Raw genomic sequence first — 122,550 nt, 5'->3', positions numbered from 1 at the left:
AATTTCCATCAGCCTTTTGTGCATTCCAATGGACAAATGTTGACCATTTGGATGCTAGTGTGTCTGATGGATGATAGCGCGTTGACATCCACGGATGAACACGTGGGTTCACGACCCTAGAACATCTCTAGGACGCCTGCACTGCTACAAAAATAAAATCTACTATCAAGTGTACAAAATTCAACCAAAAAGCGTGATTTGAGACTCACCTGCTCTAGTTGCTCACCCTACTCCACGACAGTGTGCAACTCCTCAACCTTGCTTGCTTTGTGCTCTCATCTGTGTGGAATTTTTCCTAAGGCTCTATAGAAATCCCAGGGAAAATGCTCACGCTGAATAGTGTGCACATGTAAAATTCATCTTATAAAAACAAGTAATCAATTAGAAGCAAGGAGGGAAATCACGAATCCCTACTAATCAAAGAATTTAACAAACTAACAATGAAATGATGTAATTGAGAAATAGGAATTATAAATCATCAAATCAAATCAAAAACTCCCTATTCCGTGACTGCGTAGAACTTCCATTGCTCTTCTCCTCTTCATGGTATGATGGCTCTCAGATATTGCGCTGGTAACCTGCAAGTGACACAAAGATTCAAAGTTCGTGATTCAGAATAAAATTGTCCAGATTGAGGAGATTGGATGCTCAGTTTATAGAAAATTGGAGAAGACTGATTGAAAGGTGGAACAGATTGATCAAGAGGTGGAACTCGAGTGAGCTCACATGAAAATTGATAGTTGAACTGCTGATTGTAGGAGTGAAACTCAATAAATTGAATAGATTAATTGAGTTAACTGATTGAGAAAAAGTTGATTGAGGGAAGAAAAAGAATGATTGGAGGAAATAAAGAGGATGACAAAGAAAGCTTAATTTAGAAAAAGCTAACTAAAAGATGGAAATAGAAGTTTGGAGAGAAATGATTTAATTAATTGATTGATTAAATTAATTAATTTAGCATGTGCTTGCATTTAGATTTAGATTATTAATTTAATCTTTGCATGAGATTTTTATTCAAATATTGAATTTATTAATTCAATTTAGCATTTGAATATATTTAGAACTTGACTTTGATTTTCAATTTGGTTTTTGAAATCATGCACATGTGATTGAATTTGGAAGAAATTAGAATAAATAAGAAATTAAATGAAATTAGTATTTGGGGATTTGGAAATGGAAGAATTAATTAATTAATTAATTAATTTAAAGAAACTATTTAATTATTTAGGAATAGAATTTTAATTAAATAATAAAGATTATTTAAATTAAAGGATTAAAATCATAATTAATTAAATAATAAATGTTTAATTAATATTTAGAAAAGTGTTAAATGATTAGATGATTAGAGATAGAAATTGAAAATAGAATTTATTTAAATAATAAAGATTATTTAAATTGGGGAATTAATTAGAATTAATTAAATAATAAATATTTAAATAATATTTAAATAATGGTTAAATGATTAAATGATGATAGAAATAAGAAATAGAATAATTGGTAAGATGAGATTATGAGGAATTATGAAACTAGAAGAATAAGATTAATTAACTTAATTAAAGAATTAAAGAATTATTAATCAATTAGATGAATAATTAGTACATGATCAATGAGACATTTTTAGGTGTCTACATTTGCCCCTCTTTGAGACAAAGTCAGAATGACATTGTTTCAAAGAAAACGAAATTTTTTTGCCCCAGTATGCCCCAGTCCTACTTAGGGTGTAATGCTCCCTCAAGAGATTGTTTGTGCATTAAAGACATGAATGATCGCTCGAAAAAAGAAGAATGTGAGATGAAAGAATAGTTAGAATGGTTAGTTGATTAGAGATAGAGATAGGTGATATGAAGATGATATTGAGATAAAATATGAGAGAATAGATTGATGAAAGAAATAGAATAATGAATTAGAAGCAATTGAAGATGATTGATATAACATGATAGAAAATGATGAGAGAAGAATCCACAAACTAGCAAAAGCAAATGAGATGAAATTGAAATTGAAATTGAATAAATCATGAACTTGTGTCACATATTTTATTGCGTCAATATATATTCATCACTGAGCCTTATTATTGAACAATGTAGCTTAGCACAACAGGGTATAAGGAACCAAGATGTAAAGATATCTCATTGAAGAAACAAACACGTAGTAGACAAGCAACAAACAAAGAAAAAGATAATGCCCATCATGGCTCCTCTAGTCACTTGTGGACATCCTTGAGTAGCATAGGAACATAATTTGTCACCAAATGATAAAAAGAAAAAGACTGACCTGGACAAAATTCAGCAGCTATACTAACCTTGTGCCTTTGTTCTCATTTGCTTGATGTGATGGTTGATAATGTTTGATCTCATAAAGTTGCGGACCCCGTTTAAGACTGACCTATCTGATTTCAAGGGTATCCTCTTTTGTTTAAGACAAGATAATGATCACGTTGATATGGATATGATACGATTGATAAGACAGTTTGATCAATTGATTGCAGATGTTTGACTGGATAGTCGTATCCTTTGTTATTTTTGTGTGAAGTGTTTGCTGGATATCAGCTAGGGTATTTGTTTCTCACAAGACATTTTATTGCAAGTTTTTTTGATTGATTGATTTTCGATTTTTTGTTCTTTTCCAAGAGCTTTTTCGATGTTTTTGGATTATGTGGATCGATATTTGAATGTTTTTGGTATTTTTTCAGGATCATATTTGAATGTTTTTGGTATTTTTAGATTTTTCAATGTTTTTGAATTTTGTGGTTTTTGATTTTTTTTGAATTTTGAGTTTTTCATTGTTTTTGAATTTTGAGTTTTTCAATGTTTTTTAATTTTGAGTTTTTCAGGACTTTATCTAATTTTTAGGATTTTTTTTTTCAGGACTTTATCTGATTTTTAGGATTTTTTCAGGACTTTGTATGATTTTTTGGATTTTTTCAGTTATGCCCCCAGTGTGCAGACCTATATGAGGTGATGATCTGCAGAATGTATGTGGAGACAAATGAATTTTGGACATGACCTATGTGAATGCAATATGCAGGATGAAGATGCATTTCCTATTCGAACAAGGTTGACTGTCTTTGTTTTTGCATTTGTAATACATCAATAGAAATGGAGGTGCAAAATATTTCATAAATAAGCGGTCAATCAATCCCTAAGGCCCTTTGGAACATTCATCTCAACACTTAGTGACTAGGATTTACAAATGGAGACACGGAAAACTTTCCCATTGGTTCTTGAAACTTTGATCTTCTTTTGTCCATGTGTGTGCAAATGCGTTAATTCCCGCTCTTGTGTTCACTAAAGATCCTTAGCATCCTATATGACTAGCTACATGATTTTTCTAACTTCAAAAGCATCTCGAATAGAGCCTCGCTGCCAGCAAGCATTGAGAGCTCTGACGAGGTTATAGACTGTAATTTCTCAAATATTGATCCATTGCCAGGAGGCGTCCATAGCCCTAATGGAGTTACTTGCATGTTCCCATAGTCAAGCTTTTTATCGCATTTTGTATACATGATATTTCAGTTATATATCATTGCTCTTTTTGCCTTTAGATGGATATTTGACTTTTTTCTTTTTATTTTCTTTTCTTGCCTTGACTTGCAAGTAATGAAACCTACTTGGGTGTGACAATTATAGCGGCACTGAAGTGGAATTTTAGATTTTTCACTTAGTCATATAATCAACTAGGTGTCTAGAATGAATTAGAGATCTTCTTAATGTGTGAGATATAGCAATTGATAGATTGTGGGTTAACAAGTCTCAAATAGTGAAATTACTACCCAACCATAAGTAAAGCGTCGTCATAGGGTAGTGTTGAAAATGAGTGACCTTAGGACCTCATAGACTTCATGTCCAAATATCTAAGAAAGGAAATGACCCTTGTTTCTCTTGAATGCAAACGAATGATAAATTTGAACAATTGCCTTGTTTTATTAATGTTACTATATGAAAATGCAGAAACTTTGCGAATGTGACTTCTGAATATGATGTGCTTAGAAAGAGACTATATGTGATGCAGTGCTTTGTATAAAATGATATGCAATGCGGAAAATAAAACCTAAACTAACCCAGCCCTTAGGTATAATATTTGTGTAGGTAGTTCATTGGCCTTTGTTTGAAAAGTCGGATAAAGATGTCTTTTCCAATAGGATATAAGGACTCAGCTAAGTGTATATGTTCAGCATCTCCAATGTTGATTTTCTTATTTTTTGGATTTTGTGGATCATCAGAAGGAAATCTAGCTCTGGAATCCATGAATTCAGGTATAGCATTATCATTTTCAAAGAAATCCAATTGTGGTAGATTCTCTTGCCCCCAGTCTATCAAGTGCGGGTGTATGAGACAAATTGGTTTCAAAGTTATGACATGAGTGGATGTTATACCTGTTTTTATTGATGCACTTGAAGAGGATGATGAAATAATTGTTGACAAGTTGTTCTGTGTAGTATTATCTGGATTGGTAATTTCATTGATAAGGGATTCATGAACAACTTGTGTAGAGGGATTGGGATCATGAGGAGAAATGACAAGTTTATTTCAGAAGGAATCTTGTGAAGAACATGGAGGATTATTATGAAGGATAGAAGGGATGGAGGGACCTTGATCAAGATTTGGAGAAATAATGAGATCTTGTTTTGGACATGACAGTAAAGGTATGATTTGATCTTGGTTTGTAAAGGGATTATTAGGGAGGACGGAAGGGATGTTTTGATCTTGTTTAGGAGGTGGATGTTGGATGGGACTTGAAAGGACACTTTGTTCTTGAGATGGAAGGGTTTGATTATGAATGGAATAGAAAAGAGCGAGGGGATCATCATAAGATTCTTGGTCGGTGGGATCTTGATCAAAAATTGGGTAGGATGGAAGTGGTTGTTCTTGATCTTTATTTGTTTCAGGACTCATTTCTTATGATTTTGGATCATCCTCTTGACATGGGGAAGGAGTTTGAAAATGCATGGGAGATTCTTGGAATGTTTCAACATTTTGGCCTAATGAAGAAGGATTTCGAATGAGATTCTCGGAATCATGACTTGGATTAGATTGGTTTTGTACGATGGATAGCCCTTGGGAGGTTGTGTTATTAGATAGAGATGGCATGGATTGGTTTTGTGTGATTTTAGGGGATAATGAAATGGTGGATATATATGGTTGATTTGGACTTTGGTTGAAAGGGATTTGATTTTGAGTGAAAGATGTTTGATTTTGGGTGAAAGTTGTTTGATTTTGGTTAAATGAATTTTGATTTGGACTTTGGTTGAAAGGGGTTTGATTTTTCTTGAAAGAGGTTTGAATGCTGGGTTGGCGTGAATTTTGATTTGGACTTTGGTTGAAATGGGTTTGATTTTGGTTGAACGAGGTTTGAATGTTGGGTTGATATGAATTTTGATTTGGAATTTGGTTGAATGGGCTTTGATTTTGGTTGAATGAGGTTTGAATGTTGGGTTGATATGAATGGTATGATTGATATAGTGGGTTGAAAGAAAAAGAAGGCTTACATGACTCTAATGTTGGTTGAACTAAGGTAGGAATGATTTTGTTGAAGAATGAAGGTTGGCATGTTTGAATGGTCTCACAAGAAGAAGAAGGTTGGTCTGATATTGATCCCCTCGTGGTCATCCCTTCTCTCATCATGTTTTCTAACCAACCCCTATGGTTGTCAGGACTAGCCATGTCTGTCACTTGTTGTTGCAAAGTTTTGATTTGTTGAGCTAATATTTCTATGGATGGCGATGGAATAGGAATGGAAGGGATGAATCCTCCACCTTCCCTATGAAATGTATAATTCCAATCCATGATGTTTATTTGTTTGGTTTGGACCTAGGATCACAACATGTAAGATGTTTTCTCCATTTCTCTGGATGTGATAATGTTTGATTTGTTGAACTTGACAAACTTGTTTGAGTTGATGTTGAGTTTGACTGATCCTCTGATTGTGTTTTGGACATTTAGGGTATGACTTTCTAGGATGATTATGCAATTGATGATGAACTAAGGTAGACTTATATGAGGTCTAGATGAAGACGTATATGAGGATGTAGGACTATGTAACTAATATGGATGATAATGCAAAAGACTTAGGATGATAATGAGGACGTAAGTGGGACTATGCAAAAGACTTTAGGACGATAATGAGGACGTAAGTGGGACTATGCAAAAGACGTAGGACGATAATGAGGACGTAAGTGGGACTATGCAAAAGATGTGGGACGATAATGAGGACGTAAGTGGGACTATGTAAAAGACGTCCTAGGGTCACAAGTATGTAAGGACTTTTGAGAATCGGTTTCAAAATAGACTTTGTTTTTGGTAACTTCTGGTGTAGGACAATGTTTTGTAGTTTTCCAAATCTGAGAACAATTGCTAGTAGGTATGTATAGTTAACTGACTCAATTTTCATACAATCTCGAAAAATTCGAAGATACGTGGGATAGGGCTTGAAATAGCCCAAGGGACTGACTCAATACTAGTCTAGCACAACGATACATAAAAAAGCACGGAATACAATCTTAGGTTGGATAGTGGATACCATTCAATGAGTCCCTTACGAAATACTGAGACAAAACGAACAGATAGAGAGTCTGGCAGCACTGGCTCCACTCCACGACACACACTTCTCGGGCATGCCAATCTCTCTTACCCCGAAGATCTGAGGATCTTATAGCCGAGGGATTCCTGTATCATAGTGTAGGATTTTTGGCAACTAAATTGGTTCTTAGTATTAGGTTTTGAGGGGTCCCGATCCAACGACAGATTCTCAGAGCAAGCCACTTAAGGCTTTAGTTGAGCTTATCGATGCAGGGAAGGCCCCCACATACGTTGAATTCACTCAACACTTTAGCCACCTGACCAGTATATTTATATAGCGGCTCGAAAAACCCGCTCGAGAGTACGTTGGGAGAGATGATATCCCCAACACATCCCAATTCAAAGTACCTCTGTGGGGTGATGAAATCCCCAATCAAAGATACCCCTCACTACGTAGAATAAAAGAAAATTTGGATTTCGTTGTCACCTTCCTTCTTTCTCCCAAGAGCCCGATGGCGGGTAGAAAGTCAGTTAGTGCAACAATAGGTCCACTCCAGACACAATGAAAAGTTCTTTACCTTTAAAAAAAAGAAAATGATTTAATCTAATGCAGCCTGATTCATGTTCATTTTATAGCCCAAATTTAGGTGTTAGATCTGTATGTGCATGTCAATTTTAAACACCAAATCCAAGTATGAAGGCATACATTTCAATTTTAACCATTTGTTGATTTTTAAGCACCAAAAACCAAGTGTGAGATACACGCATGTCAATTTTAGCCCATGTTCATTTTAAACACCAACAACGAAGTGTGAGATTATCCATGCATGTCCTTTTTAACTGTTGTTGATTTTAAGCACTAAAAAATTGAAGTGTGAGATTATCCATGCATGTCCATTTTAACTGTTGTTGAATTTAAGCACTAAAAATTGAAGTGTGAAGTGTGCATGCAAAATTACTAATATAATCCTCTCTGTGAATCTGCCATAGGCTATAAACAGAAGATTAGTAGTAAAATTAAACCAACAAAAAATAGAAACTCAAAATTTGACAGAGGCAATTGTGTAATACTACCTAAGCGATTGCGTGATACTTACAGATCGAATGCATAAATCTGACAGACCGAATGCGTAAATCTGACAGATCGAATGCGTGACGGTATCTGGTCGATTGCGTAGCACTAACAGGTCGATTGCATGACAGAATGCAGACAACAAAAAAAAGTTTAAAACTAAAAAAAAAAAAAAAAACTAAACCCGATCAGGAACCTACGAAACCAATTGTGAAGCCCTAGCCAAATCCCTCATCATCCATTCAATATTGATTAGATCATATTTAACTATATAAGAAAGAACTAGGCTATTAAATTTGTCTAAGGCCAATTGTTCTTCCGAATCCTGTATCAATTTTTCTGCCTGGAGAACTTTTTGATATCGTTTGGCTTCTCTCCTTTGTTGTTTCATCCTTCTTGCACCTGAAATCTTGAACTGAACTTTTCTTGCCATAAACAGTGTTAATCAAATCATGAAATAAAAAGCAATTTGATCCCGGATTAACCAATTTTAAGACAGAATTAAATAGAACAAATAACAGACGGAAGAAAAAATTAAACAACAAAGCTTCCTGCGAATGCATGATCCAGAAAGGGTGATTGCGTGATCTGGACAGGGCGATTGTGTGACCTTGTCAGAACGAATGTGTGACCCCAAAGGGTCGAATGCATAATTTTGTCTATGCAATTGCGTGACGATGTAAGCTCGATTGCATGATGGAAATATATTTTCTTGAAATTCGTGCAACCTGCAAAAAAATGAAAAATTTGCACAATCTGCAAAAATCACATAGAACACAGAAAAGGTTAAATTGTTGTTAGCTTCACGTCGGGTTCACCAAAATGTGCGCATGTAAAATTCATCTTATAAAAACAAGTAATCAATTAGAAGCAAGGAGGGAAATCACGAATCCCTACTAATCAAAGAATTTAACAAACTAACAATGAAATGACGCAATTGAGAAATAGGAATTATAAATCATCAAATCAAATCAAAAACTCCCTATTCTGTGACTGCGTAGAACTTCCATTGCTCTTCTCCTCTTCGTGGTATGATGGCTCTCAGATATTGCGCTGGTAACCTGCAAGTGACACAAAGATTCAAAGTTTGTGATTCAGAATAAAATTGTCCAGATTGAGGAGATTGGATGCTCAATTTATAGAAAATTGGAGAAGATTGATTGAAAGGTGGAACAGATTGATCAAGAGGTGGAACTCGGGTGAGCTCACATGAAAATTGATAGTTGAACTGCTGATTGTAGGAGTGAAACTCAATAGATTGAATAGATTAATTGAGTTAACTAATTAAGAAAAAGTTGATTGAGGGAAGAAAAAGAATGATTAGAGGAAATAAAGAGGATGACAAAAAAAGCTTAATTTAGAAAAAGCTAACTAAAAGATGGAAATAGAAGTTTGGAGAGAAATGATTTAATTAATTAATTGATTAAATTAATTAATTTAGCATGTGCTTGCATTTAGATTTAGCTTATTAATTTAATCTTTGCATGAGATTTTAATTCAAATATTGAATTTATTAAGTCAATTTAGCATTTGAATATATTTAGAACTTGATTTTGATTTTCAATTTGGTTTTTGAAATCATGAACATGTGATTGAATTTGGAAAAAATTAGAATAAATAAGAAATTAAATGAAATTAGTATTTGGGGATTTGGAAATGGAAGAATTAATTAATTAATTAATTAATTTAAAGAAACTATTTAACTATTTAGGAATGGAATTTTAATTAAATAATAAAGATTATTTAAATTAAAGGATTAAAATCATAATTAATTAAATAATTAATATTTAATTAATATTTAGAAAAGTGTTAAATGATTAGATGATTAGAGATAGAAATTGAAAATAGAATTTATTTAAATAATAAAGATTATTTAAATTGGGGAATTAATTAGAATTAATTAAATAATAAATATTTAATTAATATTTAGAAAATGGTTAAATGATTAAATGATGATAGAAAGAAGAAATAGAATAATTAGTAAGATGAGATTATGAGGAAATATGAAATTAGAAGAATAAGATTAATTAACTTAATTAAATAATTAAATAATTATTTAATCAATTAGACGAATAATTAGTGCATCATCAATGAGACATTTTTAGGTGTCTACAAATAGTACTAATGACCCTTTTAGGGGCCCACCCCTCGAGTATATAGCCGAATTTTTCCAACCCCTTTTGTGGCAATTTTGGCTCATCTTCCTTCTTGTTTTCCCCACCTCGCTAGGGGAAAAACACAAGGGAGAATATACTCACCCTTTATCATATTTTTCACTTCCGATCTATACTATTGCATCTTAAGCATTCTTCTCATCATAGTAGCTTCCTTTGTTTTTTGCACTAACAAAATTCTGATATTTGCAGTACCTAAATTTTCATGATGAACATTGTAGCTTTCGTGGAGTACTGGCGACATTGCTTATATCTTCTTGATTGAAATATGTGACCTCTATAGTATCCTTTTTGTTATATATTTACCACATTTAATGCACTATATGGGTTTAATAAATTTATCTTTCTAGACTACTTTAGTGCACTTGATCCCTCGAGTCGATCAGTTCACTAAAGTGGGGGCAAAATGTAGTGTCCTAAATTATGCCTAGCGCATTTATGACAAGGTCCATGATCAAGATTTCACTACTTTGACATCAAGGACTTAAAAGACAAAATGTCCCCAATCGCCCTAAAATCCCATTTGGGACTATCTTGGTTTGGACGACAGTGTGACGCGCAGACGTCTGTGTGTCGTGCAAATGTCCTGACAGATTCCCAAATTTAGAATCGCATATCTCGCATCAAGCCTTCCCCGACGCATGTCCGTTCACTTCGGTGCGTCTGTAATGGCTATTCCCGCTCGTTTCTTTGCACAAAAAACCCACCCTTTTGCTCATTGCAAGCTCTAGACACTCTGGAAGAAAAAAGGCTCTTTAAGGAATTAATCTATTAGGCTCTTGGCTCTCATGTTTTGGGTCTCATTGTGATTACTTGGCTACTATCTTACAACAACAACACTATCTCGAGCGTTTTCATGCTCTCATCTCAAGAGAGGGGTTTGGCTTGAACGCTTTGTCTTTTCTCTTATCTCTTATCTCTTTATTTTTAACATTACACACTTTGCATTGTTGTATCTCTGAATGTATCTATTGTCTTAGGTGCATTTAGTCTATCATTTTATCATTTATCTTGTATCTCTTGTAATAGGGAGTTTCCTCTATTAAGCGAGGTTTGTTTCTATTGCATCTTATGTTGTAGGGGTTTTCCTCCATTAAAAGAGGTTACTTTTTATTACAGTTCTCTCTTTTATCCACTCTATCTATTTGACGGTGGAAACACCAAAGTGGGGATTTGACTAAAGCAAACCCTTATACAACCCCAACATTTTCCCCCATCTCTATGTGCATAGGCGGTGAACAGGTTTTGCATTGCTAAGAGTGGATTTTGGAATACTTCTAGTGTATTTTTGGGTTTTTGTCCATACAAACGACAACACGGTGCTTAGACGTCCCTACGGCGCGCTGGCATCTAGAATCCAAGACTGAGTGGGTTCTCTGGTATAATTTGTTTTATATTTATGTATTTCTTTGGTAATTTGAATTCTTTTATTTTGTTATGTAGTTTAATACTTTTTAGTTTAATTAGTTTAGTTGTTATTCATTTATTATATTGTTATCCTCTGGCTCACCTTTAGCGCCAGTAAAGTGAGGTAGTGATGGTTGGTTTGTTGTCTGAGATTTGTCATCTTAGAGGTAACAAATCCCCTCCTCTACAATAAGATTTCCAAAAATTATGGTTTTGAACATATTTAATTTTATTATTATATTTTTTTTATTTCTTCTGAATGAAGGTATTTCATTGAACACCGAGGTCTTTATTTCACACATGAGAAAAGTTAAGAAAATAGAGAAAAAAATCTAAAAATACATGTGTCTTGGGTATTAATGTCCTTATTTCAACAAAAAATAAGTTAAATCAAATGCATACAAAAGAGTTGTGTGATACAAAATGAACTTGTGTTTGGAAATAGTTAGTTTCACTTCAAAAAGTTATTAAAAAATTATGTAACAAAAAATTTGAAAAATATTTATGCCCTAGATATTGATGTTACAAATCTATTTTTTAAATTATAATCTTATCCTTTCTACAAATAAATTTATGTTATAACAAATAAGTGTCACTTTAAAAAAAATATTAACTACAAAAAAATAAGTTATTAAAAGTTACATAAAAAATCATGAATTATTTCTTAAATTTTTAAAAAATATATTTGTAATTTATTAAAAAATTCTTAAAAATCTCTCCTTATCATCTTGAAACTCTTAATGATTTAGTTGCTATAGGTGTACAAAGTGAAAATCTAGTGAAAATGTTGATTCCAATGTCCTACTTTGGCCAAAAAGTGGGACACAATATTGTGGGTTGACCCCAACATGATGCAAATACGAGAAGGTAGAGTTTCCTCTAAGATGGAGATTAGGCTTTTGTCCAAAATTATATTAAATCATTGGCACATGGATTGGAATGAGAATGACACACTGCTTCATTCCAAATTCTTAAATAACACAATTCAGATGTAAGATGTGGGTATGACATCCACTCAGTAGGATTATTGTCTTAGGCTAATCAGCAGAAACAAAGTTGTGAGAAATCAAATTGTTGATTAGATGCTTTCACACAAAGGCACACATTCCAACACAATGGAGTGGATAACATACAATGAACCAAATAGGTAGAAATGAGGTCACACAAAGCAAGACAAGGGCAAAGCTAGCACAAAAAAGCCCATAGGAAGATAGACATGAAAGAAGACTTAATAAACTCAAACCAAAAGCCATCTAGAATATATTTGAACCAAACATTTTCTTGCACTCTAGGTCCAAGAACATGCATAAAATCTCACATAAATCAAAGGATTAATTATAAACCAAAACACCATTATGAACTAGCATACTCATTTATCTCACACAACACAAACATACATATTGTTCTTAAACTTTTACAAGAGTTGAATGCCCAACGCAAACTAATGATTATACTCCAAAATTATAACAATGTTCGAAGTGTAGTATATATTTTATAAGCATTGACATCATACATCAAATATGACAAGCATAAATGAACAATTCAACTCCTAGCATAATATTGACAAATTTGTTCTAAGATCTTAAGGGAGAAGATTCAAATAAATTAATCATCCAACAATGAAGTACCTGCAATAAACATACATGCAAAATTTGATGTCTAAGTTAGGATACAGACACATGCATGCAATGGGAGTTTGCCTCCATTGCACTCCTATCTATCAAGGTATTGTGTTTAAAATGGATGCTCTCAGAAGCACTACACAAGATGCTATGAAGAACAGAGATTTGAAAGATGAATGCAAATGATATGAAAGATAGAGTGTAAGAAAACAACAAATGCAAGAGTGCAAAGATGAAGTAAAATTCCAGATGATTGAAATGAGAGGGAGGGTTGGATTCAAATAGTTGTCCTCAAGATGAATCCAGGTATCTAAATGAATGAATGAATGTGGATAAAGGATTGATGTAAAAATGGAAATGTTTATCCCATATGCATTAGATGAGTGTAATAGGTGGGAGTGAAACAAGATAGAGGATGGATTGGGTATGCAAGAAAGTTTAGGAATAATATGAATAAAATTTGATAATGCTATTATGTGATATTTATTTATTAGATTAATGAATTAATAGAAAAATGGAATAAATATGGATATTAATATAATGAATAATATGGACAATATGATAATAAGACTATTATTTAATTTGGATCCACTTAATGATTGGAAAAAAATGAAGTTGATTAGGGGGACAATATTAATGAAAAAATTTATGTGTATACATATACAACATCATATAATTGATTCAATCAACTCAAAATATTCAAATGACAATCAAAATATAGCTTCTAGATAATAACTTCATAATAAAATTAATCATGTACATCTCATATGCAAGATTGTCCAACATGTTAGATCCATTCTAAGATGATAAAAAAATACTTACTCAATAATGAAAAGCATGTATTACCATGAAATGAAAATCATCCCAAATATAGATGGTTCTAAGTCCAAATAGTTGTGTCCAATCATTGAGTTCAAAACACAAAGATTCATCATTAGCAACAAACCTACTCTAACATCCTACGAAAATAATTTAGAGCTCAAATTTTAATACAACATAAATAAGGACATGATATGACGATAAATCACATTTCATCTTGATGAGATAACTCAATGTTTAATTCACTTAATATATGTATTCCTTTCCACTAAAATCAATTACAACTACGCAATACATGCGAACAAGTCTACCAATAATGTTAGAATAACATAACAATACCATCATAACTATACAAAAATAAAGTTGATGAACACCGACCACAGTCAATTTTCCATTAATAGCTATAACATATGAATTGAACCTATCACTTAAAAAAAAATCCCAAAGAATCAATAGTAACATCTATGATGTCCAAATAAAATTACCTGGCTATGCATACATTTATGCAACACACAATAACAAGTTCACTTCCAAAGAATATGAGTACAGACAGATTACAGAATCAATCAAATACTCGAATATATAAATTACATAATTACAACCCTTATTTAAAGGCATAGATGCAACTAGGCACATTAAAATAAAAACTTCAAGTTCCCATTAAATCTTCAAGAAAGATACCAATGAGGATGTTATGCAACCTTGAGAGAGATTGATCCAAGAAAGCACAATAGATATGCTTGTATTGAATTCATACAATAAATTTAGATAGATTACAATAAATGATTATAAAACAATAAAGATAAAACCCTAGATCTAGACCTATGTGAGGATTAAATTAAAGCATGAAAAGTGTCATATCCTATGTAATGAGACAACATGACCTATAATTAGCTCAATCCAATAATAGAAAATTGCTTCTAAGTTTAGCTTAACTATAATAAAGTAATATGGGATCTAAGAAATTAATGATTGATTAATTATTTACTAACAAGATATCCTAATTATATTGACAAACTCAACAAGAGAGGGTTCTTGAATCGGTCATGGCTCGCTCTACCCCTAACAACTCTCCCGCCCGAGAGAATTGAAAACTCTTGTTGTCGTTACTACTTCTAACACGGATGTGTCCGTTGTTGGGTCTTCCTTGTTGGCTCCCTCTACTGAGGGTGGATCGAGGCCCCCCTCCTGTGGGTGCCGCAGGTGTTGGTGTTGCCATGGATGTTGGTGTTGGGGGTTATTCCACTGCTATTGTTGGTGTTGACACAGGGGGTGTGAATGTTGTGGCTTCTGGTGTTGTTGGTGCCATGATCCCTCCCATACCTCCTCCTTTTACTAGTAGGAGGAGCTTTTCTTATGTGGCCAAATCTACTGCTCATCCTGCTAAGGGGATTTGTGTTGGCGTGTAGATTTGTTAGCTTTCGGCCTTCTCTACCGGACCTCCATCGATGGGTGAGTGACTCCTAGAAGCCTTTGGTTGTTCATTGTATTGATCTTTTTCCTTGTGCTAAAGGCTTTTTTATGGCTTCATTTGCCTCTTCTTTGGATAGAAACTTGGTGTTGGGCAAGTTGTAGGCTTGGGGAGCTCACTCTCTTTGTCAAGCCCTGGACAACTTCTTTTAATCCCCTTACTGAACCACTTAATGTGTGTCTGGTATGGGTTTTCCTTCCTAATATTCCCCTTCATTTATGAGAACATTTTTGTTATGAGGCCATTGGTAACTCTATTGGTCGTTTCTTGAAGGTTGATGATGTCACGTCTTCCATGGAGCACTCCATCTTTGCCTGCATTTTAATCGACATTAACATATATTCGCCTCTCCCTGTGAATGTGGTTCTTATGGTTGGGGATGGGCCATGGACCCCTGTTGGATTATAAGGGTCTCCCTTTTTGTTGTCGAAAATGCTTCTCAACAGGTCATTTAGCTTTGAATTTTTCTCTTCTACGTCACCAAGGTGTTGCCACTTGATGGAAGGATGCTATTGTTGTTCATTTGATTTTCAATGCTTCGAATTCTAATTTTGTTGACTCCTCTTAGGAGGATGATGTCTCCTCCCGGGATGAAGTTGTGCCTCTTATTATTATTGATGCTTCTATTGACCCTCTTTGCTACTATTGTTGTGGCCTCCTTTGTCCCTGAGGGTCCCACTCTTGTTGCTTCAGTTATGCAGCTCTTATCTACCCTTGTTGAATTTGCTCCCGATGTTGTTTTGTTGCAGCAGTCTGTTGTTGTTTTGCAATAGTAGCTTGATGTCATTGCTGACAGAAACTTTGTGGGGTCCTCCCTACTCAATCCTTCTTTTGATGGTCTTAATGACGGTATTTCCTGGACTGTGGTTTATTGCAGGTGGAAGGGGAAGTCTTCCCCCTCCCCTAAAACCCTCTATGTCAAGGCTTGGGTGCTTTTACCCATCCTTAAGTTGGGTTTTGGTTGTTGCAGGTTTAATAGGTTTTTTGGTGGCCTGGGTTTTGGGTTGCCTCTCTTTGTTGCCTATGGGTTGTTGTATAAAGGGTCAACACCCTTGTTTTGTTGCTTTCTTAATAAAAAACAAGATATCCTAATTACTTTAACACTCCCCTTAAGATTAACTTAGGGCAAAGTTAAAACCTAATGAAAAATGCAAAGATGAATGTATTAATGGGTCTTGACTATACGGTATGATAAGGTTCCCATGAATACACAAATAAAATCTCTCATAACAAAAGAAAAGGAGAAAACCTTGAGTTCAAAAGAGAGAAAATGAAATAAATGTATATTTAACAGTGCACCATTGAAAAATGAGAATAGTTAAATTACAATGGCTAAAAGATGGAACCCACTTTTGATTTTTGTCAGCCAACTTACTAGTACATGTGGAAAACAAAAGCTACACTAAAATTACATTGTCAAGCTTCACAGCAAGATCAAAACCCTGTCCTACTGTCCCTGGTGTTTGCTATTGTGCTCAGAACTCCAGATCTATCTTTTCTTATAGTTATTACGAAATTGTACGTAAGGCAAAAACAGGAGGTAAACTTAATTTCCATTGTGATGCTTGAGCGCAGGACCAAAGCCATGTCCTACTATTTGCTTTTACGCCCAAACCTCAAGCTCTATGTTTTTGTACAATTATTATGATATTTTAATTTGCATGCTTTTTACACCATCCAATCAAAATAGTGATGTAAACTCTTGGATAAAGCACCTTACGTATTAATTATCCACATGTAAAGAATCACAAATTAATAGCACCAGAAATAACTCTTATAATTACTGCATTCATTGCATTACATTCACATTGCATCACACTTTGTGTAATTTCTTTGTGTAATTTATATATATATCCTTGCCAAAGTTGATAAATTATCATGAAGAGAACAATGGAATTTGGAAGTACAATAGAAGATGTTACTAATGCACTCAAGATTCAGTCAAAACAGAATAGCATTACATCATAGAGTGTTCAGCTTACAAAGATACTAAGATATTTAGATCAATTAGGAAGATCCAAAATGCAGAAGGAAAAAGAAATTTAGTAGGCACAATGTTTTGGTATTTTCTGTTTTGAACTTTGCATGCTTATCTGTTTGTTAGCTATCTGTGGATCTTATAGGCTGTCTGATCTCGTGAACATTATTAAAAACATTCATTCATTAAATTGTATACTCGTGTTTCATCAGATTTAAAATTTGTGTAATTTGCATATATAATTTGCACAAGTTGATAAATTACTCGGGAAAAAATAAAATAATGCAAATTTAGAACCTCAACGCCTTAAGGAAGTTTATGATAAAATATTTCGAATTCTTATTTTCGCAAGGCATGTCAAAGTTTGTGCCATGCGATTTGTCCACTATCTCAGCCCAGTCATCTATGCTTTTGAATAGCATCATGAAGAAATTCAATAATGAAAATTAGAACTAAATTTCTTATAGAAAAAATTGCGTTGACTAAAAAATATCATTTCCTTTATCTAAATGTGCGTGCAAAAGTCACCACAACAACCTTCCAAATCAATGGCTTTGATATAATCGCGGAGAAAGTAGACTACAATCTATGTCTCCATTATTCACTATAAATAAAGAAATGAAATAAAGATCATATTGGATGGGTACAATAGCACCAAAACACATCAGTTTCGACACTGTATCGCATGCATTAAAATCTTAATGAAATATCCTTTACACATATATAGGCTGGTACAAGTGCCATGAAATAGTGCACTTAAGTTTCAGTGCATCAAAAGCATTCCGAATATACAATAAAACTATTTTCAAAGAATAACCTATGTAAGCAGCTCAGAAGTTTTCATCCACACAGGTTTCCCACTCAATCTTTCTTACATCATTAAAAATTTAACATTACTATCTTTAAAGCTTAATAAGAACATAAGGTGAGCATTACAAGAAAAAAAGAGACAATCTGGTATCATTTCCAAAAGAATGTTTGATAAATTATTTTCACAACATAAAAAATCATTTCAAATTCTGTCAAAATCTTTCTGCCAGTGTGGCAAAGGAAATGGGCAGCATACGGTAAGTAACTAGAAGCTTCTAGAATATATCAGCTAAAAGACTATGGGAATCTCTTTCCCTTTTAGACATTTGAATAAATTGCCTATAATAATTAATCGTGGTAACAATCCCAGGAAGAGAAGTTCCCTCTTCAGGAAAATCACCAAGCAGGCCTTTCAGTTATAACAGCCGAATTATAGCACGCTAGTTATCTGCCTATAATTTAAAAACTTCACTGAGGAAAATCCAGAAAATTGAACATTCAAGACAAATTGACCTCGAGAACAAAGGCTCTGCTGGAGAAAAAGACTTTTAAATGATAAAATGTTGAGACAAAATTAAGCAAATTTCTTCTGACTAGAAGACATTTGCCGCTGCCGCCTCTTCCATGAAGGCATCCTACCAGGGAATAGCCATCGCAACGTATGCTCCCAGAGAAAACAACTTATCATCATAAGAAAAGCCCATAGAAGGATCTTGCTACCAAAGGGCTGTGGTAAAGGAACCAGCTTTAACCAGTCATTCAAGCTTCTGAACATGTCTGAGGTGATAGCGGTGAAAAAGACAACAGCCATTGCCAATGCATAGAGAAAGGGTTTATTTTCCCGAATACTTTGGTTGAAAGGGTGGCCCATATAATTTACAGCAAATGTAGCAACCTGAATCATCATATTGGCCATGTAAGAGACTGTATTAACCAAATTGGGATGAAATTCTGAGTCAGGCTCAATACATTCCTCTGGCATATACTTCTCAGCTTCTTTTACAGTTGAGATGAGAAAAGTCAGGTGTATAGCAAACTGTCCTAGAAGTGAGAGAAAAACGTAGGAACAAAATATATTTGGATGTGGACGCTGGGCAGAAAGCTTGTCCAAAGGTCGGGCATGAGAAATGAACAAGAAAAATGCTGCAGTAAAAATGCCACTAATGGTTGCTTGCATATCACCTAGCTTAACTCCATCCAAGTACATCACACTTAATACATAAGCAGTTGCCAAGCAATTTAATCCCAATATCTTGAACATCTGTAAGGTTGTCACCAGTGTGCTTCGTCCCTGCCGAATAATATCTGTTATTGGCCTAACAGAAGCGTGCTTAGCAGTAAAAGGAGAAGCCATTGATGCATCCCCAAGCCTGACAATGGGGGCGGTTCTGCCATCTCCCTCTTCTCCCATCTCATCCATAATCTTCTTCAGTTTCTGCCTTTGTCTCTCTGCAGAGTTAAGATGTCGATTGCTAGACGAACCATGAGATTGAGATACGGCAGTCAAGGCATTACTTCTTGCTGATCGATTCGTGGGCACAGCACCTGCTGGTCCATCATCAATGGGGTTGACACTTAATGACTGACCTGCTGGATCAGAAACTCCACTTTTGGGCTTCCTTGATTTTGATGTTTTGGCTGTTATAAACAGAATCACGACAAAGCCATTGAGACAACATACTGAATCAGTATAGAAAACAAAGTAGAAGAATGCATCTCTGAAGATTTACCTCCAGAAGTCAATGGTTGTGCTGAGGTAGAACTTTCAGATGATTGAGTAGGTGGGATTGCATTTAAAAGAGCTACACCAACATGAGCCTGCAAATTTGCAGTGTACATTGGGTTTCTTGTCAAAATCATTCTCTGTAATGTGCTTCCCTAAAAACTTAGATGTTCCTTAAATAATACAAAGAAAAATGCCACCCTACTTGTTTGAGAGCACCAACATCATTTGTACCATCTCCACACATCAATGTCATCCTTCCCACCATCTTAAGAGTAGTCAATATAAGTTCTTTCTGCTCAGGGGCAACTCTTGCAAAAACCTGTGGTTCATTTACATGAGATGCAACATAGTACAATTAGTTGTTGAGGCAATAACTCAATCAACAAAATCGTACAAGTTAGCTAATATAGGCATATACCTTGACATAAGGGATGACTAATAGTAAGGCATTTGTGCGTTGTAACATCATGAAACAATCCCCACCTATGCAAAGGTCATGAGAAACTGATAGATCCTCCACTTCATTTTCGCTAGAGAAGCATTTAGCATTTGAGTTAGAGTAGAGTATAAAATGTGCATAAATCATCCCTAAAACTCAAAAACTTGTTTAAAACCATCTCTTTGGTAATCTTATATATAGATAAAAACACAATTTAAGTGACAAACTGCTGACTGTCTGCAACTGGTGTGAACAATCACTACACTCAATAAAGAGGATGCCCAAAAACTTACCGGTAAGGAATTTTCACCATCTCATCGGGAGAAATCCATTCGAACCCATCATTGTTCTTCATTGGAGTTAAGATCAATGAAGGCTGTGAAACAATGTGAACTTGACCAGCAACATGACAAGCTGTCAAAGCTTGATCGCCAGTAATCATCACCTGTATAAAATAGAAATCCAAGCAATCAATGTCAGCTGTTTATTCAGGTTTTTTGACAGGGGTACAGTGGGTGTAGGCACACATTTTGGAGACAGCAAAATTTTTCCAGAAATTTGGGGATAGTAGGGAGATGGTTATTAAATATAACTGAAACAATCTAAAAGAAGTCAAAATAATTTAAAAGATAATACTCCCCCTTATAGCTTTTGAGGGAATTTTGAATTAATTTTCCTTAAAATGCTACTTTTTCATTTTTATGCACCAACTACAGTAAGCTATCAAGTCCTGAAAAATGGGCAGAAGCCCCTGAATCACCAGGACATCAACCAGACCCTCAGGGATGTATTCATGTAGAATGCTCATGTCTTCAGACAGTTCAAACAAAATTCAATTTTTCCAAAAAGAGCAAAGAGAGAGCATGAAATACCAAGTCATGTGATGATGCTTTCAGTTCCCTAAGTACATCAGCAGAATCAGAACGAACGGGACAATTAAAGACCTAAGAAGAAGAGAAAAATATCAGGATGCAGATAAAAAGGAATTACATCCCAATGAAAAAGGATCTGTGATGTCTTAATTAATTACAAGCATGCATATGATAACATAAATTACTGACCACAAATCCTGCGAAGGTAAGCTCACTCTCAACAGTTTCTCTTTCTAGACTCCTAGCCTCACCAACCTGCAACATACACATCTATAAGTTATGGTCCAGAACTCTCAAAATGAAAATAGAATTACTGGTTCCACTAAATTTGATCAAAACTACTAGTAATATAATACCATGTACAATATATAATCAATACATTACAAAACCAAAAGCACTGTGTAGAGCCTACTCTGAATATAGCTGATTTTTCTATTGCAAATTCAGGACAGCTTGCGTCTTCTGAAGAACATATGGGTGTTTTTTCATAGTCTACTATTGAATACACTTGAGACTCGTTAAATCTTCATTTAATCTCAAGTTTGATGCGCTCTCATACTCTCCATAGATGCATATTTACTTTAAGAAAAACAGTGCTACAGTTGTATACTTCTTGGTGCAGGAGCACCCAAGGAGATCATGCCTTCATAAGGAAATTTTGAGTTTTTAAGTTTTGGTTCATGTTAAATGTCTTCAAATAAGGTCCTATGGACCATTTGTGTGAGTTTGAGTTCAATCATAAGGTCATGGTGTTCAATAAGCCTATATGGGCAAATGTTGTCACAATGTTGTCAAATGTGTGTCAATGATGAATTCATGGATATAATCTTGTTCCAAGGTCTACTTGACCTCTTTAGGCATGTTTAGGTGATTTCAAATCATTTTGAAGCTTTGTAAGCAACAAGGAAAAGTTGCTAAAGTTGTCAGATCAAAAGTTGTCATCATGTAAAGTTGTCAAAGTGTAAAACCAACGGTTATATGGTTTAAACATTAGTGGAAGTTGGTTGAAAATAATGTAGAAGGGTATAAAGGACCCTTGAAAGATCGAATGAGAAAGTTGGAGAAGTTGGGCAATGAAGATTGTACGTTGAAGTCATCATATGACATATCAATACGCCTTTCTCTGCATTTTCTGGTAAAACCTCTGTAACAAACCTCAGTACAGTCTTGTACGACCTGAATCCATACCATTAACACTTGGAATTGATAATAGGATGAGTTGAGAATCTACTGTTTTTTATTTGGTATAAATTAATTAAGTTTCAAGCTTTTATGGTGATTTTACTGCCCACAGGTCTGCAAAATCTGAATAGAGGGTTTGTAAGTAAAAAAAACATGATTCTTGCCCATTCCACCCACTGTATCTTCTTTAACTAAGTGGAATGGGCCCAACAATATGTAAATTAAATGTTTTGAATGCTTTGTGAGCAGAGGAGGTCATTCATTGATTGCATGGTGATGTCTTGAGTAGATGGTTACATGCTTTTAAGTGATAAGAGAGATGTTGGTGATAGGGTTTGATGAATCCTTGTTTTGACTGACCTTTTAAGGGTCAATGAAGCATGTGCAAACCCAATTAAAAGTGTTTGGGGTGTTGGGGAAGCGTGGGAAGGACTGGAAGTAGTGGTTCCAATAAACCCTCCTAGGAAGGGCTAAAAATGAGGGTTTGCTAAGATGGCGACTTAGTGGAAGTTCTAAGCCTTGAAACCTGGTGAATGAGGCTATTTGAGGCTTGTGGAGTAGGTCTGGGCAGAGTTTTCAAACTGAAGAAGAGATTGAAGATAGGTTCCTTTGTAAAAGTGCCCTAATTGGCCTAGTGGGACAGCGTACAAGCCCTGTTTGGGAAGAGTTGGTCGAAAGTGACCTAAAGAGATTTTGAGATATGTTTTAGAAAGCCTTAATGGGTATCTAAATATGTTTTGTTCTTGTATCTATCATCCTTGTATGAAAAGTTATGTGCCCAAAACCCAATTTGGAGACCTACTAGAAAAGTGCTATGGTTGTGAAGGAAGAACTGAAGAACTAGGTCAGAAGGTTCATGTCAGTGGTTGATGGGTGTTGTTGTGGTGCCAAAACGTTTTTTAGCAGCCTGCCCTTGAAGTTTGGATCCATTTTGAGTCAGCATTCAAGTTTGGGCCATTTGTTGTCAAGATGTGAGGGGATGGTGAGTAGGCAAGGTGACTTGGGAGAAAGATTTCCCTTTGGAATCTTGTGAGCACTTTGGGGAATGGTTTTGAGTTGTTTCTAACGTATTTGAGCCCTTTGCATCACTTCTAATTCTACAAATGTGTACCAGTGATTCAGATTGATATAATCAAAAGTCTAGCAAGCTTCAATTACTCAAGAAACAATACATACAATAATATTGGCATGAATGTAATCCTATCCCATTTAAAAAAATTGGTACGAAAAGAAAACACATTAACTATAATATCATCTACATACAGGCATTTCAGGAAGATGCTTGTATGCAAGGGCAAGAACTCGAGACCCTTGACGAGTATAATGCTTGTAAGTATCCACATATCCTGGGGGCGTAATTAACAGCCTCTCCTGAATCGTTTCAGGTGCACCCTGCAGTCAAAAGTTTATGCAAGAAAAATATTCAGTACAAACATGCAAATATCTAGTCATAAAAACGTTAAATGCCCAAATCACCTTTAGTGAACTTTTCACTATAATGTAAAAACAATTCAGTAGTCGGCAGCTCTTAAATCAAATCTGATAAGTCATAGAATCTGTTTAGTTGTTTCATCATTTATGTTCAACTCATTGCAGTTTTTTAATCTCTAACAATCAATGTCTGATCAGAAACAGATTCTTGACTGCATACAGTACGCTACAATGTTGAATAAACAAAAAGAACAGATTGGAGCTGTCAATTTCACGCCTAACAATCACAGAATTTCCAATAAAACAATTTTAATCACACTGAAAATAATCTGTTACCATGCAAATTCATTCCAAGAAGTATCTCTAATGTTCAGGACTAAAGACTCCAAAATGATTTCTTATCCCACAGTAAATTCTTTTCTTTGTTTATTGTCCCATCCATAAAGTGCAACATTTGAAAACCAATCAGATATTAATTTGATCTCGTCTATCAACCAATTTCATGTAGTCACCCAAATTACAAGGATAAAACCCAATATGACAATTTGGCAATTCATCTACATTGTAAGAGAAGTTTCACAAATTGCTACATAATGCTTTTTGTTTCACTCTGCATGAAATGCTTTTGTGCGTGCACTTTCTAAATTATCCAGCAGCAACCATGTTTGCATTATTGTCCATTGACTTCCTGTCACCACAACAGATAGTGTTGTAAAAAAGTCAAAAATAATGTGTTTGGTACAATGAAGAGATCAGAAAATACAGATTGTATGTTCCGATGTTGAGGTTGTTATCATCAGACACATTTATATTTGGGCAGGTCAAAGGGAAACTGAAGTGATCTCCTACAGTTTTATCTTCAATTTCATGATTGCAGTATGACGAAAGAGTTGGCAAGTATCCTGACAAGACATCCAGTGAAGAACATTGTTTCTGATGTTGAGAAAACTAAAATGCCAAATTGGTTCAACGCCATTCTAGTTGCCAGGGTGGCTATATATCTGAACCCTGCATGTCGAATCTGTTCTAATGACCAAAATAAAAAAGGCTGTCATGATCCATAAATACAAGAAAACTGATAGGAAAAAAATAAGAGGCTTCTATGAAGATGAATGCAAATCCATGATGAGAACTAGCATAGAAGTTGCCAGTTTCCCTTGTAGGTTTGTAGATTCAATTATATTTAAAGTAAAATTGTACATTTCAGGTCTTTAAAGTGAGGGATGATATAAAATGTTCAAATTTTTACCTGGTTGTTTAATCTGTTCTTCTCAGCAGAGGTACACTTCAGCAGTTGCTTACTTCAGCAGATCCAGAGCATCAGCAAAGCAAACTGTATCCTGTGCACAGCAGTGTGGAGACAGTGCAATTGTATGGGTAGCAGCAGTGTGACAAGGCATTGGAGCAGTGAGTATATTGGCTGAAAGCAGTGGGTACATTGGCTGAAGGGGAGAGCGCATGCTTGCCTAGGTATACATGCACCAGCTGTTGTCCCTTTCAGTTTTTTAGTTTGCTGTTATATTTAAAACAGCAATTACATGAAAAGAATAACACTCAGTTATTTAGAAAAGGGCACATGCATGTAGAAGATGCATCATGCATGCATGCATGCGCTGATCTCATCCTCTTAGAATGCTTTTCAGATTTAAAAGTCTAAGTTTGCAGGCGTATAAGTTTAGACTTTTCTTTCGTTTTTGGCTTTCTATCCTATTTCCATAAAACAAAAACAGTTCAATCTTTATTCCAGTTTTCAGCGAGTGCAGCGTATTTCTTTACAAATTTAATAAGAAGACAGTTCAATACTGTATATTCACTGTCCGCTTTTAAATGTGATGTGTTCGTCGCCTGCAGCCTGAATCTACCTAAAAGGTTTTAGGAGAATGATTGTAAATCATCTTGTGTTAATTTTTTTTTCCCAAACTAACTCTCATCTTATTTTATTTTTCTAACACTTGGTTAAGCATCATTGTCTATGTAATAAACTAATAAAGTTTGAGTCACATTACATTTGTTATGGTAGATTATACTTCTGGAATTAATTTTAGTGAAATGAATGCATTTATAATAGGACATATAATGTAAATACAGTGCCATCATCCTTGAAATCTAGTTATCGTTCCGCTCACTTCCTCTTTCTACTGATCTGTTCATTGAGATAATAGACAGATAGACAAACTGAATGGCATAGTCAAAGATGACCTCATATTAGAGTTGTCGCCAACAATAACTTCAAGATGGCACATGTATTTAGTGGATCAATTTGATTGATTAGGTCACCTATGTGAGTTATGAGTTATTGGGAATGATTGATTGATTAGTCTTCGGCTGCATGCATTAAGTGTCCAGTTGACTGTATGAAGTGTAATAATAACTTCAAATTTGTAAGAGGCTTTCATCGTAATATGAGTTCTATTTAAGCATTTGAGTGCTAATCTAAAACACACTCAATTATCAGATGAATAAATAAAGTGCAGGTTGCTAAACAAATCATAGGAGTTATTTGTTTTGCAGGTAGCAAGTATTTTGAAGTGTTGAAGTTAGTTCTTTTATCTCCCTCCTTTCTTCTCAATTTATCTGAATTGATCATGCTGCTTGTATGCCGTCTTGGAGCCATTACTGTGTCTGTGCACTAGGTATAATTTAAAACTCGGAGAAGTTGTGATATACATAACACAAGAATTTGTAGGTGCTTGCATGCTTGTTGCCATGCAAGAGTGAAATGGTACCCGAGCAGGTTTACTGGTTGCTTTCTTCGAGCAAATGATGAAAGGAAGAATGCGATATCAGCAAGCTCCAAGAAGATCCCATTTTGGCATGAAGACTTTAATGCAGCCCATTAAGAGGTTAACGAGTTAACTGAATGCATGTGAAAGGCATATGCATCTGACATTCTTGATTAACAATTAGATCTATTTACTAGTTAAGCTGATTGTGTTTCTGATTTAGGTTTTTAGGTGACTGAATTGTTACAGCATACTGTTAGCCCTTTTATCCATGTGTATTATGGACAAAGGCTAAACACTTGCATTCACTTCCTTGAGGATATAGGGAAGCTAAGTTCGGAGAAAAACAAGATATCATGGATCATGAATTTTAGGAGTCACATGGTTTGCAACTAATTCATCACACTATACAATGTCACAGCCAAATTGCCATGTCTTAAGCACATCTTTATGTATGCTAGGTGGTTGAAGAGTCCTCACTCCAAGAGGGCAAAAGCGAAGAGGACAATGAAGACCATGTTTTATAATAAATTTGCCAAGTACATAGACGAGATCATCAAGCCATGTTATCATTCAAAAATAATTGTTTTTCTTTTACTTATAAAGTGCTGATTTTGTAAATTTCTATTATTTTAATTTTGCTGATTTTAATTTTTATTTCAATTTTTTTATTTAATCTATATTATTTTTTTAAACACTATTGTTTTAGGTGTTAGAGTCATTGATTAGGGTTCTACTGTTGGTGGATGGCAATAAAATCTCCATGGGATATTTATATGAAGTAATAAATAAGGCTAAAAGGCAATTTAGCATTTGCATGGATCAAAAAAACAAGTATGAACTTATTGTCAAGTAGGAGGTATTTTTTGTAGGGTGTCAAAATATGACGTGTTAATGAGTTTGACTCAAAAACTACACATTTGACACATGATTGATCAGAGGTGGGACTAACTACTCCACCAACATACATTTGTACCTACAGATGGCCTCAACATATGTATGGTGAGGATAGTCCTCAATGAAAACTTTAGAGACATTATACATGATGAGATACAAATTTATAAGAGTGTGGAAAGTTGTTTTCTCCACCACTATGCATTCAAAAGAGAGCCACTGCAGCCACTAAATTTTAATTTTACTAAAATTCTTACAAAGTTGTCATGTCCCCTTTCTAGAGTGGACATCAGAGACGGAGGAGTTGGCCTATCATTGGAGTCTCGTAGGCTAGCAGAGGTTGATTGGGACTCATTCAGTGCATATAGTGATTGGATTTTGGCTTTATAGGCAGTTTGGAGCCAATTTGGAGCAGTTCCTAGATTTTAGGGGGTATCCCTAAATTTTAGAAGGTCGTGACAGTTGCCAGTCGTGAGGTTATTCATGACCTTTTTGATGGTTTCAGTTTCAGGAGATTTGGGTGTGTTTCCTAGTTTCTAGAAGCATCCCTAGATTTTAGGGATGAGACTGCCAGTTGATCCATGATTTCCGACTTCAGTCACAGACAAGTGGCAGGTTCCGTTTCAGGCTTTTGGAGTCATTTGAGCCTTCTACAGCTATTTGGGATATATTTTTTATATATTTAAATATTTCTTAAGTTAGCGTTTAATTATTTAAATAAGGCTATGTTTATAGCCATTTTGGAGTAATAAGGGGTTTTTGGCCTCATCTGGATGTGTATCCCTTGGTGTAATAGCTCGTTGGAAAGGTCTTGGACTTTTCTAAATATTTCTCTTTTGACTCAGATCCTTTCGGTGAACGGATTTCTTTATATTTGAAAAAAGGTCATTTTCTATGCACTTGGCAACTTAAAATGAGAAATATAACATTTTAACCCTAAATGACCCATTGAATCACTTTTAGGGTTCGAGCTAAGTGGGAAGGTGTTATAAGGAAGTTGAGACCTAATTCTTATTATCTTTTTACACAATCAAACTTATTTTGTGAATTCGCTCTGAGTGAGTGATTCTTCATTTGGGACGCAAACCCCAAGATCTGGACTGGCTGGGACGTAGCCCTCAACAGTTATTGGCATTGGATTCTTTAGGGAGAGTGCATAGTTGACAGAGATTGAGTACACCATTCTTCATTGTGGATTCAGGTTGCAGAGTAAGGGTTTCAACATGGCAGATTGATTCTTCAGCTTGGGCGTGATTCTTGCAGCCTTAGGGCCGCCATTTGCAGCAAGTACTTTCCACATGGAATGTAAGGAATGCATGTATTCAGCCTTAGAGGTATTCTTGATTCATGATATATTATTTTGTGAAGAACTTGGAAGTTGCAGGTCTGCAATTTACAATAGCAAGCAGGTTTGAGACGGAAACCTCAGATTTGTTCTTCAGGAGGACGGAATCCCTTCTACAGGAGGCACATGGAACACATCACAAGCTTGTTTCAGGCATATTGAGGGTCATTTCAACAAGCAAACTCAGTAATCATTAGCAGCAAGGTCATTACATCAAATCTGAGCAAGAATACATTCAATTTCAGTGCATTACTTATTTCTTTTGGCAGCTGTACTGTTTCCCAAGGGGGCCGTACCATTACAGATGGCTATGGAGTGATAATAAATAAAATGGAGGGTTTTAACTCCATTTCTTGTTCTTAACTTCATTGTTAGGATCAGCAAGGACTGTGTAGAAGAAATCACAATCATCAGGCTTCAATTGAGATCAGGGTGAGCAAAACAGTGAGGATTTAAGGCTAAAATTATATAATTTTGCCTGACAGAATTTGGATTTCCAGCTGGTAATTGGGTTTTTGGCCCAATTTGTTATTGGCAATTCATTTGGAGGTAGTATAAGTGTATTGGTACATCTGGACTGCCCTTGTACCTTCAACTCATGCCTGTATCCATTTCTGGATAGCAAATCAGCAGCAAACCCCAGCGCTGGATCCGTGGTATGTTTCTAATTGTTTCGGTGAATGTATCTTCACTCCTAGTTGAATGTAATCTGCTGTCATAAATAAAATCAGAAGCTGATATCTTATTTTGAGTTGAATTCTATGTTATTATTGGTTAATGGTTGCAATCCCCATCACCAAAAAATAAACAACACTTTCTGCATCTTCTGTCTAGTCTCTAAGAACACCAAAATGCTCTGAAAGATAGTTTATTAATTAAAACTTATCCAGGGCAGCAAAGAACCCATTTAGGGATCTTTCAATGGTATCAGAGCTTTGATCTTGCCAGCCTGTTGGGTGAAGATCAAGAGTTCTAATTCAGATTTGAGTTTAGTTTGGTTGAAAATCAAATTGGACATCATGACAGGGTTGTTTAGAAATAAACAAGCAGGGAAAGAATTTGAACAAACACCTTCAAGGAGTTCCAGACAGTCTAAGGGTACAACTCAGAGAAACGGGACTCGCCCGAACTCGCCCAGACTCGGCGAGTCCGAGTACGAGTCATGCTCGGCGAGTCCTAGGGACTCGGACTCGGACTCGTCCGAGTCTGGGGAGTAAACTCGCCAGACTCGCCGAGTTGGCGAGTTTGGCTCAAAATCGCCAGACTCGGCGAGTCTTGAGCCCCAAACTCGGCTACTGGTTGGATCAATAAAATGACAAAAAAAAAAACATTTTAAAAAGTTTTTTTTAAAAGTAATAAGTTTTTTTGGAAGGGCGAAATTTGACATTTTGGTCTCTCCGTCAGGATTATTTTATGGAATATAACATTTAAGTATAAGTGAACTTATACTTTAAGTTATATTCCATATATACTGTCAGGATGTTTGAGAGTGGTTTCGGGCCTCCAGGAGTTATATTGCAAAATCTAGTTTTTGGAGGATTCTTCAGTTTTCCAGACTTAGTCAAATTTCAGGATCAGGATATTCCAGACTTAGCCAAATTTCAGGGCATTTGAAGATCAGGATGACATTCCAGACTTTATCACTCACCAACTTGACCTAGCTTGGACCTTCAAGAATGATACTCACTCACCAAGCAAGACCCAATTAGCAACAAGAGCAAAACCAGGCCCTAAGGAAGACTCTCAAAGAAACCCTAATTCAGACTTGTAATAAGTTTTTTTGGCCTCGTGGGGCGCTGCCCCTCGACCTCGCCCTGTATCACGACAGGGAGCGCGCAAGGGGCGCTGCCCCTTGACCCCACCTTGGGGGCGTTGCCCCCAAACCCCCGTCGAAAAATATGGGAGAAACTGTGTCGATAGAAGTAGAGAAAATTTAACCTCCGAGTCTGACACTGATTGGATCGACCAGGTAGATATAGAGGTTGAGACTGTAGCCATGGCAGAGGAGGAGCGGAGAGCACGAGCACAGACAGGAGATTCAGAGGCAAATAGTGACACGAATGTTCCTGATGTTGGTGAGCCTGGCATGGTGTCATGGGGAGCGGCTATGGCAGTCGAATCATCCAGGACCTACCTTAGACGCCTTCGCAGGGGGCCGGGGCCGGAGGGTGCAGGCTCCTCTGAGCCATAGACTTGTAGTTGTATTTACCTTTGGTATTTGTATGAAACATTTGATGATGATCATATGATGACATGGATTTTTTATTCCATGAGTTTTGTAATATTGTATACATTTGACAATATTTATATATCTATGTTTGTTATTTTCTTCAGCTACAATTTGCGTTTATGCTTATGTGATTGATGTATACTTGTGTATGTAATCAAATGAGCCGAGTTTGATGATGTTATTGTGTCTTTAAGGTGTATTCAATAAAGGGTGTTTGAAACAAGTTTTAAATATTTAAAAATCTCTAAATTTCTTGAGTTTTTCACTATCCCGAGTCTAGCCGAGTCTGGAGCCGAGTTTGACGCCGAGTCCCGAGTCCGAGTCCGAGTCGGCCTTGCCGAGTCCGAGCCGAGTCCGAGTCCTGTTTCTTTGGTACAACTCCTTCAGCAAGTATAAGGACAAGGTCTCCTGCCAAGACATTCAATGATACAGTTATGAACAACTATGATAAGTATTGCTCTCTTCCTAAAAAGATATGTGACCACCTTTCCTTCACACAATTCATGGGTGTACCAGATGAAGATGACTTGATGTTTTCAAGTCCACGCCATCAACCAAGAACAAAACAAGAGTCAATTGAGAGCAAGGGAAGCAAAGGAAGAGGAGCAGATATGATGTTTACCAGTGAGATTGGTAGGAAACTATTTGAAGATTTTGAGAGACATGTAGATCCAATTGGTGCCTCTTTGGTTGGTTACAACGCTGTCCCATCATTTTTGGTGGAAGATGTGAAGGAAGAGTTTGTAACTTCAAGCAATACACAAGACATTCATGAGGGATTTGATGAGTTTTCAGATTGCCCAAAGACTGATTTTGAATCAGCAATTGAGGAAGAACATGAGGTTGAAATGGACAGGGTAAGTTTGGATTCATTTGTCACACTACTTCCTCTTCTCAATTGGGAAGACCATGAGGAAAGTCGAAATTTAATGGTGTGTAGTGAATCAAAAGATTTGTCACCACGGTATGATCATAATTCTGAAGTCCATAACAGCAGTGACGTAACTTCTCTTCCTCAAGATATGACAGCCTTTGGTCATGAGGAGAATAAAGATTTGCATTCTACATTTGCGGGTGCTTATGGTACAAGCATGGGTTATGCTGATGCAAATAATACAACTCACCATAAGTCTGATTTTGTGTACTTTGGGGCAGCTGGTATAAAACATTGCCAAAAGTTGAACGAAGATTGGTTACATAGAGCTGCCCAAGCAAGACACCACCTCCAAAGAGTCAAAGAGCGTCACAATTGGTTAGATGACGCAAGGATACAAAGAGAATCATCCATTAGATCTTTATTTCTTCCAAGGGAAGAAAAGGACAGCGAAGATATATTGAATGGAAATAGAAATCAGTTTGATTTTCTGAGTTTGATCAGCAATTCTCCTTCATCTAATGAGTCAAATTTGAAACCTTGCATTGAGAACATTCAAGTTGGGAAGACTAGGTGTGAAGTTTATGAGTTGTTAGGTGGCATTCATAGTGGACCAGCCACTGAAGGTTTATCCATGTTGCAAAACAAAAACATCTACTATTCATTTGTGGACTTGTCACCTCTTTCATATGATAGGGCAGCGATGTACTTATTAATTGGTGACTCAGTTTTCCTAGATGTGACAGTGGGCTATGGAGATCAGCATGTAAGAGACTATATTTGATGCATGGCTAAACAATATATTTATTTGGCATCCTCCAATGAAGACATACTAACTTGTGGAGAAATTGGGCAAGTTGCAACCGCTGATCAAAGGTTTTGGAGAGGTTTTCATCACACTTTGCTTGTTGGAAATTGTCTTATTGATGGGTCCATTTCAACATTGAAGATTGGTGGTATTTATGGTTTCACAGTGGCTGTAGAGAGACACGGTATCGAGGATGCCTCTTACTATCATTGTCTCTTCATGACAGATGGATGTGGATTTAGTTTTATTTGGGATCCAGGTGTTGATTCATTTGATACAACATCTTATAGGGATTATAGTATGTTGCTCCAGATATTAAGATTATATGGCACTTATATCAGAGGAGAGCAGCAGGAGCAGTTTATGTCCTACAGGTGGTTTGTGTGGGATCATGGTATAGACATGTGTAGTACCTTTCTTTCGTGGATCCTACATGGGTTGCTTCACTTCAGATGTATAGTTGTAGTCGTGGTTGTACAGTGGTTGTTGACACTTGGATGGCATGTTCGGAATATCACGAGGATGGAGTTGGAGTTTACCCACTATCCATCTCAGTTTATCAAGCAGAGTGGGACGACAATTGATCCACAGGTTGATTGTCATCAGATAGCTGACGTGGATGACTTATGTGATGTTACTCCTAGTGAGTACTTTGAGCCAATTGATGTGGCAGTTTCACCTGATTCTCTAGACAGGGTGATTGTTTCATTGCTGGTTGGTGATTACATAGTTTTAGATGCCAGCCTGGACAGTGATGATTTTAGTCAGTATTATATATTGTCTAGTGAGTTGGCATTAGATCTTCCGGCACATCAGCAGCAGTGTGTGGCAGTTGTGTGCCACTTGTGTCAGATGGGGTCAGATCACAGAGGGTCTTCCATGGATTGGCATTCATTGGATATCATGACGGATGTTATGCATGTTGGTGATCACAAACACACTAGTGGTCTTGGCATTTATGGATATTTCATCTATGGAGATGATATAGTTTTCCATTGCTCACTTGAGGTATTCAGCGGGAGCTATGCTTCGCTTTGGGACCCAGGCAGTGTTGATTTGACAGCACAGGTGCTTCAGCATTTTGAGGAGCCATTCCAGACCGGGGTATTGCACGTTGTTTATATCAGAGATGAGTCGCAGTTACATGCAATGATTTGTTTACGTCTTATTTGGGATGGTGGAGGATTGGTGTTTCAATTGCTTGTGGGAAAGCAACTCCGAGAGGGGAGGCTTGTCATGTCCCCTTTCTAGAGTGGACATCAAAGACGGAGGAGTTGGCCTATCATTGGAGTCTCGTAGGCTAGCAGAGGTTGATTGGGACTCATTCAGTGCATATAGTGATTGGATTTTGGCTTTATAGGCAGTTTGGAGCCAATTTGGAGCAGTTCCTAGATTTTAGGGGGTATCCCTAAATTTTAGAAGGTCGTGACAGTTGCCAGTCGTGAGGTTATTCATGACCTTTTTGATGGTTTCAGTTTCAGGAGATTTGGGTGTGTTTCCTAGTTTCTAGAAGCATCCCTAGATTTTAGGGATGAGACTGCCAGTTGATCCATGATTTCCGACTTCAGTCACAGACAAGTGGCAGGTTCCGTTTCAGGCTTTTGGAGTCATTTGAGCCTTCTACAGCTATTTGGGATATATTTTTTATATATTTAAATATTTCCTAAGTTAGCATTTAATTATTTAAATAAGGCTATGTTTATAGCCATTTTGGAGTAATAAGGGGTTTTTGGCCTCATCTGGATGTGTATCCCTTGGTGTAATAGCTCGTTGGAAAGGTCTTGGACTTTTCTAAATATTTCTCTTTTGACTCAGATCCTTTCGGTGAACGGATTTCTTTATATTTGAAAAAAGGTCATTTTCTATGCACTTGGCAACTTAAAATGAGAAATATAACATTTTAACCCTAAATGACCCATTGAATCACTTTTAGGGTTCGAGCTAAGTGGGAAGGTGTTATAAGGAAGTTGAGACCTAATTCTTATTATCTTTTTACACAATCAAACTTATTTTGTGAATTTTCTCTGAGTGAGTGATTCTTCATTTGGGACGCAAACCCCAAGATCTGGACTGGCTGGGACGTAGCCCTCAACAGTTATTGGTATTGGATTCTTTAGGGAGAGTGCATAGTTGACAGAGATTGAGTACACCATTCTTCATTGTGGATTCAGGTTGCAGAGTAAGGGTTTCAACATGGTAGATTGATTCTTCAGCTTGGGCGTGATTCTTGCAGCCTTAGGGCCGCCATTTGCAGCAGGTACTTTCCACATGGAATGTAAGGAATGCATGTATTCAGCCTTAGAGGTATTCTTGATTCATGATATATTATTTTGTGAAGAACTTGGAAGTTGCAGGTCTGCAATTTACAACAGCAAGCAGGTTTGAGACGGAAACCTCAGATTTGTTCTTCAGGAGGACGGAATCCCTTCTACAGGAGGCACATGGAACACATCACAAGCTTGTTTCAGGCATATTGAGGGTCATTTCAACAAGCAAACTCAGTAATCATTAGCAGCAAGGTCATTACATCAAATCTGAGCAAGAATACATTCAATTTCAGTGCATTACTTATTTCTTTTGGCAGCTGTACTGTTTCCCAAGGGGGCCGTACCATTACAGATGGCTATGGAGTGATAATAAATAAAATGGAGGGTTTTAACTCCATTTCTTGTTCTTAACTTCATTGTTAGGATCAGCAAGGACTGTGTAGAAGAAATCACAATCATCAGGCTTCAATTGAGATCAGGGTGAGCAAAACAGTGAGGATTTAAGGCTAAAATTATATAATTTTGCCTGGCAGAATTTGGATTTCCAGCTGGTAATTGGGTTTTTGGCCCAATTTGTTATTGGCAATTCATTTGGAGGTAGTATAAGTGTATTGGTACATTTGGACTGCCCTTGTACCTTCAACTCATGCCTGTATCCATTTCTGGATAGCAAATCAGCAGCAAACCCCAGCGCTGGATCCGTGGTATGTTTCTAATTGTTTCGGTGAATGTATCTTCACTCCTAGTTGAATGTAATCTGCTGTCATAAATAAAATCAGAAGCTGATATCTTATTTTGAGTTGAATTCTATGTTATTATTGGTTAATGGTTGCAATCCCCATCACCAAAAAATAAACAACACTTTCTGCATCTTCTGTCTAGTCTCTAAGAACACCAAAATGCTCTGAAAGATAGTTTATTAATTAAAACTTATCCAGGGCAGCAAAGAACCCATTTAGGGATCTTTCAAAAGTTATGAATATTGTCCTTGCAAATTTGTGGTAAGAAGATTTTGGCACAACACCTAATCTTCAAAAACTCATCATCTACATTTTGTCCCAACCTTGTAGCACTTCGGATTGTGAATTCAATTGGAGTGTTTTTTAGGCCATTTACACAAAGAAGCACAAGAAGTAGGACTCAAAAGCACTTACATAACCTTGTCTGTCTAATATAGCCTTCCATTGTAGCAAAGAAGGTTGAGAAGCACAAGATACGTGACGCACTTGACCTCAACAACATTGATCCATATTGAGATTGGATTGTTGAGGATGTTGATTTAATGTTTAGTGCTAGTGATATAGCTGATTTAGAGATGGAGACAGAGGATGTAACACCATACGAGGAAACAGAAGCCAAGCCATCAATGGGGGTTAGTCACATTCAAATCATGATCATATGCCTGAGGCTCCTATTGAAGATGATACTGAAGAAGTTGCAGCACTACAATCCAACTTAAGGATATCCACACAACCATTAAGAAGCTTTACTCATAGAAGGTACTTACAGCTTATGAACATTGAAATTATACGTTGTAATTTTTATTTATATTGAAACTTGAAGTTGATATGTATTGAAATCGTTTTTTGATTTGTGCATTTAACTCTAATTTTGATCCGCATATGAAGGAAACCATTAATATGTTCTCTATATTCAGCAATAAGCATGTTTTTGAAGAATATTTTACATATATATTTGTTCTTTCAATGTTCAGAAAATTTGCCAACTTTTAGCCACAGTTTTTTCCGAATTTTTCCCATGTCTGTATTATTGAAAAAAATTGGGCCTGTCACATTTTTTGCCTGCTTGTTCTTACTGAAGCCTTCACTGCTGAAATTGAAGTATATCCTATCCTACTTATCTGGTCATTTCAACCTTATTGATTGTCCTACTTTTGAGGGATCATCCAACATGCAGCCTCTTTAAGTATCATCGGTCAACTTCAATTAAACATACCTTCTAGTATCATGCCATGCATGATGAAATCCTTTATTCTCTCTGGCCTTGTGTCAGCTTCTCTTTGAACAACTCAAATGTCTACTAATGCTACTCTGCCCAGTAGATAGGTTTATCTTTCTTCAACAATGCTTCCAGCAACATAGAGATACACACATAATTCTTCATTCTTGTAACACCCCATATGTTTCAAGAACACATGCACTTCACGCATTGTTTCAGGTAACTCATCCAACACCCTGTAATCAACACATTCTGATGCCCCCATCCTTAACAGTATGCAAACTCACTGCCAAACCTCCATATCTATGCAGTTACTCAACCATCTGCACAAGTGCCTTATCAATCCCAATATTCAGTCAGACTGTTTTTAACGGTTCACCATAATAGACACCATCCATCAGTCCCAGTTTCTTTAACTTGTATCTGTTCTTCTGCTTGTCCAAACATGCAAATCGTGCAAAGCATCCAAATCTTCTGTAGACTCTTTACCCTTCTGTTGCCCTCATATTTGGCATACCTATTATTTGAATTTCAAATTGTTCCCAAGGTCAGAAAGAGGACTAATGAGTGTTTACGCGTAGGTAATGAGCGTGTTGCCCAAGGTCATTACTAGTCAGAATCCGAAAAATGGAAAAATATTGAGAACTATCACAATTTGAGGGAAATCGCTTGACAGTCAGGATCTAAACGTCATTTTATGTCGTGTGGCCAACTTTCACCTGAACCCAGTTCATACTTTGTCATATTTTAAACTTTCCATTTTTGGTGTCTGTTGCCCCCAAAATGATTAAATATCTCGTCCTAGGCTTCGTCATGAGGTGTAAATAATCATGTTGACCTTTTTCCCTTTCATTGATACGTGTTTCAAATTTCAGGACCTAACTCCCTACCATTTGAAAGTTATGCCATTTTTCGTCGGCCAAACAATATATTTGAAATATTTAAATTATTTCTCAAATAATAATTTAATATTTTAAATTATTTTAATATGTCTGATCTTTTGTGCTTAAAAAGTTGCTCAAAAGCATCGGTTGCACTCTGACTTGTTTCCTCGCGGTGATCAATGGTTTCTAAGGTCTAAAGGATAGTTCGTGAAGCTCAAGGTTAGAAATGCTCAAATTTTGAGCATTCTTAACCTCTTTTTTTAACCTTTGCCAAAAAAGGTTATAAATGCTCACTTTTTGAGCATTTCTAACCCATTTTTCTAACCTATCCCCAAAAGGTTAAGAATGCTCAAAATTTGAGCATTTCTAACCCCATTTCTTAACCTTTCGGGCCCCACTTTGTCAAGAAGGTTAGAAATGCTCAATTTTTTAGCATTCTTAACCTCTTATTGATTTTATCAAAGAAAGGAAAGATATTAAAAAAAAATCAATAAGTAAAAGAAGGATTCAAATACCAGGACATGAATGTTTGCACCCGCCTCAATTTCACTGCGATATGGCTACTGGCCCCTCACCTCTCATCCTGAGCTGAACTGAGACCGATTGGTTCCAAAGATGGCGCACCCTTCAATACGCAGAAGCTGATATCCACGCTGTGAGAGCAAGCTAATATGCACGCTGTGGATATGTGGTTCGATAAAAAGGACCAATATTTGATACTTGATGAATAGAAAGCACTGGCAAATCAAAATGGAAGGAATCAATTGCTAAAGAACAGACCACACATGTGAAAAGTTTGACAGAATTCCTCAAAGAAACGATATCTCATGAAATGCGATGATTGTTGGTTGACAGATTTCCTCAAAGAAATGTGGGCTCATGAAATGCCATAGGGAGAGCATAGACAGCACACGTGAAAAGTTTGACAGAATTCCTCAAAGAAATGTGGGCTCATGAAATGTGATCATTGTTGGGTATCACCTAAGGATTCGGAGAGCACAGACAACGCATGCGAGCTGTGTTAGCAAGATTTGAAGGCAATGCTGGAAGCATAGATACAACGCACATGAACGGTTTGGCAAAATGTTTTCAAAGAATGCCATGCTTGTGGTGATGGTGCGCAATGCTGGAAGCATAGATACAGCGCGTTAACTATTTGGCAAAATCCCTCACAGTCACGTGGTCTCAGGCCATGAAATGATTGATATAATTCCCCAAAGTCATGTGGTCTCTTGGCATAATAATAATACGTTTTATTTTCATGACTGTTTCCAGCATCCTCCTTGCCAACAATAAGAAGAAATCAATCACTCCAGGATGTTATCTCAAATGCGCTTTAAAGACAAATGATATGGATTTTTAGTCAAGTTGCAGAGATAATGTCTGTCAGATTTTGTTGATGCAACCACTCCAGTAGCCAGATATCGCAAATCAGGGTGAAAGTTGAGGCGAATAATCAAAACAAGATTTATGTTGCAATGGGAAATGTCCTGATATCAGAAGGCTTTCAACATATGGAGAAAACACATGAAATGTTTTGACAAAGTTATCAATCCTATTTTAGTGTTGTGTGGGTATTATTTTTGTTTTGGCATAATGAAATATAAATTTCATAGCCCCGATTATGCTCCCATTCTTAAATGTTCGCATTCAGATATTGGAGATACCAAGTTGGGAAATGTAAATCTTGCAGACTTCTGGAAAACAATGGAACGAGAAGATAAGACTTTGACAACTCAGAGATTATTAGACAGTGGACTAGCTCACGCAGCAGGATATCCCACATCGGTGCAATGTCCGGAGTTAGTTCTGGAATGCATGAAAGCATTTAATCCAGAGACAAAAGAAATCAGGACGGCAGAAGGTAGCGTGGTCGCCAAACTTGATCCAGTTTCCATGACTATAACTCTCAGGTTACCTTTCAGAGATCAGTTCACGGAGATCAACAAGGAATATGCCGATAGTTATTTTATCAATAATGAAACCCAGTGCTTGAATGGCATAGCCAGAAAATGGTTAGCAAAGCCAAGGAAAGGAAAAACACAACTTCCCAAAATAATTCACAGATCTCTGCTGATGGAAGATATCGCTAATATGGTGATTTTCTTGAATAGGGTCACAGGAAATGAAGACTCAAATGACTTGGAAGGATGGATGTTCTTATTCATTAATATCATATGTGAGGGCATACAGTTCATTAATTGGGCTGAGATTATCAGAGATAATCTTTGCGATCAGTTACTCAAACTAAAGGACAATCATAACTTCTACATGACATCGTACCTCTTCTATGCTATTGCTGGGATGAAGAAATGGCCACGATTAAATGTTGAAGGCATTTATGATGATATGACCCAAATCTACAATTATCATCCACAATTGCAGCTGGAGGAAAGTTATCATCACTTCAAGAGGATTGATGATGCTTTCACTATGTTGACAGTAAGAGAGCTGCAAGGAAATATTGGACTCAGAATATCCTCAGAAGCAGCAGCATCGATTCAGAAATTTGGTAGTTATTTTATACAGTTTCCGAGGTTCACATACATTCGAATAGGCGGTTATGATGGCTGCCCTCTCATGTTGCCAAGGTTTGTTGAAGATAAGTTAGTTCTCATCGAATTTTGCCGACAGATTGCACAAGTCAACAAAATTTGTCAGAATAAAAGAAAGGGTATCATTTCTTTTCCCATTGGACTTGGTTATTATAGCTGTGAGAGCCATTCAGATGCATAGAGTATCGAGAGGTCTATAGCAAAGATTCACCTGTATCCTTATGAGATGAGATTTCCCTTTGATAGCAAAGGATATGCTACAAGAGAGTTAGAGCTCGATGCCGGATTTGAACACTTTCCTGATATGGAAGATTTTTGGCAAGACTACAAAGATGATTTTGAAGTGCGGAAAAGAGACTGGATGAGATTTTCTATTAAGCAGATAATTGATTATAGAATTGAAATAAATGTAAATGGCATTGAAGATGATGAATCTGATTTGATCGATGGTTTCTACTTTGAAAAGATTCAGCTTCTTCCACTTCCACCCATCAATTGGTCAATTCCAAAAATAAGGAGTATTCAAGAAAGATCAGTTTATGTGGTTCGAAGAACTTTCGAATGGGTTAAAGGCAAGAGGATTGAGTCTACGGCAACTAGACCTTCAAATAGAGCTAATTCCTCGAAAGATAGAAATGGGGCACAAGGAAATTCTTCCATTCCAACTAATTTGCAAAGATCTAATCCAAAGATGGGTTCACACCAAAATGTTTCCAAAGGAGGTGACAATGGAGAAGATCCAAAAGAAGGAAAGGATCTTGCCAAGGCATGTGAAGTCAGCTCTGTCATGAAAAAGAAGAGATCAAAGACAAAGGGAAAAACAGTGAATCTTGTTCAAGAACTTGAAGATGAATTGGAAATCGCTTCACCCCAACATCCTCCCAATATTGAAAGTCAGCAATTTCCTTCAGTTTCACCAACTATCATTATTTCTTCACCCCAATAGGATGATTTTGCTATTCATGAGGAAGTCGAAATAAACGATGCTCAAGCTGAAATTCAATCTCTGCCCTTCCCAAATAATTTAGCATCTTTAACCTCTGCATATGTGAACAATCAAGAATCATTGCCATCATCCTCATCATTCTGGTTACAGCAAAGTTTACAGAATAAAAAGAGAAATGTCCAACTGGTAACTCCTAGTTTTGATGCAGTCGCGAATGTACTTCACAGGACAGCTAAATCCAAGAAAACTAAAGTTGCATCTAGATTGGGGATTAATCCATCCTCAGGAAACTTATGTGTTGAAATAGCTCAGCCAATTGTTGAAAAAGATATAAATGAAGCTAATGAGGCTGATTTTAGTATGACACGGCTGGATCTTGGTCCTACAACACATGAGGGAGCTGTTCATAATTTTCAGATTTCAGCAGCTATCCTTATCGATAAAGCAAATAAAGATAAGGAAACAAAGGATCAACTTAAGTAGCAAATTCAAGTTCTTTCATCCTACATCAAATCTATTGTGGATTCTTCAGATACACAATTGGAATCAGCTTCAACTTCTACGTTGACCCACACTGGAGGAATTATTGGGAAAAAGGTAATGGGAGATATACAAAAATGCAGGAAACAGAGTAGAATGCTAGAAGATTGGATTAATCAAATGAAATCCGAAGCACAAGGTTTTATTGAGAAGGCCAAAGATATTCACACTAAGTTGGATGCACATGAACAGGAAATTGCAGCAGAATTGAAGAATGCTAAAGAGCAAGAGATGTCTTGGCAAGATACCTTACAGGAATTCCAAAAGATGGCAAAAACGGACATGAATGTACTCATTGCTAAGAAGGTCTTCTCTCGTAAAGAAGAAAATCAGTCACATACATGGTGCAGAAGTATAAGTTGGAAAATCGAGAATATCAAGCAATGCTTGGATGAATACCAAAAACTCTTGATAGCTTGTGAACAGATAAAGATGAAGATTAAAGAAGATACAATGAATATCATTGGTGATGTATCGATAAAAGAGCAATTTCAACAAATGGACAAGCAACTGCTCTTAACCAAGTTTCATGACAGAATTAATTCTGAGTTAACAGATGTATAGGTGTCAGATGCAAATAAGATGAAGAGACTCAGTGTTGTTTCAGTTGCCTTAGAAGCTTGTGATATGTCTTCATATTTTCAGGATTTGGTCAATATTCAAGATAATCAAGCAATTGCTAAACTAAAAATGGATAATGTGATCATTCCCAAGTACAAGTTCATGGTGGACGCGCTCAAAGCATACAAGTTATTCAAAGCCAAAGTACCAATTCAACAGAAGAAAATAGTCAATTAGCATGCCTTTTGGGATATCGAAAAGCCATACCATGTTCACATCATTGTATATTTTATTTTATAGTGTGATACATGGTTAGTCTTTAGTTTATTGCTGATTTTCCATAGCATAGAGTCAAGGTTAATAGGTTGACTATTTCCGCGCATAAATGTACTAGTTATTAACTTATTGTAATTTGCGCAGAAATGAGTTAGTTGTTAACTTAGAATCAGTTAGTTACGAAGTAGTTATTTTGAGAGACTATAAATGTTAGAAACATAGATGAATGAAGGACTTTTTGGATTTTATGATTTTGGGACAGCTGAAAATTTTGGATTGTATTATTTCATCATTTTTTAATACAAGGCAAATTGGGAGTGCTCCTATGATTGTTAAGTGTTCATTTGCTTGATGTTATGTGATTGTCGTATGATATTGCAATAGCAAGCTTGCAAATTACTTTCCCAGTTTCATGAAGACAATGGTCATATAACGTTACTAATTTCTTTGGTATCTCAGAAATATATAAACGTTATGCAAGTTAAATGTGTTGTATCACTCGCTCCTCATGCGTAGTCTAGAGTTGATAGTGACAGGTTTAAAAGTCAATGGAATCCAAGTGGCAATCGTATGTTTGTTGTGAGGATTCCTTCTAAATCCATTGGTAGTAATTTTCTGTTTTCATTCGCAAGGATAATTATCCTCAAAAATACAAATACACCTATCATACGAAGGAGCTGCCCCTCTCAAACGCAGAGGAAGATCGTGTCCCACAAAACGATCTCTCCAACTGTTGGGAGCTTTTTGTCACTCCTCCATTGGGCACATAGTAAAAGATTTCAAAGTGACAAATCTGTTTACCAGCACGTTCTTACTATCCGTGTCACTCCTGGCAGAAATTCCTGACTTGGCCTCCATGTCCTTTCTGTTCTCTTTTGTTATCTTGAACATGCAACACATCTATCTTGTCTTGTGCCCAGGTACCTGGCACTGCACTGTCCTTGCAGGTCCTGTAGTGACTCGGGGATGCTCTTGATTACAGTGATTGGCTTCTCTTGCTTGTGCAGCCACATTTTTGCCAATTCCTTGTCTACTCTTGAACGCATTTAATATAATGGTATATTATGGCAATTTTGTGCCTAAACCCATGCCCTATCTATTAGATGAGGAAGATTAATACCATTTTATATTATGTTTAGTTCTCACAACAGACTGTCCTATCTGGCCTCTGAAGTTTATGGTTGGATTTGCATGTGTAAATCCCCCTGCCTTTTTAATATTTTCAGCATTTCAATTATCTTCTGCCTTTCCATATTTCCGAACCTTTTTTAATAGATTTGAGAAAGAGATATTCTGCATTCCCTAAACAGATACTTGAGATGACTAAACAGTATAAAGCTATGAAAGAGATCGCCCAAGTAATCCTAAATTTCAATTGTGAGGAAAACGTAATACAACCTAAATTTCAATTGTGAGGAAAACGTAATACAAGAATACACAATTACAATATTGTAAACACGTGGGATGCAAATTATGAGCAGTTACAGAGGTCGAATTTTATATCTAATTTTGTCTACTAAATTATGAGCACATAACACAAATGTCAATATTTCTTGAAATTAAAAATTTACATTACAGTAAATGAAGAAATTAAATGTTACAAACATAGTCTTACATATTTCTGCATAAACAATTTTTTAAATATGTTACTTCCTTGTCCAAGGTCACAATCTTGATAAACAATGTCAGCAATATACTACAGAACACTTGAACAAAAGTTGAAGACATTGTTAATGTTGGTCATGCCAAATAGGTTTACAAAATAATTTGTTCAAAGTTATTCTATCGTTTCAGGCACAAAACAGAAAACATTTATAGGAATGAAACATTTATCAGATTCATTCCCAACTAACCTTTACAAAAGCAAAAAATTCATCCTGAACTCGTGCCACAACAGCCATTCGTTTCAAGTGAGATGCAAAATGATGCCTTTGCAATATCTGCACAGGTTGCCCATTGCCCCTACAAATAAGACAAGATCATTAATATATTCACATAATCAAGCAATGCTCAAGCATCATTTACAACAAGATATTTACACCCTACAAATTCAAGGTACAGGGCAAATAGTTCAAATGGAACAAATCACAGCAGGTACACTTTTTTCTTCAAGACTAGAATATATTCTGGGCAAATTCCTTAACTTGCTTCCCAGCAGAAGACTGCTATCCAATATGGTGGCCCAAACCAGATCCACCAAATAATTTTTCTCTTGCAAATCAAAGAGATTTATTTATATTACTATGCATTAGGATCATAAACCTAAACTTATCAATGGAATATGATACTCTGGCTGCAAATTTCATCAGCTTATCAAACAAGGAGATCTTTGGGATGTCCATATCAAGACATCTTATATTAAACATGGTGATCTTCAAGGTGTATATATTAAGTCATCTTATCTTAAACATCTAACTAACCACACAAACCATCCATATGCTTAGAGGTACACTGCCCTCAACTCCATACCTATCATGAAATTGGACCTAAAAATTTTGAAACGTCCCCCACCAAATTGCCAGAACACCTCCATTCAAAAGATAAGTCTTGCATACAACATACAATTTATATTCATTCCATGACTGAGGCATCATCACCTAATCTTAAATCTCCAATACATGCTGCTGCTAGTGATGATGCTCGGTTGCATCACAGATCAATGCATCCATCACAACAAAGGCAGTGGATTCTCAAGCATCAATGAGGAAGCAGTCTCCTTTGACTGTCAGCAAAAGACATGGTGTGGGCAGGGCTGCCTCTAAAGCCTCTTTTTGTACTCAGCAGCTAGTGGCAATTCTTCTATAGTGGTAGCGTAAGGAAAAGTTGGATGAGAGCTGGGAAAGTGTGCAGAAATTGGGAAGAATGAAGTTGTTGCAGGTGGCCATAAGAGGGATTTACCTAATTCGGCGGTTGTGAAGGAAAAGGCAAAAAAAAAGAATGAAGAAAAGCACTCCTGAGCAGATGATTAACAATGAAAATGCTGTCGTGGAATTGGGAACTGTTGTGGCTGAGGAAAGAGAGTATTACAAAAGACAGGTTTTATTTATAGGTTTAACAGTAGATAGACTAATCTACTGAAGCTACACACGAGTGTCAAACACATGGAAACTCCTTCTAGTAGAGACTGGAGATTCTTCCTTGAGCTGATGGATTTTTCATGATTATGTGTGAATATGAAGCAAATAGAGATTCTATTCTTGCTAGGGAGTGTGGAGCTGGGGGAATGAAACTCTATTTATCAAACAATGGTCCCCATACTTTAATCTATTGACAAAAAATTTCAAGGTTTCTAGTTTGGGTAAGGCTACCCATCTTCCATTACATTTCTAGTTGTAGTTGTCTTTGGAATGCATTAGTCTATTTCTATTTCTTTTGAATCTTTGAGGCTTTCTCATACAACTTTTTATGCATGTTTTGGTAGAAACAAATTTATCCATGTGTCTACCAATAAAGATCTTTATTAAGTGGGTTGTGACACATGAAAGAAGAATCTTGATTACTAGATTGTTCACTTTAGATGTGGGAATTGTTTTGGCCTTGGACATTTGTCAAGTGAATGTCCAAGGAAGAAATGAAAAAACAATGACAAGTTGTTGTGGCAGTATAATGCTAAACCACTACATCAGTTTGTGGAAAGCCCATTGGAAGAGGCTGCTAAAGCTTTAGAATTAGTTAGAAATGGTCATGCATGCATGCATGCACACCCGGCCCTAAAGGTTCATGCACACCTGGTAACCCTTGTTTTGCTATGATTCCCTCCTGTACCTTTCAGCCCAGAGCTTGCTTTTTAATTTGAGCATTTCCTTCAGGTCGAAGATGGTATAGTTTGCCACCCTCACTATCTCAACAATCATTGATCACATGGCTTCAGGTTCCCCCTTGGCCGAATGAGTGTTTGCTCCTATCAACTACAGGTTGGGACCTGTGTTACACTGGGACACTTCCCCACCACTGAAGCACCCATTCCCATCCCCTGAGGCATTTCTGGGAGGGTGGAACATTAGGGGACATCCCCTTGCTGTCCCCCCTATCAGCAAATTCTTGAATATGCCCAGAAGCACGTACCCAATTTCGGTGACAGCTAGAAACGCAGAGGCACAACAAAGAAATAAAGAAAGGCACTCCTCTTTAGGGAAGAAAGGCTCTTCTGCGCAGATGATTAAAAAAGCAAACACTGTCATTGAATAGCAAAAATTATAAGATAGTGAAAATTATAAAATGAAGCTTTAATGAGGTTAATTTGAATATTGTCTCTTAAAAAAAAAAAAATTAAGAGCAGGTTTTCTTTTGTGAACATCTTCTGTGACAAGATATTTCTGTGAAAATAGTGATTAAAATTTAATGATACCCTAGTGAACTGTAATTAAATATGAATTTGAGAATGATTTTTGATGATAAAGAAGCAATTTCGAGGTGCCACATCCCGATTTGACATGATTTGATTAATGACGTTTTTAAATTAATTATTAGTTAATCATGCAATATTATGATGATGTGAAAATGATTGTGCAATTTTATTTCGATTTTGAATATCGATAAATGTTGAAGGCAAGATCATATTTGAGGTAGAGGCAACCTAGCTTCTTGGTTGTAAGTAGTATGAGGGGTCCTATGCACACACCACGTAGCTCATATAGCTGCATTTAAGTTTGACTGAACTGTTTTAGCTTGATTTTTCTGGATTCAAACTGTGTAGTCAAGCTAGAACATTATGGACTGTGGAAATTTCATGCTTCTAATTGATAATTGTTTGTGAACGTGAATGTTGCATTTAAAAAGTATTGTCGATAACTTGATATAGACTTTGTTGTATGAGAATTTACTTGAGATGCACATTTGTATTAAACGTTTGATCATTTGATTAATAATTATGAACGTATACATATTTATTGCATCTAGTTAGTATCTATCTATTATATATATATGTGTGTGTGTGTGTGTGTGTGTGTGTGTGTGTGTGTGTGTGGTTTAATTATTTAATATAGATAATAATATATACTTATATTATTATTGGAAGGCTTTTTATTCTATATCGGAAATAATATTTAAAAACTTTAGTATGAAATTATTTAATTCCTAAAACTATCAATTTATTTTAAGAACGAAAAATGAATTTTAAAAAAAAAGAAACTAAAAAAGTTTCTATTAAAATATTACTAGAAACTTATCATATTAATCCCATACTATATTTCTTTATGAGAGTAGTTTAAACTTTAAATTTTGTAAAATTGGCCTTTTAAAATTAAAAAGAAGATTTTCTTTAGCTTCCCACATAGGAAGATAAGAGATAATGGTTACCTTGCAAGACATAAAAATATGAGCTTTATGGGTAGCGCATTCTTCCGATCACTTAAAAAACTGCTTTGCATGCTAAGACTTGGAAATACCAAGCTAGGCGTTGAGGATAAAATGGAAACAAAACAGATTTGAACTTAAAAAATGGATTGTGTGAGGCAGCAAGAGGAAAAGAGGTGTGCATTGGGCAAGTTATCTTGTTTTTAAAACCTGTTTTAAAAGCCAATAAAACTAACCTCTTCGCAAGCGCCTATATACATTGAATTGACATTCATTTTGAAAGGATTGAGCAATATCAATAATGTTCATTTGCCCTATTGATTGTACCAGATCAATCATTAGCTGATCTACCCTCCCAAATTTATACAAAATCTGGAGGAAAGTTGCATTCGTTTAATGCAGAAAATAACTAAATTCTTTCATGCCTCTATCACCTCCATCATTGTATATATACTAATTGCTCCTTAAGTCAGCGAAGAAAGGAAACATACTCACAAACGGTTTGCACTAGTCGGCCCAAGCTTTATTAAATTTATTTAATAATAACACCATAGTCGGCCCCTTCAACAAATTAATTAATAATTTCATTTATTATTAATTTTTATTTATTGTTTACTTATTTATTTTATTAAAATATTGGTAGCCAATCTCATAAAATTGGGGACATCACAGTCCTCCCATCCAGAAGATTGCTTGTCCTCAAGCAATCCGCATTTGCATACCCAAACTGAAAGCCAAGATTCCACATCAATCTTGAAACAAACGAGTGCAAGTGTTTCTTGGCCCACCTTCAAGTAATCAGAGTGCCTATTTATGGGACTTTCTAGATAAAGCTGCAATTCTTCTTTTTCACTCTCAATCCCAAATAAAGCAGTCATCTCAACGTCGCGTCTAAAATGTTGCATAATATCAAATGGTCTCATCAATCTCATACACAGCAAATCATCATATTCACATACAGCAATCATGTTCATACCTGAAGTTTGGATTGATGACCCCTGAAAATTAATTTCTGTTATGGAGGTGTCCTCTTGTTTGACAGCTTGAAATTATAAACCTTCTTTCTTCACCATTATCATCTCATTCACCTTGACCTCCTCTTGTGCTTCTGCAATCTTCTCCATTTCAGGTTCCACTTTTGCTGTTGCTGAATTTTTCTCTTCTGTTCTCATTCGCCTTAAGCTGTCATAAAAATCCCTTTCCCTTGGATTTATCCAATCCAAATATCCCAAATAATCATAAACAACAAAAGATCCTTCTTTCTTCACCATTATCATCTCATTCACTTTGACCTCCTCTTGTGCTTCTGCATTCTTCTCCATCTCAGGTTCCACTTTTGCTGTAGTTATGCTGTCATAAAGTTCCCTTTCCCTTGGATTTATCCAATCCAAATATCTTAAATAATCATCAAAAACGAATGCAGATTTAATTTGAACAGACAGCCCTAAATACTCTTCAAATATTTGATGGCTTCAAATGTGTACCTTTTCGGATCTCATTGTCCCAATTCAAAATTTCCCTTGCAAGACTGCTCCTTGTATCTACTTCTCCTTAGCAAATTTGTTTGAAGCTCAAGTACTCTAATGTGTGAAAAACACTGATTCACCCCCCCTCTCAGTGTTTTTCTGTTTGTTTTTCATCCATCACCAACCACCATATGTCTCAAGGAAATTTTAGATCATTTTCAAAATTGGAGCTACTGAAAGTAAGTGTAGTAGTATAAAATTTACATTTTTTTTATTTTCATAATTTGATTGTATTCTAATTCTTTTTTAAAGTTTGTTTTTAAATTTTAATCATTTTGGCTTTAATTTCTATTATAGGTTGTAGAGACCTGTTTCGCCTCTCTAACAATCTTGAGATGACATGTAAACATTAGTGAGGCACTTTCTAATATCGTGATTAGCCAAAAGTGGTCTATATGGAAGCAAAGCAGCACTAGGAGAGCGACAAAAATTAGGCAAAAGATATTAGATGACTCATGGTGGAACCATGTTGAGTTTAACTAAGCCCATTACGAGCATGATTCACTATTCTGACATGGACAAGCCTTGCATTGGAGAGGCATACAATGGCATCAACTCAATGCTTGAGACGATGAAGTGCATCCATTATAAGTAAGAAAGGGCGAGACCCTGAGGAGACTTTCTTCAAACAAGTGTAAGCAAATTTTGAAGAAAGATGGAACAAGATGACCACTCCATTACATCTTAGCTATGCATTGACTCCAAAATACTACAACAATCAGTTTTTTTCTATGCTAGGAAGGCTTGCCCCATAGAGATTTTGAAATGTTTCAAAGGTACAAGGCTGCATTCCTCAGACTCTTCCCTGAAGATGAATTGCGAGATACAATTATGAATGAGTTCATAGATTTTGTGCAAGGTTTAGGAAAAATGCTCATAGTTGGTGGTACTTCCATGATCAATAGTTTCAACACCTGCAGCCCCTCGCAATCAAATTTTATCACAAGCAAGTTTAAAAATTAATGAGTATTTATTTTTTAGTATTTAAAGTTTTATTCATAGTATTTTACTTTTTAAAATTCTATTAATTATGTATAACTTTAATTGTTTACCTTGTCTTCATAGGTTACTAGTTCATCTCCATCAAAAAGGAATTGGAGCACATATTCTTTCATCCACTCAATAAAATGCACTCAAAAAGAGCAAAGAACTTGGTATCTATGTTACCTGAGTTTCCGGGACGAGGGGATGGGGGGATGGGGAAACGAGTTTCCAGGATTTTTTTTTTTCCGAGCAAGGGATGGCAGGGGACGGCTATATATATCAAAGAAGCAAACATCTGGAAAAAATCGCGATTATACCCGATTAATCAGGAGTCGGGGAGCTTGCTGATTTTTTCCCAAAAAAAATCGGATTTAATCGGTCAACCTAGGACAAGGTATTTCCTAAAAGATCAAAAACAAAAAAACGCGAAAAAAAACATGTAACCCTAAACGGAGCGAATACAGAGAAGACATGAGTTGAGGGCAAACAATTTTTTATGTGCAAGTCGAGGGCATAGGCGGGGTCATAGGGTTTGTCGAATGGAGCAAGACAAGACAAATTTAACTCAATCGAAAAATTTCACCGATAAGAGTTTCTTTCATTTCTCTAAATAATATTTTTTTGCAATTAATGATTGCGTAGTTTATGAAAAAAACATCATTGGAAATTCATCTTAGAATAAGTGTGAAGATTCTTTTGCCAATAAAGAAATAAAATAAACCATTATATTTGCGTAAAATGTAGCTCCATACAATGCATGTAAGAGAGACAAAATTTTCTTTTTAAAGGATTTAATAATAATATATTATTGGGGTTGATATCGAGGTCGTAGGTTTTTTGTATGTCAAATTAAAAGATTAAAAATATTCTTAAAACAAACATACGAAAAGTTAGGTGGTGGGACTTTTCAAAGTTGTTAATCTAGAAGAGGGGCCACAACTTTCTACTTTATTAAAAAAAAAATTAATACCTTTTGAAATATGTTTTTTAAAACAATGTCAATTCATTTTTTAATTTTATTTTTTTTAAATATTTAAATTAAATATTTTAAAATATTAAATAAGTTCTTTAATTATAATATATGAATGCTCAAAGCCTGGCCCATCCTAAGAAGAGGTTGTCTATTTGAAGGCTTATGGATATCTCTTCCATCTACCATAATTTGGGAATTGTTGAAGGAAAGGAATAGGCGTCTTTTCAAAAATGAAAAATTAGAGGTGAATCGAGTAATCAATAAAATTGAGGCTGCTATGATCGAAAAAATCAACAGTATGATCAACTTCGGTCTGAAGAAGAATGCTACAGTGACTTATTGGGATGAGAAGATGAAGGGGATATGGGAGGGACTATCTATCCCACCCTATATTGAGGATGGCCCTGAAGTAAATCTAAGGAAAAGAGTTGAATGTAAGTGGCAACCTCCAGGTGAGGAATGGTTGAAGCTAAACTTTGATGGGGCCTCCAGAGGCAACCCAAGGGTGGCAGGGATAGGATGCTCTATCCATAACTGGGAAGGAAAAGAAATTGCCCTCAGGGCTTACCCAATAGGTAATAAGACTAATAATTGGGCTGAACTGGTTGCCCTGCTGGAAGGCCTTAATATTTGCAAAAAGATGGGAGTGAAGAATTTGGAAATTGAAGGGGACTCAGCAATTATTATCAACGCTCTAAGAAAAGGTAGTATACCCAATTGGAGACTCAACTCTCTATTGACATGGGCCATTGAGTTATGCAAAGGTTTCGAGAGATTTACGATCAATCAGATCTATAGGGAAGGCAACAAAAGGGTGATGAGTTAGCTAACTTGGGAGCTGATGGCATTTATCTTCCCTGAAGGTCTATCTTAGGTCATCTCATTAAAAGTTAGATAACATAACATTTAAACAAGGAAACAGCAGAGCAAATGAGCTTGCTTACTTAGGAGCAGATGGCGTGGAGTTCAAAATCCTAGGCAAAACCAATGCTTTGCCTGATAAGGCGATGCCTCCATCAGTCTAGCGAAATCCATATGTCATCCCCAATAGGAGGATAATCCTCCCTCTTGCTCTCTCAGATGCTAGCAATAGCTTATCCTTGTCCCTTTTAGGCACTTTAACCGCTCTAGGTTCGTTCTATTACTCCTGCTTCCTTGGCCTCCCTTTAGCAAGCCCATCTTAAGAATCATCTGTTACAAAGCTCGGAGAAGCAAATTTGAAGTCATCCCGATGACCCGATGAAGTCGCCTTCGATCATCGGGGTAGCATTGGCTATCGGGTGGACTTGTTCGGCATTACGCCGATACCTGATGGATTCACCTAAGGCGATCGGGGTTATCATCGGCTATCGGAGGTTCAAGATTGGAGTTACGCCGATACCCAATGAAGTCGCCTTAGGCAATCGGGTTGACATCAACTATCAGGAGGACTGCATGGAAGCTACGTCGAAGTCCGATGGATCCTCCTTGGGTCATCGGAGTGCCATCAGCTATCGGAGGAGTCTGTGAGAAGCTACGCCGATATCCGATGGATTTGTCTTCGATGATCGGGTCTGCCATCGGCCATTGGAGATGCAGTTTTGGAGTTATGCTGATACCCGATGGAGTCGACTTGTCTGGAGCCACGTGTTTAGGAACCGCATACTTGTTCATCGGGGATCGGGGTAACCTCGTTGAGGGTCTTTCGATGACCAATAAGGTGCGACCGACTGCAAGTACTCACTTCGAACCAAAGTCCATAAGATGAGCTTGTGGTCACATTAGAAGTTCATGCCGGTGTATTTGAATACGAACCGGTGCAATTCCTAGGTGCATGTGGGATAATTGTTAGTTGTCTAACCGATTGGTGCAAACTGGCAGTTGAACTTGGCCTCCCCTTAGCAAGCCCATCTTAAGGAATCACACAAATATATATATATATATATGGATTTATATATATATATAAAGTCACACATGTATATACATATAATTACATATATATGCATATATATGCTGATATTCATAGGAGTCAGATTTATATACAGTCATACTCATACATATATATACAGGTATACGTATTTATATATACATATCCATTCATACATATATATGTATATATATATATATATATACTCACACACACACACACACACACACACACATATATACCTATATCTATATATATGCATACTCTCACAATATATATATATACAATTAACATCTATAATTTGATTAGTAGTTTCTGTTATATATATAGGTAGACATTCAAGATATAATCCAAAACTTATATATACCCTGCTAGATATATGAATATGGGTATATACATTAAGTATAGAGTTATATGTATATGTATAAACCATGAATATTATACATAGATATATACATATTTTGATATATAGTATTAGATGATATATATATATATGCACACATAAACGCATGTATATAAGTACAGGTATATAAAGGTATAGACATCACATTTATATATAGTCTCGGCATCCACCCACCTTCCCACCCTCGAGGCTCAGACTATTTCAATGGAGATTGCTAGGAAATCATTGTCTCGGCGATCCTAACTATTATAAGTGTTAGATCTCCCTCCCCCATGATTATCTCGGAAATGACATCTGTCGGCCCTCATTAATCCACCTCATTAACCCACTTTGAATTGTGAAACCCGGTCGTACTTTCTTCTGAGAAATTCACCTCGCCGACTGAGTTGTAACAATCATCTCCACACATGCTGATCATGCATATATTAACCAGACACTAAGCATGTGCGATATTGAATGATGGAATCTGGAGGACAGTCTTGCATTCATTTCTATGCGATATGCCTCTCAAGCAAGTACTATCTCCAATGTTTTAATCATTCCGGCTCATTCTCAATTAAATTCATTTCATTCTTACACCCGACTTTCGAGACAGACTTCTAGCTTTATAAAGACCGGTTTTTCTCTGTCTCTTCATTCTCTGCTAAGCAAAATTCAAAATACCATGGATACCATACTCAAGCTCTCGAGCTCTAAAAGACAAATGACCATTCGATCTGGTCGTCAACAGGGTTACTCAAATTTTAGGGGAAGATTTCATCACCAATGAGGATAGGACCAGAGTAAATTCTGATATTTCCTCTATGTTATTAAAATGTGTTTAACAAATTGACGGTGGGTGTATATATGTGTTTTTTTTGTTTTAATTTTAATGTCCTTACATTGATTTTATGCATGCACTATCATTGATTTTATTCAACGTTTGGGAAAATGATTAAACATGCGTGTATAATGTTCCTAGCCGTAGTACTCCATTTCGAGCCTAATAGGGATTTCATCAAGGAATTATGTTTAAAGGTTCTTAAGAAAAACATTCTCATAGAACTTGACCGAGTAATGGTGAATGTTACTTCTAATCTGATCTCTTGGCCCCCAAGCCAAGGCTCCTCAATTCCCAATACTAATTCATGATAATCCTGCGAATTTTGCCAACAAAAGGCCCATCATCCAGAGGAATGTCAATTTCCTCATGTGGTGGTTCAATGTGAAATTTCCTCCCTACAGCCACTGGTTGGCAATATACCTTCGGGACAAAGGTCTCAACATGGACATGACAGCCGAGATGGAGAATCTAAAATCCTCTGATTCGCCAAAGGGCTCTCCATTGGACTAGGCAGGGGCTCGAGGGAAAGGCCTGCCTTTTGAGGAAGATGTTGTTGCGACAATCTATTTAATCTAAGCTAAGCTAATCTGTATGAAAGACTTTTATACTTCACTGTTTTTAGATAGCAGATGAATTGCTTTTTGAGGCTATATGTTTATAGTAATCAGACGCTCAAGATAACTACTATCATATGCAGACGCTTAAGCTAACTCCTATGATATGCAATACCTTTTTTAGTGGCTTTCACATATTTATATCAACGATTTTAGGATGTAGAAAGGATGCAATTTTATGCTATAGGTTTTATTAATGAAGTATCTATCTCAACATAAGTATATACACAGATGCAGGTGTGCTCATATAATGCAAGGCAAACATATTAAAACATTTGCATTTCATGTGGCTATAGGTATGATGTTGTAGATACTTCTGTTAATATTTCACCTTCTTGCATCTATGATCATATGGATGGGGTACATTGGGTACCTTTAACTCCTCCGATTGTTTGACCACGGTTGTAATGGCCCTAGTTCGTTTTATATTTTTTATTTTGTAGAATGCAATTTTGCAGGACAACCTTATTCTGGGAACTTTAAGGGCACCGGTCTCAGTCATAGATGGAGCCGATACAGGCGGCTTCCTTCCTTTCATGATATTGCATGGTTAAATGGTATCCTAACTTTGAGTTTGCAGGAAAGCATTGCTCTGTGTTTGCAGAATTCAAAATCCAGCTCGTTCATCCCCCGCTTGGTCAGCACTTGAATAAATCCTTGGTCTCCCCGCTTGCTCCTTACCACCTGAAGGATTCACCTATAATTCTGATCTTTGATGTAGAAGTCATGTTTAAATTGTCGACAACAAGATGTATTTTTCAAATTATTATTGTAATCCCTTAAGAAGTCAGATTTCTAGCTACCTGGGACATGTAAATTATTCTAAGATTTTTCCTTGGGCAAGACCGGAGGTTTTCTTCATTCGGTTCTTTCCTACCGGTGCCCACACCGAACCGAATATGTACAATATTGTAATTATTTTCTTCAGAATTAATAAAGTTTACGGCCTCGGCCCATTATCGACCAAACAAATATATATATATATAGTATTTGATATATGAACTTTAATTTCATGTATTTATTATTTATTTTTATTTTTATTTTTTTGATCGATAATGGGCAGAGGCCGTAAACTTTATTAATTGCAAAATAATTACATAAATGTACAAATTCGGTTCGGTGTGGGCACCGGTAGGAAAGAACCGAATGAAGAAAACCTCTGGTCTTGCCCAAGGAAAAAATCCTGGAATAATTTACAAGTCCTTGTTAGCCAAAAATCTGACTTCTTAAGGGGTTACAATAATAATTGAGAAATACATTATGCTGTAAACATTTTAACCATGACTTCTACATAATGGATATGAGTAATAGGTGAAGCCTTCGTATGGTGAGGGCGAGCGGGGAGACCAAGGAGTTGCTCGAGTGCTGACCGAGCGGGGGTGAGCGAACTGGATCCTGCATGCTGCAAACACAGAGCAATACTATCCTGCAAACTCAAAGTTAGGATACCTTTTAACCATGTAAAACTAAGAGAGGAAGTTAGCCGCCTACATTCTCAAAATAAGGCTTTCTATCAAAATTGCCTTCTACTACAATAAGAATATGGAACGAACCAAGGCCATGACAACAGTGGCCAAAAAATCAAGAGAGTTGATGGTGTCCAATGTACCCCCTCCACATGATCCCCAATACATGAAGGTGATAATGTAATCAGAAATATTAACAGGAGTATCTACAACATCATACCTATAACCACATGGAATGCAAGTGTGTTTATATATTTGCCTTGCATTATATGAACACGCTTGCAGCTATGTGTGTATACTTATGCTGAGATAGATACTTCATTAATACACCCTATAGCATAAAATTGCAAATTATCTACAGCCTAGAATCAAATGTATAAATATGGGAAAACTGCTATAAAGATGTATTGCATATCATTGAAGTAATCTTAAGCGTCTGTGTATAATAATATATATCTTGAGCGTCTGATACTATAAACATATCTTCAAAAGACAAGTCATCTCCTATCTAAAAACGGTAAAGCATAAAAGTCTTTAATACGAACTAGCTTTGCTTAGATTAACCAAAATGTCGCATCCCCTACTTACTCAAAAGCCAAGCCCTTTCCCTCGAGCCCCTGCCTGGTCCGATGGAGAACCCTTTAGCGATCCAAAAGATTTCAAATTCTCCATCTTTGCTATCATGTCCATGTTGAGACCTTCGTCCCGAAGGTATATAGCCAACCAGTGGTTGTAAGGAGGAATTTTCACATTGAACCACCACATGAGGAAGTTGGCATTCCTCTGGATGATGGGCTTTTTGTTGGCAAACTTTGCAGGATTATCATGAATCAGTATTGGAAACCGAGGAACCTGGCGGTTGTTACGCATGAAGTTATCATAATGCCTTGGCTTGGGGGCCAAGAGATCAAAAGTAACATTCACCATTACTCGGTCAAGCTCTATGAGAATGTTAATCTTAAAAACCTTTAAACATAATTCCCTGATGAAATCCCTATTAGGCTCGAAATGGAGTACTACGGCTAGGAACATAGAGGAAATATCAAAATTTGTTCTGGTCCTATCCTCATTGGTGATGAAATCTTCCCCTAAAATTTGAGTAACCTCGTTGACGACCAAATTGTGAGGATATTTCAAGAGGCCTGGCAGTCGAGCTGCCTTTATTTCCCCAGGAATGGTCATTTGTCTTTTAGAGCTCAAGAGCTTGAGTATAGTATCCATGATATTTTGAATTTTGCTAAGCAAAGAATGAAGAGACAGAGAAAAACCGATCTTTATAAAGCTTGAGGTTTGTCTCGAAAGTCGGGTGTGAGAATGAAATGAATTTAATTGAGAATGAGCCGGAATGATTGAAACATTGGAGATGGTACTTGCTTAAGAGGCATATCGCAAAGAAATGAATGCAAGACCGTCCTCGAGATTCCATCATTCAATATCGCACATGCTTAGTGTCTGGTTAATATATGCATGATCGACGTGCAGAGATGATTGTTACAACTCAGTCGGCGAGGTGAAATTCTCAGAAGAAGGTACGACCGGGTTTCACAATTCGAAGTGGGTTAATGAGGTGGATTAATGAGTGTCGGCAAATGTCATTTCCGAGATAATCACGAGGGAGGAAGATCTCACACTTATTATAGTTAGGATCACTAAGACAATGATTTCCTGGCAATCTCCATTGAAATAGCCTAAGCCTTGAGGGTGGGAAAGTGGGTGGATGTCGAGACTATATATATATATATATATGTGATATCTATACCTATATATACCTGTACATATATACATGTGTTTATGTGTGTGTGTATATATATCATCTGATGCTTGAATGAAAAGAATATATATCAATATGTATAGATATATGTATATATCTATGTATAAAATTTATGGTTTATACATATACATATAAATCTATACTCTATGTATATACCCATATTCATATATCTAGCAGGGTATATATAAGTTTTGGATTATATCTTGAATGTATACCTATATATATAAATGAAACTGCTAATCAAATTGTAGATGTTAATTGTATATATATATATATATATATATATATATTGTGAGATTATGTGTTTATATGTGTGTGTGTGTGGATGGATATATATATATATATATATATATATATATGTATATATAAATACATATATCTGTATATATATGTATGAGTGTGACTGTATATAAGTCTGACTCCATGTATATCAGCATATACATACATATATATGTAATTATATATATATATATGTGTGTGTGTGTGTGTGTGTGAATATATATATATATATATATATATATTGGTGCGTTTCCTTGCAGATGAATCTCTCAAGCTGTGATAGGAGGAGTGTCTGATTCTAAATCCAGAACCCTTGGGATCCAAATTCTTAATATGAATGGAAGGTAAAACGGTTTAGGGAGAAGAGGAGCAAAGATGAGGGTTAAAGATGGACTTACTGAAGGGAGGCCAAGGAAGCAGAAGGAGAGTAATAGAACGAACCTAGAACGGTTAAAGTGCCTAAAAGGGACTAGGATAGGCTATTGCTTGCATCTGAGAGAGCAAGAGGGAGGGGATGGGGGGATGCCCAGATTATCCTCCTGTTGGGGATGACATGTGGATTTCTCTAGACGGATGGAGGCACTACCTTATCAAGCAGAGCATTGGTTTGGCCTAGGATTTTGAGCTTCACGCCATCTGCTCCTAAGTTAGCAAGCTCATCTGCTCTACTGTTTCCTTGTTTAAATGTTATGTTATCTAACTTTTAATGAGAAAAAGCTATAAAACCATAATATGGAATGATCGTCCTAGGCTTATTAACAAATAATATATGGAAGGGTAGACGGATGATATCTTAACCTCAATGATAGATCACGGGGTTCAAAGAAAAGATATCCTCTTGGATTAATATATTAGTATATATGTTAGATACTGATCGTTTATAATTATAGATGTATAATTTTCTCCCTATAAATACACACAAATCAGACATATCTTAAAGGTATTAATATTGCTCGTATGCTCCGGTATTAGTGAGTATTATATGATATCTATGTCAAGAAGCCTGCTCGTCGTTTGTCGTTGGAAAATTTGCTAAGGATCTAAGACCATATGAACCCATCCTAGAGTCAGAGCTGACGAGAGAGCTACTACCTGTCTAGAAGGTAACAAAGGACAGATAGCCAATCCTTAGTCGTTAAAATATGGGGAATCCAGCTTCTGGTGAAAGGTCAGAGATTCTTATGAAAATAAGTGAGTTTGACTAACTTAGCCTTATAGCCCTTGCTTTGATCTGCTATAGAATGGATGTAAGCAAATGAGTCATAAAATCTATATATAAATACTAAAGAAAAATATATATAAATTATTTAAATAAATTATATATATATGAGATGTATATAAAGATATTCTATAGATAAATTATATATAGTTCTACAATATATATATATATATATATCATCAACAAAAGTGTGAAGGCGGCTAATTGTAAAAGCATTATATATAAAACACTGGATGAGGACCTAAGATAGAGCTTCAGGGAAGATGAATGCCATCAGCTCCCAAGTTAGCTAACTCATCAGCCCTTTTGTTGCCTTCCCTACAGATGTGATTGATCGTAAATCTCTCGAAACGTTTGCATAAATCAGTGGCCCATGTGAATAGTGAGTTGAGTCTCCAATTGGGCATACTACCTTTTCTTAGAGCGTTGATAATAATTGTTGAGTCCCCTTCAATTTCCAATTTCTTCACTCCCATCTTTCTGCAAATATTAAGGCCTTCCAGCAGGGCAACCACTTCCGCCCAATTATTAGTCTTATTACCTATTGGGTAAGCCCTGAGGGCAATTTCCTTCCCTTCCCAGTTATGGATAGAGCATCCTATCCCTGCCACCCCTGGGTTGCCTCTGGAGGCCCCATCAAAGTTTAGCTTCAGCCATCCCTCACCTGGAAGTTGCCACTTACATTCAGCTCTTTTCCTTAGATTTACTTCAGGACCATCCCCAATATAGGGTGGGATAGATAGTCCCTTCCATTTCCCCTTCATCTTCTCATCCCAATAAGTTACTGTGGCATTCTTCTTCAGACCGAATAATACTTCAATTAAATTTTTAAATATACTTATTAATTTTGTATTCAATTGTTATATTTTTATGGATTTTTTATGTTTTAAATTTAGTAGTTTAAAATATTTAAATTAGAATTTTATTTAAAAATACATTTATTATTTAACATATAAAATTTAATATATTTATTATTTATATTAGTTTTTTAAATATATTTATATTAAAATGTTTTTTAATCTGTCATAATGTATTCAAATTTTATATAATTTTTTTTATTACTTATAATTAAAAAAAAATTATTTATATAGGTGAATTTAATCATGAATTTTTTTTCCGAATTTTTTGCCTTGCCGAATTTTATCCGAATCTTATTGTTGTTGAACACGAATTCTAATTTGAACCTTGTGATGGAGGCTGTTGGCATTCGGCTGGTTACAACTCAAGGGCACCTACTTAATTTTTCACCAAATACCACAAAAGCATTATTCAGGTTTTATATTTTCCACCTGTTGCTACATGTTTCTAATCTGAACTATATTGTAATCGACATTTTGACATCTATCACCATCTATATATTATTTATGTTGTGGTATGTTTTGTGCAATGCAATCAATGATATGAATATAAACAACGAAAATCTATTTTCTACAATTCATGTGTTGAAGTGTCTATTTTATTTGCCTACAATATCTCTATGCTATGGAAATGCTCTTAAATATTTTAAAAAGTAGTTTTTGATTGTTTTTTTGCAATTTTTTACGTTTTTTTGTAAATCTTATACTTTTGTTTTGTCGATTAATTCCCCAAACGATTAATGCTTCTTTGATATATATAATCTGAAATTTAAACCCTCCAAATGGCAAATCCAAATAACCTTGCTATTGCCTCTTAAATTTTCTTCTTTTTTTCAAACCCTAGGCGATAAACTTCACATTTCAGTCTTGAGTCTGTGCCTGAGCAATAAAATTCACACTCCACAGTCTTCGAAGCCTTGCTCGAACAAAAAAGCCCATTCACACTTCACAGTCTTCTCTTCCCTTGCTCGAACAGAAAACTATTTCTGCAGCGCTGCCATGAAAGTTCTTCGATAATTTTAAATTAAGCAAGGTTCCTTTTTTCTTTTAAAACTTTGCTTCGATATCATATGAAATATGATATCAATATTAAAAATTTAAAAAAAAATTAATCACTTTCCTTGTGTTTTAAAAAATATTGCAGTGATATTTATTCTATCGCTTTCATTTAAATATAAAATTTAATAAAAAATATGAAAAAATTGCTGCAATTAAAAACAAATTTTATAAAAAAAATATTGTTTTTTAAATGCGTCTACCGCCGAACACGGCCATTTGTCCCCAGGGCAATCGGAGGACGGCTTGGGTGTCCCCAACAGTCCCGAGGACAGTCAACAATCTGTCGAAAAAGTTGACCATTTTCGAGTTTCCTGGACAATTTCCGAAAATTTTACTAGATCGAGGACAGCTTGGAAACGTTTACAGACGTCCCCCTCTCCATGAAACAGTTTCTGTTTTCGCAACTTGTGCCTTTAGGGTGGAAACGCGTTTCCGGGTAACACTGCTTGGTATATGTGCATTCAAACTTGCATCTCCTTTCACACAAACAACATTACTACAAGCAACGGGAGACGAAGATGTGGAATATAGAGTCAAAGCATACTAACTTGGATGCTTCCATAGGCCTTGGAAAGCAAGCACACTATTAGTGCAGGTGGCACTGGCACTACTTGTGGTTCATCTAATGTTCCTGCATCATCTAATGTCAATGACAATGATGATGTTGATGCTTTAGAAAATCTATTTGATGATTAAGACTTTAAAGTTCCAAATGTTGAAACTTGATATTATCATTTTGATATTGAACTTGAAGTTTAAACAAAGAATATTTATCATGCATGTTTTAAAATTTAAATGACATTCAAGTTTATGGTGGTTTTGTTGTTTATATAAATTCCCTTTGTTCTTCGACAATTGATAGGCAGAAGTCAGAACAACTTACTATTAGAATATTTAATTATATTTTAGTCACCTATATTTAGTTCCTTGTTTAATGGTCATTTAGCTTTTTAGTTAATTAGCTTTTAAGCTTTATTTAGCATTTAGCTTTTTCTTTTTAGTTAATTAGCTTTTAAGCTTTATTTAGCGTTTAGCTTTTTAGTTCACTTTAAACGACTTGTTCTTAATTTAGAACGTCATCCTTGTAATCTCTTTACATACATTTGTATATTGTTGAATAGATTATCCGATTATTGAATCATTCATTCAATTTATTTTTCATGGCATTAGAGCGGGTCGATGGGATTCTTTAAAGTTTGGTGAATTTTTTAATAAAAATTCGTGGCCTTCTTTCTAGAATATTTTCTAGATTACGATTTTGTTTTTTTGAAGGCTTTTTGAGGGTTTCAAGGGTTTCTGGTTTGTGGGTGAATTTTTTTGTGCTAGGCAGCAGTTCATGTTTTCTTTAGGGTTTTGGAGATATTTGGGCCTGCACCCTTAAGGTTTTTTATCTAGGGTTTCTGCAATTTTCGACTAGGGTTTTGACCCTAAAGTTCAAGTCGAAATTTTATTCTGGTTGCAGATGGGTTTTTCGAGACCTCAACTAGGTCGTCGTCAGATTTTTCTAGGTGCATCGTTTTCAGTGCCTTGATTTTTGAGTTGTTGGATCTGCATTCTGATTTCAGATTCTTGGTGGGTTTTTCGAGATCTTTTTTGTGTTGGTCTCATATTTTTCTGGGTGCCTCATTTTTCGTGCCTCAAATTTTGTGCCAACGAATTTGCCTTAGAATTTAAAAATAGTCAGCGATTTCTGCTAATTCTGTGGACGTTGACAATTTTGGTGTCTTCTAGGTGCCACTTATGTTGTACATCCGACCTAGGGTTTATGCCCCAATTTTTTTTTGCAATCGTCAATATTTTTTTGGTTTTTTTACAAAATAATCGAAGGTATTTTTTTATTTTCTCCAAATTATTATTTTTTTCTGATTATTTTCAAAAAAACATTCAGGTTTTAAGTTTGCAAAAAATTTTAATTTCTACGTTTCTTCCAAACCTCAAAATTTGCACCTTGGAATTTGTGCCAGAATTCTCCTCCAAAGGTTTCAGTTTTTCAGCAGTTGCTTCTATTCTATTTCTGTGATGGCATCTTTGACTAGCATCATGTTGGAACACAGACAGAAGTTCAACAGCTGCCACAACACCTGGAAACAGTGCATGTTCACGATATCTGAATATTGTTGCTTTGATCAGATTGATTTTAGGCCAGACCTCGTCCTACAGGTCCCCCAGGGTTTTCACATTTTTTCCCTCAAAAATTGTTCGCAGGGTTTAGAATTTTTTCCTTAAAAATTATTATCTGTCATCTGCAAAGCTTGCATGGGTTTTCTGATTTTTCGCCATAAAATATCATGGGAGGGTTTTGCTTGATTTTTTTTCTCAAAAATCAGGGTTTTACCACGTTTACCACGTGATGTTGTCTGGTGTTTTCCTGCATGATGTCTGATGTTTTACCGCGTGATGTTTGGTGTCTTACCACGTGGTGTTTTGGGTCTTGCCATGCGAAGTTTCAAGGTTTTGTTTGATTTTTTCCACAAAAATCGTTTCAAGGGTTTTAACCATTTTTTTCCACATAAATGATGATTTGTATCTTCAGTTTTGGAGGGTTTGCCGATTTTTCCTCAAAATCATGGTTTCAGGTTTCAGTTTGGTTACGTAACATCAGGTTGGATGGATTTTCGTATTCTTGGTCATTAAAACTCTTCAAATCCAGGGAGGGTCTCCACCGCAGCAGTGTTCTTTTCATTTGTGATCAAAACACCTGCAATGTAATTTGTAGGGTAATAAGTAGATAGAATGACCATTAAGGGAGGGTATTAGAATGTTTAATTATATTTTAGTCACCTATATTTAGTTCCTTGTTTAATGGTCATTTAGCTTTTTAGTTAAATAGCTTTTAAGCTTTATTTAGCTTTTAGCTTTTTCTTTTTAGTTAATTAGTTTTTAAGCTTTATTTAGCGTTTAGCTTTTTAGTAGTTCACTTTAAACGACTTGTTCTTAATTTAGAACGTCGTCCTTGTAATCTCTTTATATACGTTTGTATATTGTTGAATAGATTATCCGATTATTGAATCATTCATTCAATTTTTTTTCACTTACTGCAATGATATGTGAACCGCAAATCTTGTCAATATCAAAATCTAATTGCATATCTAAGTTGAGGCTTGTTAAAGCTGTTAAGATGCTGTGAAAGAAGAAATATTAGGAGATTTTTAAGAGATATAAAAGAGCCTTCTCACTAACTTCCACTAGAATGTACATTTCAACTCACTGATCAACATAACAACATTACTTTTAAAATAGGACAACATAGACCATATAGAAGATGTGGCAGATGAAGAAATCATGTATATTTTGAATCAGCTTGGTCCACCAAATGACAGCCTAGCGCACAAGATGACCATGATTCAGATCAGTAGCCTATTCCACCAATGAGAGTAAACTAGTCATGGCTTATCTCAGATAAATGCGAGTTATTTTTGTTGGGAAACCTTCAACCACAAATGGAGCAAGAAATAGCAATAAATAAGCCACTGGAAATTTTGTCTCTACTAAATAATATTACAGCCAATGTGAAAGAACCAACATAACCTCTATGGGTCAAGTTGATCTTCTTCTAAGTATATTTCATTTCAAAGAATAAACACTGGACTTCCTGGTATTAGTTATTTGTTATGTTCATATTCCCTACAAAAGAAAATACAGAGAATTACCTCTTAAACTGAAAGGAAGTCAGTTTTTTCAATCTATAGGTTTTCTTAACAGTTAGAAAGTTATTATAGGACAAACTGATCAACAATAATAGGATATGCCAAACTCACGTCTTACCCTGGGAACCACTAGGACTGCTCCCAGATAATGTGTATAAGCATATAAACAAGAATAAATTAGCAATTTAGCACTCACAGGAAATGGGCCTCTGTTTGTGGCACATGGTTGAGGGATCCTCTATCCCTCATTGACAAAGGAAAAAAGAAAAGGGTTGAATTTGATAAGTCACAAAAGTAAATGAACAAGACAGTAGACACTTAGAAGAGAAAAGAATTGTCTCTATAACAATCAAAAATAAGTACAGAATCAACACATTTTTTACTTACTTCCTGGGCATGGCTTTCTCATCAGACGTATATATCCAATCAATTCCTTTGAGTGCTGCCTTTTCTAGAGGATCACCAACCTACAATACCATCACAGACCTTAGTTTAACTTTGCCAAAGACAAAATTAATAAAGACAGCTTTCTCAGCAAGTTTACACATGATCCATTTCAAAATGATGTTGAGCATACCAATTTGTTATCAACAAACACAAGAGCATGAGAAGCAGCTAAAACTTCCAGAGTGCGCCCAGGCACCTTACTTGTGTCTGTTTCTAAATCCTGACTGCCATCCAGACCAACAAATCCTCGAAATTCCTGAACAGAAACTCATAATATAATGACATGCCAAAACAGATGGAAGCAGCATATCAATATCACCATAAAAAACAGAATCTACAAAAGCACAATACCATGTCATCTGTTGTAAGAGTACCAGTCTTGTCAAAGCAACATATATCAACCTGTATCAACAATCAACAAATACAAATAGAAGGTAATGAATATTTATACAAGTATTGACTAATGTTAAGATAGGTATAATGGTCGCTGCAACCACTAACCTTGCCAGCAAAAGGAATACGGAATGGTTCCGTGCAAAATATGCCACGTCTTGCCAATGCAATCAGAGAGGTGTTCACTGCAATTGACAGTTCCATCGGCAACTCTGGGGGGATCACGGAAGTAATGATCAAAGAGCAACTTAGAAATAATTTGTACTTGCTCCGTGTAGGATCCTCTAGGCCCTATATCAATTAAAAGAAAACTCAATAACTAAAAGGAAATCCTTGCCCAGTCATACATAACATCACGTTCCAAAGGACCTCTACAAGCCATCTTTGATGCATCTCAGAAGAAAATACCTATCCATGGGAAGTTGAAGAGATATAATACAACTTGGTAAAACACGGATGAAGAATTAACCATATAAAAATGTGGAAAGCCCACTCTGCTTTGTTATAGAATTATGGGATCAATGAATTGTAAGTCTTGATCACATTCACCTCTCTCAATGAAATATACACTCATGAAAATGCAGGATGGAGAATAGAAACTTCTGCAATCCAACTAGCTGATTGCTAGTAAAGCACAAATTTTCTCATCAAAAGAGGTAGGTAAAAAGCATAATTACCTTCTTCAGAACATAACCCGCAGCAATGAGGGCAAAGACTACCAGGAATAGAATGAATAGACCACTTTCCCAACTGTTTGCAGTAACCTGATAATGAAATTATGTCATTCCATCTCTCTTGGATGAAAAAGATAATTTCCTCGGCTAAAAAGTACAAATATAAATAATACAATTTTCATGAAAATGCAAAGAATTGGACATTGGAAACTAAATGCAGAAGCTATGCTTTACAGACCCTTTCAGTAGAGAAGAGGATAGTGCGCATAAGCTTTCCCTGGCTTGTCTCAAATCCAGTGCGGAGAATTATGGCCAAGCACCCTCCATCCGGAGTTTTGAGATGTGGAGACTATAAAGACAACAGATTCAAAGAGTTGACAAAAAACCCATAAAATATTTACATAAATGCATTTAAGTTGTGAAAAAAGCATTAAAGTTGACCTGTATAGAAGTATCTAGGATAAGCAAATAAAAGCACAAAGAAAAATGCAAACATGTCGCAGAAGAGAAACAGCTGATGTTGATACAATTTCAGAATATAAAATAAATTTGATTAGAAAATAGCAGCTTGCAAAAACAATCATCCACATAAGATAGACTACCTTATCTGATGTGTGCTGCAATATTTTTGTGCCACCAAAAAGAACGTGACCTTTGTCCCGCCTTGCCGATAGCCTTTCCCCCAGTTCCCTCCCCTGGATAGAAACCTGAAATAGTACCATATCTCATTTCACATTCAATATACCAGGAATTCAAACACTGGGAAAGCCACAAAAAATATAGATCACAAGCCATGTTGCAATTCTACATTGAATGAAAATAATAACCATACAAGCCCCAAAAAATAGCTAGCTAAGTACTTAACTTTCTATATTAAATTCCAACAATCTTGGTCATATTAAAAATCACCCCACTCATCTTCAGTCATGTTATTAATCTTTGGTATCTAAATAGATTTTAATATTTTATCATATTATATAGTATATTAGTTTATTGTTTGGGGAAAAATTCCAGGGATCTATTATGGCACCCCAGCCCTTATGCTAAAAACAATAGAGGAACAAAAATACAAGACTAAAACCTGCATGAACAGATCCCAAAGAAGTGGAGCAAGCATCAAATGGAATAAAAACAGAGTAAACCACATTCAACCAAATAGAACAAGACAAATTTCAACATTTTCCATACTTCTGAATGTTTGCCCAACAGTGAGTCAAGAATATTTGCCCCGAAACCCCATTGCTCTGCAGGAATCAACATCAAAAGATATGCTGGGAAAATCAAAACCAAAATCTGCCACAAATGAGGTTTCAAAAGATACTGCAACAGTAACCACAACATGAGGCATTTCCACAACAGTGAGTAGAAGGAAGCGACCCTGCAAGAGAAGACCACACCACATCTGAGAAGAGTGGAGGGGAAGAGCTCACTAAAGGAACCTCCCTAACATCAGGAGGAGCCCCCAAGGCTCCAGAAGGAAGAGATGGAGCTGAAGCCTCGGTAGAAAAGGAGATCTTAGGATCATCCTTCACAATAATCTTCAAGTAAGAGAACTGTGTGTTTTTCCACCATGAAGCCTGTCTAGCAACATCAGGTGTGCCCTTCAGACAATCAACCACCAGATGACCCACCTCAATGCAATGGCAGAAGTTGAAAGCTATCGTTTTATAATTGATCTATTGCTTCCGATTTCAATCCTCAACTTGCAGCCACATTTCTGCCAGTAACCGTTTTGCAAGAGCAATCTCTACCAAAATCCAAGCATAAATAGCATGAGTAAGAGCACTATTCTCTGGTGAAAGAGTTTAGAAGCTACCCAAGGTATTACCCAATGGCATGGAAGCATGAATCAACCCAAAATTGAAGGAGATAAGGCAACCTAACCGACACCAAAAGCACCAAGAAGGGTTTAGAGAGAAGACTAAAAGCCAAGTACCAAGGTTTACGTACCAAGTAAAGGAGTAGCATTCCTGTTCTGACGGTATTTCAATAAACTGAGGATAATATAGATCAGGGAGAGGCCATAGTTTGGGTAGAAGCAAAGAAGCTTCTCATGATGGCAAATATAAACAATTTGACAACTTGCACATTCAATGCAAATGCTCTGAGTGGTACGCTCACTATGAAGCTGAATATAGAACAAAGATTTCATGGAAGAAAATGATCAGGAAAACGAACTCATGTGATGTTGCACAAGATTTTTCAGACGATGTATGAATTTTCAATAGTCATTGCAGTAACCACATCATAGGGAATCAAAAAATGTTTTCCTAGTTGGATGAATCAGTCAAATCTAGTGTAAAGATCATATACAATAAATAAATCCAAGCAGAATGTAAAGGTACGATTTCAGTTGTAACTACACTGGGTGAAGTCAAGATGATCAATGACGTGCTGTATGTTGATCACTTGATTCACAATCTTCTAAGTGCTGGGCAGCTTTCAGAAAAAGGTTGCCAAGTAGTTTTTTATAACAACAAATTTGTATTTTCTGACAAGGATGGTAACAAGAATGTACATGCCTAAAAGATTCTTCATCAATTTGGCACTCGAGCTATAGTCGTCTGCATTTTTGTGGATTAAAGTTGTAGATGGTTAATAAGCTATCACCCATTCAAAACAAAGATGAAATTTGAATTTGTGATAATGTATCCATGGCATGCAGCATAGAGAAGCTTTCCAATCAGAAAGAAATTGGAGCCAGTGTGTACAGTCATTTTGCGGGCATGCAAACATCCTCTCTTGGTAAAGATCAGTATTTTCTTACTTTTATGGACGATTTCAGCAAGAAAACATGGTCTACCTTTTTTTTTTGAATCCAATGTATTTTTTTATTTCAAATAGTTCAAGTCTTACATTGAAAAGGAAAGTGGATGCTATCTGAAAGTGTTATGCACTGATAGAAGGGGAGAGTTTACCTTCCAAATTTCAACAATTTTCCAGAAGAAATGTAATAAGGAGACAGCTTACAGCTAACTAAACAACTCAACAAAATATTGTGGCTACAAGAAAAATTAGAACAATTGTGGAGATGTCTCATAGTATGATGAATGTATTTGCTAAAGAGATTTCCAACAAAAAGTGTGAAGGACAAGACCCCACAAGAAGCATGCAGTGATAAGAACCTAGTGTTCGGTATTTAATTGTGTTGCATATGTGTTGGCTAAGAAGCATGCAGTGGTAGAAAGTCACTAAAAATTTTGACAATTGCTACTCTCCTTCCACTGGTTTTGGATTAGTTGGTTTTAGCAACAGTGATTGGGCAGAATGGATGGATAATCATAGAAGCACTACAGGTTATATATTTAGCTTGCAAAGTGGTGCAACATCATTATGTTCAAAAAAGAAAGCAGCAGTTTCTTTGCCTTCAGCAGAGGCTAAATGCATATCAGTTACTTCGCCATCATTCCAGGCAGTATGGTTGAGTCAAATATTGTTTGATTTGAATTTGGAACAAGTTTCAGCTACAGCAATCTATTGTGGTAACAAGTCTACCATTGCAATTACTAAGAATCCAGTATTTCATGGGAGAACCAAACAATTGGATACTCAAAATTATTTTATCAAAGACTATGTTATTAATAGAGACAGTGAATTGAGCTTTTGCAGCAGCAGAAATTAAGTGGCAGACTTTTTCAGCAAGTCATTAGCTAAAGAAAAGTTTCAGAGGTTAAGAAAATTGATGAGCGTTACCAAAATGAGCATCAAGGGGGAGATTGAAGAAATAAATTTAATAATTATGCTGATTTGTGATTAGGAGTTCTTTCAACAATTGTGGATGGATATGAAAATTTCAATCATCAAAACAGTTGTGCTATTATGTAACTGTCAAGTTGAAAGCAGAAAATTTGTTTTAGTTTACTAAACAGTTGATTTTAGCTTACTAAACAGTTGGTTTTAGTTTACTAAACGAGACGTATCAACAGCTGCATTGATAAATCAATTCACTGGTTAGTTTTAGTTGTTGACACCATGCATTAAGTGTTGGCAATAAAAATGTAACCGATAGTTAGTGTTTCACAAGGACATGAGCCCACCAACCTTGCCCTACCCCTTAAAAGAAAACCACATTTCGAGAGTGGGGATGTTCCTTGGGTGTAGGATGAAACATTGCCCTGTTGTCCTAATGGCACCACCTACAACAAAGAAGCATCCCTTCGAAATAGAACAGTCAAAATCACAGATAAAGCTCTGTAAGTTTCCCATAGATATTTACAAGTTTTCAAATTCTCATTACTGAGGGGTGTGTAGGATGAGGCATTAGTATTGGCAGAAGAACTGGAGATTACAACAGGGATTGACAATGGCAGATTGATGTATCCAAGTGTCAATCGCAGACCAGGTTTTCTCTTGATTGCAAGGAAACTACCAATATTGAAAAATGTACAGTTCCCGATAATCTGATAGCAGATAATCAATGGCAATACCTTTGAATCAATAATCCATTGTTCAATGGTCGCTCAAGGGATCTGCAAAGGGTTTCCAGATTATCAACAATAATTTAGCTTCTTTCATGATGCCACAACTTTTAGATTTAAATTTTAAAATGAAAATAAAAATTGCATTAATAAGTCAATGGTTAATTATAAATTTATAATATTTATTCCCCCATTCATGGGGTCTCTAGAGTTAATTCTAAACCAAACCCGTGCCGGTTGTTTAGTTTGAGATGCTTTGGGAAAGCTTATTGGTGCAGTGTAAAAGATACTAGAAGTGGTCTCTATTTAATGAAGCAAAGGCACAGGGATTCCTCTTTGGCCTCCAAGTATGTAAAATTTATGGAGATTGTAATGTGCAGATAGTAGGAGATTCTTCTGTAATTATTGATGCCATCCGCAAAAGCTGAAAGATAAACAATATACCGAAAAAACCATGACTGTGTTGGACTCATTAAATGCATTCACTATGCAACACATCTTTTGGGAAACTAACAGAGAGGCCAGTTTAATGGCAAATTATGCCATTGACAAGAAGAAAGAATGTTTAATCCATAATGTAATTCGAAAATTGGAATCATATGATTCCAAGTATAATTTATAATCATATAAATGAATGATTCGTTGGAGTGCACCAATGATCACAAATTAATAGAAAGCCTAAGTTCCCACATGATTTAATTGGAAAGGCATCTCACATTTATGATGGTGACCGCTTCATGCACATAAAAATGAGTGCAGTCAGGACTACCATGTTCGAACAAAGACATCATTTGAGGATGAGGAGACAATATAACAACCACCTACTAAGTTTCTTGTTTTATTCACTTCAGCTTCAAGGATATCAGCAGATCATTACAAAGAGATGGCTACCTCTGTGCTATCTTGAAAAGAATTAAAGTCGCATTTTTGAGAAGGATAACAAGTTTACACCTGAAGAAAGTCTTCAAGACTAAAGCCATGATTACACTACATGCAATCAAGTAGACTTTGGGAGAAAATTTTATAGTTGCGAATGATAGATCCAAAGTTTAAATGAATATGGCTTCCATGCCAATTGAGGTGCTTCTGGATGCAGCAAAATCAAAGGATGCAGTAAGGAGAATTATCATGGTTCTAATCAGAACCATGAAAATGGCATCAGGGATTGGCACTGATGCTAGAGAAGGCAGTCCTGGGTCTAGGATTTCCCCCATAGAATGGTGAATTGCAGATCAATGTCAAGGTCTTCTTAGATGTATAGACATTGTTTGTCATGCCCGCTAAAGGACTTCCTGAGACAATGTGCAGACAAAGAATGAGGCCTTGCAGTAATTTTTTAAATGTGCCACAGGTATCAGTCGCACCTCTATTATCGATTGTTCATTTGCAATATTAGAGGAAGATGAGGGAGATTGATTTGAACCTATTCGGGGTGGTGAAAACTAACAGATACTAAGAAGCCAAATTTTGTCACCTTCAGCCTACAAGATAATAGTTTAGTATATGTACAATTGTTTTGTAGTTAGAGCGGATTCTATATTCCTCTTAATGTAGTTCAGAAATAGATATTAACTGCTTTGTAAAGATTACCATTCTATTAAGGAGAAGCTATATGTAATGTTTTGTACTTTATAATATATAGGGTGTGGTCCCCGTGGGGAACACTTCTCATGGACCAATAATTATAAATTAAAATAATTTAAAATTTATTAATATAATAAATAGAATATTTACATATTAATAATATTAAATATATTATAAATTATATATTGAATATTTACAAAATATGTAATATAAATAATAATAAATGCTGACCAAGGTCCATCCCGCAGTGTGATGGTTAAGTTGTGGCATTGTTGCCACCAAGGTTCAAATCCTCAGTGGGATACCGTGATGGTAGTCTTGGGCCTTCGCTGATCTAGTGTGCTCGCCGATTGTGAACTGTTGCGGTGATCATGTCAGTGGTTTCACAGGTGTTCATGCCTGTGCCAAACCCTCACTCTGTGCCACTGCTGGGCTAACTGTGCTCGCAGGTTTGGGTTGTTTATGGGACGGGCTAAAAATTCCGTGTGATCAAAAATTAATAATAAATGCTGACCAAAAAATTATATATAAATACTAATAAATATTATATAGATGTTATAATTTATATTAAAACATTTACATATGTAATTATATTAACTATAAAATATATTGAATAAATGAAAGTGCATAAATACTTTATTAATTATTAATTATAATTATTGTTAATTATTCGATGTTTGATGTTATCAGTTATTATCTTTATATCAATTTTATCTTTATATCAATTTATTGTCAATCATAAAATATAACTCTTAGAAGTTATAGTTTAATTTTATGTAAGGCTTAGATAAGGCTTAGATAAAACATAAAATGTTATTTCTTATACACTTATTAAATTTTTCTAATTAATTTTTCAACTACTGCATTATATTTGCACTACCAACACAAATTTGGGTCCATAGGCCCCCCAAATCTATTCCGAAGAGAGTAGAAGCAAAAAACCTTCCATTGTGGGGTAGACTCCCCAGTCAGAATTGCCTCATTGGTGATCACACTTCCAGACAGTAACAACATGTCAGCCGGGATGGTTCTATCTTCTCCATTTTGCCCTGCCAAACGACCAATAGATACAACATCCCCAGGTAGAAGATCCATCCCACTTAGTTTCACCCACCTGAACACATACATTCCCATAGAAGTTTGTCATTAGCCTCAGAGTAGTAGCATAACAGGAAAGAAAACAAGCAAACCATATCTAATAGGATAGGAAAATCCTACTTTCCACCACGATGCACCATTAATGTCTGATTATCAACTCGAACTCGGCGAAGCTCTGTCAATGTTTTTAAACGACTTTTTGCCATAGTAGACTCAAATAAGAAGAGCATAAAAAGGGTAAATAAGCTGTAGTACCAATATTCATCGAGACACCAAAGGCATACACAAAATACCTGCAATTGATACTTATATGAGTGTATGAGAGGAAAACATTCTAAGAACCTGCTTTTTAAATTGGTAACAATCCAAAATAAAATTAGAATAAAAACCTGGAACACAAAGAATGGTTCCATGCAGTGCTCCTTCATCAACTTCTGGAAAGTAGGCTGTGGAAACTCAAATCTGAAAAAGGAAAAATTAGCATCAACACCTAAATGATATATATATATATATATATATATATATATATATAGAGAGAGAGAGAGAGAGAGGGAGATTTGATGTTTTAATGTCAATACCATAAACCATTATCCTGCTTGATTTTTTTCTAATTTTGAAAAGCATGCTACAATAAGCATATATGATTGAGTAATAACTAATAAGAAATTAAGACTAAATTTTTTTGTTATTATAATGGTAAGAAACAAAACAATAACTTACCTCAAAATAATAGTGCTACCAATCTTTTGTCAAGTAATAAAAATAAATATATATATATATATATATATATAGAGAGAGAGAGAGAGAGAGCTTTGATGTTTTAATATGGCAATACCATAAAGCATTATCCCTTGAATTTTTTAAAATTTTGAAAAGCATGCTACAATTTTAAGCATAGGCACTCCTATTTCCCAAAAAAGCATATATGATTGAGTAATAAGAAATTAATACTAAATTTTTTTGTTATTATAATGGTAGAATTAAGAACACAAAACAATATCTTACCTCTCAATATAATAAACTAATGAAGAGTTTTAACTGTAAAAAAGTTCATTAATTAATGCATAACAATTGACAATATTGGCTTAGACAAAATTAAAAATATAACTAAAAGATTAGTAGCATACACATTCCGGCCCCATTTCTCCATGGCTGCATTGACTTTTGCATCTGATCCGTATCCAGTATTTCTGATATAAAACCCAATTGTTTCTTTTGACGGATATGGTAATTTGCAAAAACACTGCTTTTCTTCTGAAAAAATGAAACGCTGTTTTCGAAATTCAAAGGAAAACTCTTCAACATCTGTTGTCAAGGATGAAGATGCTCCTGCCAGCTGTTAAATTGTCAGTCCTTCCAGCCTATGACTTCATTTCCATATCCTTATTCCATGTGCAAACTCTTTCAAAGCATCAAAAATGCATTACACGATATCATTTTTATTTCCTAAGAGAAAAATCATTGACTTCTGTTTAAGGTTGATTTATTCGTAATATAATGTATTGCTAAGAGTTTCTGTATGTACCTGTTCAACATTTAATTACCAATGTTACCCACCATTTACTTAATTTTCTAATGCAAATGCATTCAAAGAGTAAAAACTTCCTAATAGAAAAACTAAAATGGATTCATATTCTAATGCAAACTAATCCGATGCATAAAACACAAATGATATATTATCAATTTTTAGAGGTAGCGTGCAAGACCATAGACCCTCCTCTAGTACTAGGGGAGATTTCCCTTGATCGAATTACCCATTGACAGTGCACAATGATGGAATTTACATGCTTATACACATTTACATGGAAACAAAGAGACTTTTGGAAGATATCTCATTATATGCACCTATAACTATGAAAAGATAGTAAATAGCAAGACATCCTCCATGGACTAGTGATAGAGCTCATTTTTTATGCCAATTTAGAAAGATCAAGGAAAGAAGTTCAGAAACTAAAATAGAATTCAATGCAAACAGACAACATTGTTGAACATCCAGTACAATTACAGACAAATAAACAGAAACAGTGTAAGAGAATATGCACAAATAATTATAAAGATGAAAAACACAAAGCATGCCTTCAAAGTATTTTGTTTACATAACCTTCTAGCATAGAAATCCAATGCAAACAGACAACATAGATATTCAATGCAAACAGACGACATTTTAGAACATCCAATACAATAACAAACAACTATACAGAAACAGTGTAAGAGAATCTGCACAAATAATTTTAAAGATGAAAAACACAAAGCATGAAAGCCTTCCATGTATTTCACTTACATAATCTTCTAATATCTTCCTATTGCAAACCAAAACTTGCTTCCCAAGATCCTACTTGCAATAGAGTTCAAGCTATTTGTATTTGCAATGAGAGCATTAAGCTCTATTGATTAAATGAAAAGGTAGTTGTGTAAGAGTAACTACCTGCCAACTAAACTTAAAACTACCTGTATTCATAACTGAGTGCAAATAAAACCTGACTAAATGACTTAAAAAATTACAACAGAAACAAATTTATCTTAGAAAATTACATCATAAATCCATGTTGAGAAATGGCCCACCTAAACTTAACACACAAATAGATCACTTAAAAGTTCTAAAAGATCTTGAAGGAATTGTTGGGTATTAAAGTTCATCTAATTCTACAATGGCCTTGAGATTGATTGAAAAGTACTGCCCTAACATATAATTACTCCAACTAAGAAAATGCTCTAACAGTGCCAAATCAAGCATGGCAAATTTCTTTGTACAACAATTTTCTTGGATTATATTGAAACTGACATGGTGTGACTTTGCCTTGGATATTCAGTCTTCTAATTCAAGTAATTGACACAGGAATGCTTGACATTTGAGATGGTTTTCATCTTGAGACAAGGCTACTCCTTTAGGTGCCCCGGAAGATTACTAAGCTCTTGATTAGGAGTTGTCATCCCATGAAGCTGAAATATCCATTTAGCATCAATGATGTGATCTTGAGTCTCCTCTAAACAAAGGAGAAGGCCTTGTGCACAATTCCAAAGTCTCACACACAAGTTCCAAGATCCAAAATCATTCTAGAATGAAATAGTGTCGGATACCCAACTGAGCTCTCACAAATAGGTGCATCAATGAATCAATCACTGCTTTCAGTTCATTTTGCAATGAATGCAATAATTTTAAACACTTTTGAAAAAACTAGCATTCATAAATTCTTGTAATACAATTTGACATCCCATTGAGCCACAGATCTTGCTAAAAGCGGATCCTTTGGAGGCTGCCCCATGAGCAGTCGACTTTTCACTTGGGAGATCTTTCAAAGTTGTTTCTTCAAATGAGAAAGATGTATCAACCACAATGGGGAACTTGATGCTCACACATGCTTGTGAATTCCAACGATGATGAGCCCTTGGAATACAGAAAACATTTACATTTACAAGGTAAGAATTGGCTTTAATGATGTTGAAAAGATGTCTTTCTGCAAAAAAGAGCTCATGAAGAAGGTAGCTGGTTGATAGTTGCTCAGGGTTTCTAATGCTCTATTTTTAATTTCATTTGCAAGGAAGAAGAGCAATGTAGGCTGAAATGACATGCAAACACATTGCAAACATAATCCAGACAGTTTTTGATATTTATATAAAAATATGAATATAAGTTATAACAAAGCCAAAATTGAATCATGATTTTACCACTGATATTAGTTAAATCATTTTGTGCTTGTCAAATGATATTTCAAATAAAAAAGATCACATTTCTTTGCTGCATTTTATCAAACCACCGATACACCTTATGCTATAATGCCTCCACACCCTCTCATATGACATTTTGAGAAATTTCACATGTTTAATTTATGTGAAAAAATTTAACAAAAATTCTCTCTACCAAGCTACCATGTTTTTAAATAAGTGAAAAATATATAATAGTGAAAATAAGATTGAAAAAAGATCCACTACCAAACCCAACTTGAAAAGATGGGGTAGGCCAAACAAAGTACAAAGAGCAAAGAGCAGAGACATACAACATTCCAATTTTACAAAGAAATGCCTTCAAACCAACAGGAAGAAAAGAATTTTACTACGAATCTGGCAACAAAAAATCCAGCAGAGCATCACAGTAAACAGGTGGAGTTTTAGTCCTTTCCTTGAGCAATGGATAAAATCCAAAGTGGGGGTTCGCAATCAGGTCAATGAATACAAACTAGAATGCCTTCACTGTTGAGGATAAGGAAATATCCCACCTTTTCTTTCAGTATGAAAACTATCCACATTCATAGAGAGAGATGTTGAGAGACTGAATACACCATTGGCATGCAACAAGATGCATTGAAGCATGCCATATTGAAACATTAAAGCACTAATATGGGTATCTCTCAGTACTTGAGACTAAATTTCATGTAAGCTAAGTTAATGAAGATAGAAGATGATCCTAGCAACATTCTCAAGATAAAAGAACTCAGCAACTTGGCTTGGGCAATGTGAGGGGCCACTCATTTGCTTAAAATCATACAGTAACATGTCATAGTCTGCATACTTTCAACATACACCAGTCCTAAACTACGTTCCCAAACTTTTGAACCATAAAGAATGCGTTTAATGACTGGACCAAAGTGAGACATTTTACAGCCATATTGTAGAAATGTATATAAGAGCATCACCATTTCAACAAAAAGAGAGGCGTGCTTATTTACTTTTATTGGAAGCTTTTCACAAAAGCAAATAGCTTCAAACTTCCTGTTTGAAGACTGAAGTTAATTAATGTAAGTTCTGAAATTTGGCTTCATTATTATTTTAAATTTCAAATATGGGAAACTAGAAAGTAGAAATACATCCTCAAAAACTCTTAATACAAATTAGTTTGTCATAAACATGAACTCTTCTTATTAAGCTGAAAATAACTTGGGAGTTATTTATTTATAGGTACTAAAATTCTATCAAAATTACAAAAAACCCAGAATTGACAACTTTGTGGATTTAATATAAGCAAAAAACGAAGGCATAACTCAGTGGGATATTTTACCATACATTTACCAAAACAAAGTATAATCAATCAGAAAATTCTGCAAATTGTCATGCAAAATAAGCATTGCATGGCCATAGTAATTTAAAATCTTGTAGAAACTGACTTTTTACAAGTGAAATAGGTAATTTTACAAACATAAAACTGTTCTTACAAATAGGACATTAGGCCCTAGAGAATGTGTTTGGAAGTAATTATGAGGGGCAGCCTGCAAAAGACTTAAGGTCTTGACAAACTCTTCAGCCCAAGTGGGCTCCGGTAGCCTAACATATCATCTAGGGCATGATTTTAAATATCAAAGACATTGAATATAATTTAATTTTTCAGTGCTTTTTTTCTTTTCAAATAGTCCAGATCATTTAAGAATATCAATTCTCAAAATTCCAGTATTCAGATTTCCAATTGTAATTTTCTCCAGCTATAATAGGTCTCATAGCAGGATGATACAAAATTTTTAGTGTTTGCAGACAACAGATTTTATAGCTGGATAACACCAAATTTCTTTGTGTTAGCATAAACCTAAACTTCATTTTTCCAACAGGACCAAGCCATGTTGCCAACAAGCAGCGAGTGCTTTGGTATGTTTCCTGTATTAAGATTGATGTTTCCAATATGTTAAAATAAAGCCAAAACATGACAAGGTTGGCCAGGTTCTATGATCTGGGAAATGGAAAAACTTCTGTATCATGTGAAAAAGAATATAAAGAAAACAGCTTCACAAAAACAAAAGTATATATTTCAAAAAGTTTGATGCTTACCACTTTTCTGCAACAAACAGGAACAATTTCCTTTGTTCCAGAAAACTTAGCAGGAATGACTTTACATATATTTGCCTCACGTACATCTTTCACCTGCAGATGAAAAGTAACAAAAAAAATTCAGGAAATACAAAATTATCTACCTCTAATACCATACATTATAAACTAACTGGAATCACTCATTCTTTCCAAATTCCCAAGTTTCAATTGAAATGCAATAATGCACAGTGCCAAACTTCTTCATGTCCATCAGCTAAAAACATAACAAATCATGACTGAACATTCAATTTTCAGGACTATAGCTATGAGAAATTATATGAAATAATGCGTGCTTGGCAATAAAATTAATGCCTATCATCTTAATACTTGTAAGATTTTTATCAGTTTATAACAATGCGAATACAGCTAAAAAATGGTCTTCTGTTGATTCTAGAGAACTATCACGTAATGTACAAGGGATGACAACAATCTATAAATCAGGCATCCTAATAATTCCCTCACAATTACAGACTTAACATTTATAGTAATTGTTTGTAAGGCGCTGGAAGATATTAGGATCATTCTCACAAAAGTGAGGTCTCTTGTACAAAATATTACTAGAAAGTGGAAAAAAGGCAATCACTTAGTACCCTAGAGACATCGTTGGAAAGGAATGTGAAATCTTGTCCTTTGCTAATTATTTTTAATTTTGAGTTTTTCTGAACCTAGATTATGCTGTAAGCAAGAAAATGAAATATATTCATATATTACACTGAAATATGGAAGAAACTATGCACATAGGTGCATGATGTAATGGTATGTCTATTGGCTTGACTTCTGTAGTGGACATTGTGTTGGTTAGGTTGGTTGAGCTGTTTCTTAAAGGGTGAAGCAATTCAGTACACGGATGAGACTTCCTATATGTGGCCTCACCACCTGGGGCTGGTTAATCCCCTACTTACAAATTAAATATATATTGAATGAATTGTGCTTTCATCATGCATACAGACCTTAGTCCATCACCTTTAAGTTACCATTATTTGTCGATTACAATCTAAAATACTATGTGTGCGGACTGAAATTAAATTTCTACACAGAACTAAAATACCCAGGAAAGGGGAAGATTGTTATGTTCAAGTATTTCAAGCTAGAGTCCTGTTTTGCCAGTTATTTACCACTTTTATGGTAAAATGGAACTCGAGACAGGAAACACCTAATTTTAGTAATGAATTGAAGCCCTCCTGGTACACCTTAAGACAGTACCATAGTAGAAACAGATCTTGCCTCCATGTATAAAAAGAAATTTAAACCGTAAACTTTTCTAAGTTTCTCCAAACTAATACCAGTCCATCCAAAAGAGAAATATTTTTTTGACTGAATAGTCAGAGCTATTTTTGAAAGTAGAGCAAAGGAAAGAAAGTAGCTGAAATAACTTTCAACACACACCTGATTTGCCTGAACAAAACATCTGAAATTGACTGACCAATAAGTAAAGAGCCAAGTGAGAACATGAAGAATTCCAAAAGCCCCAAGTGTGATAGCTGCATCAGCCAAATCTATGCTTGGAAGGATCACAACAAGCCACGCTGCATATAGAATTGCAAATGGCCATATATCTAAGCGCCACGGCCATGTTTTCCATCTCATGAGTTCTACTTGTTCTACCACCTTTCCATCAACAGGAAAACCCATCTCTTTAACCAGATTTTCCTTTAACTTAAAATGCCTCGGTATTAAACAGTCCTTAGTACTCCTACAAAAAGTCAACCGTCAAATTCACAGGTAAATCAAAAATTTACATATGACTGCAATAATCTAAAGAGCGACATAAACAAACATTTGTGAAGTCGTTTAAGACAATATGCAAAGGATTTATATAAAATATGTAAAATAAGTTGCAGATTGCTAAGCCAGCAAGTTCAACCTAATTTACACCGTTCAAGGTTTTGATTCACTTCCCCCCTTCTCAACATTACTGCTTAATCGTATTAAATTTTTACCCCATTGCTTCATCCTCTCCAATACAGAGTTTTCTGATAAACAACTTTTCCAGCAGCACATAATCTATTTTCCAGCGTTTCAGGTTTTAAAATTTGCAAGTCCACACGCTTTCAAGTTCTCGACTTTACTAGTCAATTATAAGAATTTTTCGTTCCACAAAGCTAAAGCTACACACTGCTTCAACCATTACAGTTATAATTAATGATTTATGTAGTAGAATGATTCGGACTTGAGCCAACTTCTAGAGCTCAAGGCTTTCATCTTTACGCTACCGTAACAATTTTTACCTTGAATAGCCAAGACTAACAATTTCTCATCATTTACAATCCAAATAAAACGTTTTCAATATCTTAACCGTTCGAAACGACAATTTTCACTGTTTTCAAGGCAAAAATCTCCAATCTCCATTGAATTTTTTTGAAATATAAATCACTAAACAACGAGAAGAAGAATGAAGAAAGGAAAGAAATAACACGTTTTAAATTAGATAGAACGACTCGCAAACCTATAAATTTACTAGGTTGTTGGCATCCGAATGCTTCACAAACAGGGTTTCAGCCTATTAAACGAAAAAAATTAAAAGAACTTATCAAATTTACCTCTTATTTTCCAAATTTCCTTGCAGCCGTCCAAATCGATCTGACGAACAAACATTTGTTAAAAATTAAGTAAGGAATGAACTGAGATGGTAGGGTTTCCTTCTTAATACTGATAAATGGGGAAAATTGAAGAGTTTATAGTGCGATAGAGCAAACTTATTCGAAAGGAAATTTGCTGACCTCGGGCCTTCTAAAGAGGCCGGTGGGAATCGAACCTTTTCATTTTCCTATAATAGTGCCATCCAAGCTTTTCCATTCCTCATTGGAACAGTTTGCTATAGGGGAAATTAACCTACCCTGCACTTTTCACCTACGTTTTCAACTCATCTTTATTTAGATTCTCTCTCGTGCAACGAAAATTTTAAATGGTGTGTTCCTGTTTTTTAGGGTTAATAGTTTAAAAGATATATTTTGAATTTTATTTATTTTTATTTTTATTTTTATTGAATTTTATTTATTTTAATTTTTTATTTTTTATTTTTTTTTAATTTAATTGAATTTTATTTATTTTATTTTTTATTGAATTTTATTTTTATTTATAAAAAGATCAGTTTTAATCTATTTTTTTCTATTTATATTGGATTTGTCATTTATAAATGTAATCTAGATTATTTATGTAATTATAAAAATGATTTTTCAATTTTTAGAATTCAAATAATTAAAACTTGGTCAATTTAATGTTTTTATTTAATTGCTATGCATCAATAAAATACACAATCTTAGAGTTGTACTTAAAAATGACTCTAATTCATTTAGAGATCATCTAATACCTTGAAAATCACCTAACAAGACCATTCAAGTTACATTTATTAGCATTGAATTCAAAGCATTTTATTACATTTATACTTATACCATCATCTAAAACGTCCCCTTATTTATTGTCTTTGATAATTCTCCATACTTACGTAGTATCTTTATGGGATTTGACAATAGAGAGCAATTATCTTTATCACATACAAATACATGACCATACATTCACACTTGCATAATCTGAATTCATAGGTGTGTGATTGGTCTACATTGTAAAAGTGGTCTTTAGTGATGGACAATGTTTTATAAATGCTAAATCATCCATTTGGGCATCGTTGATAAATCATTTTTAGGCATTTATCACGACATATGTGTATTAGATTTATTACTTTGTAAACCCTAGGTCTAGTTAAATTAATTAATATCTGTAAATAATATGTCTACATGAAAGAATAGAATCCCTCTTGGAGGGAATCTTGAGATTCCTTAGTTAACAATCTTTTTTTTTGGTCGGTAATATAGAGATTTTATTAATATTAACAGAAAAAGATTGCAATAGGTAATATGCATCCACCCTGGGCCTGTTAATGGGCACCTGAGGGCTAATCTTCAGAATCAGGGTCAATCAAGCCCTGAATGGACTCCGCCAGAAAAGGGGTGGATTAAGATTGATTTCGACGGAGCATCGAGGGGCAACCCGGGGGGTTTCTGGTGCTGGGGTGATTGCTAGAGACGATTGGGGCAACACTCTGGCCATTGGTGCTAAAAGATTAGTGGATGGATCGAACAATGTTGCTGAGTGTCAAGCAGCTTTAGAAGCTATCCTAATGGCTGGGAAACTGGGATTGAAGAAACTCCATTTGGAAGGAGACTCTCAAGTTGTGGTGAATGGGATAGCTCGAGGCCGAATGGCGGCGTGGCACTTAGACAAGCAAGTTTGAAGAATGCAACTTCTGTTGGGCAGGTTTGAAGATTTTAAAGTGACTCATGTCCTCCGGGAAGCAAACTTGGAAGCTGACAAACTTTCAAATGTGGGAGCGAATGGCTCCTTGGAAAATAAGTATAGTTTGTTCGAGGACTTTAGAAATTTTAGTCCTCTCGATTTTGAATTTGGTTAGATAGTTTATCATAGAAAAGTGAACCCGAGCTTGATTTGAAGTGACCATTGGTAGCCATGGTCTTGTGGGAATTAAAGATCCTTGTGGTGTGTGATCTACGATGTTACTGCAAGTGGCCTTGCGGTGATGGATGATGATGGAGGCGATCGGTGTGTGTGACTGGCGATGATGCTTAGTTTTCTGCAAGGCGTGTGGAGTAATCATGACATGTGATGGTGGTGACTTTAAAGGCCTTTGTGTTTCGTTTCCTGGTAATTTGTAGTGGTTGCTTGGTGGTAGGCGGTGTGTTCAAGGTTTCTTTTGTGTAGCAGCGAGAAAGGATGGAAGCAAATTTTTCGTTGATGTTGGATGGGCAATTGCCTGTGTTTCGTGGGCTGATCTCGAGGTCTAGGTTGCCGAAAGTCTTCAGAGTAGATGGAGAAGACTTCTGGGGGGCAGTGAGGTTGTTGTTTGGAGAGGAATTCCTGACTCTAGATTGGTGGCTGAGAACGAACCTTGACATTTTGTCTCTTTTTGCTGCTCTGGCCTTGCAGGTGGGAAAGTCGGTGGAGGAAGTGCAATGGGTTACATCTCTGGTGTTGAGACCCAAATGGGCGAGTGGTTTGAAGGAAGCGGTGGCCCGAGTTGTCATTGGCGAAGGGCTGAAGTTGGTGGAAGGCCCGCGGAGGAGGATTAGGGTGGATGTGGGGGCGATGCAGCCTTTTGTCATCTGGTCGGCTTCCCAGCCAGTTGCACTGCAGGTGGAGGACGCAAGGAAAGGTTGGGGCGAGATTGTGGATTTTGTGCGCAAATTGGGGTCGACTGAGCGAGTGAAGATTCGTGGGAAGGTGGCCCCCATTCAGTCTGAGGCTCCTCTGGATGCGGATGGGAGGCCTTTGGTTCGACACCAGATTTCAAAGAAACGGGCGAAGGTGGTGGAGTGTGGGTCTCTGTGTGGGAACAGGCCAAGAGCGATGCCAGGTGGAGGGAACGTGACACAGGAGGCAGGACCCAGCAGGGGAATCCCCAATTTCTCAAGAGAAGAGGCATTAGGGTGGTTTAGAAGATAGGTTCTATGGGTTGTTCGAGGCCTCTTTGGTGGTTTTTTGTGTCTGAAAGTGGCCTTTTTTGTGGTTGTTGGCCATGGTGGGATGGTGTCTTGTCGAGTTCCTTTTTGTAATAGGGGCGTGACCCCATAGTGTGGCAGAATGTCTTTCTGCTCTTCGAATGTAAAACTTTTCTATTTTAAGCAATATATTATATAATGTTATCGATCAAAAAAAATGTATCCACCCTGACCATTCAAAAATAGACCATACACCCAATCAAGGTCTGGAAATATCACAAAATGCATCCCGAAAAAAATCGTCCCAAAAACCAACAAAACAAGCATATTAATTGCTCAAGAACAGTCAAAGTTCAAACATTAAATGATTTATAGATTCGCAAACCTAAACATAAACTACCAGCGGGCTAAAGAAACACTAAAATAAACATTGTAGTTAAAGATGTGGCTCAAAGCCATCCTGGAACCTAGACAATTCAAGCACCACGTCCATAGTTCTCTTCCTTGGTCTCAGCTCACAACCCACCCCCACCCTGGTCACCTCATTCATCGCCCTTAACACAACTTCCAATCTCATCAATTCAACAAAAGTCTTCAAAGCCTCCCAGCTCATTTTGCAAGAGCCTTTATTTTATCCTCTTGCCATCGAACAAAGCATATGTAATTCACTGGTGCCTCCACTCTTGCAGAGACATCAATACCCACTCCAGGAATTTCCCATTTGAAGATAGAGTCCATGCCCAATAGATACTCTTCTGAAATGAGAGCTCTCAAAATCTTTTACACCTTGTCTACCAAATCCTCAAACTCTAGACCCCATGCTACAACTAGGCAATATATGTCAATGTTTGTCATGTATCTATGGCCTATATGTGCAATCGCCTCCCCCGTGATTAACTTCACCGCCTCCAGCAATCTTTCATCCTTGAACAGAAAAAGTTCCTGCAACTATTTGTCAGTGACCATACCCACAAAGGGGACTAACTTCTCTATTTCCAGCGTAAAGCTCACCTCCATTACTCTGAACACTACAGTAACACCACCTTCACAACTTTACCTTTTTTGCTCTTCAATCCAACCTCTAGAGGAGACAGAAGGAAACTAAACATAGACTTTACACACTGACTGTTAAGAACCTACAATTTAAACATCAAATCAACACCACCATACCCAACTCCAATGTCCTTCACCGCCGACAATTTCCATTTTCATCAATGCATTATCATAAATGCATTGTCCTAACTGTACAAACATTCCTTGTCGATCAATGCGGCAATAACTCCACCATTATACCAGGCCAATTAGCTTGGCCAACTTCCACCTCTTCGTACATGCTCGAATCTAGGAGTTGCCACAAAATCATACTCTTCCACCATGTCATTTGTTTATAGATTACGGAAAACTTCAAAGTGATGTTCCTGCAACACATTGAATGATGTGCCCCATTTAGACAGCACATCAGCCACCTCATTCCCAAACCTTCACACATGAGAGACTTTGAAGTCTCTAAAAAAATTTAAATCATTTTTAAAAAAAAATTTAACATAATTATTTATGAACCATGCATGTGTTTCTCCTTTTATAATTGCATTTATAATTATCAACGAATCCCCTTCCAAATGGAGATTTTTAAATCCCAATTTCAAACCCCATTCAACCACCAAAAGAGTTGCCTGAACCTCTGCTTCATTGTTCATGCCCTTCTCCATTCTTCGAGCTCCCAATGCTAAAATGTTTCCATGCTTATCCCTAAACACCACCCTTGCACCTAAATCACTTGGATTACCTTTTAACGCACCATCAAAATTTGCCTTAATCCACCCTTCCTTTGGTGGTTCCCATTGATCTTTAATTTGTACACTTGATGACAACAAAGATGAATCATCTCGTCTAGGCCCATGAACGGGACTACCTTAGTTGATGATCTTTTCCATGTGCCATTCAAGCTATTATGCTTGTAACAAATCATTAAATAGGGGGTTATTGTGTGGAATATTACTAACATCCTTAACACTTGAGTTATCTTAGCCAGCTATAAGAGATGTGTAAAGTCAACAATTATACCCACTTGGAGTGCACAAGTTTGTCAATATCGATCTTTTGCTTTCATAGTTATGATCTATGTGTGATGTTATGGATGATAGATGTATTTGAGTTTGATGCATATGTTAAATTATATGATGATATAATGCACATGTATTGCTTCATTTATTGGTTTATGGACTAACCCTACTAATGTTAAATTGAGTGCGAATGGATGCAGGTATAATGTCAAGATGGAAACATGACCAAGGTAGGGGTGTTTAGCCAGTTGGCATCTATGAATATAAAGGAATCTTGCACACACCACGTAGTTTTATTCATTCTTGCATTGCATAATGATGGTCAAGCATGACTCTAAGTGTATATTTTGTGTTAAATTGGAAATTGGAAAAATAGTTAGTCCATATGCATTTAAATATGTTAATTTGATTTCCAAAAATGAATATTATCGAAAATTAAAAAGGATATAAGTCTTCTTATTTGATAAGGAATCTGCTTTTAATATATACTTTAGAATAATGAAAGCCATTATTGTGTTATTTATCAATGGAAAATTAAATGGATAATTGTTATAAATTAAATGTATGAATTGAAATATTTTATTTCATTATTGTTTGTAAAATAAATCAATAAATATTAATTTTATTTTTTATTTTTATTTTTTGGATTAGTACTATCTTATGGGGATAGCTCTCTTTACTGATCAAAACACAGATTACATAGTTTATACTTCTAATCCCTTCCACCAAACATTCTAAGGCCACTACTATGCTCTAACCTACAACAAATTTACAAATAGCACTTTATTCCGATTACATGAGGCTGACACAGACACACTACCATATATCCAAACCCGATTACATAAGATCGATACTGACACAATACCTCCCTTACTATCTACTAATTTTTCACTACACATCATGTGTCCATATGACAATTCTACTTTCCTAGATATGATGTAGGATTGTGCCCAGCCGCACACCAATATTCACCACCCTCATCATTGATGCATCAGACAACCAATTGTTTCCAAATTCTAACATCCTTTGAAATGGTTCCATGTCTCTGTTTATCACTCCAATCCTAAATACCTCCCATGCTTCATCAATGAAATTCTTCTTTCTTTCTTTTACAGCCTTAGCCTGAACTCTATCCTCATCCTCTAAGTCTGACTCTTCTCCATATTCCGAAGAGATGAAATTTGTTGTGTTGAAATAAAGTCTCAAAGTGCTCACCCATTCCTCAGAGTCCAACTCCATTATTGCATTACCCACCGCCTCCCCATCCACCTCTCTGATAAAGCCTACAGTTCACTCCACACACATCTCCTTAGAAACCAAAATATCGACCAAAGGGCAAAGGATAGCTTCATACACCATGCCATCACACCAATGCCTTCCTCCTCCCAGGGATGATACCGCTATTCTCCTAATAGCCTCATATGATCCTTCATCTGTAATGTTGAATAGTCTTCTACACTGTTCTGCAGGGTCTCATCCTTGCACATATCCCTATCTGATGCCTTCACGTGAAGCCTCGCTTTTGTCTTGCTGAAGTATCTCGAGGAAATCATCATAGAGTTTAGATTCATCATTCATTATTGTATTTGACTCGACCCAAATACTTTGGTTAGCTAACCAATCTGCCATACGATTACCTTCATGATATGTATGAACCAACTTGTAATCTGGGATTCGATATAACAATTCTTCTATCCTTTTCAATTTGTATTGTAGTTTTCAACTCTGAAATTTTAATCTAATGACTCCATTAATTATTACTTGGGAGTCTCCTTCCACAATGATCTTTTTCATACACCTATTCACACACTCATCTAATCCAGCTTCTAGTGCTTTTAACTCAGCTTCATTGTTGGATGCTCTCCCCATGTAACCTGAGATCCCATACACCATTTTGCCCTAATCATCCCTTAATATCGCACCATATCCTGCTTTCCCTTGGTTCCCTTTGCTTGCTCCATCGAAATTTAATTTCATCCTTCCTTCCAGAGGAGCCTTCCAATGAGCCCCCAGTATATCTGCCTTCCTTGGTATGATTGTGCAATTTCCTTTATCTTTCAACTCCCATAAGGTTTCCATTTTTCTATCCCATTTAGTATATGCCAATATCCTTTTGTTCATTGTTTTCCCTAAAACTACCTCTTCTATTGCCCTCTTCAATCCACTTATAGTACCTTCTAATGTCCTCTCGTCATCCTTAAATATCATGTGGTTTTGTTCTTTCCAAATATGCCAAACTAGCATAGAGGGGCCCACCAACCATAGATCTCCCCATTTAGATAGCCTCCCAACTATCGGCCAAGTCAATAATAATTCCAAGAGATTGATATTTTTGACTATACTCCACATCAGCATGCCAAACAACCAATCCCAACATTCCTTCACCATTGAACACTAATATAAGAGATGATTAGAGCTCTCCTCATCCTTCATGCACATCAAACACATACTTTCTCCTGCAATCATGGTAGATTTTAACCTATCTCTCATCAATATCCTACCATGAAGAGCAATCCAAAGAAATGCACCTACTTTAGGAAGGATCTTTTTGTTCCAACATGATTTCATTGGCCAAGATTTATCCACCATCCCGTGTCTCTGAATGGAATAGCCCAAATTTACTTTGTAACTACCAGATTTGGTTGCGCACCACAATAGTTCGTCTAGTTTCCCTGTGAAAATTACCCTCCTCTGATTTAGAATATCTTTGATTCTTTTAGATAATTCCATATTTTCTACCTCTACTGATTTCTATTTGACTCGACCAAAATCAGGCGCAGATCTATCCATATAGTCTGCAACATATAATCTCATTTCTCCTTCAATCGTAGCTATCTAATCTTGCTCCTCGAACAAGTCCTTCAGGGTCGATTCATCGTTCCAAGAGTCCTGCCAGAATTGCGCCTTCCTCCCATCTCCAATCCTCCATGAGAGATGGTCCACAATGAGTCTTCTGCTTTCCCAAACAAAATTCCAAACCAAGGAACTGGATGAGGAATTCGCCATAGTAAATATTCTTTCAAGCTTTGTTGAATCCAAATATTTACTTCTCATAATTTTGCACCACAACTTCTCTAAATGCTTGTAAATCTTCCAAGCCAGCTTAGCCCCCAATGCTGAATTTTGAAAGTTCATCTTCCTCAGCCCTGTACTCCATCTTCTTTGAGCATACAAACTATATCCCAATTTATAAGTGGTATCTTCTTGTCTTCTTTTGATCCCTCCCATAAGAATTTATTCATAAGACCATCCAACGCACCAATTGCTCTGATCAATAATCTGAAGTAGGACATACTATATATGGGTATGGCTGATAAGATAGATCAAATCATCTGAATTATCCCTGCTTGTGACAACCATTTATTTTTCCATAATGTTTATTTAGCCTGACATTTATTGATTACCTCCTCCCACATCACCTTGGTGTTCTTGCCCAGGAGAAGGGGAACCCCCAAATATTTCATGGGAAATGATCCAATATTAAATTCCAGTATCTTGGATATTTTGTTTTGAGTAGCTTTCCCTATATTAATAAAGAAAATTTGTGACTTTTCTTTATTCGTGCTTTGTACAGACACTGTTTCATACGCATCGAGCATTTCTCTAATGGACTTCGCTTCCCCTTCCGTAGCTACTCCAAAAAGCACAGTGTTGTCCGCAAATCGAGAATGTGAAATGGGTTTTAAATCCCCGTGAATTCTGACACCTTTCCACAAATCCAAACTGCATTTCCTCTTGATATTCCTTCCTATAACTTTCGCCATGAGCACAAACAAAGATGGCAACAAGGGGTCTCCTTGTCTCAAACCATTGGTAGCTAGAAAGAAACCACTAATGACTCCATTCACCAAAACTAAAAAGTGTGAGGTAGAAATGTAGTGGCTAATACAATCTAACCATTTTTTATGGAATCCAAATCTACTAAGCACATCCATCAGGAAACACCAAATAACTCTATCATATGCTTTGCTCACATCTAGTTTTACCATCATACCTTTAATGTGATCTTTCTGCATCGAATGTATTGTCTCCGTAGCCAGGATGATGTTGTCTGAAATCTCTCTACCTAGAGTAAAGCCATGTTGTTCTTCTGAGATCAACTTGGGCAAAATCTTTTTAAGTCTAGATGAAAAGGCCTTCAAAATAATTTTGTATATTGACTTGCATAATGAAATCAAACGAAAGTCAGCCATCTTTTCACAATTTTGTTTTTTTGGAATGAGGACAATGAAGGTGTTGTTCATTTCTCGAACAAATCTCCTCTTCCTTCTAAACTCCTCAATCACCATCCAGATATCTTTGCCCATAAATTCCCAGCACTTTTGGAAAACTTCTACAATAAACCCATTAGGCTCTAGAGCCTTATTTGGATGAAGTGCAAAAGTGGCCTCCTTAACTTCCTGAATAGCAAAAAGAATGATCAGAAAATTGTTGTTGTCATTCATGACCTCCCTCTAAATAACATCTAGAATGCTCCCATCCACCCTGTTGCAATCAAGATTGGATCCCAACACATTAGTAAAGTGCTTTGTTGTTGTCTCCTCAATCTCTTCCTCCGACTTGCACCATCTCCCTTTGTCATCGCGTATGCCTGATATCCTATTGATAATGCGTTTAGCTTTCATAGAAGCATGAAATAATTTTAGTATTGGAGTCATCTTCTGTAATCCATAATTCTCTGGCTTTTTCTTTCCAAAATGACTCTTCTCTACAAAGAATCTCGGTCAACTCATCTTTGAGGACTTTTTCTTATTAGAATTCTACATTGGTCATCCCTTGATTCATAATTACCTCATTAAGTTATGTCAGATCTTTTTGAATCCTCAATTTCTCTGAAAAAATGTTTTTGAATGAGTTCCTATTCGAAATCTTGACTTTCTCTTTAACAAATTGAAGTCTCTTCACAAATTGATAGCTGAGAGTTCCTCTAAAGCACTCCTACATTAAATTCAAAAGGTTCTTGTCCTACCACCACATGCTGAGGAATTTGAAGCTTCTTCGTTGTTTGCTTTGACCCTTATCTATCTCCAGTTGAACCGGAAAATGGTCAGAACCTGAGAATGGTAGAATAGTGGTAGAAATCAAATGTTGATCATCTAACCAATCCTTCCCAACAAAGAATCTAAAAGTCTCTTTGAAATATTTTTGAAGTTAACTCTCCTATTTATCCACGTATATGAACCGTTGCTAGGAATAACATCAGTCAAACCATTATAATAGACAAATTGGTTGAAATCTTCCATCACCCTATTTATTTTCCTCAAACCGCCTTTCTTCTCATCCAAGTCAAGGATAGCATTGAAGTCTCCTGCCGCCACTACTTTATCTTTGTCCAAAGATTGAATCCTATCAGAGATCTCCAACCATACTTTGAGCTTGTCCTTTGTTCCAATAGGATTATATATTGATAATAGGGAATTTAACATTCCCTCTCAATGTTTCAACCATTAAGATCATCTAGAAGTCGTTGGATTCACAAAGAGAGACTTTGATTGAATTTGGATTCCACAGAACTCCTAAACCTCATGCCGAGCCTCTTGAAAGAATCCTTCTCATCTCAAATATTTTTTTACGAAACTCAGAGATTTATCCTAGTTAAGCTTGGTCTCTTGCAGTAACACCACGTCATTAGAGGAATTCTCTAAATAACGTTTTACCAAGCGTCTCTTGTCAGGAGCCGACAGGCCCCTGACATTCCAAGTGAGGATCTTCATGCATTCCCAATGGAGGTTTCCCTTCCCTTGGATCTTTTCATGAAGTCTAAAATACTAACAATACCCTTTTCTTGAGCTCTGTTCTATCTAATCTGCTTATTACTTCTTCTCCCTTTGTTATCTTTAGCCCTACCTAACAAAGCATTGGTCGATTGGCTGATACATCTGGGTTCCAATATGTCCAACTCATCTTCTACCTCCAAATCTTCCTTAGAGCCCAACCATGCTTCGATTTCCCCCTCCCATGATCCTAATAGAGGAATCGGGCCATTAATTTCCCTTGTTGAATCTCCCAAATGCTCTTTCGTCTGAACCTTGTCCCCTGCTACTGAATAAATCCCAATCGCAAATTTCTCTTTGCTAGTCGGCTCTGCAATAACTACCACTTTGGAGAGGGATTGATTTTGCTCTGGTTGAGGCAGAGAACCTGATTTATCCCTCTGATCATTAGTATATCTAGGAGCCCATTTCCTTGTCGACCTAACAAATATTATGCAGTCTCTTTGAACATGCGTAATGCTACCACATCTCTCGCATCGTTGTTTGGGTTTTTAAATCTTTATTTGTTGTCTCCAAGATCTATCCTCTAATTCCAACATGATCACCAATGGAATATGTTTAACCGCCACTACCCTCATCCTAATGTATAGATACAAATCGCCTTCCACAATCTTTTCATCTATCTCCAACAATGTACCTAGAGATCTCCCAATCTTTTCCAAACTTTCTTCGCCCCAATATTCAATGGGCAGATTATATAGCCGAATCCATTGTGGCCTATCATATACAACCAAAGGGATTAGATTGAAATTAGCAAACCAGGGTTGCAAATACAAGGGAGAGTCATCCATGAACCAATTTTCCTGGTTAAGGATCCGATTTCTCTCTTCCTCCTCTGCAAACACAACAACAAAAAAGCCCCTAGGAATGAATTTGACTACCATCTTGACCTTCCAATGATCCTCAATCCATACTTTGATTTTGTTGCGTTCAACCCTCGACCCAATAAAATGACCTATAACTGTCATTTTTTTTCCCATAGGTTGATATCCTCTTCGATCTCTTCTAACAAATTGATGGATTCTAATTCTCCCGAGGCCTCCTTCAAGTCTGCCCTCTTCTCCTAGGATGGTTTGTGAGATTCCTTCCTTACAAAACCGCCATAGCCCTTGAAACGATAACTCTGATAATTCCTTCTCCAAACTGCCATTAGTTGTAGAGCGAATATAGATCACTTAAATTTATATTTTTTATTAAAGTATTTTATTTAATTATTTTTAAAAAATAGAATATAGACATAATATTTTAATTATTATATTTAATATTTATAAAAACTAAACTTAGTTCTTTATATAAAAATATATCTTAATATTTTTATTTTTATTTTTATTTTGCTATATTTATTTTTTTAATTTCAAAGTATAAACTTATATATGTATAGTTTTAAAAGAATGAAAAAAAAACAAAATAAGACTAAAAATTTATTGTTTTTGTTTTTTTAAAATAAAAATATATTTTAGTTTACTTAAAGTTTCTTTTAAAAATAGTCTCTTGTAAAGTGAGACAATATTCATTAAGAGTAAATAAAAATAAAACAAGTGCATGTATAAAAACCTGAGAAAAAGCTAAATTTAGTTCTAAATTAAAACATAAAATAAAAGTTCTAAATTAAAACATAAAATAAAAGAATTGTACAAAAGAAAGTATATATAGAGAGAGATCTTGTTAAGTTGACTTAATGAATTCTTTGCATGATATTCTAAAAAGATATTTTATACAATGCAATTTGAATTTAAAAATAACTTAAAAATAGAATTAAATTTAATATTATTTTGAAAGAGTTTATTGGTGGAAATCATGTGTCATATTGAAAGAAGTTTCGTTATTTTAATATGCAAGATAAAAACTAGACACCTCTTTTATGGGCTCTTAAAATAGAGATTACAAGGCTTTAAAAAGGAAGGCTTCTTTCTATATTTGATACACAGAGTAAAAAAAACAAGAAGAAGCAGTGTTTCATATGGAGCATATTTGAAGGTATAAACGATATTTTCCAGCAAAGTATAGAGGTTTTTCTTCCAAAGTGGATTTAATATTTTTCCAACTAGTATGTGGGTGAAAGAAGTGAATTTGCAGCAATTTGTGGCTGTTTGACATCCAGATTGAAACACCCAACTCTCTCATCTTGCCTCTTTATCATTTGAGAATCAAGCAAGTATAAAATCCATGTTTTGTAGATTAAAATTTGAATATTATGTGCTGATTTTTATCTCTATTTTTTACTATAATAGTGTAGATTTTTCTCTATTTTTTTCATATAATAGTGCAGATTTTTATCTTTGTTATCATAAAAGTTTGTAATATTTTTATCTATGTTTCTTGCTTAGAAAATCAAGATAAATATGTATGTTTGCATACTAATTATATGCATACACAAGTAGATTGTGTATGCAAATGATTATATGTAAACACAGATACAATATATTTAAACAATTCATTTGATTATTTTGTGAAATGATCGTCAATCTAAAGTTATGATATTTTATTTCTTTATGTTGAAAGTAGTTAAATTTTGCGAGAATGATGTATGCAAATCTAAAAATGTTTTTGTGTTTGTCCTTGTTATTGATGGCATAATAGTAATGGATGAAAAATACATCTATTTGTTTCAAAACTATAATTTTATTCTATTCTTGGTTATGATCATGGTGCCCATATGTGCATCTATACACACATAGTATACTTCTTCATTTATGGATATAGATTATTTTTCATTGCATTACCTAGAAAATTACATTTTAGGAATTTATTAGAAAAGTACTAAAAATAGGGAAATCAATACATGCAAATGTTTTATATGAGTTTATTCTAATAAGGAAAATTGGTAAATTGCACTTGTCAATAATGTATGCGAGTGAATGAAAAATGCACATTTTTATTCATATGTATTGCAATCTATGTTAAAATTTCCTTACTATTCATACAAGCTATGATGTTAGATTAGGGAAAGATTGTCTTCACGAGTGTCCAAATATGGGGTTACAGGAGCATAGAATCTGCTTTTTCTAGTTCTACTTTTATTTATAGTATACGTTATATGCTTGGCCAAGCTCCTTTGGACCTTTGAAATAGATGGATTTATATATATTACTCACTACCATATCTTGATATTCGAACATAGCATGATCTCATATGATAGGATTATTCGTGTAGATAATATCAAGCATGCACCTAATTCCCTCATGTTCACAAATTCCTTTTTGATAAGCATCTCGTGTAGGGTCGGTGGTTTTTCATGTCAAGAAGAACTCTTCGGGGAAGCGTAAGCTTAGTGGCTGGGCGGGAAAAGCACCATGACCATGTTTTCATCTTTGAATGTGAAAGATTATTGGATTGGACTATTGGAGATTCCAGTGTTTGCACATATTACTTGTACTCTTTATTGTATTATTTGGCTTGTTGGTGATGGACACCTTAAGTCAATTATTATACCATGTTTAATCATGTACTTATGATTCTTGATTTGGATATTATAACATGTGATGATGTAGCATGTATTGAGATATTTCTCATTAGTTGATGTAATCGAAAATAAACTTTGGCAATATGCTATTTATGATAATTATTTGGACTTATGTGATGAATCTGGGTTTCATACTATATCATCCTAAAATTACACCCCTTGCAATTTTGACCACATTTGGGGCCCTCTCTTTAGTGTTCTTATCCTCACGCTTGATTTGGACCTATTTATCCCTCTACCATGCAACAATGTTCATATTATATCATTTCACCTTGCATAACACCTTGCCCCTAGCCCAAACATGGGGTAGGAGCGAGGCGTGGTGCCTTGGTCCTTGATGGGACCATGGTCCCACGCCATGGTCCTCCCTAGGTGGGACTTAATTTAAACCCCTTGCCCTATCCAAATTTTGGGCGAGAATCCCCTCTCCATGCTAGCCTATGTCAGAAAATTAATATGTTTGACAATGAGCAAGTATATAAGGATGTCTTCCCCTTTCATTTGGAGATATACACAATAAGGCAAGGAGATAGGTGAACATAAGGCAAACTACAATCAAGCATTGAAGCATTCATCATCAAGAATTTTTAGAGGTCTTCAAGGTTGCATATTCTCCATCTATCCATTGTGGAGAAACATTACATCATTAATTGAAAGTGAACCCCAAAGGGATAAGGCTAAAACACAAGAATAGAGTGCAAATAATTTTTTTTTTAAAATTAAACACAACACAATGATACAATGAGCTATCAAAGTTCAGATTACATAGTGGAAGACTTCAAATAACACCTAAAGAGTTTCCTAACGTGATTACTTAATTCAACATTTAACTCAACTCACGTTAATCAATCCAATTAAGTTGATTAACTTAATGACAAGATAATACTTAAACAAGGATAATTTCTTTTGGCAAATTAATATTATAGAAAAAATGATGAGTTCATCCATTGAGGTTAAAAGTATAGATAACATGATTAAGGTTCATCCAATAAATTTTAACCATACATTATGTTCAAACTTTCATTAAGACATAAGTTATGCATCTAATTTCATAACATACATTAACTTCATCATAAACTAATGAATACTTTTCATGCATACTTAATTTCATTATCAATAACTGAATATATTTCATTATTCTAATCTACATTCTTTCATGATCCAAATTACTGCATTCAATAAGATGACTACATACATGCTTTTAAGATTAACTTCATCAAATCCACATTTTACGTTCTAACATTATGCTATCCATACATGCTAAATTAAAAAGAAACATAAGAATGTAAAATACCACATAACACTTGAAATGATATCAGAGTTCACCCCTAGTGGGCTACATCTCCAAGTCTGCTCAACTGCAAGACCCCTCTGATAATTAAATAATAGAGAAGAATACATAAGGTTCACATCATTTACAATCATGCCACCAAGGTGAACATAACCAATAATACATATGACCACATCGGTCAAATAAATACATGAATGATCCTTGAATAGGAAAGGATCTAACTGAACATAATAAGAAATCAACTGGAGTATCCATGAAACTAAGTCTTCTCAACCCATCGTAAGCATCCCATGGTCTAACATGGATATCAGGTTCTCACAAGGGCATAGACATCAGGACGACTCCACAACAATGCTCCTATCAAGACAACCCAACAACACACTAGCGAACATAAGGGACAAGTGTCTGGTATGGTTACCATGGCAGGTCTTCCTAGGCTCTGGCCCCATCCACTGGGTTACCCTAGCAACCTATTCTGAACCTCCGGCCCATCCAAGCCCCATGTGGACCCACATATCCTTTCGTGAAGACAAGGATGATGGTTTGCCATTTCAGGCCTTCTCACTGCATGTCGAGTCTGTACTAGCACTCATCCCATATGTGAGACACAATTAACTTACTTAGTGATTCATTAACTAACTCTCTAATATGCTATTAGGTTATCACTTATTTAGACACACTTTTGATAGGTTACCCATCGACCACTTTGGGCGTGACCCCAATCGAAAGGCACTTTCCCATATGACACTAAACTATACTCAAACGATCTCCTAAACCAAGGAATACACAAGGTTAAGCATACAGAGTTTCAAAATGGAAGGAATACCCACTTGGTCAAACAAGACTTCATACGAGGTGCACTGATTGACGATACTCTAACTAGAGACCTGACCAGTTATGGTCAAACACGACTCAACATTCACCACCCGAATAAAGGACATGACCGGTTACAACACCATCACAAGACAATAATCAAACTCGGGATCAAGGAAAGAAATAGGTACCCAATTCAATCTTACGACAGGGTCCAACAAACAAAAACAAAGACTTGCCATTTCTTAAGCAAATGCGAATGCTGAAAATTAAACATGCATAGGCAATAACCGGGAAAGACAATCTTTTTCCATATAGATTTAAACATTAAAAATCGATCCGGTTTCCTAAAGGATCTAAGTTTGATTGCAGTTATCTAACTCATCTAGTTACAGTCGTTCATGGTTTACTAACTCACTAAAGTTCGATTGCATCATACAATAATTTAAATATTTCATTGCGAGTTTTCAAACCAAAATCACATGATAATAATTATAATGTATGCAGTATACACAATGATATAAAATCAATTATTCATTAGTCACATAAAAATATGATATTCATTTTCAAAAATAAAACATCATTTTCATTCTATCTCGACACAGTTTATCTAAACTTATTTTCTTTTCGAAACCAAGATATACTTTCCAGAAAATAGAAATATACATTTAAGGAACTAGATAATCATTTCCCAATAAAATAAAGTTCCCAAGCATATATAAAAACAATAAGGGTAATTAATATATGATTAATAATACACATTAATTTATTAATCACTACAATTAATATATAAAAATGTTATACATTAATTAGTACTTATAAATTAATAATTATTAATAAAATATATTAATTAAAAATTAATATTAATAAAACATTTAAAAATAAATTAAAAAAATTAATATATTATATTTTTTTTTGTTTTATAAAAAAAATAATAAAAATAAAAATAAAACTAAGTCAAAGGGCAGACCCACGTGGGCCTCCCTTTCCCTAAGGGAAGGCTGGGAAGACCATGTCGTGGTCTCCATCCAGCCTCGGCTGAGTGGAGGCCACGACATGGCCTCACTGCCAGGCCTCTCCCCATGGTATGGGGAAGCCTTGGCTCTCCCCAACCATGGGTCGAGGGCCTCGGCTTCCATGTCGCCCCTCCCCGACAGCCAAACGATATGCGAATTTTAAATTTTTTTTTGAGCTTTATTTTTTTTAAAAAAAATGATAAATCAATGCCCCAGCTGCTGGGTATTCTCAGACCAACAAGGATATATAATTTTTTTTTGACAATACTCATAAATTTTCTGAGAACAAACTCTGGAAATATTTTCTAGAATTAACAAAAGATCAACATATACATATTTTTAAAATGAAAACACCAGAAAGCCCCAAATACTGAGACTGGTAAAATTTCAATCATTCTTCCACCTCCAATCTACCAAGCACAACAAAGATCTTATTTAAAATTGAATTTGAATACCATAGGTTTGGGATTTAAAATAAATCTTATTGTAAACAGCCAACCCCCAAATTTGATTTAAAAAAACAAACTGAGCAACCAAAATCTAAACTTGAGATGGAAAAGAAGACAAGGAGGGTTTTAGATTCGGAAATTAAACTACAACTCCTTCATTTTCCCAAATACATGAGTTTTTTTTTAACCTTTACAACATATTTCTGCATAATCCAAAATCAATTTCTTTAAGCAAAGAAACCACGAAATAAACCAGAGTCCTACCTGATTCAGCAATCTTGGTAGAGATTTGAAGGAGAGCCCAACCTGCAAGCTCCAAAAATCCTTCTTCCCCCAATATGCCCAGAAATTTCACCATCCAAAAATATTTTCTCCAAAAACCTCCTCCAAAATGTCTCCCGGCCATATTTTCCCAAAAATCATTTCTCCCCAAATATTTTTCCAACCCTAGGTTAAATGGCAAAGTTTTTGACCAAAAAAATCTCATTTCTAAATAAAAAAATACTTTTACACAATTTAATTCTAATTTAGAAAAATCAAAATGCCTCTTCCTCATTTAATTTCTAATTTTCTCAATTTTAACAAAATTAACCTTTATATTCCAAAATCTTAATTAGGGTAAAATATTTTTAATTAAAATAAAATCCCCAAATCAATCTTTCACACTTTATCAAATATATATTAAACTTGTTTTTCTAATAAAATTGATTTTCTTAATTAATTGAAATCAACCTTTCTATTTTTTTTAAAACCCAAAGAGATTAAATTAATTCTATTTCGAATAAATTTAAATCTTTCCTTTCCAAAAACATAAACTAAATAAATTTATCAATTTAAAATTAACCATTTAATCAAACTTGCTACGAATTTGGATTGAGCAATTCTAATTAACGATTAAACGCATAAAGGGAACCTATTTAATTTAGTCACTTAATTTCTAATGTGTAAACACACATTAAATCAAATTAAACATTTAAGGATTAATTACTCAATTTAACCACACATAAAACACGCAACCCAAGAAAGCCAAACAGATAGACGACCTGCATACCCACCCAAAGGAAATACCGACGACGACTGACGACGCTCACTTGAGCACGACTATGGTCAAACAAGGATCTTATGACCACCTAATCCAAAATCTAAGGGCCAAAGAGGTACACTCAAACTTGTGAATCCAAGCGGAGACGAACCTCGTACCCATGCGGTACTGTACCTGAAATCTCCTGCAACCAAGAGTCATACATGCATACATATATATACTTAGTGAAAATGTTAGTCCAAGATTAATAACATGAAATAGGAGAACTAATAAACTTGCGTACGAATTGATGTGAAAACCACATTAACATGTACGCACAATAATTAAAACATCTGACTATAACATGATTACATGATAAACTAACCAAGGTCAAACCGAGATTAGAATCTGATTAGGGCAGGGGTACTACATGTGTGTTATGGTTTTGTCATGTTCATGTCATTTCACACAACACATGTGATTACATTCAAGAAGCAAAGCATCATCATCATTCATTGTAGATATGAGGTATATCTTTCCATCATTTATTTCAAGTATTTACAATATTTCATTCAAGGTTGATTCCAAACCAAGGTTTGACTTAGGCAATCCTCTATTCCCAACCTTTTTCCCCTTCTTTCTATGTGCAGGAAATAGGTACGGAGCTTTACTCTTCAGAATAAGCTTTATTCATAGAGATGAATCAACCCTATTTGGCGTGCGAAAAGTTTGAAGGACCGTGGCACCTCATCCTAGTACTGAATTTTTAGGAGCTATTTTGAGGGTCAGATCCGACTCGGATTATATTGCTCAATCTCAGGTGCCTAGGTCGATCCCGCATCTGTAGCTCACTATTTTCTCATTTTTACCTTCATTTTCCAGCACTTTACCTAATTTAAGCATTTCAACTTACAAAAGAGGAAACCCAAATCAATCCAATCCATTTAGTATTCAGTCCTTATCTAATTTGTGACTGAATCTAGTGGATTCTAACCCTCTTCTGAATGTAAAAGTCCCTAAGTGAAATTGATTTAGTGGTTTCTCCCTTATATGTTGCAAAATTGCTAAATCAAAATTTCTCTCTTTACGTTTTGGTGAACCCAACGCCTTACACCTCTAATTCTGATTTTTGCTCTGAGATCTGAGTGTACGCAATTTAAAATTCAAGTTTTCATTTACAAGTTTGATTTCCTTGCAAATTTTAAAAATTTAGAGGTTAATTTCACTAAAACCCTAATTTTTAAAATACAAAAATGAGCTTATGAATTGTTTAATTTGGGTTAATTATTTTAGATCTAAGCACTTATTTAATTTCAAAACTCAAATTTTCATCTACAAGTGAAATTCCACAATTAAATTTTTAAATTAAGTGGTTCACTTCAAAAAACCCTAATTTTTATTTTTTATTTTTAAATAAGCTTTGTGGGTTGTTTAAATTTTGAATTTCACACTTCAAATTTGATTTCTAATTTCAATTCAAATTCAAAATTGCAATCTTGAATAAAATTTCAAATTTAAATTTTAAAATTAAGTGGTTAATTAAAAGAGCCCTAATTTTAAAATTTAAATTAACCTTGTGCATTTGCCAATTTTGCATTGATTATTTCAATTTCCAAATTTCAATCCTAGATCTAATTTTAAATTCTAAAATTAAGAGGTTCTTTTTACAAGGCCCTAATTTTAAACTTAATTTCCTTGTGAATAACTTTAAATTTAAATTTTAAAATTGAGAGGTTATTTAACAAAGCCCTAATTTTAAATTTAAATTTTTATTGGGTAAATTTAAATCTTCTAGTGGGTAATTTTAAATTTAAATTAAGAGCTTATTTTCAAAGTCATGCTTATAAATTTAAATTTCCTAGGAGGTTGCATAATTTTTCAAAAATTGAATAATCATTTTTCTAAAATTTTGCATTATTCAATTATTTTTGCAAATTCCAATTTCCAAACCTCAACTTTCAAATTTCATTTCATATTTTTTAAAATTTAAATTTAAAAAAAAAAAATCAAATTTGAATCCCATCAATTAAGTGGTTTTAAAAATCCTAATTTATTTCAATTAATTTGCTTGGATTTAAATTTAAATATTCATCATGGCAATTAATGGATTTGATCTATTTGCTATTTCACATTTGATTACATTGTTTTTTACATACATGTATTATAATCATGTGTCAGATAATGGCCTCTTTCATTTTATGTTACTTCTTTTCATTCATAGTGTGCTGTTAAAAATAGTGTCAATAATCAATAATAAACACATAGATGAGACAACAATACAAACTTAGGAAGTGTATAAAGGCCCAAATAAATGCAAACCAAGGCTTCCTTTAAGATGTCCCATCCTCCTCTATTTTTTAGGACCTTGAAGGTGATATGTAGGTGGCTCTCAACAAGCAATGGCCTCCAAAATGCCAACTCAAAAGTTGAGTAGCTATGTGATCATGATTATGCAATTGCTCAAGACTAAGATGATTTGATGCAAGATTAAAATTAAGATAATTATGCTAAAAATGCTCAAAGAGATACTAGATTATCATGATTATTAAAACTATTTTAAACATGCTAAATTTGCTCTAATTATCAACTATGCTAAAGTGCTCAAGAGATGTAATTGACTATAATAACAATGCAAAAAGCTAGAATGCAAGGGATGTTATTGCTCCAAAATGAGGGATATTTATAGGAATTCCCAGGTCAAGGCTGAGGTGGCAGGAATCGACAATCAGAATTCAATCTAGAGATATCAAGGGTTGAGATTGGGGAAGTTGGAGAAGAGGTTGGAGAGAGGGACACATGTCATCTCTATGGTGACAAGTGTCAAGGAATATTGCTCATGAGAGGACAAGTGTCCAAGGGGAGAAGACATGTGGCAAATGTGTCATGTGTCTCCAAGAGGGAATATCCAACCCATAGGAGGTTAGGATGTGCAAGAAGGGATAGGGTTTGTTAGACCTGGGATTAGACTGAATGGGTTAAGTTAGAGAGTGGTTAGGCTAGGTGGTTAGAAGTTAGGACACATGTGCTCATTTGAATTTAAAAATTCAAATAAATTGGAAAATGGATAATTAACTTCAACAATTTGATTTAATTTATTTTATTTAATTATGGGATTAGAAGAATTGAATTTGATGGGGGGAAATTAATTAATTGAGATTAATTAATCAAAGGGGAGATATGAAATGAACTATACAAACAAATCCTTAGTTTTATTTATAAGTGGAAGAATAAAAGGGTAATTAATTAAATAATTGTGTATCTAATTAATCGGGAAGGTTTATTAATTAAATCACTGTGTATTTAATTAATTATCTCCAGACCATTTTTTAGTGTATAGATTTTACCCCTCTTTGAAGCGATGTGTGATGACGCATTGGTTCAAATAAAATTCGTTTTGATGTGGATACGATTCGATATGATGCCCTAGACGTTGATTGGATAGATAACAATGCAAGGATGCCCCCTTGGGAGATGAATCAGATAATTTTCAAGTTTTGTATGATTTTTCAATATTTATTTATTTATTTTCTTTTTGGGAATTTTTGAATTTTTTAGATTTTATGATGTTTTTGATTTTTTAGATTTTATTTGATTTATCTCTCAATAAGAAATTTTGTAAGCGCTGTCATGCTAGGCTGAGTAGGTGATTAATTTTATTTTTGTAAACAAGAGGGAAAATGCATCCCATGTAAATGCCCCTTTTTAAGTTTAAATGGTAAAAGTCACTTTTTCCACTCATCATTCGTGCACTTGATTTTGTTGAAAATTTTCTCTAGAGAAGAAAATGGCGATCCCCTACCACCAACACAGGTTCGAGTGAGTCTGACGACATGAGTGGCTTGTAGCCTATAATCCACTGGTACGTACCCTGAGAAAACCCTTTGTATATTTTCGTTGATTTTTGAAAAAAATTATCTATTTAAAAATCAATTTCTGATGATTTAGGAAAGTGGGTATTAAAATTTTTCATAGTTTAGCGTTTTTCTTCATCGATTTGGCCAAATGGGTTTTTGAATTTTTCATCAGTTTCATTTAGTCTATAGCATTTTTTGTTTTTGTTTCCGCGCTCTTGGTTGTTAGTACGATGCTTTTGGCTCCTTCTAGGGTTTTTGCAAATTTTGAAAATGTTACGTTTGTGTCGTCGATTTTGTTTTTTTTTTAAATTTTTGCGCGATTTTTTTTCTTTTTTTGCGTCATTGGGTGCTAAGGTGGCGTCAGTGGGATGGACCCCGACGTCGTTGGGTCATGGCACCCATGGGCACTATGATGGCGGTCGTGGGTTGCACCACTGCGTCGTTGGCTTCGGGCATTCGTGGGTTGCACCACTACGTTGTTGGCTTTGGGCGTCCATGGGCACCATAGTGACGTCTGTGGGTTGCACTACGATGCCACTGGCTTTGGGCACTCGTGGGCATTGTAGCGGTGTTCGTGGATTGCACCATAGTGCCACTGGCTTCGGGTGCCCTTGGGCACTACGACGTTGTTGCTAATTGTTAGAGCGACACCCTAAGAAGAAAGCACCAGGGGTTGAGTGGCTTGCATTCAAACATGTACTTCATGATTTTGATTTCTATGGCTTTGTGATATTATATCCTAAGATGTTGAAATTATCTAGTCGTTGTGCTGCCCCATGCTAGGGTTTGTATACCATTGTGCTCGGTCGTTTAAGTTAATTGTTGGAATGATTTATGTCGCTAGGGTTTTATGGGTCTAATTGATGTTTGATATCAGGTTGATAAAAATTTGTGATTTAGACACTCCCGTTTGATATGATGATGATCAGTTTTGATTATCTCGATTTGCGTGCTTGATAGAATAGGATAGATAGCGACCTCATGATATATGAAAGTTGTTGATAGGTGCTCAATGAGGTTTGATAGAAATATCCAATGAGCAAGATAGATTGATAGGTTGATTGATTTGATAGATAAATTGATGAACTGATGAACCAATATGTTGATGTGATATGAATGCAGGAGCCCTTTGGTGTTCTGCAGTTGTGGGAGCGCTTCCTGAAGACCTGGATGCTAATACTATGGTTGAGTTAGGTGATTCCAGTGATGGGAGAATTCGTCTATTATGATCTCATTGAGAAGGGTGGCACTGACGCGCTCAAGAGAGTCTTTGATGATGAGGAGATCAGTGGATATGATAACGCACGACGGGAGATGCTATATTTAGGATACGCCACCCTACCTACAGTTCTCGTTGGATTTGTTGGTGGCTTCCTTTGTCTTGATCACAGGTCAAAGGGATTATCAATTGGATGGGGTTGCCTTCTTGAGCAGTTGGTGACATAGGGGACTTGGTTTTCATGGGGGTCTTGCATGCTTGCCCACTTGTACAACGATCTACATAGAGTGGTATATAAGAGATCAACAACGCTATTAGCAAGTGTGACAGTGTTACAGACATGGACCTGGGAGCACTTACCTATCATGCGACTACTAGAAGACAGGGAGAGACTTATAGGAGGCCCTATGTTTATGGATACCCAAACATTATTGTCCAGTGAAAGTTGGGTAAATTGGAGTACTGGAGGCAAGCCTTGGATGACTTAGATTTCATCATATGTAGACCCTACAAAGATTGTGAGGTATGGCCAGAGGATACATTTGAGATGCACTATGCCTTCCTAACACGAAATCTGATGGGATTGACACCCTACATTATTGAGCGATTTATTTCCATGAGGGTGTTGAGGCAGTATGGCAGAGTTCATGGGTTCCCATAGGGTACAACACACTATGCACGACAAAGACAAGATGTGTCCACCTAGGATCCTACTATTTCATATGAGCGGGCATATGTTGAGTATGCATCATTGGGAGCACAGGACTGGGACTACTTCCTAGCTATCATGGATGGCGGGATGACAAGTGATTATTCTCAGTATTTCATGTCACACAGATTTCCTAGGTTATCATGTCCCAATGAGCCAGAGCCAGTCTTTGATGATGATGAGGAGAGACCATGAAGCAAGGCTTCGAGATGATCGAGAGATGGAGGAGGGAGAGGAGGTGGGGGTGGAGATAGAGGAGATGGAGGAGATGGAGATGATGGGAGAGATGGAGATAATGGGGGAGATTGTCGAGGAGATGGAGTCAGTGGTGTGGTGGCAGTGGTAGGCATATTAGGGGCCAACAGTTCTAGGCCTCATAAAGAGTTATTAGTGAATTGGGAGACTACGGTGGTTTGACGGAGGAGATCCGGACAGGTAGGACAAGTTCAATAGGCTCCACAATCAGAGGAACCACAGGTAGAGAAGGTACAGGAAAAGGCATCGCAGTGGATCCTCATTAGGATGTCATCCCATCAGTAGCAGGCTCATATCAGCAATCTGCAGAGCCAAGTACAACATTTACAAGGATAGATCATACAACTATAGGGTCACCTGGCAGAGAGAGATGCTCATGTGGCATAGATACGAGTCAAGATGACACAGACATAGGCTTAGATGGTCCAGGCCCAGACTTAGATTGCCTCTCTCACGGTCGAGAGAGATGCAACTATGGACAACTGTTGACAGGCAAAGGCACATGTGACAGTGTCAGCAGGGACTAGTTTAGGGAAGGTTGGCCTGAAGATGGTTCACTAGTCGGCTCAAGAGTCCAAGTACTAAAAGACTTTATATTATATTGTTTTTCCTATTGATTGAAGGGCTCTTGGTTTTTTAGAGATGAGTAGGAGATCGGGATGGAGCCAGTCTGAGAGCCAAGGAGTGATAGAGCCACTTCATAGAGATCCCCATACTGGGGATCCAGACACAGGGGCATCTGTTGGTGCTGCTAAACTGGCCACATCTAGATAGAGTTGTGCTCCGCATCCTAGTGGCCACACTGATATGACACATTGATCATTTATGTAGACACCTTTTGTAATGAGATATTGATGATTCTTGTGATGTATTATTATGATGTATCTCAGATATTTTGTGATATCATTGTACCTTGGACATCAATTTGTTTTGATTATATGAGATGCAGTTGATTCTATTTGCTTTATATGTCTAATGAGAATATACATGTACTTTCCTATAGGATGATACATTTACTTGCTATATGATTATGCATTCTATATGATAGATGTATGTAGTTTGTACATGATGTATGTTTTATTTTCCATATGATAATGCAGTTTATGAGGTTGATTTCTGATTATATGCAATGCATGATGGATCTTTTTTTGATGATGTATGATTATGAATGATGATTTTATATGAATGATTTGTGATGAAATATGTGCGATGAAATGAAATGAACTACCTTAACATGCAGGATTGATGAGCTGTTTTATTTTTGTTGATGTCCAATGTACTCAATCACTTAAATAAAAGAGATAACACCTGTTTGAAACTTCCAGCCTTGGAAAAAGATAAACTTCTAGCATCCCCATGCAAAATGAAATGCAATCTATTCTACATATGCAAATGCTAATGAAATGCAATGCTACGATCAGACTTGTCACTTTGGTCATTGCTTTTTATCATCATTGAGCCTTTAAAATGTGGCAAGTGAGTGTAAACATCAATGGTATAATCAAACCATGATGACCCGAGCACTGCTTCCTTGGAATTTGATATTGCAAGTTAACACAAGCATCGAGGTATAATTGAACCAAGATGACCTGAGTGTTGCTTGCGTAAAAACAAATAAAAATTAATCGTTCCTACATGTAAATTCAAAATGTCCTTGATGATGCCTTGTAGATCATGTCTTGAGACAAGTTTACACATTATTAATTATTAATTCACAGACATCAGACAAATAAAATATCATGTTCCTTCCTCGTTCCTCTAGTCTAAGACATCCTAGAGTCACTCAAGAAACATGATAATGAAAATCAAGAATACCGCAATTGAACAACCATGCTAAAGTATTTAAACCATTATTCAGAAGATATCATCCATTGATATGTGTTTTAATGTTGGTTTTGATGGTTTATGTTGTTAGTTTACGATCTTTTGTTCAACATCGGATGTGTCTTAGTTTTCGTTGTACAAGTGTTGTCTTAATGTTGTCTTTGTTGTTTGCTTTGTTTAAGCTCAAATGTGGATTTTGCCCCCAGTATAGAAACAAACTTTATTATGGATATATACGATGATCCAAGCCATTGTAAGACAACAGTGCCCAATTATGTACAAAGGCTTTTTATGATGGATATGTACCAATGCGATGAATGGATGCAGAAAGAAAGCACAAACTCATGGATAGAAGAGCCGAGCTAATAGATAGCACCTATTGCCAGGTTTTCACCATATGTTTTTATTGCATTTTTCTGATATTTGATTTTTTTTATTTTTCACTGTTTTCGTTGTTTTTGTATTTTCTACTTTTTTAGTTATTTTTTGGATTTTCTGCTTTTTCAAACATAAATTTTTTTTCAGATGCATTGTGTTGATAGGTTCTTCAAACCACTCTTCACTTTTTTTTTGGATTTTCTGCTTTTTCAAACATAAAACTTTTTCAAATGCATTGTGTTGATAGGTTCTTCAAACCAATCGCCTTCTAGCGTTGACAATTTGTAGGCTCTGGATCCATATGAAAATCACAAAAATGATTATCTTTCCACCAACTTGGTTTAACTTTGGGCTCAAAATCTCTTTCTTCTAGCAATGTGATTAATTTGTTTGCAAGAAGATTTTTTAAAGTTGATTGCAATAGTTCACCAATGTTGGTAATTTTTTTGCGAGCAATGGGAAATAATAGTTTTGATTTAGCATTATTGTCTTGATTACTCACCAGATGCTCGACTTGATAGATTGAAAATAGGTTGTTGTGGTTTAACATTATTGGCATCAACTACTCCATCATTCACAATATTTTTATTTCTTGTCCAAAATTTTGGTTTATCATTATTGTGATTGTTGTTGTTATTGTTGGAGGAGTTGGAGGAATTATTTCCTTCTTTGTAGAGTTTCAATTCTCCTTTCTTAACCATAGAATCTTCTATTTTGAGACCATTTTCAATCATCTTTGCAAAACTAGGAGGACATTGTAATTTGAGCCTATAACTCATTTCACTTGTGAGATTATCAATGAATATGTCCATCTTTTCATGAACTGGCACTAGTCTAGGATATCTGTTGAATAAACGTCTCCATCTCTATAAGAAGATCATGAAAGACTCCCCATTATTTTGTTTAATGTTTCACAAATCCAACATAATTATCTCATGGTGTATGTTATAAGAGTATTGTGAAACAAATTTGTTCACAAGCTCTTCAAATGATCTAATCCTAGGTGGTAATTTAGAGAGCCACTCAATTGATTATCCACTCAAACTTCTGTGGAATAATCGCATGAGATATGTCTCATTATGAGAAAATTCTATGCTCATTATGTAGAACTCTTTGATGTGATCTTTTGGATCAGTTTTTCCATCATATTTATCATATTTTGGAATCTCACAATGTCGTGGAAATGGCACCATGTTCAAACTCCTATCAAAATGATATGGACAAATGTCTTCTAATGAATATCTTTTGACACTTGTTCCATTCTGCATATCCTGAATTTGTTGTTGTAGAGTTTCTATTTGTTGGGTGAGATTTAAAAGAGGATCATTAACATGATTTCTTCTCGTATCATCATGAGTTTTTGTATCATCATGATTCCTCCTTGTGTCACTATTGATGCAATTGAGAGTTTCATCATTTTGATCATTGTTATTGCGAGTACCAATTGATCCTTCCCTTTGTCTTAAGTTGTTTATGTCGAAATCTTGGGGAAGTTTAGCACTAGATTTTGCTAACATTAGGAAGTATTTCTCCTTTTCACGCTCCAATATTTTCTCCAAAAATTTATGAAATTTAGGATCTTGTTAGATTTCTCTAATGTGTTCTTCAATTATCTCTTCCTCCACTTCATCTTCTTGTACAAATGTCTCAAAGGAAGGATTATCTTCTACCATTTTAGGTGTTTCTATTTCCTTTTCTTTGATTTTTCATCTCTAATTCCTGGTTAAAATGAGCATACAAGTGATTTGAATGTTTTGCAAGGTTTTGATTTTCTAAAATGCGTCTCAATAAGTGATCAATTGTTGAGGTAAATATGATAAATAAATGCGACCACCTTTATTAAGAGATGGAGATAACTCTGATCTTTGTTGCAAGGCCTGCGTTCTCAAAGGTTTGTTGCCAAACTTGTTTCCACAACCGCACAGATAAACACGATAGCAGTGTAAGAGTATGCAGTGTTTCAATAAGAGTTTGCGGTTTATGTAGAGAAATCTTCTCTTTCTCAAGATCGCTTTCTGACTAAGCTTCCTCTTTTTTAGATGACACGAAATGGTCATACAAGCATTCGAGAATTTGCAAGTTTTTGATCTTAGTTGGAGTGCAATTTTTTTTTGTGATTTTGATATGACCAAGTCTAATAGGAATGATATATCCTATGTAGAGAATGAGGTTAGTATGATCAAGCGTTGTAGTTTCGTGATAAAGGATGATAGATCCTGATGAGAAACTATGTTTGAGAGATCAATTTATCAAAGAAAATGTGATTATGCACTTTGAGGTGTTGGATCTTAAACTTGTTGGAGATGAATACTTGAAAACCTTAGCATGTCTAGTTTCATATTTGCTTTGACAGAAGATAACCTGATTGAGTGTTTCGAGAAGGTGACCTAACACTATGTTTCTCTGCCTAAAAAGAGTTGTTTTATGTTTCTGATTTTGGTCAAATTTACCCAAAACACTGAAAGAAGGATAAAAAAATGCTGATGTTAAGACCAAAAATATTGATGTTAAGACCAAAAACGCTAATGTTTAGACTGAAAATACTAATCTGCAAACCAAGAACTCCAATGCTTATACTAGGAACTCTAATGTTTATACCAAGAACGCTAATGTTTAGACTAGGAACTCTAATGTTCAGACCAAGAACTCTAAAGTTTAGACCAAGAACTCTGATGTTTAGACCAAGAACTCTAATGTTTAGACCAATAACTCTAAAGTTTAGACCAGAAGCTCTGATGTTTAGAACTCTAAAGTTCTGACCAAGAACACTGATGTTTAGACCAGGAGCTCTAATATTCAGACCAAGAACACTGATGTTTAGACTAGGAGCTCTAATGTTCATACCAAGAACACTGACGTTTAGACTAGGAGCTCTAATGTTCAGTCCAAGAACTCTAAAGTTTAGACCAAGAACTCTAAAGTTTAGACCAAGAACTCTAAATTTTAGACCGAGAACTCTGAAGTTTGGACTGAAAGAGCTAATCTGTTGTGAAAAGTGTAAATTCGGTAGTTTTAAAGTTTAAAGTTTGTAGTTTTTGTTGAATTTTTCAATGGGTGATATCTCAACTTGATTCAAAACACATAATACACATTGTCAAAAGGTTGTCCTTGTTTCAAAGGACCACAAAAAGTGTATGTTCACGGTTTTGAAGAAAGCCCAAGTTTTCATGGGTATATAACATAAAAGACACACCAATCAGTTCTATCCTAAGGAAATTGGTTTCATTATTATTTCTCAACCCACAACTTGGTACCCCGACAACTCACACAGCCTTGTCACCCCCTAAAGGACACCCATGTTTTTGCCTTTGCGAGAGCTAGTGGATTCTCGTTATGAACCTAGCAATAAACACTCAAAAGGGGAGTTCGCACATACACTCAAGAGGGACATATGGTGAGTGTCTTCGGGAGAGATTCTTCCCCTCCCTGCACTGAGAGAATAATAATGTTCGGAGGTGAATCGGGTAGCTTCTAGTTAAAAAGAGGTAGTAGTAAGGGTACCATTCGAGTGGTCATAATCAACAACATTTTCCACTCCGTTAAAGGAGGCTTCCTAGCCTGTAGAGGTTACACTATATGGGTTTTTACGCACCATAAAGGTACTAAGGGAAACATGACGCGATTATGACAACATGTAACACTCGTCGCCTATGACTTTTGTCACTAACTCTTTTGATTATAGTGGCTCAGATTGCTTGGCATTAGTTGTTAGCCACTTGGGTCATTCCCTCTCACCCAGCCTTATAGGCTACTCGGGAGGCAATCCCTCTAAAGAAATGCATTATTGAAAATAAAAGATGAGTCTAGTTTTCTAGTCACCAAAGAAAGGTGAGAGTATACTCACCTATAATCAAATACACATAAGACATGTTTGTTCTTTCCTTTGTAATTAGTCTATGTGCCTAATTTATCAAAAGTAAATGCAAAATCCCACGACTGCACCAAGAGTTAGTAGTTTATCATGCATTATTTGACAACGATAGGGTTTATAACTCTGATATTTGACAATGAAATAGGTACCTGCAAATCAACAAATTGCAAATTGGATTCGAGAAAAAGACAGTTTAGAAGCATAATTGAAAAATGCAGAACAAAACATGGAAAATCAGAATTAAAAACCCAGAATGCTGAAATAACTGTATACACATAAAAATGGCTATGAGCAATTTATATTTATTTAATAATTAATTATTCTATTAAATAGTTAATTTGAAAAGATTAATTTATTTAATTCATTTCATGTCCTTCTATTAATTAATTTAATTGAAACATTTTATTAATTAATTCATTTATCCTATTCCTCCAATCAATTAATTAAATATGTAATATTTAATTATTCCTCTAATCAATTAAATATATAATATTTAATGATTATTCCTCCATCCTATAGTCTCAAATATTAAATGATTTCTAAATTATTTAATCCCTTTTCCAACTCATCTTCCATCTTCACTTCATCTTTCCTTGCCAACTCATCAATCATGTGGCTAAATTAATTCAACAAAAATTAAAATAAATAAAACATTTATTAGCCACTTATCTTCAACTTCCAAAATAAATGAAATATTGTGTACATACACATATTTCTTAACCTTCTTCTATATTCTCTCCAACATACCTACATCTTAGGAAGGACTTTAGTCCACTTGTCCTCTCATGCCTAAATCTTCTCCAACCATCCCTAGATTCCCTCGGTCAGCAACCTAATCAAGGTGAGATGAGTGACACTTGTCTTCTCCTTCCCCCTTTCTCTCAACCTTCACCTTTTCTCACAGCCATCCAAATCTGTAGATTTGATCATGACCATTGATCCAGGACACATCATCTTATCCTCTCAAAGTCTATAAATGTGGGAGTTTGGGTTGAGAAAGAGTTAGTCTTCAAGTGAGTTTTCAAGTTAACAATTTGAATAAACTTATGCATATGTGAGTTTTAATCTTGAAGAAATTTAGCATTTCTCATTTAGCTTTAAATCATTTGCATTGCATATCATAGTATCAGTTAACTATCAGTTACCAGTTCATTCTTCATATGCCATCTTGGAAGCTATCAGTGCTTGTCTGAGAGCACATCATCTACAACCAGGAACAGTAGAGTTAGGACACAATGAGACTTAAATCATGAAGGTAAAAGTAATGTTTTTATTTTAATATCAATTTCATGTAGTTTCATTGGTTGAGTTTGGATTTCCCATAGCATCTCCTTTGTATTTTGTGAAACTAACATGTTGCAGGTAGTATTATGATGATGAAATTCAAGTCGACACAATAACTACTAAAAATGTTGCTCTAACATTGTTTTGTGTTCCAGAAACTCTATTCCAAGAACAAGAAATGCTATTCTGGGAACAAGAAACTCTATTCTGGGAACTAGAAATGTTGATCTGTTTACCAAAAATGTTGATATGGCAACCGAAAACGCTGAAAGATAGACTAAAAACACTGAAAGACAGACTGAAAATGCTAAAATGGGGAAAAAGAAAAAGAAAACATAGCCTAATCCTGTGTTCAATTGTTGGGAATCATGTGAATGCCATTTGAGGTGACGATATGCTAAAACGGAGATCGTAAACACGAAACTTCAGTCTAAAAGAGCCAATCTGTGCTTCCAAAATGCTGCTCTATGTGAGAACTTGTCAAGAAAATTTCCTACAAGAAAACTTGTTAAAAACTTTGGGGCTAGGCCCCACGGTGGGCACCAATAAATTTGTTGTTAAAAATAGTGTCAATAATCAATAACAAACACATAGATGAGACAACAATACAAACTTAGGAAGCATATAAAAGACCAAATAATTGCAAACCAAGGCTTCCTTTAAGATGTCCCATCCTCCTCTATTTTGAGGACCTTGAAGGTGATATGTAGGTGGCTCTTAGCAAGCAATAATCTCCAAAGTGGCAACTCAAAAGTTGAGTAGCTATGTGATCACGATTATGCAAATGCTCAAGACTAGGATGATTTGATGTAAGATTAAAACTAAGATGATTATGCTAAAAATGCTAAAAGAGATGCTAGATTATCATGATTATAAAAACTATGCTAAACATGTTAAAATTGCTCTAATTATCAACTATGCTAAAGTTATCAAGAGATGTAATTGACTATAATAACAATGCAAAAAGCTAGAATGCAAGGGATGTTATTTCTCCAAAATAAGGGATATTTATAGGAATTCCTATGCCAAGGCTAAGGTGGTAGGAATCGATGGTCAGGATTCAAACTAGAGATATCAAGGGTTGAGATTGGGGAAGTTGGAGAAGAGGTTGGAGGGAGGGACACATGTCATCTCTGTGGTGACAAGTGTACATAAATCTTGCTCATGAGAGGGCAAGTGTCCAAGGGGAGAAGACATGTGGTAATGGTGTCATTTGTCTCCAAGAGGGAATATCCAACCCATAGGAGGTTAGGATATACAAGAAGGGATAGGGTTTGTTAGACCCAGGATTAGATTGAATGGGTTAGGTTAGAGATTGGTTAGGATAGGTGGTTAGAAGATAGGAGACATGTGCTCATTTGAATTTAGAAAATCAAATAAATTGGAAAATGGATATTTAACTTCGACAAATTGATTTAATTTGTTTTATTTAATTATGGGATTAGATGAATTGAATTTGATGGGGGAAAATTAATTAATTGAGATTAATTAATCAAAGGAGGATATGAAATAAACTATACAAACAAATCCTTAAATTATTTATAAGTAGTAGAATAAAAGGGTAATTAGAGGGTTTATTAATTAAATCACTGCATATTTAATTAATTATATTTAGACCATTTTTCTGTGTATACACATAGCAATTCAACATATTGCATTTTTAGGATTTCCAAGTTGCTTTATTTTCATCATTTAGATCTCAAAGCTTGTATTTATCATGTACGTTGTGTTATGGTTATTAGGAAATAATGCTTTAAACCCACATTCAAATAATCCATTTCCTAGATAACCCATGAGAGAAAAGCAACATACAAGCTTACAGAATCACCATAATGCAAATATCAAAATAGACAAGCCACAAGATAACACAAGATATATCCTGGGAAAACCCTCACGAGGGAAAAACCCAGCCTTGAGAAACATCCATACTCCATTATGTTATTCAGCCATAAAGCAACACAAAGTTACAATGAATACCTATAAATCATCAATCCCTCTAATGCATTCCCATGTGTCCAAGCATGCATCCACACATCCCATTACATTCTTCACTAAGGCAATCTTCCAAAGGACTCAATACAATGACAACCCAAAACCACCAACCAACCTTAACCACTAAACATGTACTTGTTTTTATAGACCCAATCTCACACAGGAACAACTAGTGGTAAAGTAAAACCACTTGCCACAAGACCATGTTCTTACCTACCCGTTAACACCACATTTAATATTGAGTACTAAGTTTTCTCTTTTTAAATATTTTCCCCCAATATTAAATAAATATAATATAATAATCCCAAAGTTACAAGACAACTCATCAAGTGGCCCCGAGAATATTTCAAGGGAATCTCTACATGTTACACGTCCATGTGCAACATCAAATAAATAAATAATACATTAATGTCCATGGGAAACCACATAATAAATAAATATTACAATTACAACATTATTATGCAAGGTGTACAACACCTATTTTCCCAACAATGGTGATGTTTTTGGGGAAAATGCATTTCATACGTAGATCACCTAAAAGCTTTTGTAGATCCCAACCTTAGAGATGTTAATGGGAAATATAATACTTGTACTTCTCCTAGGGTATCTAATGAGAATAAAGACCAAGCTAATACTCCTATCAATGATATCTCTAAGGGAGAGCAAGCATTGAAGAGCAACATGACCCCACCTTCTTCTCATACACATACCCTTGCGCAAGGGGGGAAAAAAAAAATATTGGTGTTTCCATCTCTCTAGATCCTCCTTATTCTCCTAGAGTCTATATTAAACATCAAAAAATTTGTAGAGAAGATGATTCCATGCATTTCATTCATGATCTCTCTCCCCACGTAACATTAAGTAAAGATGAGGCCTTAAATGGTAAGGATCTTTCTTCCCAATCTACCAAAGAGTATATGCATGATAAAAGAAAGGAAAATCCTTCTCCGTAAGATATTCCTTCTTCATATACTAATCCTTTCATTCCTTCTAAAAATACTTACACTACAAACCTCAAAGAAATTTATTATAATGTTCCTCTGCCTTCTCAATTAAATAATTCTTATAGAAGTGGATTTAACATAATATCAAAAAAAGGTTTTAGAGGACAAGGACTTGGAAATTTTGAACAAGGAATTTGAGTCCCTATATACCCTCCTACACAAATTAGTAAAGAAGGCCTAGGACATGATAATAAATCTCCTATAGATAACATCCTTAGGATTCAAGATTTCAAAGATCATCTCGCAAGACAACAAGCCATTCATTCTTGTAAAAGTGTTTCTTCTTCAAAAGATCATTTTTGTTCATTTCATCAAACTCGTGATCATTATGCTAATGATTCTCCCAATTTTAAAAATTCAGTGAAAGAATTTATTGATAGTGGTAAAGTTAAAATAATTGATGACAATCCTTCTTCTTCTTATAATAACTCTTGTCCTCAATCTCAAAAGAGTAAGCTTACACCTATTAATAATCAAGAAAGATTAGCAGCTAGAGTCTTCTAGAAATTGAAGTATGACAAGAATGTTGTTTTTTTCCTTTTGTGAAGTTTACCACCAAACATAATGAAGGAAATGGATATTTTCTTTTTCACCATGGTGGTTCTCATTCTCTTGGAAAGTGTAAAGCATTTAAGGAATTTGTTCACGAACAATACAATCGTGCTCGTATATGTCTTTCAACAAATCTTGCTCTCTTTCTTGGTGAAAAGGTAGTTCCTTAGGACTCCTCTCACCTCATGTTTCTCCTCACCCTATGACACAAGTAGTTAACTTAATCGGGATCTCTTTGTCATTAGAGGTGTTTCTTTTTCAATTTCAAATATCTTGAGGTAGCAACATGATCCTCTTTTATCCCTATCCTATCTCCTAAAGTTTCACCACTTCCTTTATGGATTGCATTGTTTCATAACTTGATGTCCTTTCTTGAAGAGAATTATCCTTCATGAGAGTACATATGTGTCCCTTGTTAGGGCTTATTATTTATTTGAAATTACATGTCTCTTATAAAAAATCTCTTCTAGGGAAATGCGTGATTCTTCCCCCTTATCTATCCTTGTCTTCTTGCTTGGGGGGCAAGGGTGGCTTCTTCCCTTTCTCTCCTTCTATCCAAAATATCACTATTCCCTTTAGGGGTTGTATTTTTCATGTGTTGATATCCTTTCTTGAAATGGTATGTCTCTAATGATTAATCCCTCCTTAGGGCTATTTGTGATCTTCCTTCCTTCCTTTCTCTCTCTCTCTTTGAAAATTGCCACTTCTTTAGAGTTGCATTTTACATATATTAATATCTTTTATTGCATTGGATATTCATTCATGTGAGTATATTGTGCATTTTCTTATGTTAAATATCTCTTTAGAAGTAGCGCAATTCTTCTCATTGTCCTTAAACTTGGGGGCAATGATTTCTCTCCCTCTCTCCTTCTCTAAGGATCCACTTTTCCTTTGTTGACTTGTGTTTGCTTACGATTTGATGTCATTCCTTGTATGAAGTTGTTGTTTGCTAAAGGATTCTCTCTTATGCAAGAGGTGTAAGTCCTTGGCTACAACCTCTTTTTCACTTGGTGATGTACATTTATCATAAACTTACCCCCTCACATTGGTTCAAAAGTGTGTCATCCTTCATCAAGAATCTCTTTAACCTAGCAATAGGGGGAAGATATGAATTATTGTTCCCCTTCCTTTATTTTGGTAGAAGATGTTATATTTTTTCAAGAAACTCCTCTTGGAGGTAGGTGTCTTTTGAGAAAATATCTATTCTCCTCCAATGATCCCCTTTACACTTGTTGCAAGATATCTCTTTTTCAACTATCTTATCCTTGCTTATAAGAGTATTTGCTCTTTAGATTGAATTTATGACATTGTTTCCCAAAGGATATCTCCTTGGTGTTGAAGGTTAGGTATCCTTGTTTCTATCTTCCTTAATAAATCAACATGGAATTATGTTGACATTTTAAAGGGGGGGCACCCATATCACTCCCTTTGTACCATATTGTACTATATTTTTGCATGTCTTAAATGAGGTGTTCATTCTTGAAACTAGAGCAAAACTCTTACACGAGATGCTTCATGCCCAAAACCAGACACAACATTTGATATATGTCTTAGATAGGATAACACATCATCAAAACCAGAGAAAAACTCTTACACAGGATGTCCTTGAAACTAGGCATGTATCTGTTTCAATCAAGGTTACACATTCTCAAAACCAAAGCAAAACTCTTTAACGAGATGTTCTCTAAATTGCACACATTCATCCCTTGGAATTAGCACACACATTTGCACACAAGTTGCCCCTTGGAATTTTTATTTACATTCCATGTCTTAAACAGGTTGAAGCACACTCACTAGAGGAAACAAACTCTTATATGAGGTGCTATGAACTTGAAACCAAACATCACTTGCACACATACACGAGGATGAGTGGAACTAGCGGAATAGAACTAGACTATTCCTACTCTCCTCCCCGACATAGATCACCTGGATGCAAACATCTAAGGGAGAGATGTCTATGTTCTCCTCTTTTTCATCATTCTTCTCATGGATCACTTGGATAAACACATCTAGTGTGTATTCATGCTCTCTCTTCTTCTTCTCATGAAATCATAGCTTTGATATTGATAGTTAATGGATGATGCTTGCTTTGCTCTTTTATGTGATCACTTGTGTTCGTGAGATGGCATTTTTCAAGAACGATATTAGTTGTTGAGACATTTTAATATTGAGGTCCCTTCGGCTAGTTGACTTGAGGTCTTGTTTTGGTCTTTAGCTTTTGTTGTGTGTCTTTTCGAGTCTTTTGTCTTTGTTTGTCTTTTTTTCTTTGTTTGCCTTATGTTTTTATATTATTTTTGTGTGCCCTTGCATATGTCTGAATGAGTTAATATCCTAAGATTGGGGGCTTGGTTCCTCAAAATTAGTGATGTTTTATACTCCTTGTGGTCTTGCTCTGTATTCCTCATCTTCTTTATCTCTCTTTCTTCTACTTTACCGTGAGTATTTGCATAAGCTCACATTCCCACTAAAGTGGGGGCTAAATGCAACATCCTAAAATTTCACCCCTTGCAAATTTGACCATATTTGGGGCCCTCGCTTTAGTTTTCTTATCCTCACGCTTGATCTAGACCTATTTATGCCTCTATCATGCAACAATGTTAACCTTGCATAGCATCTTGACCCTAGCCCAAATATGGGGTAGGACCAGGGTGTGGCGCCTTGGTCCTCACTGGGACCATGGCGCCACGCCACAGTCCTCCTTAGGTGGGCCTTAATTTAAACCCCTTGCCCTATCCAAATTTTGGATGGTAATCCCCTCTCTGTGTCGACCTATGGTGGAAAATTAATATGTTTAATGACGGGCAAGGATATAAGGAGGTCTTCCCCTCTCATTTGGAGATATACACAATAAGGCAAGGAGATAGGTTAACATAAGGCAAACTACAATCAAGAATTCAAGAATTCATCATCAAGCATTTCTAGAGGTCTTGAAGGCTACATATTATTCATCTATCCATTGTGGAGCAACAATACACCATTCATTTGCAAGCATGTGTGTGTTAGGGTTCTTTCATATTCATGCCATTTCATACAACATATGTGATTACATTCAAGAAGCAAAAAATCATCATCATTCATTCAAGATCTAAGGTATATCTTTCTATCATTTATTTCAAGTATTTGCAATATTTTATTCAAGGTTGATTCCAAACCGGTTTTGACTTAGGCAAGCCCCTATTCCCAACCTTTTTCCCCTTCTTTCTGTGTGCAGGAAACATGTATAGAGGTATATTCTTCAGAATAAACTTTATTCACAGAGACGAATCAACCCTTTTTGGCATGTGAAAAGTACAGAGGACTATGGTGCCACGTCTTGGTCCCGAATTTTTAGGAGCTATTTCGAGGGTCAGATCCGACTCCAATTGTATTGCTCAATTTCAGGTGCCCAACTCGATCCCGCATCTGTAGCTCACTATTTTCTCAGTTTTACCTTAATTTTCCAACACTTTACCTAATTTCAACATTTCAACATACAAAAGAGGAAACCCAAATCAATCTAATCCATTTACTATTTATTCCTTATTTGATTTGTGATTGAATCTAGTGGATTCTAACCCTCTCTTGAATGTAAAGGTCCTTAAGTGAAATTGATTTAGTGGTTTCTCCCTTATGTTGCAAAATCACTAAATCAAATTTTCCCCCTTTACACATACCTTACAAGGAGATACATTAGACCCCCTTATTAATAAACCTAAATAGTCAAACTGGGAGTTAAATTCTAATTAAGGAAAAGTTACTCTTTGAGAGTGGCAAACAAATTCATGTCTTAACCATTTTGGTTATGACTTAACTTATGATTTTGAGCCCATGGTTTTGGTGAATCATTGATGTTTCCTTGGGTCTCCTTGGAATCTTAATTGAGGGCTTAGGATGGAGATTGTATGGCCAATTTTGGGTGATCCCACAATATTGGGCTACTCTTTTTGGTACATCCAGATTTTTGTTGAAATCACAAGTGTTTTTTGAAAATATAAAGATTTGTAATATCAAAAATATTATCCTTTATAGTTAATGTGACAAATGGCACTTTTCCTCCATGTCATAGGAGGTCGGGATCTGACATCATGTCCTTTTGTCCACTCAAACCATCCATGTCAGCTCTAGCCGAAGCATTACCAATTCTGCCAACTTGTCACTTTCGGGGACATAGGCATGACGTGGAGACGTCTGCGCAACGCGCTAGCATTCCACAAATCTAACAATATGCAGGTGGTCATTTGAGTGTTACACCTGCTCCCAGAAGGAATCATAATGCCTCTGCATGCACCCACCGATGTTTGAATTCTTTCCTGGGCCTTTATCTTTCACTTTGGAGGCATTTTGAAGGGATTCTTTGGCAAGTTTGGCAATCTTCTTGTAGGTTGAGCTCTCGGAGACCATTTTGGACAACATACTATCAACACCACCATTTTTGCAACATTACCAAGCATTCAAAGCACACCATTCCAAGCACTTCCAAGAATTCCAATCTCCGTTCGTGGTAGGGGAGTTATCTTAATGCTCTCTCTTGCATATTTATCAACTTTATTTCCAATTTCACGTTATATTGTTATTCTCTTTATCATTTATCTTTCTCGTGGCTTTCTTGGGTTGTTCATGGAGGTGGAAAAACCAAAACAAGGGTCTAACTTAGGCAGGCTCCAAAACATAACCCCCAAC

The 122,550-nt window shown here is 35.6% G+C and overlaps 1 protein-coding gene across 2 annotated transcripts; it reads right to left on the bottom strand.

Annotated features, from left to right (window-relative positions):
- Positions 1–18,018: 18,018 nt before the first annotated feature.
- LOC131038534 (probable manganese-transporting ATPase PDR2) lies at positions 18,019–82,484 on the bottom strand. 2 transcript variants are annotated; one of them, XM_057970989.2, is made up of 24 exons: positions 82,327–82,484; positions 82,147–82,186; positions 80,993–81,299; positions 79,568–79,660; positions 74,944–75,152; positions 74,206–74,278; positions 73,937–74,109; positions 73,661–73,832; positions 67,319–67,423; positions 66,955–67,065; positions 66,720–66,806; positions 66,151–66,333; positions 66,001–66,051; positions 65,780–65,905; positions 65,590–65,669; positions 44,234–44,342; positions 23,351–23,479; positions 21,095–21,160; positions 20,906–20,977; positions 20,327–20,478; positions 20,013–20,124; positions 19,797–19,913; positions 19,599–19,686; positions 18,019–19,506 (listed from the first exon to the last, which is right to left on the bottom strand). In XM_057970989.2, exons 3-24 carry the CDS (start codon positions 81,236–81,238, stop codon positions 18,443–18,445), a joined length of 3,618 nt encoding a protein of 1,205 aa, XP_057826972.1. In that variant the 5' UTR covers positions 81,239–81,299; positions 82,147–82,186; positions 82,327–82,484; the 3' UTR covers positions 18,019–18,442. The 2 variants fall into 2 exon arrangements, with proteins under 2 accessions (XP_057826972.1, XP_057826971.1); XM_057970988.2 differs by having other exon boundaries at positions 82,147–82,484.
- Positions 82,485–122,550: the final 40,066 nt, after the last annotated feature.

The sequence above is a fragment of the Cryptomeria japonica genome, chromosome 10, assembly GCF_030272615.1.
Source record: "Cryptomeria japonica chromosome 10, Sugi_1.0, whole genome shotgun sequence".
Classification (NCBI taxonomy): domain Eukaryota; kingdom Viridiplantae; phylum Streptophyta; class Pinopsida; order Cupressales; family Cupressaceae; genus Cryptomeria; species Cryptomeria japonica.
This window is presented reverse-complemented; position numbering and strand designations above follow the sequence as displayed.

Excerpts from the sequence above, each read along its gene's own strand:
- LOC131038534 (XM_057970988.2), bottom strand. The coding sequence starts at position 81,238 with ATGGGTTTTCCTGTTGATGGAAAGGTGGTAGAACAAGTAGAACTCATG. Across the intron at positions 74,110-74,205 it reads AACCATTCTTTGTGTTCCAG|GTATTTTGTGTATGCCTTTG; the intron begins GTTTTTATTCTA and ends TATCAATTGCAG. Across the intron at positions 19,507-19,598 it reads ACAACCATTGACTTCTGGAG|CCAAAACATCAAAATCAAGG; the intron begins GTAAATCTTCAG and ends TGTTTATAACAG.